The sequence below is a fragment of the Pterocles gutturalis genome, unplaced genomic scaffold, assembly GCF_000699245.1.
Source record: "Pterocles gutturalis isolate BGI_N339 unplaced genomic scaffold, ASM69924v1 scaffold3857, whole genome shotgun sequence".
Lineage (NCBI taxonomy): Eukaryota > Metazoa > Chordata > Aves > Pterocliformes > Pteroclidae > Pterocles > Pterocles gutturalis.
Window position 1 is genome coordinate 1 of NW_010115200.1, and position 133,060 is coordinate 133,060.

Below are 133,060 nucleotides of genomic sequence, written 5' to 3' on the forward strand. Positions count from 1 at the left end.
AGAGTCTGCTAAGGGAAGAGACCTGTGCAATGCCTGTCTGCCCAGTTCCAGCCGGGGAGGGGATGTTTTAGCCGCGATTTCAAACAGCAGCAGCAGCAACAGCAGCAGCAGCAGCAGCAACGACAGATTGCTCCCCCCCTTGCTCCCTCCCCTTCGACCCTGCTTTAAACCCAAGCAAGCGACCGACCGTCCAGATGATGATGCTCTTGCTGAGCCACTGACAAAGAAACGGCGACTCACCCGTTCCTGATGCGGGATAACCGGCTGCTTGGAAGCAGGTGATCTCTAGCTGTTGAACTTTTCTGCCCTGTGATGATGCTGTGGTGAGCCTGCTGATCTGAAAGCCATCTCTTCAGGACTTCTGAGCTGGCCAGATTGAAAGAGATCAATGGACTGATCAAACAGCCGCAGCTTTCAGGTCTCTTCAAGGGGTGATATATCCCTTCAGCCCCTGTTGCTCAGGTGCTTGTGGCGAGGGGAGCAGGACGTCTTTGTATAGGCTGGTCGCTGGCTCGCTCCCATTGGAGGTGGAACGCTGTGTTTCTCCTCTCCAGGTCTCCTCCGCAGAGGCGGAGAGGCAGATGAGACTCCAGGACTGCCTCCAGGGCAGAACTTTGTAGCGCTCTCAGCATCCCTCCTCAGTGTGGATGTGAGCCACGGGAGTTGGGGATGTTTGAGGCAGACTCTGCCAAGTGACACCTGACAGCTGCTCTGGAGGTTTTTGCGTGGTCTCACGCTCAAGGGCTTTGCCTGTTGTGAAGATGTCCATGGTGTTTCTGTGAAGCTGAGGTATGGCTGCTGGAAGGTTACTGCTGTATGCTGGCCTCTCTTTAGCTCTGTGTGCCCTGGGCATGCTGGCCGTGGCAATCTGCTCTGACCATTGGTACGAAACTGATGCCAGGAAGCACAGAGAGAGGTGCAAGAGCATCACCACTAAGAGAAATGATCCTGGCTTCATCTATAACTCCAACAACAACCTGCCTCTCAGGGCCAGCAGGTCTAGGTTGGACCGCTGGGAAGGGAAACTCCTCTTGGCAAGAAACAGGAGGCAGATCTTTGCTATGAGCGCAGTCGACGAGTGCAACAGACAGTACAACTCAACCAACATGGGGCTCTGGAGGAAATGCCACCGACAAGGATTCGACCAAGAGCTGGAGGAGCTGATTGCAAAAGGTAAGGGCTGTTTTTTTATCAAATGAACATGCCAGGCCCTCCTGAGCTGAGCAGAGGCTGAGCAGAGCCACTTGGGCTCACAGATGGGAACTGGCATCTCTGGTCAAGTATCTCTCCTTGAAACGGATGAACTGGCTTGGCTGGGCATCGCTTCCTGAAACATTGTCAGGGCAGTTTCCCACAGGGTCTCTACAGCTGAGGTGTGGGGTCTGGGAGCAAGAAGGCAGTGGGGGTGAGAGCAGACACACCCCAGCATGTCTCTCTCATGTCTCTGTCTCTCTAAGCTTATTATAGTCTGCCATCACCATGGTATCAGATTATTTTCCACATACAAATAAAAATATTAATAAAGCAGACATATTTTTTTTAAATTTTGTTTGACCTGATGACTCAGGCAAAGTGCATATTATTTTATCAGAGGCTACATATGTCTGTATTTCATCATTCCCTTACCGAATGCCCTATCAGTCCTGAATTACACCATTTGCAGTGCTCACATGTAGGCTTTTTCCGTCCTCAAATAGAGAGTAAACAAAGGGAAATGCTAAAGAGCAGGAGGAAACCCAGCTTGCTGTTTACACTGAGCTATGTTTTGGAATATTTTCAGTGTCTACAAAACATTATGTGAATTTATTAGGAGTGTTAGAAAGGAATAATTTTCTCTTGGGGTGGAGATGCATCTGTTTGCCTGTAGCATTTTTGTGCTGTTTTTTTCTTGTCTTTTGCTCCTTCTTCTTTTTTCCCCTAAGGTATCTGTTCAAGGTGATGGTCAGTTTGCCTCAAATGTTTCTTTGATCCAAAGTACAGGAAGGCGGGATATGCATAAAACTCAACCTAAACATCCTGTCTACAAAAGACGTATGTTTTTGCAGGATGATGAGTGTTTCAGTAAAGGATGACAGCATCTTTGCTACCCACAGAATGGTTACTCCGTACAACAAAATAACACTTCCCTCCCATGGTTCTGTTGCATTCAGATGATTCCCCAGAGATTTATTTCCATCGCAGTGAAATCATATCTTCTCACACCATGCAATCTTTAAAAATACTTGTTTTCTAAGTGTGTTCTCTGTCCCATACTCCCTTGATAGCCTGTGTTGATTCTCTCTTCAGACATTGCAAGCAGAATTATTGCTTAAAGCTAATTATTCACGAGGGATATACTCTCACATGTGTTTGCCAATGTATACATTTTGTTCCGTATGTTTTACAAGTGAGCAGTAGAGGTGACTAGCACAGTATAGACTTGCACTGAGACAGTACAAACAGGTGGTGCAGCAGGGAACCTAGATCACTGGTTGGGATCCTGTCTGTGTTGCTAGTGACCCTTCATGTCTAGTTGCTGTTTAATGACCCATATGAAATGAATTGGGGGCTTCAGTCCCATTTGTAATGGACAAGTGAATGCGTCCAAAGCTTGTCAGCACCCTGGCACCCTGCTGCTGGTTTCAGTGCCGAGGGAGGGATTCCTTGTCTCTGTCTAGGTGAGGGCGTGGGCTTGCTGGGCTGGCCACAGAGGGCTGGATCGCTCTGCCACGTGTGCTCGTTGTGCTTGGGGCATAAACAGATTCAACCTTGACAGCAGACAAACATGTCACCAGAGCTCACCTTTGGCAAATGGAGTTTCAGTTATTAAAGAGGTTTTTCATCTTGAAATAAATGAGACTTGTTCCTCTTTCACTGCCTGCCTTGTCCTGGCTTCAGGAACATCCGTTTCTCCTGCCAGAAACTGCTGAAATTGCCTGGCAGTGGGTTAGGTGTAAGCAGCTCTGCTAAGTGTTAACCGTAGAGAAAATGTGGCAATTCAGGCTGAGGTGATTAGATGCAGGAGAAGATGATAGTCTCTGAAAGATTTGGCTATAATTTGTGTGTGTCCGCGTGTATGTATGAGTGTGTGAATGAGTATGTGTGTGTGTGTGTGTGGTGAATTGACTAAATATACAGCATTCAGCTGGTAGCAAGGAATTCCCGGGCTCAGGTACAGCGTGAGTTCCTGCACACGTTTTCCTGGACATGCGTGTCTGCAGATGGCCAGAGAGCCGCTTCGCAGAGTCGATGTCCCAAGGTCAGAAGTGCAAATTGTGCACTTAAGGGAGCTATGTGCAAACATTGCTCTGTGTCACTCCTTGCTTTCTTTAAAGGTTTTTTGATACACATTTAACAAACTTCATTGTATGTTGAGAGAAATATTAAAGGATTGAGACTCATAACACTGAATACCAACTTTGTAGTTCATTTGATGGTCTTTCTGGAGCGAGGATCTACCTATGCTATAACTCTCAGCCATGATGAAGAGTCACACATGTTAGCACTAATGCTACAGAGATGCCTTTGGCACCCCCAGTTTAAAACACAGAAAAGCAAGTATAATGGCAATTTGATAAAATAAAATGTTTGACTTGCTCAGAAATAACACTAGAGATATTATAGGATTACTTGTCCGCTTTATGTTTTGTGAAATCAAAAAGCACCAACGGATTTTACTCTCCCCTTACCGAAAAGTAGTGTAAAACACTCGTCTGTTAAAAATCCTTTTATGCTGGAATCACTGAATTAGAAGGAGCTAGCTTTACATGCGCATTCAGCTAGTGTCCCTGTTCCCACCTAAGGCCAGCTACTAGACTGTTTCTTTACGGACCTCAGATATATGATGAAAGTGGAATAAGTACATTTGACGTTGCTGGCTGATGTTGAGCACAGCTATGGATTCAAAATGAGGCAGGTATTCTAGGTTCATCCCAACAGCACCACCTCTTGCTTTTCTAATTTTTCTTCTGTGGAAGTCACTTTTCTGGAGTTAGAGATTGGAGGGGTGGGTGCCTGGGCAGAGCGCGCCCTATACCCATGTGAAGAGCTGCAGATGTTCTCCACCTGTAGTAATCAAATACCCTGACTGGGGTACATATTCCTGCACAGATGAAATCTTTCTCTGTATGAGCTCCAGGGAAAGTACCTTATAAAAGAGGATGTTATTGGTACATAGGCCTTTTACTCTCCTTCCTCTGCCAGCTATTAATTTAATCTAGCACACCTCTTCCGGAACTGGATAGACTAATGCAGGTTCTGGCCCCAAATATTGTGTGTAATGCTATATGTAATTGAATGTAAATGCTATTAAGGATTGTTGGTGGTTTCTTTTTTTTTTTTTTTTTTTCCCCCAAGCTGGATAGGATCTAAGTGATCCATTTATTTTGAGACAGATCCTACATTTTTTACCTAGGCAAAATTTCCAGTATTGGGAATGGTGGGTTTGTCTATCAAAGGATCACGAAAAATTGTCAGTAAAAGCCTAACTATCTTTGCAAAGAGCCTGCAGTTATTCTGCTTATGAACTCTGCTGAAGTTAATACAAGCTGTAGGCAATGGCTTGTGGCAGGATCAGGCCCTATGGTAGTTGGCAGTATTCTGATGCCAGTAGTTTTAAAAAACTGTTCGGTTTATGAATATACTGGGTCACTTCTGTAATTCTGATCTGTATTTATTAGTTTTTACTTTCTGGCAAATACATTAAAATCTTTGTGTTGCATTTTGCTAGAAATACTGGAGATCTGTTACTTCAGATTTCTTATTGATAGATATAATAGACTCTAATGCATATATAAAATAGTTGGTCCTATTTGCATTTCTCCTTTCCCTTTTTAATATTTCCATAGAACCCAGCTGCATATTTCAAAATAATACAATTAGATAAACAGGCAATGAATTAAAACAGATTATCACAAGTAAGCATACTCAGGGAGAGGCAGGCAGGCATGAGACCAAAGGCCTGAAGAATATTCTAAAGCTGCATCAAAATTAGGCAGTTTATTTGTTTTCTCTGTTATTATTAGTGAAAAACAAACAAATAAACAAACAAAAAACTAAGAAACAACAGAAATTATAGTCAATAAAGAAATTACTGGAGTTGAACATGCAAGCCCAGGGCTGTCTTGCTAACTTTTGGTCATGTGAATAATCTTTACTCCTGTGAATGAGCTACTTGGACTGGAGGGAAAGCATTCTTGTACAGAAGGACCAGTCAAAAAGAAAGAGCTTACAAAGCTGGTCCTCTGGTTGTGGTTTTGCATCTGATCAAATCTTTTAGCATCTTGGGACCAGAGTTTCACCCCTGATCCCTGAAGCCTTGCAGAGTCAGGAAACGCTGGCTCTGGGTTTGTTCAGCACAATACTCTAAGCTTCTTCTGATTCTCAGGTATCTGTCCAGTCTTCTCTATGAATTAAATAGCCCTGTGGCTTAATGCCCCTTTGAATGCAGTGTTCCCTATATCCTATTAGATCCACTGTTTGCTTTTTACCACTGAGTTTCTGACAAAACTGCCATTCCCTCACCAGACCAAAAGATCCAAGTGAACCAGCCACCTCCAGCACTAAGCAAGCAGAGAGTTGAAATGCAGGTAAGTGTCCATTCGAGGCTGGGAGAAGGCAGAGTTTATGTCCTGCTTTGGCAACCTGCAGCTCACGACTCCCTGTGTATGACTCGTAGTGACCCAGAAAAAAACCCAGAAGCCACCGAGTCTGTCTGCATCCTACAGCAACATTGCTCAGATGCTTTCCTGCACTAGTGAGAGGAAAACAAGAAAGGAAAAAAAGGAATTACATCATTTAATTATAAAGGTACAATAAAGTAGATGAAGGAGTTGCACGATAACCAAAGTCTGTTCCATTTAGACAATTGCTACTCAGAGGACCTTTCATTTCCCTTTTGGAAGGCTGCCAGTTAAACTTGTCTGGATGGGGCTCTGCTGCCTGCCATTGGAATCCAATTTTATTTAGAAAAAAAAAATTACAATTACCTTATTATTTCAGTCGCCCTTTTACCTTCCTTCTTCCACTAAGATCCATGGAAGTCATAGTAAATCCTATTTTAAAAATATTTTATTGTGAGTATACGTAGCCCATGCCACCGCTGAAAAAAAAAAAAAAAGCAAGCAATTCCTGTGCAGCCTACCTCCACCTCCAAATAGTAGGCAAGACTTCTGGGATGAAAGCATTCTCTGTTTTGGTTTGTCAGGTGCACAGCACAACTGAGGAAGAAAAGCTTAACAGGACTACTCTGGCCGTCACTAGGAATTATTTATAGACAATTGGAACAGCCTGAAGAGAGGCTACTTGCAGCTATCTCTAGGAGTAAAAGGATTTATTTTCATAAAAGTACTTGCAATACCTTGCAATGCTGTGGATTTGACTTTTAAAATGCAATGGTTTTGCCAGATAAATTAGGACAGCCATTTCTGTCATGTAACCTTCATACATTAAAGAACTCATGCTTTGTTTAAATTGTGTGCTTGAAATCCCAACCATTTTCCAAATGTACTCATTATAAAGGGGACTTTAATAAAGTCTTGATTCTGATCCTAGTGAAGTCAATAGCAGATGTTTTATTGAATGTGATTATGCAGGAAGTTCGGGCCTTTAGTGTTTCCTTTGAGGTTAAAATTTTCCCTGGATAGAAAGGCCAGTGCAAGGTCTGTGCTCCCTTCTGTCACAGCAGAGTTCTGCTGGAGGCATCCAGGGAAATTTAAGCAGTAGACAGCCTTTAAGTTGAATCTTAGGCTGCCCAGGTATTGAGCCTTTACCGTTTTCAATGCTGTAATTATTCTTAGTCTATTGATGTAGATCGGAAGTCAAACAACTGCATGTTTCTAAGATACGGCAAAGACATCTTCTTGTTCAGAGATTTTCTAAAATCATTTAATGGACGAAATCACTGATGTTTCATGCATGTGAGTACCAGGAAGATTTGGTCCATCATATTTTAAATAAGCAATTTTAATATTTTAATTGCATCAAACTTAAATAGCAATTCATTAAAAAGTATCTTTACCACAAGTAATGAGAACCTGACACGTTCCTCTGACACATCTGAGATAATTAGTTTGATAATATATATCTGCTAAAAATACTAAGAACATATATGTAATTTAACAGAGCTGCAACTGTTTTTAATCATGCTGTTTTAAAGGTCAAATTTCAATCAAGCTGTTGGCTTTCAAGCAAAATTGCCAGTGAAGACAAATGGAAATTTTGCCTGAGTAAAAATGACGGGATCATGCCCTTCTCAAGAGAAACTGATATTTGCAGAGCTGCCTGCAGGACTGCATGCTTAATTCCTGTTCATTTAATTGAGCATCCAAATCCTTTAGAGAAATCTCAGCATTTTTATCCTTTCTGCCTATTGCTTAAAAACTTTTTTAAAAGTGTGGAAGAAAGATTTAGTGTGAGTGCAGATGTGTTTTGTTTACTGTAAAAATAAAAATACAAAAGATTATTTTACTTAAATAGAGATGAAAAGACCTGAACTGTTTTGTCACCTCCAGCAATAAAAATCCATGTTAATATTGCTTTTTTTGCATTGAAAAAGTCTTTCTGTGCACTCTGAATAACTTCAAGAGTGGAATGAGTTCATTAACTATTGCAGAGCCAGGAAATGAGGAAGAAGACTTTATGTTTTGTAGGTTCTGCAAAAATAATGACAATCATTTATAATGTAAGTTACTTAATGGCTCATTGCTAACAAAGTGTTGCTGTAACCCTTGAGTACATATTCACCACTTTAAGAGCAAAAGAAAGAACTGAGATGGTGTTTCTTAGTTTTTAAGGAATAAATAAATAAAGAATGTGGCTTCTGGAATCCAAGTACCTGTAACAGACCATTCAGAATAGAATCCACTTAAAAGAAAAGAATATAAACGAACATATTTTCTTGGCAGGAGAGAAATCAGACTATAAAATGGAAATTTCTCTATTTTCTTTTTAACAAAGCCTAATTCTTCCATAAATAAGTATTCTGAACTGCCCAGCTGAGCCTGCTGAAATCATAATCCTTTGTAGATAACTACCAAAATAGATGGAAGAAAGGTAGTACTGCAGTTAGGGCAGGGCTTGCAAAGCCAGAAATCAGTCCAAGCTCTGACATAGTCTTTCTTCTTGGCCTGAGGCAAGTGACTTAATCTTTCGTACCTCAGCTCAGTAGCAGTATAATAGGGATTTCATTCATTATTATTAATACCAGTTAGAGTTCTACCATAGGATTTATGAGCCTTAATCATGGATCAGAAATCATGGATCAGAAAAATGTCCCCATCCTTTTGACATGTTGCTGCACTTTAAATATTGGCGAGTAGTGCAGCCTTATGAGAGAGCAGAAGGAAATGACAAGGTGATTATGTTCAGTGTGACTGGTAGTGGTTTTAAAACACCAGTAGGCTAACCACATTTCTGTAAGCACCATGAAATGTGGGATTCCTAGAAGGGTTGTAAAGAAGGATAATGAATAGGAGGTGCAGATGTTTACAAGACGGTCTTCCAAAGATTGAGGGATGGCACCACAAAAATCATGGTTCATGTGTGCTTGAAAACTTAATAAGTAGGTGATGGGGACTGACCTCTTTGGTTGACTGTAGTAGTAAGCTGACATTTCCTTAATGAAGACAAGTAGATTGCACTAATGAGAGACATATTCGGACAGCAGTCTACAGCTGCTAGGAGAAATGACGTGGTCAGAGTGATGTGTTAGGAAAATTATATTTCCAGCAGCATCCTGAATGGATACATGGAGGGCAAGATCACATTTGTAAAGGTCAGAAAAAGAAATATTGTAGTAATAAAGGCAAGTGATAATGAGAGTCTCGATGGAGAAAGAATATGCAAACTTTAGCAATCCCCTGAATCTAGGCATGTAGTGAGAGACATGAGATGAAGATGCTTCTCCAGTTGTTGACCAGAACAACAAGGAAACTAATAGAGTTGGCTGTGATGATCAAGAGAGGGACTACTGAAGAATATAGTAAAGGGAGAAGTACAATAGGAACTCTGTTTTAGTTACAATTATCTCAATTTGATATCTGTATGTCTACGAAGCAGTATCAGAGAGACTGTGGGTAAGGACCTAGGGACACAAGTTTGTGTCAGAGGAGTGAATCTGTGGATTGCTGCATGGAGATGGCAGTGGAATCTGTGTTTGTGGTGGAAACAAGGAGTAAAACTGAGAAAGAGAAAAGCCCGATGAGATTCTGTCAGAGCTCGGAGAAGAAAAGTGTCTTCAGGAGGACGTGGAAAAGGAGCAGATTCAAAGGTGGTGCAAGAGAAGTAATGTTATGGTGGCTGAAGAAAGACACCATTTCGGGTTAAAACAGCACAGGACACTACTGAAGGCAGTTGACATACTGCAACAGGTGAGAATAGAGTAGTCAGACTACTCTGAAATTTGCCTAGTGCATTGAGTAAAGAATTTTGCAGCAGCAGTTGCAAGGGAGAGAAAGCTGCACTGAACTGGTAGGAGGGAGTCCAGGCAGCGTTTATACCTGGTGTATTCAGAGAGGTTGGTGATGAAAGGCAGGAGGGAAAAAGACATGGCATTTAGAGAGGAAAATAAATGTGTTCAGATGAAAGAATGTTTCAAGATGAGAATATTTTAAGAGGAAAGAGAGTGAATGGTACTTGCATTGTAAGAGTAAAGAGACAGAGGGGCGTGAGAGGTCAAGGAGAAGAGAGAACAAGAGGACAAAAAAGGCCATAAGGAAGGCTGGGATATAGGATAAGACTGGCTCAGTAGGAAATGAAAGAAATTAAGGAAGAGAGCTGCATAGGAAGTTTTTCATCTGTGAGAGAGGAGAATGAAGAAGGAGTTGTAGGAAGGGAAGAGGAAACAGAAGGCAAAGCTACTGGAAGAGGAAGACCATAGTTTGTAATTTTTCTCATGGAAGAACTGGGTGAAATCCCACATAACAGCTGAAGTGGGGGATGGAGGAGGCATGAGGATCTGAGGAATGAGCCAAATGTTGCAAAGAGGTGACTATGATTTTGAGTCTGAGATTTAACTGAGCTGAGATGGAGTAGTAAGTCTAGGAAATGAGCAGAACTGAATGGGGTAACAATGCATTTCTAGTGGAGAAAATTAGCCAGGCAGCAGGATTCCCATTAGAGATGCTCTGCTGTGTAAGACATAGAAGAGAGCAACTGGTATGGGTCGGCTGGCATTTGGGATGGCAGGGTAGGAGCAGGTAGGGGAATGCAGGGGAAAAGCTCTATGAATGAGAGAGTGCAGCATGGATAACATCAGCACGTAGAGAAAGGAAAGAAATTATAAAGAGGGTGATAAAGGACTGAGAAGAAGCGTTAAGTCCTTAATACTGATGATCTGAAGCGACAGGCCAAGCAAGCTTAGCGTGAAGGTGGTGGCTGATGGTTGTTGTAGAAAGAGTCCAGGAGATGGTCCAAGCAGTGGAGCAGGAGGATGAGGGGAGAGCGCAGGGCCCAGTATGAAGCCCTGTCTTTTTGGTATGTGACAGGGTCAAACAGGCTTGTAGACTGAACAGAGGAGACACTAAAACATAAAGCTTAGGGTGCAGAGAGTTCAATACTACAGACTCTCTTCTATAATTTGCCATGCTTTCATGCTGAGAGTTCATCTTGTGTAACCTTACAGAGGTGTCAGCATGGTTCAGTGAGTTGTCCAATGCTTGGAACAACCATGCTCCAATCTCAGATTGAATCTCCAGTGCAGATAAACATACTAACTAAAAAATTCAGGATATTTTCCACAAAGTGATGGCAGTGGGGTGGAGGGAGGTATTTCCAGAGCTGAGGGGCTTTTATGGAAAAGGTCTTTTCAGCCTGTTGTACCCCCATCCCAGGGTTTCTGCACTCAAAGTGCTGCACTCTCTGAAATAAATGTCAGGCCAGCTAGGGAGTCCTAGGTCAGAAGTAACTGCTTGAACCCCATGGCAATCTGGCAGGTGCTCTGCTGAGCTCATGGTGAGATTTCTCCTTACTGAGTAGCTTGTTACTGTCTGTGCCCACTTCTGTTTCTGACTCCAGTGAAGGTGTAACCTTGGAACAACAAGCTGCAGTAGCCTGATGCGCTTTGGGAGTGCCAGAGGAGGAGCTGGACATTTATGAATCATAGAATCATAAGATGGTTTGGATTGGAAGCTTGGACCTTAAAGATAATCTAGTTCCAACCCCCCTGCCATGGGCAGGAACACCTTCCACTAGACCAGGTTGCTCAAAGTCTCATCCAGCCTGGCCTTTAACACCGCCAGGGATGGGGCATCCACAACTTCACCTGTTCCAGTGTCTCACCACCCTCACAGGAAAAAAATTCTTCCTAATGTCTAATCTAAATCTACCCTCTTTCAGCTTAAAACTATTACCCCTCATCCTATCACTACACCCCTGATAAAGAGTGCCTCCTCATCTCTCCTGTAGACCCCCTTTAAGTACTGGAAGGCTGCTGTAAGGCCTCTCCAGAGCCTTCTCTTCTCCAGGCTGAACAACCCCAACTTTCTGAGCCTGTCCTCGAATGGGAGGTTCTCCATCTTTGTGGCCCTCCTCTGAACTTGCTCCAGCAGGTCCATGTGTTTCCTGTGCTGTACATGAATCACATGTATGATTTACAAAACTGGTACTCACATTCCATATATATGGATGTCCCATATATACAGCAAAGTGGGCCCCATTAAGATATCCCACCAGACTGAGTGAAAGTCACAGAGAATCTCTTGTCGCAGCCCTTATTTAATTCTGAGACCTTTTGTTGATTTTGTGTTTTAACAGCAGACATTTCAAAAAAAGCTCCCTAAATGTATTTCTCAACTTTCTAATAGGATAAAACAGTTACGCTAATTTTATTAGCTAACAGAAGATATTTTAAAGGATCTTTCTGCTTAAATATGAGTGTACAATGCTTGTCTCTCTGTTAATCAGCACATATCTTTGAATATGCAAAAGAGCCTTTATAATGTAGATAGTTTTGCTTTCTGCCCAGTGGTCATTTAATGACAAATATTATAACAGAAACAAACAAAAAACCAAACAAAAACATTTTTCAGTCAGATGTTAAAGGTAAAAATTAAGATCACTAGCCTTGAAGGAGTGATCTTGATTTATGGTAGCTGTTTGTTGTGCTTTAAAGGCCACCACACAGCCTCTTGCTAAAAGCCTCGTGGGTTGAGGCAAGGACAGGGAGGGTTCACTCACAACTTATGGTCATGGGCAAGAAACAGACAACTTGGGAAAACACAAAAACAATTTAATTTGTTAACAATCAAAAAAACCAGAGCAAGATAATGAGAAAGAGAACTACATCTTCAAAAGGCACCTCTCCCCCACCCCGCCCTTCTCCCTGGGCCCAAAGGCTTTGTTCCCGATTTCTCTACCTTCTCCCCTCAGGGGGCAGGGATGGGGGGTCGCAGTCAGTCCATCCCGTGTTGTCTCTGCCCCTCTTTCATCCTCAGGGGAGGCTCCTCACAGTCCTCCCTGCTCCAGCGTGGGGTCCCTCTCACGGGACAGTCCTTCACAAACTGCTCCAATGTGAGTCCTTCCAATGGGCCGCAGTTCTCCTCTAACTGCTCCAGCATGGGGCTCTTCCACATATTCGCAGCCTCCTTCGGGCACGGTTCCTTCTTCCAGCACGGGGTCCTCCATGGCTCCATCTCCATGAGCTGCAGGCGAGCTCTGCTCTCCATGGGCTGCACGGGGACAACGTGTGTCACCAGCTCTTCACCACGGGCTGCAGGGGAGTCTCTGCTCCGGCATCTCCTCCCTGTCCTTCTTTTTTGTTGACCTTCGTGTCTGCGCAGTTGTCTCTCTCACACCCCGCTCCTCTCTCTGCTGCAGGTTCTTTCTCTGTCTCCTGAGGAGCTCCTGGCTCTTGGGCGGGGGCTGCGCTGGGTCGGCTGGGCCATGGTGGAGGCTGGGCAGGCAGCAGGCAGCAGCTGGATGGATGGACTGGCCAGGTCCTGCCTGGAGCCGTGCCCCCCTCCCTGTGCTGTGCCCCGTCTTCAATATGTCATTTGCAGAGGCACTGACACACTCAGCCCTGGCCAGGATTGGGTCCAGCCTGGAGCTGGGGAAACTTCCAGCAGTTACTTACAGGGACCATCTCAGTAGTGCTCCCTGCCTCCAGCAAAAAACCCCTGCCTTGAAGCCAGGGGAACATCAGCAGTTCCTTACAGGAGCCATCACTGTGGCCTCTCCCCTGCTACCAAACAAACCCACCACACAAAACCACAACACTGATGATCAAATTGCATTGCTATGTGTTAGGTACTTAGGTGGTTCCCACTGAGATAGTATCTGAATACTGTAATTCTAGATCATTAACCATAACGGATTATGAAGAGTGGAATTATCCTTGTTTTACACAGAGGACGGTTGCCCAACAATGCAAACATCCTGTAGGACAAAAGTTCACACTGGAAATAAATTTCTCATTGTTACTCCCTAAGTGCATGAGCTGGTGTTTTGTGTTAAATTTCATCCCTTTTCTATTCACCAGATTAGAATTCTCAAGATTACCCAGTTCTGCTCGTGTGATATTCCATAATGGTTAAAGAGATAGGGAAGAATGTTACACTGATCAGAGAGACAAAGGAGCCAGCTAACAGGAACAGGGAAAATGGAAAAACTCAAATAGCTTAATGGACTCAAATTGGGAAGTTGGATGATTTCCATCTCAGACTTCTGAAAGATGTGGTATGTGACATTGCAAGTCCAGTAAAAAGGATCTTCAATAAATCTGTCTAATTAGGATGGTACATTAGGAATGAAAAGTAGCAAATCTGTATTTAAAGAATGGAGAAAAACTTGCCTGGGCCACAATGGACCTTTTAGTTTTGTCATAATAATACCAAGCAGAGTTTAAAGTAAGTTTTAAAGGAAAGATTAATTAAATACGTGGGGGGAAATGAAATGAACATGCAAGTTGTGTTTTTCTACTTGAAGTGTGCCAAACTACTCTGATATATTTTGCTAGGAAGGTAACTAGGTTTCGAGAAAAGGCAGTACCTTATACCTAAGTTAGCAGGATTTTGGTAAAGGATTTTATATCCTGCCCCTTAAGAATCATAGAACCATTAAGGTTGGAAAAAGACCTCAAGGATCATCAAGTCCAACCGTCAACCCACACCACCTAACTCACTAACCTATGTCCCTAAGCACCACATCTACACGTTTCTTGAACACCTCCAGGGATGCTGCCTCCCCCACTCCCCTGGCCAGCCTGTTCCAATGCCTGATCACTCTTTCAGTGAAGAAATTTTTTCTAATATCCAGCCTAAACCTCCCCTGGTGCAACTTGAGGCTGTTTCCTCTTGTCCTATCACTTGTTACTTTAGAGAAGAGCCCAGCACCCACCTCACTACACCCTCCTCTCAGGTAGTTGTAGAGAGTGACAAGGTCTCCTCTCAGCCTCCTCTTCTCTAGACTAAACAACCCCAGCTCTCTCAGCTGCTCCTCATAAGACCTGTGCTCCAGACCCTTCACCAGCTTCGTTGCCCTTCTCTGGACCTGCTCCAGCACCTCAATGTCCTTCTTGTGGTGAGGGGCCCAAAACTGAACACAGGATTCAAGGTGCGGCCTCACCAGTGCCGAGTACAGGGGCACAATCACTTCCCTACTCCTGCTGGCCACACTATTTCTGATACAGGCCAGGATGCCGTTGGCCTTCTTGGCCACCTGGGCACACTGCTGGCTCATGTTCAGCCGGCTGTCGACCAGCACCCCTAGGTCCCTCTCTGCTGGGCAGCTTTCCAGCCACTCTTCCCCCAAAACAAAATGGTTTGTTACAATGTGGAGGTAATTAATACACAATTTACAGTGTGTTTAAGGAACTGGCCAAAGGAAGGCAACAAGTGCTGAGAGAGGGAGTATCAAGATGAAAGTCAGAAGTAGAGTTCCTGAAGTAGGGGACCAACCTTATTTAATAATGTCATTCATGATATTGGAGCAGGGTCTGTAAGGGGAGGTGATAGCTCTCATTGAGTTGGGCACAAAGGAGTGAACTTATGACATTTGCTGCTTCCATAAGAATGAGACGTTGCCAAGAGAAAGAAGGCCTGGAACATTATATACAAAGAACTGGGTAACGTTGATGACTGGATGACAGGAAAGACGTGAAATTTCTTTTCACTGTGAACTTTTGGTCCTGGAGTACATGTTTACACTGTTGGACAAATACCCTCTGTATTGCACACTGGAATTCTCGTCCTCCAGGCATCCGAGCTGTGGGAGGGTTGGGGGTCAAAAGGCTTCCTCCATGTCCAGGTACTGCAGCAGGTTTCCTTCCAAGGTAGGAAAGGTGCATACCCAAATTTCACCCCATGTCCAGTTGGGATGTGACTACAGAGCATACCTCAGTGGGGACAAGGACAAAGGGGTTCATGAGGGTGCAACTGTCTTCAAGTGCATACAGAAAGTGGCAGAGCCATGACTGGAAGGAAGTCAGATATGATTGAAGAACCGAGCCGGCCAAATATTTCAACTAGGGTAACATTAAAGTCATGGGCAAGGTGTTAATCAAGACTTCTGTGTTATAATCTTTGCTATTCTTGTCAACCACCTGTCAGAAAGATGAACTCGAACTGCAGCAGGTCCAGAGAGGGGTTACTAGTGTGAAGAGAAAAATGGAAAATCCATTTTACAAATATAATTGTTATCCAGAGGAAATGGAGTTAAACACAGGACAGGAGGAAGATGTGTTTAAACTAAGGACAAAATCAGCAGGGAAACCTGTCTGTGCGAGGGCCATGAATATATGTAGGCTGGAAGTTGTGCTGAAGTGGGGCTCTGGAAGGAGCGATGAGGGCACAGCACTTCTAACAGGTTTTAAGGATGAAGATGGATATATTCAGGAAGAGGGATTATATTATATACTTGCCTGCTATGCAAGAAGAATGAACACGGTCCTTTCTAGTACTGTGTCCTTGTGAAACATGCCATAGGACTGTGAAGGATTAATTTATTATTACTATTAATTCCTCTTTTTTTTTCCCCAAGGAAGAGCATATTCAGCTCTGTATCAAGCGGGACATGATGGAAGGAGTGTTTGTCACTGAGCTGTCTGATACCAGCTGCAGGTGTCTGGTGAGAAGGAAGGGACCTAAGACAAATCCAGCTGCACCATCCCAGCTGCTTTGTCTCTTTCACCTGGTCTGAGCTGCACTTTATTTCCTTCCTGTGACACCCCACATATGCAGGAAGGACTGGGGATGAAAGGACTGTGTGCACTTAATGCAAATTTTACATATCTTTCCTTTAGATAATACAGTTAAAAGGGTCTTTGTTTCCTGGCTCCCTCGTCTGCTTTCATTTCATATTGCCTTACCGTAATGACACCAAAGGTCTGTTAAATTCTCAACCATTTGTATTCATAAGCCAGGAGAATGCAGAGCCTTCAACTTCCTCACTAAAATAGTTTATATAAAATAAAAGAGAATTTCCGTACTGTATTTAAACATCCAGGATGGCTGGCAGCAACAGAATTAAACTCGTATTTGCATATATTTAAATTACTGTGAGATTGTGTATTTTGTTTCACAAAATGTTCAGCCATTTGGCTGGTGATGCTGGGTGAGTTTCCTTATAGTGGGAGTGATTTTGCCACAGGATCCACCAGCTTGTGAGGGCTAAAGGCACCCACTCCTGAGCTTTGTTGACTTGTGTGTGCAGCCGTAGACCACAATTCTCTCAAGAGTTTGGGGGAAAGGTCTTACAAGGAACAGAAAGGCTCCACAGCAGTCAAGGTAGGAAAGCATTGTCTGGGATAGACTTTGAGGCTATAATTCAGCTCCCAGAAAAAGGTGGAAGTAGGGTTCCATCAATCAGCATGGAGCAAGACAAGCTGGGATACTCTGCCTGTCTGGATGTTCAGGGAACCGTGCCCGAGGCTCCAAGTATCAAAGCTGCCTTCTGCTTTACAGGGAGAAACTGCCACTCAGCTCTGTGCCTGAGCACCTTGAGAAGGAGGGTTTTATCTAAGGTGGATCAGAAAAGGCATTTTTGTTTTCTGCTTTTGTTGAGGAATGACCACAGCCTTATGAAGAGCAGCCCCCATTCTGTTCCAGGTGAACTGGAAAGAATGAGGGAGGGAGACTGAAGGTTGTTGGTGTTGCCTCTATGGGCATGTCACTTATGTGGGAGCAGCTGGACGTGAGGTCCTTTGCCTGTGCACTGAGCTGTGGGAATGCGAGGCAGCTGCTTTTTAGGAGCTGTATATCTGTGTCTGAGAGATGCTGTATAAAGCCACTACACGCTACTGAGGGTTTGGAATAAGGGCAGAGATACATGGCTTTCTGTGCTCATTTATGTAGAACTGAGCCATCTGTCCTTTTTTTTCTATAAAATAATCTTTCATATCAAAGAGGAAAGTGATGAAGTAGGTGCAGAATGGGCTAGTGCAGCATCTTGGCCTCAGGACCTGGAAACTAATGTTTGAGGAAAACATGGGGACTTTTTTCAAATCTGGCAAAGAGGTTTTCAAACAGGAGGTTTCATGGGAAAAAGTGGGGCAACTTGTTTAAGTGCCTTTGAGAGAAGGAGGGGGAGACTACTTGAATGATTGGAGGGAGGAGAGGTGTATGTCAGCATAAGGTCTGGCCTCACACCAACAGCGATGGCACTTCTGCCTTCACCCCAGCGTTTCCCTCTTATCCCTGCAGTTAGGAGCCTTGTCCTGCTCTGAACGGTGTCCCCTGCACTCTGTGCCACACCAGAAATGGTGGCACATCTTTCCCCCTCTTGTTCATCAGTTACTGTTAGTGTCCTGCCTGTGACACAGCAACTAATTGCATTGTCAATGCCTTCAAATGAAGAAGAAGCAGCAGGAAGAGATGAAATCTTCAGCACAAAAGTCTTCTTTTCCTGTGCTTGTCTCTAAGAATACAAGTACAAAGAAAGAGGAAGGTGGAAGAAGCAGGATTTCTCTTAGCAGAAGGTTGCCCGCAGTGCTGTGGTATGGGCAAATCTTTAGGCTCAAGCTCTTCTTCGCCTGCTGCCAGCCTCGCCTCAGACCAAGGGGTCGTGGTGTCCATTTGGTAGTGTTGCCATGCTTCAGACAGGGTGTAGTTTTTGGCTAGCAGCAAAAAAGATGCCTGGAAAAAAGCAAAAAGATGACTGCAAGGACATGTCTTCTTTAAAGATTGTCCTCCCTGTGAGTGTAATTCATGGCATTTTGGGAGTTCTTGGACCTGCATTTTGAGGTGACCTGCACTTACTTGATCTCTGTGGTGGGATGCTACAATTTTATCTGTCACCTAGAAAATTAAGTTATTTGAATGTTCATCTTCGGCACTTGAATTAGGCACTCAAATACCTCCTCTGCGGACTAAAACTTCTAGGACTGCTTGTGATAATGTTTCAGTGCCTGTCTTTAGTGTCCATGTTTTGAAATGAGATCCAACTGTCCAGCCCTTAGAGGGCACAAATTGACCAATTTCTATTCGTCCTGGTTACACCAGGGCAGGACTTTGTCCTAACGTTTAGGGATGAGATATGAGCATTTCTCCATTCATTTCAACGCTTCCTTTCCAGGGTTTCAATCTGTGCTAAAATGCCAGAGTTTGACCTGCATCCCTCCTCCAGAGCAGGAACATGTCATTCTGCATGGTGGTGGAAGAGGCCACAGAAACTTTCTGGTAGATTTGGTGGAGCCTAGCTGGTGAACGGATGAGAGTCCTTGAGCTTGTTTCATGCATCTTGGACAACATCAGTGTGACAGTATATTAACCAAGGCCAGCAGGGTCTGCAGAGTGGGCTGCCTATGTGGTGCAATTTCACCGCTGCAACATTTATCACTGAATCTACCCTTTAAGACAGGTCAGTGCTCCTGAGTGTAAGCTTTCATTTGAGAAAGTTTTGCTATCCATCACAGCTATGACAATGACCTTCAAAGTTGACACCGCAGTTTAGGCATCTGGTGCACAGATACCTGAACCAGAAGGTAGAGGGCACATGTGAAAAACGGGATGTGGATGGAGGAAGTAAGCCAGCAGTCCTCTCTATAATCATTAACAATTTCTTTTACCGTTAGGCTGTTCCTTTTCAAAGGCTAATACAAATTATTTTTCCTTTGTTTCCAAGGGCCTGGGAGCTGACAAATGACTCCTCTGACATTTCAATATATTGCTGTAAAGAGTGTGGAAAAAGTTTTCACATGAAACATATAAGAGACAGAGTTTACCCATCACAGATGCCAACCTGGTTTCAAAGGATTTGAGATGGCATATTGTCTGCTATGCTGTTTGTTTGATATGCTTCTATTGATATATTGTCTTCATAGCTTTTTCGTCTGCTAATTGATGTACGGCTGTATACACCAGCCTTTCAGCTCTGCTTGAGTTTTGTGTTAGACACAGTACTTTGTTTATTCGTGATTGTTATGGTCCTATTTAAAGGTTTAGGAAGGTAATACACAGGTACTTTTGTAGCTCTCTCAGCTTTAGAGATAACTTAATTGAAATGAATCAAGGGAAAGCAGAGATGCGGTGAGTGCCTGAGCACTCAGCCAACCTGGCTTGGCAAGGTGATCACTGGAGTCTGCCATTCATCTCACTGGAGCATTGCCTTTTGAGTCAGAAGGTGACAACTGAACTTCAGTGATGAAGGGGAGGTCGGTGTGGGAATGAAACCACTGGGACTGTAAGCTTGGTGCTGTGGAGAGGAGAAAATGGAGACAAAATTAGAGGATGCTTGCACAAAGAGTGAAGGGGAAGAGAGGAGAAGAACGGAAGCATTGGTAAGCAGAGGCAACAGTGGCTAAAAGGGGAACAGGTCTTCTGTTGAGTATGAAGGCCAGGGTCTGGCCTTGAACAAATATTGAAATGAAAGCAGGTACGTAAAGACCATGTTTCCCCTTTGGCTGTGAGCAAACTGTTGTACTGACAACATGTTTGTGGAAAGTGTGGGGAGACCCTGACCTCCAAACCTGCCTGTGAACCAGACTCACTGCGAGATTTTTCTGACAAGGATGCATCTGAGTCCTCACTGTAGTATGGGCAGGACAAGGGCAAAACTGTGACCAGCCTTGTGAATCTTGAAAGGGGAATTTCACCTGCCACTTATGTCCGTGTGGAGCCTCCTTGCAGGCAAGTCTTTCAGCAGAGTGCTTTTGATTAAGTTTTCCTTCAGAAACTGAAGCAGGAGCCAGAGTCCTTTGGAAAGCCTTGTTTAGTTAGTCTAATAAAGGTATTACTAACAGTGCTGCTTGGAGTATTTATTGGGAGATTTCACCACGATAGTGGTAGCAGTGGAATTATAGTCATTCTCTGGTAAGACCTTGTCAATGCGAGAGAAAATTATGTTGATCCAATCAGAGATATTTTACAGGATCAATGTAATATTCCTTTGCATAATCATAACCAAAGGATTATGGGCCTGTGCTGGGACTGACGATGGATCACTTGACAGATCACAGCCTCATTTGTTCTCATTGTTTTAACTGGTGAAGTACAGGCAGTTTTTAAAAGTATGCATATATACCCCTGTATCTCAAATAAATCAGGCCTGCTTCAGCCCAGAGGCATTATTTTCAGAGTGTTGCTTTTGAACAATATTTTGAGCTGCATGCATTTTTCATAGCTGAGCCATACTGAAGCACCTTGGTATGACCTTGAGACAGTTCCCGCTGTGATCCAGGAAGCCAATGTACATGAAATGGGAGAGGAGGCCCCGAGGCGGGCAGGGAGGAGGAGAGGACAAATCAATATACAGCATGAGCCTCCTAGCCCAAACATCGTCAAGGATCCCGAATAAGTTTGTGTAATTGAGTGCAATTCCTCCAAGGAGATACAAGCGTTGCAGATGACAGTGAATTCAGGAGGCTCAAGTGCGTACTGTGATTATGCTGGGAATGATTTATAATAAATCAAGACCTCCTCATTGGTTACACTACTATCTTTGCCTTTTTCAAGATCCCAGTACTGTTCTATTGCTTTAATTACAGCTTTGTCATGCACTGTGGAGGTCCTAAATCCCTCTGCTGGCTGCTCTTACCTAGATATTTCCCTGGCTTTAGTGAGGCTTCTTCTGCCAAGGAAGAGGAGCGGTATGTTTGATGGCTTCATTGCATTTGACTGACTGGTTCCTTTGGATTTGCACGTACATCTCAGAGAACAATGGAAAGGGAAAACAGTGGCTGAGGCACAGAGCAATGGCTCAACTCACTGATAATATCAAGGGCCATTCAAACCCCAATCTTGTGGTTTCAGATGACTTCAACTGCAGGGCTGCAAAAGTTATTTGGAGAAGAAAAAGCAGCTATTACATGTGACATTTAAAATTAGATGGGACACAGCTCTTGTGAAAATACAGCTGGGATCAGCCTGTTTCCGTCAGGGGTGAGGACAGATAACTGAATGTGTCCCTTCTGCCATCATGGGCAGAGTGTAGCCTCTATCAAAGTGTATAGCTTTGCTAGGAGGTTGTGACTAGCAATGGGGTGTGTCTACAGAAGAGTGAGAGGATGAAGGAGCCTGTTGTAATTAACCCCTTCAAATGAGCTCAGGGGGCAGGGGCAAGACCTCCAGGAGACTGTCGTCCCTGCGGCTTTGCCTTGCACCGAGAGGTAAGGGAAGGGGAAGAGGCAGGGCCAGGGTTACCAGTGCTCTCAGCAATGCAGACAGGTCATTGCCTCCAGGCAGCACCAACACCTGACAAAGTCACCTTGTTGCCCTCACCCTTGGAGGCCTCATGTTTGGCAATGCAGGTCTTCTACAGCCATCGCTGTGGGACAATTTACTGGAGGAAGACTGGCTTGACGGCTCCCCTTTGCAGTGCCCAGTGCCTCCTGGGCTCTGTGGCACGTGGTGGGGAAACAGCTGCACACCCCCTCCTCGTGCAGGCTGTGACCCCCTGCAATGCTACGCCTGCGGAGGCTCTAGCTGCCCACGGGAGAGCTGCTCTTGCTTTACTGATGGCCATTTTCATAGGACCCACATTATTCTGCCCTGCATGTAAGCCCTGGGAAGTCACCATGGGTCTGGCACTGTGGGTGGCATCAACACAACAGGACAGACTCAGGTTGCCAAAATCATGAAGGCAGAGTAATCACAGTGCCTTTTATTTTCCTTGCTACCTGAAATAGTCAGCAATGAGATTGCTTCTACAAAATGCAGCGCTGAGAAGTAATCTGTTAGAGTAATCATTTACTGTATCATCTTTGACCACCGCAGCCCTCGGACGTATTTATATCCTTGCAATTCATGGCTGCCTGTCAGTTGTTCTGTTGGTGAGCCTGTAGAAAATCCATATTAAAAAAAGGTTAGGGGTTCTGACTTAAACCGAGAAAAGCACGAAAAATCAGAGTAAATCCATGCTGATAGTCTGTTCTTCGTTGCGTACATTCAGGATGAACCCTTATCTGGGATTTTCACTCTTAACTCTCAGTGTCCTGGCTCTGATGAGCCTCCTCAGATCATGGATATTTGTGGACTGTGCATTATTTCCATGGTAGTGGATCCATAGGCATATGATGAGCATGGCAGTATAATTTGCATTTTAAAGTAGTCTTAAATAAGCTCTCAGGTCTGCAGCTGGGCTTTGAGAGGATCATGTTCCCTGGAGTTAGCTCAGGGCAATGTGCTGAAGATCACACATAGCTTTTACTCTGTTCTTGCTCAAGCAAACCTGCTTTTAAGTTCAGGGGAGCAAAGCCAGTCTTGCTGAAATAGGTGGGACACAGATTTTGCCCAGCATTAATTTTTGCTTGTGAAAAGACTTGAAGAAAAAGTGAGAAGGGCCTTCTAGACCAAACCTCCTAGGGGCTTACTAATCACTCCTTCTTGCACAGGTTCACTGCCATGTGAGTCCCTTGAAATATTTCCTTGAGTTGAGCAGGAGGTTTGCCTAGAGAAAATGACCTACATACGAGGCAAGTGCCATGTAACACTTGCAGTTAACATTTTATTTGTTGGTATAATAAAAGCATGTAAACAATTCAGTCTTGCCAAATTCCACTTGCCTGTTTGGCTGGGATATGTACTTTTTCCTGAGGAGGGAGTAAAATGATGTGCATTTGTTTCTTTACTGTGCTCCTGGCAAGGAAGATTTTGTGCCTAGGCTGATAAATTTTCAAGTAATTTTTTTAAGGTCGTTATTCTGAACTGCTGCCCAAAAAAGTCCACAGAAAAATAATCTGAGATTTTATATCAATTCATATAACTACCTTTACAATAGAAAATGTTGGCTTTTTCCTTGAATTGTCTAATATGCCTCTGACATTGCTATCTCTGCAGAACTCATTTCTTCTGTGAAAGCTGCAAATGTGAACGTTCCCTTTCAAACAGCATCACTCACAAATGAATAACACAGATCTTCCTTGATGTACATTGAGTCGACCAAATAATTTCCATCGTCTTCTGCATGTTACTTTTTCATTTTTCCCAGAGAGATTTGCAATCATTACAAGTCACTTTCCATTTTGGCTTGTAGCCTAAGCAATTGAACATGCACGCAAGGCTTCGGTAGGAGAACTGTTCACTGCAGCTAAGTGTGACCCCTGTTAATGAGCAGATAAGGTCAGGCCTTTCTATCGTAATCTCTTTGGGGGCTGATCCGCAGGCTGGAGGAGCGTACCACAATGTTCATGTCACTGAAATTTTTATACCATTCTATCACAGTAACATCTAAACGCAGACGCGCCCATCTCCACAAGGAAATACAGCTCAGAGGCTGTCTGGAACAGATATGCCATGTATTATTAATTACCCAGTTGAAGTATCTATAGTAATATTTGTACTATGCAGCTCTATTCCCCCCACCCTTTTAAAAAATTCATTTGAATATTATTATTATTTATTTTGAGCTGCCTCGTGATGCCCAGGCTTGAGGAGTTTAATTCCTGCTATAGGCAGGGAAAGTTTGACACTTCTGTGTGTGTGGTCCTTGCCGTTATGCGGGCTTATTCAGCAAAATGGCCGATGCGGGCAGAAGATGTGTAAATCAGCGAGTGCTGCAAGAAGAGCACTTAATTGAAGCTTTATCAAGTGCCTGCAGAGCTGACCTCTGAGCAGGAGCTGAACCACAGCTGGGATGGGAGCGAGCCAGGAGCTTTCACTGATGACTAAGCCCATGTGCTGGGAAAGGATTTGCTCGCAAAACTCGCTGGCTTTACCCATGGGTGGCAGAGCACTGCATAGCTAGGGGTGACTTAAATCATTCTGCTTAACTCACTTAAATTGTTCCTTTCAGCACAGATTCATAGCTCTCGGTACACTTTGATGACTCTATAGTTTTGTACAGGGAATTTAAGTTAAAGCCAGGCTGCCCAGTGTTGGGGTCAGCATGGTGCTAATGGCATGGGGGGATGTCAGACCGTATGGTGACAGGACAATGGCATGTTCAGGCCTGTGAATTTTTTTCTTGCTGGTCTAGCATTGGAAGAGTAGATCCAGACTGTTCGTATCCCTTCTGCATGAGCATGTCTCTGTCCTGCGCGTCTGCAGCTGCATATACAGAGGCAGGTAAACATCAAATAGTTCTAGCTGTTTGCCTACTGAGAAACAGATCCCAACAAACTATGCAAGTGTACTGAAGCAAATAAAGCCCTGAAGGTTGAAGGCAAAAGGAAAAAGAACATTTCACAAAGCTGAAAATTATGAAGGACCAAATTAATTTGGAGATCAAATCTAAACAATCCTAACAGGTAATCGAGAACTTACTGACAACGTTTTACTACATGTTTGCAAAAAGCCGTGGTACTATATGTGAGAAAGAAGATCATATTGTTAAAAACTACAATAACTTTGCTATGAGGGGAAGAAAAAGTAGTAGGAAATAAAAATTGTGAATGTGCCTGTTCTCACATGCAGGAAGAAGAAAGGGCAACATGCTGAAATATCTGGAAATTAGAAAATAGGAATGGTAAAAGCTAGGTAGGAAAAGAAGTACAAGAAGGGAAAACTAAGTCTAGCTGAGTTAATACAGGAAACAAAGCTCCAAAAGCTATTAAAAACCAGACACTTCAAGTAAATTATTGTTATATACTCTGTAATAGCAAAGCATATTAATGATAGAAATGCTAACAATAGTATTTGTCTTTTGCCAAATGGAAATTATTTTTTTAAAAAGTGGAAATCAAGGATATGTTTAATAATTATTTTTATTCTTCCTTTGGAAAAAAGCTAGGTGAGTTATTTTTACCATATGATGACAACAAAATACTTTCTTCTCCAGCAGTAATTTAGACTGACAGAGCACAGTTAATAAAGTCAGCCATTTTAATTTAATAGATCTGAAGAATTTGATACCAAGCATTTGAAAAGAGCTGGCTAAGGAAATTTACAGACTTAATTCATATAAATGGTGATTTTCAGAATTTGTCAGGATACTGGTGAAATATCAAAGGCCTATGAGAAAGCTGGTATTATTTAAACTCTTGAAAAGTATAAATATAACAATGCTAGGAAAAGTACTGTAGCAGCTAATGTAATTAATTAATAAATTAATAAAGAATTAAATGCAGATATGCTAACTAATGCTAATCAACATGGATTTATAACAATAGATCTCATTAAACTAATTTTTGTTGATAAAGGCACTAGTGTTGATTTAATATTCCTTCTTTTCTTTTAGGCACTTGACTCTGTACCAGATGACATTTTGATTAATAAGCTACAGAAACCAACATGATGCACATTAAATGGATTAAAAATCTGGCTAAAATATAGAGTTTAAACTGAAATTTTCTATAGACATAAAACAGATTTCACAGGGTGTTACAGATAACAGTTTTTTGCATTAGGCTACTTACCATTTTTATTAAAGAACTAGGAAAAAAAAAACCATGACAAAGTTATCCATAAAGTACACTAATAGTCATTCCGGGAGCACTAAATAGTAATGAAAACTGGGTCACTCAGAAGAAATGTATCTCTTTGTAAGGTGGAAGAAAACAATGTGTACTTTAGGTACATCTGTTTGGGACAGTGGGATGGCATATAGATATAGCTGATCTATCCCACCATCAGTACTGGAAGCAAATGGGGTACCTTAGCTGTGCCTCAGGCGATGTCTTGGGGTACAGTTAGCACAAACGTCACCCCTGCATAGCACTCCACTGGGCTACAAAGGCTTCATAAGGCCAATAGTATTTGTTTTGCAATGATGTACGTTTTGTGGCTTGTCCATTTTTGGCACTCATGCACAGGGTTGAGGTAGTGGAGAGGTTTAAAGGCAGAAGTGACAATGCTGTCGAGGGCATGCTCTGTAACGCTCAGTAAGCAAGGTTTAAGGAACTCAGTCAGCCAAACTTAACAAAGATCGGGGGGTGGCTTCATCATAGGCTATAAAACCTGCGTATGCAAAGGCAACCTGCTCAGAGAGGACTGTATCTAGCAGGCAGATGCTGGGTTCAACACAAGTGGAAGGCTGGGGTTAAACCAGCTGAATTCAAATGAGATATAAGGTCAACCATTTCAGCAGAGAAAGCATTAACCCCACGAACAGGTTGCTGTCAGAGGTGGCAAATTCTCCGTTGAAAACTCTGGGAAAGCTTAGATTGTACCTTCTGAACAGAAATGAATTCAGGACAGTCCCGTGGCCTGTACTCTACTGGATATCTGAACGAATAAGTAGAGCTGCCTCCTGGGCTCATACAGAAGTTGCAGCGCTGGAAAACAAGTGCCTGACACCAAGAGTTCAGATTTTATGTGCCAGCCAAGGGGTTTTCTAGCTTTCCTGAATATAGATCAAAACTTGTAGTATTTTATGTGTGTCAGTATGCAGAGCCATAAACGCAGACACTTCAAAGCACACATCCTTGCTGCACTTTGGGTAACTGGTGGATCTGGTGACGTGGCCATGCCATAACCTAGGAGTGCTCTTAACACAGGGTCGTATTCTGCTGCTGCTCTGAGATCAAGCCGAGAGGATTTTATCAACTTCAGCAGCATTTTACTGTAGTGTAACTCAGAGCTGAGTTTGCCCTGGCAAGTCAGCACTGTCAGTTGTCCCACAAGAAGGGATGTGGTGGGTGATGGCAGGAGCCATCAATAAAAAAAGGGAAAGAATATATAGGAAAAATAGCAAGGAAGGACAGATGCTGGAAAACTGTCAGGAGCATGACGGAGGCTACTAAGCAGAAAAATGGGAAAGCTGCATTTTAAGCCATATTTTTGTGTCCATAAGAAAAAAAAGGAGGAGAAGTATTGCACAAAAAAGGGAGATCTGGGAGAGAGAGACTAGAAGAGGAGGAGTATATAAATAAAGGGTGGGGAGAGAGAAAAGGAGAGGAAACAGAAACATGTTTGTTAGTCTTCGTGACCTTCCGTTACACTTACTGAATTATTTATTCTGATATTTGCTGGTATCTTCCTGTCAGCCATTTAGTGTCACGATATAAATAAGAGCAGAACCCTGTTACTGCTGTTCCTGGAGGGATTTTGATGTTGAACGGCAATGGTGCACCTCCCCCCACCACCCTGCCATTAGGCGATTATGAATTATATGCCGAATGCCTCTAATAACTAAAGGGAAAGGGCTGCTCAGCACATTTGGAATGTAAATCTCATTTTTTTTCCTCTTTTGTAGGTCATGAAATGCAGCCCTCTTCTAAACCCCTGTGCTCAGATCACAAGCTCCCGTTGCACACGAATTCCTCAGCCTATCCTCTGCAAGGGTGACATTTCACCCAGCACTGAACCCCTCAGCATCCTGCGGGCTTGAGATAAGATTGTTATTATTATTATTTTAAACACAGGCATGCTGCATCATGTCACTTAAAAATTCCTACGTAGATGTTATGCCATACGGGAAAGCAGATGATTGAAAAAAACAGAGATTGATGTCATATTTCAATTAAAAAGTAAGAACTTCATTTATGTTTTTCCCTAGCCTGCAGATAGTCTCAGGATGCAATTTTCAGGCAATCAGCACTTACTAGCCAAAACTTCACTGCCCAACCCCTCTCAAGTAACCCATATAACTGCATTTTAAGAACAAGCCCTTTTGTGCTCCATAATTTAGTTCCTGAGCTCCTATGTCTCCTGCTGTTGGCACCTCCTTTGTAGAAGCAGGTTCTGGGCTATTGCAGGAGGAGCTGGTGGCCTCTGAAAAGGTAGCACTGTGGCTGTGCTTTGCAAGAAGTGAAAGGGAGGGAAGAATCCCTTCTTTTTAAAACACGGATGAGGTGAACTCTTTGCTTTATGATTGGAGGCATTCGTTATAATTGGGGTCATGGATGGTCAGTTTTTGTTTCCTAATACACTGACATTACGGGACATTCAGTTCAGACCTCAAGTTTCATTTTGGAAGAGAAGCAAGGTATGTAAACAGTTAAAAGGAGGGGAAGCAGTGTAAAAAGGAAAAAGAAATTTAAATTACTTGGTGTTTGTTTTGCTTTTGGGGTAGTTTCTATCTCTGGGGAGAAATTAACTTTTCTATACCACTTAAATCTCTCTTAAACCCTTAAAATAGAGCTCTGGGAGTGACATGGCGCTGAGGCCTTGGTGCTGGCCAATTTCACCTTATCATATTCGCTCAGAACATATCCAGCCCAGCAGAGTCATGTTGCTAACAGCCCCACACAAGCTCCAAGATATTTCCTTGTTTGCAAATTAAGTTTTCTCGGCAAGCCACCCTGCTACTTCAGTTATCACCACTGGAGAACAGACGTCTTAAAGGGCTCAGAACGGACTATGCAGTCGCTCACCCATGGGTTTTAATTTGACCTTCCTTGCATCACTAATGACCAAAAGTTATTACCATAAGTGGCTTACGTGAAATGTATTGGTCTCAGTCAATTATTAGCAGACAGTTGTCTGCACTACCAAACCACCATCACAAATGGTGCTTTTTTTGGGAAGTCTTAAGCAGAGCCAGGGTCAGGCCGGCTGGACTGAAACCTCAGCAAAAGTGCAAGGACAACAGGCCTGAAGTTTTGTGCTTATTCACTTTCAAGAGAATGAAAATAACGCAAGCTGTAAAATAGCTGTAAAAGCTATTTCAGGCTTGCATAAATTAGAGCAGTCTCTGGGGCTGCTCTGACTTACGCATGGGATGGCCCTGCTCCCCAGTCAGCCTCCATCTTTAGGAGACACAAAGGTGGCATAAAGCCTTCCTTGCAGTCTCTGCCCCCATCTCTGCTGAGGCAGGGTGCAGCCAGGGAGCCCAGGCTGTGCCCAGCACATTGATTTTTATCTAGTGTGCCGATGCGACAACATGCTCAGCCTCGGTCTGCACACGGTATCACGCTGTGGACAAATAGGGACGCTGTCTGCCAGGTCTTTCTGAGCCATATAGCACCATCAGACGTGATACGACTACCCAGAGGTACTTGGCTTTGCTGGGGTACAGATGGGACGAGATGCAGAGCCAGAGCCACAGCCCAGGAGGAGGAAGAGCAGTTGGGCTGTTTTGCTTGAAGCTACAGGCAGCAGATTTCCAAGCTGGGGAAGGCTTGCAAGAACTGACCTGGAAAGTCAAAATAGCGCATTTTTCTCAGAACCAAAACAGCAAAAGTAGACTTTGAATCAGCTGAAAGCCCCAGTTTTATTAACTGAGATATTTCATTTTGATTTTACTTGATTTATTCATTTATCCTGATAAGCATGTGTCGTCTACCACCTGCTGCTAAATCCCGAGAGCCTCCCTTCTTCCATTGGTCTCCTCTCCCTAAGCCCTGACTGTTGTACCATGCTTGAAATGTCTCTGTGCACAGCTACAGGAAAACAGCAGTTCAAAGTGCTTTTTTTGGAGGCTAACCCTTTGCCATTACTTAGTCATGTCTTTGTAGCTCTCCTTACAGTGGGGGAAAGCTTTGCTCCATACCTGCACCCTGGCTCCTTCTGCAGCAGCATGTAGTCCTGCAGTCGTGGGTACAAATCAGATCCTCCTGTCTGGTCACCCTTGAAGAAATGCCCCTGCCCAACACCCTGCGTGCTCTTCATTGGGGCGATTTGGGGTGCAAATCACGTGGCTTCTCTTGCGGGGATGCCAAGCAGAGGCCAATGGGGCTCTGTTGCTCTGGGTTTCCAGAGCAAAGCCATCTCTGTTATAGTTGAAGATGGGTTACACAGAGGTGTTTGTGTCCCCTAACCATCAGTATGATGGTAGCACAGGAAGAGAGGTGGTATGGTGGCAGGGAGGCTTACTGAAAGGGATTCTCTGAAAGGAGCAGAAAAGGTGGGCAGGAGTACCATGATGGACCTCAGTGGAGCTGCAGCATGGCGTAGATACTCTGTGAGAGCCTGCGGGAGCCGCAGCCCTCCGTTAGCATCAGCTCATGCAGCACATGGCCTGCGTGGTGCTGGAGTGTGGTGCCAGGTGGGAACCCTCGAGGTACAGCGCATCCGGGCAGCCGGGGCTTGGGAGAGCTAAGGCAAACGGTGCTTTCAGTAAATGAGAAAGTCACCACCAAACTGGAGGACTACAGGTTGTTGGGGACGGTGCTGCCAGCTTTATGGTAAGCTCTGCTGGTGGGGAAAATATGCAGGTTCCACCTCCCAAAAACCAGAACAAAAAAAACCCCAAATCCACCTCAAAAGCATTAAAATTGAGCTTCAGCATGAGATTTCTACCAACGGTCCCAGCAGAAGGCCTAGTCCCCACTTAAGGACTGTGTGTCTCATTTGGGGCTGACTAATGTGGTAAGTAAAAAGACTGCCTCAAAACATAAATTCTAAACAGTGGAAGAGTTATTGAGATATTCTGTTTTCCTTATTTTACCAAGAAACGCAGGATGCCTTGTCTACAATCACACAAAAATTTGAGCTAGAGCTGGAAATGTGTCCAAATGTCTTGACTCCTAGTATTATGCCTTAGCTATAAAAGCATCCTTCCTTCCTAAATAGCTCAACTAATGGTTTAATTCAGGGAACAAAGAGAAATGTAGACTCTTGTCTCCAGTGTTATAAATCTGAATAAAGCCTCGGGTCAATGTAATCAGACTTATGGAAAAAAGAAAGATGATGTCTCTATGACGTGGTTGAATTACTGGCATTGCAGAGCTGGTTACATATCTTTTTCATAAAAGGTAAGCTTATCACAATTTGGGGGAGAATCAAAAGCTCTTGTGAAATTTTGTCAAGTATAGTGACAAAAGAGTCACTATAGCTTTAGAAGGTAAGGAAGGGTCGAGGGAAACAAAGGGATGGAAAAGTAATTTTTTTTCAGCGTGAAAAATATCATTGGAGAAATGATGAAAATTTTTAGTATTCTTAAAATAGACTTTCATTTTTAAGGGATATTTCTCCAGGAAAAAATGATCTAGTTAAATATATTAGAAATCAGAGCATTTCATTATGGTTTGACTGAAACATTCTGGGTTGACCTAAAATGAATTTTTTTGTCTTAACATTTCACTGGAAAGCTTTAAAAATTTTATTCAGCTTGATTCAAATTTAATTTTTCCTGATTTTTCCATTTAACCAACTACCTGATGGATCATTCTTTACTAAAATAACATCTTTAGTTTTGCTGGCTTGATCTTGCACATTTAATTTGACATTAAATCTCTTTTTGGTTGACAGCTTCTAGTTCATATTTTTGAATGTGAAAAAAGGCAAAAATAATTTGAAAATTAAATGCATTAAATTTTCCATAATGTGTAACTTTGTTATGGGTCTGTAAATATTTCATCCCACTTGGGTTCCTCTAATACGTCCTCCAGCCCATTGACTGTAGCAATGGGTCAGGTAAATATCTTGACCTCTATCTACTCAACTTTAAAACCCTATAAATAACTTTTATTGGTTTCTGTCCTCTGCAGCTATACGTAGTGTCACAGCTAAGAATGTCACTGCACACAACTGACAATTGTATTTTCCTTTTTTTTTTTCTTTTGCTTTCTTTTTCTTCTTAAATGGTTTATAAAGTGCAAAGACAAGAAAAGTCAAAAGGAAGGTCTTCATTCAAATAAAGCTAAAATCCTACTGCAGACCGAAAAGTGACTTTGGAGAAAAATGACATCACCAGGCTCCGTATTTATTCTCTTCAGTGGCATCCAGATCAAATTTACTTGGTTTTCAAGGTGATGTTTCTAACCAGCCAGCCCTTAAACTCAAATTGGGATCTGAAAGTCAAGCTGTGTCCTTTCTGACTCATGCATAATCATCCTTAATAAAGTTTCTACAGACAGGATTTAGCTGTCAAGTTGGTGTTTATCATACACAAGACAAAGAAGATTAATCCAAGCCATTCATCCATAGCTAGGCTGACTCTTCATCATTAACTGGTTAAATGCATACTGTCTGTAAAGCAAGCCAGAACAGGATGATCTGAAGAGCAGATCTCCTAAGATGGAGTAATTTTTATGTAGTGCTTTCCTCTACCACAAATGCATTTCATTTTATCAAAGTATTTCCCAGACAAACCCACTGGTGGGCCACTGCAATACTAAGCCTGTCAGAAATCCCTTTTGCCTTCCTTCCCCTCATCTTTGTGCCCATTCGCTAGCTTTTGAAGCAAAGTGGTTTTGTGGGATCAAAAGTGACGGTGGAAGAGAGGAGTATGTGAGTCTCTATTCTGCAAACTGATCAGCTGGCCAATGGGAGATGTGGACAGATTTTGTGGTTTCCAGCCCTGCAGCTTTCCTTGTTGAGCAGGGGTACCACATGGGGTTTGGCACACAACATTGAACACCCTCCCGAGCTCCTTGACACATGCATTTTTGTATTTAATGTACACATGTGTCAGCCTGATGCAGGCTGTGACAGAAACCGCCAGGGATCTGTGCAGCAAGCTGCCATCTTCCATCTCTTCAGGGTGAGGTAAGGGTGCAGTTTGAGTTTGCTTTGAGATCTCACCTCTTTTTAACAAGTGTTAAGTCTTGTCTTAAATGTTGTTTTAATCCACTTGTCACATACTTAGTATGCTGAGCAGTCAGGCAAGGAGGAGGGAACCAGGCTGCAACAGGGTAAGCGGGATATTTTTCTGCTTGAGAGGGCTCTGGTCCTTCCTCTTAACCACACCTACCTTCCTCACTTCTGATGATGAATGTTAAAGGGAAGAATGGATGTCACCTGGCTTTTACCCTGTTACCAGGGCAACCATAAGAAACCAGAGGAGGTGTATTCTTCAGTTTGAAGGAGAAGTGATCCCCATTATGTAGAGAGGGAGCAGATCATGCTTATAGGAAGCGTTGCTTTGCAACTAGCGCACTAGAGCAGGACAGTGATGGCTGGTCTCTGTTCCCTGATCTCCTGCTAGACTGCCTTAGGAAGCAACTCCACTGAGTCTCTGCCTACTCACCTGTTATCAGTGATGGAGATACCTCCTTTGCACGGCACTTTGAAAGCTGTTACTAAAGAGTGCAGTATTAAAAGAAGGAGTATGACTGTCACAACGCTATTAGAGTTGCTCAGTTTCTGTCTGGAGAAATATGAGATTTGGTTGGCTTCTCGAACAGACGTGCAGCCAGGTTTTATCTCAGTAGAAACGGCTGTTGGCTATTGCCTTCTAACACCTACTTGCCTACTAGCAGCTCAGTCTGGGGCTCCTCTGTGTTGCATCAGTAGTGTTTGAAATGCAGAGGGTGTCACTTTGGAAGCTGCCAGGACTTCCTTTGGATCATATTCATCAGTGATATGAGATTGTGCTCCCAATGGCCTGCCACAGCCTGCCGCCCTGTGGCATGACAATCTGGGGCTGAGCAGCCTTTCTTCTCTGCCTCCATACTGCTATTCTTCCTCCTCCTTTGATCCTGCTCTTCTTTGCTCCTTTCCTTGCTGTCATTTTCCTTAGTCCCATTTTGTTATCATTATGCTTGTCCTTTTAACTTAGCCTGTTATTTAACCCAGCCTTCATCTCCTGCCCATTTTGCATTCACTCTGTGCCTTCCTGTGCAAACTGTACAGTGTAACACGTAAGTTTATGATCTTTGAAGAGCCAGAGATGGCCAGCACGTGGCAGTCCTGGCCTCCCACAGCAGGTACATACAGATTTCTCAGGCAGCCTCAGGACACTCAGTGGGCAGCAGGCAGTCCAGAGGAGACTTACACCTTACGAACAAGGCCAGGTTGGGTGGCTTTTAAAGAGGCCTGGGGGGATCCTCCTGTGTACTCTTTGGTTTGTCTCATGTGCGAGTTGGGTGACTTTGGCTCCCTTGCTCCAGTACTGTTTCCTCACTGTCTTCTGAATCTCCTGTCCATCCATCAGCAAGACCGTACCATGTGTCTGCCTGTGACTGGAGGTGACAGCTTCCTTCACGGTGGGAATGCAGCTATACATAATCCAAGGCTATATAGGCTGTATATAGCAATGGATGCCACTCCACAGTGGTCTCAGCCTGTGTGATTGTGGGATCTGGCAGTCCATTGCTGCCCCAGGAGTAATCTCTGTACACACAGAAAGCAATCAAGGATGTAGCCAAACCAATTTTTTCTTTGGGGGCAAAATGACACAGAGGCTTTGGAAAATACGTTGAAGCCTTCTTTTCTGATTATTATAGTTTATTCTGACTCTCCTCCTATTGAGATTTTCTGAGCCCGTGATCTCTGTATCTGTCTACTAATGGAAAAAGCAAGTTATGAAAATAATCTGTAATTCATGCCACTCAGAAAGAAGCAAAGGTCTGGACATCAGCTCTGAGACTCAGGGTAGACATTACACACTAATTTGTAAAGCAGCATGTTTGCAGAAAAGTGACAATATGATTTTGAGCTGCATATATGGAAGCACTGTACCGCAGCTCAAGGTGGTAATAGATTTACCCTATACAGTTCTGATGCATTCACACCTCAAATCATAACAGCCAGCTTTGCACAAAACTTTACTAGCAACATCTCAACAAACTGAAAGGAGTTCAAAGAACAGCAACAGAAATTATCAGGATGGCTTCAGGACTGATTTAGGTGGAAAGATTAGAAGTGCTAAATGTGGATAAGAGAAGATAAAGGTGGGGATGTGCTAACAGGCTACAAACATTTGGGGGGTGTTAATGCTAAGAGGAGAAGAATTACTTCGTGTGATTCAAAGGGGTATATCATGAGAAATGACACACGATGAAGTGACAAATTAGTCTGAAAACTACAAAGAACTTTCTGCTGTTGAAATACCTAGTACTGACTTTGGTTTTTCTTGTCAGTAAAGTATCTACAGAGGTAGGTAACAGGCCCTGGAGGCAAAACTTTGGAGGCTATACTGCATGGAGTCAGTATGCACCAGAAGAGAGATGAACTGGAGATTACCTGTTCACCTGCTTGAGACAACTTCTATCTACCACACATTTTGTTTCTTCTGTACTATCAGTTTCTTTTCCATGTATTCTGCCAAATTAAAAGAGGCTAAAGTGTTGACTGTGAGATATGAGATTACAGAGATTGATCAATACTAGTTACTTTTACAAAAATTAATTTTACGGGAAGTTGTGGAGTTAACAGTAATCTGCTTCATTGGTACCACCAGCCCTCGAATGACACAAATCTGGTAGGGGCTTTTTATCCCTTTCACATTTATAAACTTCTGGCCTGATAGAACAAGACAATCAAGAAACATTAAAAATATCGTCTTTGGGAATGCACCATTTATTCAACCTGTCCTCTCCAACACATCTAATTTGCATATTATTTTATTGCTACATTGTTATGACTTCCATAATATGTTCCCACTGAGTGTACACATTTCAGGACTCTGATAACATAGCCCAACCTTACAAATGTTTTATCTAAATATTTAGTCTAAACACATTAAAATCTGGTAAGGGAACCCATCGTGCCTTGCCACACAATTAAGAAGAGCAAAGGTTTTCTTCTTCCTTGAAGGTGAAACTCTTCCATTATACCACTAAACGAATCTCTTCACTGCCTGAGGCCCAGCTCCTCTCTACCTGCAGCGTAGCCTCCACCAGGAGCCCCCATGCACTTGGGGGTGAGATCTGCATACCTTTTAATTTTGGTTTCTTACCCAAGTAAACTTCAGATTGCTTTCATTTTGTTCATCTGCAGCACGGCAGACTGTTTATATCCAAAGACAGTGTCTCTGGATCAGACCTTTGGTCCTTGCTTGCTAAATATTTCCGGAGGGCATTTTCAGTGGGCGTGAAATGTGCCTGGGCGCTGCCCCAGGGCTGTGGGAGGGGGCGAGGATGAGAGGATGCCTCAGCCAGCTGCAGGTACTGGCAGTTTCTGGAGGTGTGAGGCGAGTGAGAGACAGAAGCGTGCATCCTCCGAGCACTGCTGCGAGGGCAGGAATTTTGGGCACTTTTCTCTCACTCTTTGCTTGGCAATTCATTTATTTCAGTGGCTGTTTACTACTGGAGGGGGAGATACATAAGGCTCCAAGATGATAATTACTTCTGCCAAGTATTTATTTATTTATTGTAAATAATCCAGAGAAAATTCATGGGGGGATTTTTTTGCCTTTTATCAGTCTGAAGTCTTCTTTAGGGAAAAGGAGACACCATGTTTCACTCAACCCCTGCCATTGCAGGGCCACAACCCAGCCAGACGCCGGTGGTACTGTTTGCAGTGGCTGCACTCCCTCAGCCCAGTGACCCCCATTGTGGGCAGCTGCTGAGGCAGCAGGAGGAAGCACCTTTCCGGGTACTGCTCCTCCATGTCTCTGTGGGGAAAACAGGCCCCACACACCACATGGGGCTGGTGGCGGGTACAGCTTCCCCTCAGCGGAGGTGGTGCTGGCCTGGGGCACTGACAGGCCATAACAGTCCCAATTGGTCCCACTGGGGGCCTACTAACACCTGTGTCTGGGGGCCATTTCAGCTCAGGACTGAGGCTGTTAGTCCTTTTCTGAGCTCTACAGTGGGCTGATGGTCTCCAGACCCATCTCTGGGGTGTTCCCTTGTCCTGGTGTACTGCTTGCTGTGCTGATGGATGCCGTTACCAGCCCCCCATGTTCAGTCTTGTGGGCCTGTGCCCCTTGTGGGGCTTTACTCACTATTTGAATAAGGTATGTGCCTGGCTGGGTCCTCTGGCCCCTGTAGGGCCTGTTTTTGTGTACCTTGTGGCTGGTGGGAGCTGGTGCTGGGGTGTCCCTGAGGGTTGAGGACTAGGGTGCTGTGGCTTCTGCAGGCTCAAGCAGCAGTGTGGGTTTCAGTGTCCTGGACTGGGCCCAGCTCTTCCCGCAGGCAGGTTGTGTGAAGGCAAGCAGCAGCCAGCTGTGAGACCCCAGAGTAGTGAGGGGTGAGTGAGGCAGGGGCATAAGAGCCAGCACCGCTCAAGTGACTTGGCATGTCCCTCAGGTAGGGAGCTCCTGTGGTCTGGGAGGTGGCACAGAACCTGCCAGTGCTGCAGGGACTTTCCCTGTGTCCGCACGGCTTGTGCAGCTCTCGGCTGTGCTGCCTGAGAAGAGAAAACCTCACACTGGCTTGCTGGTGATGCAGTGGTTTTTTTCTCTCCTGGCTCTTCCCCTGTCCAGGGGAGACTCTGCCATTGGTTTGTGGCATCACGTCCCAGGAGAAGCTGTGGGGGTTTCTTGTGTGAGCCACTTAAGGAGATGACCACCTGAGGAGTGCTGGTGTTCGGGCTGGGCAATGCAGTAGCGCAGGCTTGGCTTGAAAAGCAGCTGTGTGTGATCCTGGTAATGAAACTGGCTGCCTGCGAGGGAGGCACCAACCGCACTGACCCCCTGCCTGCTGGGTGCCTGAGGCTGGAGTGGCGGAGGGGTTGTCCTCATGCAGGCTGGCTCTTGACCTGTTCTATTCTCAGTCTGGGGAGGCTGTAGCATGGGGTGTCCTTCTGCCCGAGAGCCCCCACTGAAGCTGGCCCAGTTCTGGCAGGCCATGGTGGCTCTGAGCCTGTGGCCCTGAGGGGACTAGAGACCAATGTGACTGGGCCACTGGAGCAGCTGAATGAGCAGTGAGGGACAGTGCTTCATGTATGTCTGGGCTACATTTACTTATGAGTAAGTGGAAATAGATGTAAGCAAGCAAGGATTTCTTTTCTAAGAAAGATCTTACTTCAGGGGCAAAATGGATTAGGGAAAAATGGGTTCAATTGGATTAATGGGACTGATTGATTTCTTTACGTATGTGTTGGTTTTCCAGTTTGGGTGTTTTGAATGTGGGGTTGGATGACTTGCCAAGGGGAGGGGTGGGTCTGAGTTAAAAGTTCTCATGTTGCATTGTTATTTAGGTCTTTACCCAGAAAATACTTTGAGTGCAATTTAACACCTTTGTGTATTTTCCTTTACTGCACTGACACTGCTTACTGGAGCAGTACGTGGGTACCTGTATGGTAGCACAGAGCCTAGGACTGGCCAGTCAACGGAGTTTCTGCTTTGTTGCAATATGTGTAATTATTCAGTTTATGACTAAGTCAGCAGTACTGTGTGTGTCAGCATGTAATTCTTTGCTGCCCTAAAGTAATGGTCTTCAACCAATGGTCCAGGGACTATGTCTAAGGGATTGTGAAAGGTAATGAGAAAAGTAAGACTATTGTCATTAGGCTTAAATTCATTATCCAGGGATCCATACCTTTATTTGAGATGCTTTATGGGTCCAAGAGTTTAAACAGGTTGAAAACCATGGCTCTAACAACTTTCTTACCTTCTGATGGTCCCTTATGTAATGCAATAGCAACAATTTTTTCCAGCGTAACAAATAGCAAGAGCACTAAGTTGCACATCTGTAGAGAGCAAACTGTCACCAGGAAGCCATAATGGTAGCTGCTCAACAGAGTTCATAGAATCATTAAGGTTGGAAAGGAGTTGACATTTTATGTATTATAAGTGAAAATATTAAATGAACCCTATTATGATATGTATCCTATTGTGTGGGATTTTGAAGGATAACTGCTACTTTGTGCCAAATGTTGTTGGTAGGAGTATTACAAAAGGGCATTAGAAAGGCCATCTCTTTCATGTAGGATTTTTGTCTAAGGTCTAGGTTTTAATACTTTTGTTTATGTCTGAATTTTATGCTCTTCATTACTTGACAATGTCCACTTCAAATGTGCAAAAAAGCCAATTTATCTCTAAAAAAAATTTGAGATTTAAAAACGTTACAAGGTGACCAATATTGGCTTAACTTCTATTTTCTTTTGGTTATTGATTGATAACAATATATTCAGCGTATGTTTTCAGCTGTCCTCCAGGAGTATAACTGCTAGATTCCTGGAGCTGAGCCTTCAAAAACAAAATCAAAATACTGTGAGAAATAGTGGTAAAATCTAAAAGATTGGCTACTGCTTTGCAATTGGAGATACAGAGAGTAGCATCAAATTCTGTATTATAAATACTAGTCTTGTACAAAAAGATCATTTTGTCTGGGATGTACTTTTTAAAGTTGGGGTTGGTGGAAGCATGATCTATACTGTAAGAGCTTTCTTCAGAAAATAATCTAATAAAGGCCACCCTAAAGAATTGGAATAATCTACTTTAGGATTTCATAAGTGTGTGTATCCTGCATATCCAAAAGATATGAGGCCCATGTGCATTTTCAGCTTTTTTTTGGGTGTTTAAATTTGTCTTAAATGGCACATGGGCACTGTAATGGCAGATTGCATGGGGTATTGTTATTAGGAAGATGCAGTAATACGAATAGCTGTAAAATTTGTCTAGACAGAAAAAGGGGGAGACTAAAATACCACAATGGAACATGGGCAGGAAGGAACACAAAGCAAGTGTGTGTGTTGGGGAGAGTACACGTGGCTGCTTGTACAGTCAGGGCAAATTGGCAGGAACATGTTACTGCTAGTAAAGGAAAGTCTTGAAGACAGACAGAGTCCCGGGGGTGAGAGCTGTCTGAAAAATGAGAAGACAGTTGTGGAAAGATCATCTCAGTCTTTTTAGGTAAGTGTTTTTAGGTAGTTCAAGATAGGGTCATTTTTCTTTTGTCTCTCCTTCATTAAATTTCAGAGACATCTTCATATAATCTTTAAAGTTGTTATAATGAAATCCTAATTTTCTAATGTTAATTTGAAATTTTCAGTAATGTTTCCATAAAAGTATATAGTCATGGAAAGTAGCAGAAAAAAACTCAAACATGGAAGACTTACCTACTTTGGTGATGAAAGGGTGTTTTGTGTGTGTGGTGTTGTGTGGGGGTTTTTTTGGTGGTTTTTTTTGTTTGTTTGTTTGTTTGGTTTGTTTTTTTTTTTCTTTTAGGCAATGATCCCAGGATCTGATTCACCACTGCCCTACACTTGCTGGCAAGAGGTGCTTCACGATGTAATGCCAGTGCCCTCACAGGGGCCCTTGCTGTTTCAAGCCTGGACTCTGTAAAGCTCTTCTTGCTGGTGGGTGCAGTGCTGCCTAGGAATAGTTCCTGTTAGTGAAAAAATACAGACAGTGGTAACCTGTGTGAGAACAGATATTAAACTGCCAGGATTTTAAAATGTATTATAGATGTAGAAGAGAGTAAAGCATCAGAGTACTCCAGAACCTTTGTTCGCTATTGTCTGGCTGCACAGAAACATTTCACTATCAGAATAATACTGGGGGGAAATAAAAGCACAGTAAAAACTGGGACACTGGGATGATTAGCTTATGAGCTAAATTTTTTTCAAAGCTAAATCAGTAGGGCCAGTTATCAGAGCTTCTATTCACGTTCAGTAGTAGCTCCATTAGTCACCTTCCCTCTCTTGACCTTACGCCTGCTTCAAAGGGTTACTTCCGAGAGTGTGATGGTATCAAAATCTGGCTTGTACCTTGGCACAAAAAATGGAGGCAAAGGCAGGAGATCATCAAGGTCTCCATGACTCTAGTAAGAAGAAAGTTTAGAGAAACACATAGAGGAAGTAATTGATAATGAACTGAAATATAAAATTTTAGTTCAATACACAACAGAGTTGACCGTGGTGATAAGCTGTGGAATTGGATTCTGAGATAAATGGTAAACCCTGGTTGCCTGAAGCTCTTAATTTGTTTGAGAAACTGCTTAAAGCCCTCTTCTATAATGTAGTTTCATGTATTTGTCTTAAATTCCTGGAGTGCAGTGTCAGGAAGGGAGCATGACCCATCTCAGTGTACCCGCAATGCTTGATGTGGAGTTTGTGCACGCTGTGTGATACTAGGAAACAGGCAACAACTTCCTGGTAAACGTGCATTTTCCAAATAGTGGAGTATTATAGAGAAGATAGAATAATATGACATTTTCTGAATTTCAGAGAATCATGCTTAAATTGGAAGTTTTTAATGTTACTACTAGAGCATAAGGATGTGTGGAAAGCTCATTTATAGCTTGAAGGCTTGCATACTTCATTGCATGTGGGCAAAGCAAGTGAGTTTCACAGCACATCCTCAAATGAAAGATTTGGTATTTGCAACCTAAATCACATGGCGTTGTTTGTTTCCTGGGAGGGCAATTCCTGTAACCACCCAACTGTTAACTGCCAGTGTGCAATTAAAAATGTATGCTGTGTTTGTCAGCTGTTTCAACTGTTCAAGCTAGTTACGTAATGTGAAGAAATTCATTACATAAGTTACACTATGAATTGCAAATTGTTTACTTAGTTGTGACAGTCATAGTTTAAGATATTTGTAGGCCAAGAGTTAGTCAGTGAATTAATTTATTAATCTCTTTGAATAATGAATAAATGTTGGAATTTTTTTTTTGCAGACTGTTAGCAGACAATTAACAAAGAAAAAAAGGATAAAACTTGTCAAAGTTGTACTTAAATTATTCATTCTGCTCCAGATTACTGACTTTAACTGGGTAGCTGGGTTTGTACTATTGACTAAATTTGGCAGTTCTTATCTTGTTGTTGAACTCCTGAGTCATCTAGACTTTTGAATGTTTTTCTGTATGACCATATAATTATAGTGAGCAAATCAAGTAAGTATATTAAGGCTTAATTAAAACATGTGTGTGCACCAATACTCATGTATACAAGGGAAAGTACCAAAAACTTCTATGGTGTCCTGACTGAGCATCAGAGAGAGTAGTACTGTGCAGTGCAAATTCTCTGTAAACTTTTTTTAAAAGTCTTTTTCTCTACATTGGTACAGTGTTTCAGACAGCCTGGTGATGTGTTACCAATTTTGCTGAGAAATAAGCATAAAATGTTGGTGTCTGAATTTTCTTAGCTACCCTCCAACTTTTCCAATAGAATAGCTTGTTCCAGTTCTGGAACAAGAATAAGCTATATTAGTACTGGGTGGTTTACCTCCAGTGTACTGGAGTTTCCACTAGTATGATTTTTCAGGAGAAATCTTGTCCTTACTGTAATAATAATGTGAAAACCATGTATTGAAATACAGACTACCCCTTGAGTCTGTGTCTAGGGGATTTTGTTAATTCCAGTGAAGTCTTACACCATGGGCTGTTCACTGAGAAGCTTTTGTGTCAGGTGTGGGTAGTGGAAACAACCTGCTACAATGGCAAGAGTCTTTAGGCCTCTGCTGAGAGGGTGGGTGACTCAGCTAGTGGAACTGTAATTCTGTGATCCCCTGGCCTGTGGGAAAATGTGGGGTCTGGCTGTGTCCTTCCTTCCCCTCTACACTGCTTGTGTCCATCCCAGCCCATGAGAACTCATTAGAGGTGGCTGAAGGTCGCTTGTGCTGACAGCCTGTGGTCTGGCTCAGCTGCTGTGTTAGTTGAGGATTATCAGTTCATGGATGCCTGGGTCTCTTCCCTTGGCTGAAGCTTTTGGGATGACTGACAGATGCAGGGGTGCTGTTGGCCAAAGTATGTTTTCTTAGAAGAAAAGTAGCTCTTCTGGGGCTGAAATAGCTCACAGCAAATTGGCTGTGTGTCAGCACAGCAGCGTGAAGTTGCCCTACTGTAAAATGGCTTCTAGCTCTGTCTCTGATCACCTGGTTGAAGTAGTTTTCAAGTAGTTTGGTACCTCACAGATGCCTTGTGGTGATTAATGAATGTTTATCATTCTGGAGACCTTCCAGGGGAAAACATTTAATAAGTACACAAGAGTGTTATTGAAATGCACTTCACTGCATATCAGGAAAAGATGTCTTTAATTGTTTCTGTAATTGCTGGGCATCTCTTCAGGAATGCGAATTGCACATGCACCACACACAGAGCACTTAAAGTTATAACTGCTCTTCATGTTTGCTAACTGAGATGGCTGGTGATGGGCTATCCAGCCTGGCAGGGGAATGTCTTCAGAACTTGACCGGTGTAAAAACTTCTGGTGTTGGCATGTCCGTGAGAGCCATACCTGCTTTGAAAGGTGGAAGTGGCTTCTGCTTCATTCTGAGTTCAGAGCCAATGAAGCAAGCCACGTGGTCAATGAGGCAATGAAAATATTGAGGAAGGTCTGTATGGAAAAAACAAGAAAGAGTAGAGCTTGCCTTTAATGAACAAGGTGTATGAATCCTGCTTCCTAAGATGTCATGGAGTCATTCAGAGATTAAGAGTATAAACCTGAGCACCTTCTATCCTGTAAAATACTTCTTGTTTGTTAGGAAAATAGAGGAAATCAGTGCAGAACTCAGATTCTGACTGTTACTTGGGCATGGAGAGGACATAGTCTGAGTCAGGTCTTCAGTGCTGCCCAGGTTTCATCTGCACTATCCACTATCAAATATGAAGTAATTTTAAACACAACTGTTTCCACTTTGAAAGTAATTCTTCACTCAAATGTTACACTACTAGAAGTACACATGTTAAATATAAGGGGGCAGGGAACATTCACCTAGTGAAACATATCGTTTTTTTTACCTTAGTACTTCCTAATCATACCAATTAATTCAGTTCCCCCCAAAATTAAACATTTTGCAGATTTTGTTTTCACTAAGATTGCTTCACCCCATCTTGACTAACTTATTTTAGTAAGTTAACAGAAAACTCTATTTCCCTTAATATTGGCGTTGCCTTCTCCCCTGCTTTGTAGTATTTTGTATAGCTTTCATCATGATAGAAACAAATCTATAAAACAAAACAACAAAAAAATTGAGGCAAGTACGTAAAGCAGGAATCACTGTTCCAGATCTATAACAGAGAGAAAGGAGATGCAGTTCATTACTAGGCAAAGTAATTTCAGAATAATTTGCTACCCTTCAGGAGAAGATACTGAAGTATTCCCTGCTGCTCTTTTGTATTAGCCAGCATAGCTCTGGTGCTGTACAGAAGGCTTTGAATGGCTGTACTGAGCTAGTCTTGTGAGTGGGGAAGGGTGGGAACACTGGAATGGAGGCTAGAGGTGGTTGATCCTTCTTAAAAATGTTAGTTAAGTAGAGTGCTCTTCAAATAATGCAGTGTGGTCATAGTGGGAGGATATACAGAGGAGTGTAGTCCTGTGGTGCTGCAAGCAACTGCTCTCTATAATCCCAGCCACAAATGTCTTGAACTACATCTGGAAAATGTGTCAGTTTTGCCCATTCTTCTTGGCTCCCACCAAAAAGTAGGACTACACCTGCATTGTTTGTAGGTTTGGCCTTGTTCTTAACCTTCTTTGTCTTTTGGTAGTTGATATTCTTGCCCCGTTGATGTGAGTCTTCTCCTTTGCAGCTCTTGCTCTCAGAATGAGCTTTTTCTGCCTCATTGACTTTCCACTTCATCTCAAAACACAGCATAGAATGTACCCTTTGTCTGTCCCTTAACACCTTTTCATACCTGCCATTACTTATTTGCCTCTACAGGGTATTTATGGATTTAGCATGGAGAGCGTGTTATACCCAAGTGAAGTCACGTTTTGCTACAGCTGCTGGGGTACATCCTTCTCTGCCCTTTAAGAGCAAAGTGTAGAATGGATGCACTTTAGGTATAAAGTAGTCCAGTCCTTTCAGACATAACTGTGGTGCTAATTAAGATGGTAATATTAGCAAATCTCATGAAACTGTTTGTTGTGGCTATGGTAGAGGCATTTGCTTACATCCCACATTTGGATTGTGTTGTAGTGACTTTGACTACTTCGAAATCAAGGTAGACCACTTATTTGAATTTGGTTACTACAGTGGGACTTCCGGTCAATACAGTGAAATTCTGGTGATGCCAAGCCTTGAGATGAAGCCTGCGTACCTGTGCTAACCTGTGTGAGTCAAAGGCGAAATAATAAGATGGTGTCTGGGCACAAATCACACAGGTTAGTATAGTTCCTGAACTGTTTACCCAGACACTAGCTTCAGTTTAGACTACTGATGGGAGTGTTTTGGGTGACCTGAGAGAATTCGTGTGAGAGTCTCTGGGGCAGTCAGAGTTCTTTCATATGTAATTTTCTCCTCCTTGATGCTCCTTCATCATTGTAACAACTAACTCACTGCTAAACTGCCTCCAGCTGCAGCTCATTGTTATGGATCAAAAAAACTGGATGGTTTATAAGCATCATGCTATCTCAAATTGGTATTTGACAAGGAAAAGGGCTGAAAAAGACCCAATAGTGTTGCTTATAAATGTACGAAAGAATCGGGCAGCCACCTTGAAAAGAGATTTGACTTCTTGCCAGGGAGCCACAGGGAAAGAAACCAGGACAAGCTGCGTCCACTCACCTGAACATCACTCAGCCATGGTTAGTTGTGTGATAGCTTTGTAATATAACACTTCAGTTGCCCGTGGTCTGCATGCTGTCCTATTCAGAGCTTTAATTCTCAGACAATGGGATTTTTGTTTTGCCTTTATGGTTGGTGGTTCCTTAAACAGAGAGTTCTGCTTGGGAAAGAATGCTAGTTGTGCCAGTGACTATGTATTAGAAACTGAGAGAAGCAAAAGGGAGAACCCTTAGTAGTACTGCATTTTTCTGCTGTCCTTGAAACAAAACCCTTTAATGTCCAGATGAAGCAACTAGAACCATAGTTCATTGTGACTGATATCACTCAATCTTCAAACAATCCACTCAGCTTCTGCAAAGAACATTAGTTCAGCAGCACTGGCAGAGCATCAATTGAAGTTAATTTTAATGGTAATTTGGAGCCTGGTTTATTTGTCTTTCAAAAGGCTTTTATACATGAAATAAATTTTTATTGCAAATTCATTTCATAATCGTCTGGTGTGGGTTCATGCTAAACAGTGCAGTTCACACTAAACTTCCTTTTCTGGAATAGGGAGAAGCTATTGCCCTCTCCTGAATACTCACGGCTTGTGATTGTTGCTTGTAGTTCAGAGATGTGAACTAGACGGCTAAGGAACCAAAGGTTAAACCAATGAAAGGGATATTTGTTTTTAATCTTGCAACAAGCTGCCCTTCCTCTGGTCAGGTAACTCATGACACATGAGCCTGGGTCTGCCTGCCAAGATACACTATGGACTCTCTGGCAGGACAGTACTCAGACTTTTCCTGTTGCTTTCCTTCTGACTGATAAAAGCAATATAGCCCTAACCCTAATGAAAGATAGTCTCAAAATCTTCCATCGTTCTGTCTTTTATGTGATGTGTCAGAGTAGTACAGTTCATGTGTGAATATCTCATCTCCCTGCCTAGGACTAACTGGCTGCATCCCTGATGTAGCACAGCTGTCTTGCAGGTGTCTCACTGTTCCTGCAAGTATGAGGGTACCCATTTTTGACAAGGGACTGTAGTGATTGTCCCTGTGCTTCCAAAGAGTAGGCTGAAGATCCATCAGGCACCAATATTCCCCAGATAGAGATAAGTAATAGACTATATCTAGCTTGGCTTCCAAAAAAACCCCTCCTCCTAAAAATCTACAATTAAGAGTATCTGTGGTGACAGGAGCCTGCTTTTCTCCTATTAGAAGTGAACTGGCATCCTTCAGCTATTGTGCACAAAGGCCACATGGTATTATTCAAATTAGCTTCATGGTATTAGGAGTAGTAGTTGAGAGGAAATCGTGCTCAGCTTGATGTCCAGGGCAGTATATTTGCATCTCTGGTTCTGCAGTGTCAGTGATGAGGAGTTGCAGAGCCGTCTAGTGCTGAAATGCTTCAAGTGTTACGCTACTGCCATGAATCATGTGCAATGATTTGCAGTAAGCCCCCTTACTGATTTTGTACTTTGTGGCACAGAATCAGGGCTATGGAATGATCAAAACTTCAGACTTTATTTATTCTAATCAGACAAAAGGCATCTGATTAAATCAGTGGAGCATGTTGGGGCTCAAAGAAGGCTGCAGAGGCAATCGGCAGCTTATGTGACCGTATACTACTCCCCCACTGGACTTGAAGAGTCCACATATTCTTACTTCCTCTTGGGGTGCAGGATGCTGAGTCTTCTAAACAACCAGGACTATTTAAAATTGTGTTTTCTGCCCTGGTATAATATGAATAATAAAATTACAGGCTTGTCCTCAAGGAAGAGCTCTTGTGGGTAGGTGAAGTGCATAGTTAAGCATAATGAGGCTCCGTGGGTAGGTGAGATGTATGGTTGAGCATAATACCATTCCACCTGGTTATGTTTTTTCTCGGACCTTGAATGTTAGTAATTACAGCTATTTTCTTTCACTGATTTTTAGGTACATCTCCCCACTCCATTATGAAATCAGCTTATTATTGGAAACATTCACAAGCACTTAAAATCTTTTATAAAGTGGTCAAAGCCATAACAAATGGTAAAGGAATTGGGTCTGGGGCAGTTTTAATTTCACGATTGCACAGTGCCTGGCCTCATCAGGGCTTGGTCCAAGACTGAGGCTCTTAGGTATTGCTGTGGCACTGCTGAACTACAGTAAATGTCACCAAGTCTGTAGGAAATCCAAATAGGGAACAAAGGTATTCTCTCTTCCTCCCTCCTTTTGATGGCAACCTAAGTGTTCTTAAATATTATAGTTTATATGACATGGAGTGCTGCATATTTGTCTTTCAAGTAACATCGTCATGCAAATTCATAGCCAAATCTTTCTTCCAATACCTGAAAGACTGTGGAGAAATGGATGAATACTGTTATTTCTCTGGTTATTTTCTTGTAGAAAAGATGTTTACTGGAGGGTTGGAAATACTACATAGACATTTCTGTTTTCTACCTGCTGAGGGATTCTCCACTTCTGGGCCACTTGCTCACTCATTTTTGAAAGATAATTATTAAACTTCAGGGATTCTATATTGCTGAGGTATCTTTTCTTTAATGTAATTCATTATGAAATGCTGTCATCCAGTCTCACCCCTGTGCATGCTCCTGGCAAAGGCTTCTCTTTTATGTGGATGAAGTCACATTCATGCAAGTTCAAGCTGTTCACTTTCTGACATCTCAGGACAGGAATATTTTACTAAAGTGGTGTCCCTGTACTGAGAATGGTTATCCCTGTATCCTGCAGTTGCTGTGGATATCTTTAGAAGAACTGTTTAATCCTTAAGGTGTAATATCCACCACATTTGCGAATTAGCTATACAAAGATGTAGGATGAAGCTATCAATTTCAGAAATTGGGCAATTTTGTCTTACTCCTCTCCCCTTTTCCTGCAGAGCTCTGTGCTGCTTAGTCCCTTTTTCTTGCATGGTTGTGTAGCTACAAATGTAAGTGCTGTAACCCATGATGTTAAACATGTAAGCTTGGGTGCTCTTTTCTCTAGGCATGATCATGCAAATCAGTTGCTGAAGGAGGCTATGTTAGTGTTTGTTTCTTTAGCTGACTCCAGCAATGAAAAACTAGTCTATTGTATGACAATTTGGGGCATTGACTGTTCTGCCAGTGAGTCTGACACTTGTCTAACCTCGCTGCATGGGACTAGATTTTTGCTTCTCCTTCCTGGGACTGCTTCCCTGAACCTCAGCCGTGTATATGCTCTTGTTCCCTTTGAGTTAGACTGTACTTAGAAATATTTTTGCTGAAAGTGATTTGAATGTAGTTTGCTCACTGAGCTTGTACTGCAGTCTCTTCTGCTCACTGAGCTTGTACTGCAGTCTCTTCCTAGTGCTGCATTTGGCTCTTACCCTGGTGGGTGGAATCTCTGGGCAAGATCAGCTTGCAGCTGTATCTCTTTATTATGGTTTTTGTCACAATTATTGTAAGTAAACCTGATATTGCAGAACCCTAGGGGATAAGAATAAAGCTAAGGGCATATTTTCCTAAAGATTTGGATGTTTTCCAAAGAATGTGTTTGCCATTAGGTTGACATGTTCTCTTTGTACCCTTCATCAGAGTGGCTGATGGTACAGTGGAGGCATGTTAAGAATCATCTTGGATCTTCTTCACCTGATCCTGCAGTCAGTGAACTGAAGCCTCATGCTTTTTGGAGTCTGAGAGGCTGAACATAGCCCCTGACAAAATAAGAGGAAACAAAATTAGGGGGTAGGCTAACATCTGCCTAGTCCTTTTCCTAAGCCATGTCGTAATTTAGCATTTCATATTGTAATTCCATATTGTAATGAGACATTGGTCCCTAACTTGGTATAAGCAGTGATTGGTTGCTATCCATGTTTTTATTGCTTTAATTTTTTATTGAGTTGTTTGGAAGGGGGAATTGCTATCTTTTAAGTAACTTATAGTTAATAGAATGATGTATTAAGGTCTGCATTTAGACCTATTGCAAAGGGGATTGATTGTCCTGTCCACAATTTAGTGTACAAAGCGAGGAAACAGAATGCCTGACTTCTCTGGGGGGATAGTATGTAACTTAATGCTGGGCAAAGATACTGTCTTTATTAAATGCTTTGAGATATTATTAAGAAAAATACTGTGCAAGATATTGTTACAGTAGTAATTAGAATAGAAAGTAAAGCATTAATAGAATGCAATGGACTATAGTAACACTTGGATTTAGAATTAATTGTACAGATAAAAATAGGAGTCCAGAAGCACATAGGATGCTGAATCATAGAGCTAATAATTTCTAAAACCAAACATTGCAGTTGAAGACTTATTTTACTTATTAAACAAAATGAGCAACTAGATGGGGAGGGAAGGTGCAAAAGAGGAACAGCAAAGTCTTTCAGGGCACAGATTCTGTTCAGTGTATTCGTACAGCATTCTGCCTAGAGAGTACTGCTGTCCCATTTGGTGCTTCCAAATGTGAAGCAATGTGCAAAACTGATGAAATTCTTATGTGAAGTTAAAGAGCAGTTCTGTACCTTACAAGTGGAGCTATGAAGTGGTTTCTTCTCTGGTCCCACGTACGGTGATGGGTCTTTTGGGATATGGTTGAACCCTCCCCTGTCAGAATGAGGATCATAAAGCAGGTTCTTGAGTTTTAAAGGGCTCAATAACACTTAGGGCTGTAAGCCCCCATGGGATTCTGCTGGCCTTTCAGGCAGAGGAGTAGTGGGACAAGGCAGATACTGACAAATGTCTTCAGAGGTGTGATGCTTAACTTTTAGATAACTCTTGTTGCTGCTGTCAATAGATTTATATGAACTAATGACTCCATGTGCATTTTGAAGCATCTCTTTCAAGCTATGAATCTTTCTTGACAGGCAGCAGAAATATTTAGCCCAGCTTGCCCTGTCAAGAACATCTTACATTGCAGTGAGTGGGAGATTTTCATACTGTGACCCTCTAATGTGACTTGACATTTCAGACAGGAAAATGGAAGAAGTGGTAGATTACTTTTACCAAATGACAAGTGGATGTTGTAGGCAAGGGAACATCATGCCCCAACACCCTCCCAGTGTAAAGTGACATCTACCTCTCCCTGCAAAAAAATCCAAGATAAGCTGGAGATAAGTTGGTCCCTTCTCAATTTCTGTCCCCCTCTACCTCCATACAAGGGCATTTATCCTTTTGATATTTTCAAATATCAATTAAATATGTGTTGTTCATTTGGTGCAGAGTGTCTGCAGTAATGTTGAGATTCTAGGCCTAAATTGTTGACTTAAGTACATTTGAGTGCAGCCTGAACTTAATGCTAGCACCACAAAATGAGTTATTGTAGCATTTGTGAAGAGGCACTTGATGTCTAAGCCTTCTGGACAGGAGGGCATGTGATGGTATGGCAAAACTCATCCCTGGATATAAAGGCACAGTCCAGTCAACTGGAAAAAAATTTTATCACATTCACCAACTTGTCCTGTTTCAAATACTTCTTCAAGACTAATTTTCTTCTGTAAGGAGAAACCACTTATGATTTCAGACAGCTTCAGAGAGATTAACTGTATCTGTGGTTCATAGGTTTTTGAATGACCAAATTGTGCTTTAGCTCCTCTCAGATTTCACAGTACAGTTGTCTGATCTTCTTACCACCATCTGTATCATCTTCTTCATTTCCCTCTAGTTGTCTTTCAGTTTGTTTGACTATTCAAGGACTACTTCTTAGATATCTACACAACGTTTAATTTCTTAAGGCCTTTATTTGATTCAAGCCTTTATGTATGATAGTAAGTCCAGTTACAGTAGTGTAGCAAATGGCCTTGCAAGGAAAGGGCAGTCAGCTGTGAAATCTTTTGTACTTCTGAATGCATACTCCTTTACAAAGGAAGATGGAGCACCCTTGTAATTTAGTGATGGCGACTCATGAGTTAATAAATAATTCGTACAAGGATAATCCACGAAATGATTTTACAGGGAAAGAGTCAAACATGAAACTATTCCTTACTTTGGAGAGCCATCATACATACTGTCTTCATAATTTAGTGGTCTCTACTTGCCAGTAAACAGTCCCAAGGTTTATTTCAAGGTAGTTTTAGTAGCTCTTGTCCAACAGACTGTGATCTGAGTAGACTTTATGGGGCAAGAGGAGTTATGAACTTACAGGGAAACTCTGCTTACTTATGGATTATTTTGTCTGTTAGCTTTACACTGCACATACATTTAATAACTGCAGGGTACTTTTGTCTGGTAAATACTTTTTTGTGTATGAATTGATGTCTTGAAAATGCCTTTTGTTCCAACCACACTATATAACTAGAATATTCTAGAATAACTAGAATGGGGACAGCATAAAAAAATTCTAGTGAATATTAGGGAATACAGAAGATAAGGATGTACTTATTAAGAAAGGAATCCTCCCACGAAAGAGAGAATACGTCCAAAGTATTTGGTTTGCATAGTTTTAAAGTCTCCATAGAGTCCTTGATGGATGGAGATAGTCTGTCTTACCAGCAAAGGTTTCAAACTCAGTGCCCAGTAGATTAACTGAACAGTTTATGGGCATAGCAGAGTACACCCTTTCTGGTCAATCCCTGCTGTAGTCTTCTCGTGGAAAAAACCCAGCCTAGCTGAAAAGCTGATGCTAGATTCCTTTCTCACTGATTTTGTTGATAGCCTGGTTGCCTGTTGGTAGTTTGGGGTTTTTTTGGCACTGCAATCCTTTCGAATCCTGTGGTTTCTTGTAGTTACCTTTTGTTTAAAATGTGCAAACCAGGATCCATGACAATGGTGTTGTACTTCGCAAAATTTAGAGGCAAGCCAATTCACTTCTTACATGTTACCATGTGAGTTAAGAAACCCCATCTTAAGGCTAGCATATAAGGAAAATGCTTTTTGATTATGTGCCAGTCCTTAAGATAGGAGAAAAATATGGTTGTTGTTCTAAAAATTGGTCTCCTTAGTTTGATTCCTGTGAACCACTAATATACAAACCCAAACAAAAACTTAACTTTCTCTTTTTTTCCTCACCATGATTTACGTTCAAGTGAAAGTTGTGGAACTACATCCTCACCCAGCTCAGTTGAGGTACAACACCTAAATGAAAATAGTGTCATATAGATACATTGCACAGCCTATGTAAGTCCTTTCATTTAGGGGATGTTCTTAAGAGACTTCTGTAGGTGCTGAGCCTGTAAGTGGGACCTTCTGGGAGATTAGTCTGTGTTAGGTCTCAGCTTAAGTTCCCTAATGTGGGATGCAAAGCATCTGAATGATTCTTTGTCATGTTGTGATTTCTGCTGTTTAAACATGAGGTTGAAGTGCTACAAGAAAGACAAGTGCTTTCTTCAGCTCAGCAGTTTCTAGAGCTAGCTGTAAACGAACAGTATGGAGAGACAAAGAAGAGCTTATGTGCCTCTCACTTTAAGAAGTAAAGAGGAGTAGGTGTGTATAGAAAGGCACATTTAAGTTGTAAAGCAGCATATAAAATAGCTTTCTAAGGTACAGAGGTAGGCATCCTTAGACTTCACTGCATGTGATCACAGATCCTCACTGGGATTAGTGATGTCAGTGGACCCATCCTTAATTTTCTTCTTGGCAATCTGGGACCCTGCTTCTGACACATCTCTTTGAAATAGGTTTCAAAGCTGGTTCAATAAATACCAAGCTTCATGAGAGTATTTTACTGTGAGAATCGGAAGATGTACATTCATATAAAAGAAACCTGTCCACAGCATAGCCTGTGCTGTGCTCTTGGTTTGGCTTGACAGTAGTGCTGAGATAATGCTTTTTTTCCATGAGCTATTGGGTCATCAGTGTGGTTTTACTGGTAATGGCTGTGTCAGTGACTTTTTATTGATCATTTAATTTCTGCCTCCAAACAAGTAGGAGCAAATATTTTCCAGCCCTTTTAACCTCCTTAACTTTTCATTTGTGCTCTGCTTCCCTCTCCCCTGTGGCCAGCCCAATGCAAATAGGTGGACAAAAAGATTAATAGAAGCAAGGGGATGCCTTCCTCCTCTCAAGTGCCCTGTGGCTTGGAGACTGTTATTAAGAGCTGAAGTAAAAAAGTGTTTCATAACCATCCTCTTGCTCGAGCTCCCTTGCCAGTCCCCTTTCCTTGGTCCCTGGAGAGAAAGTGTGAGCTCATTGCTTTCCAATGCAAATTCGGCTTTTGGTCTCATACTTGGATTCTTTTCTTATCATGGGTGGAATATTTAACTTGTGCCAGCTGGTTGCTTTAAGCAAGCTGCTATTTGCTGGGATATCCATATTGCATGTGGGGAACAGGCCTGGCAAAAGTTGTTCAGGCACTTTTTTTTCTTCTACTCTGACAATGTTGCTGTCTGCTCAGAGCATGCACACACATCTGCACTTTTATCTTTACTCACACACTGGTTGAAAAGGAAATATAGATATTTTGGTGTGGAAACAGAAATTGAAATTAAAAGGTAGGTGTTCCAGCCTGAAATATCTGAAATATTTGGAAGTCCCTGTGGGGAATTTGGTCACCATACAGCCCACGCACAACAAAGCTGTTGTGTATGTCTGGAGATCCATAAGCTTTACGGATTGCTTCCATTTCATGTGCACTTTGTATCTGATTTTTTTCCCCCATATCTCCAGAGATCTAATGGATCAATACTGAAAGTGAGCTGGCAGGTTTTCATCCCAGGTGACCTGGGAAGATTGGGAATGGCATACTGTCATCTATTACTGCATTTCTGTATGGATAGTACAGTATGTTGTTTCCTTTCAACCATTGCTATGGCTCCACTGGGTTTTTACAAGACTTCTTTACCAGCTGAGCATCGTCTAACAAGTTTTACTAAGCTAGAGTCTTTGAGATAACCTTTATTTGGAAATCAAGTGAGATGAAATATAAAAGAAAAATGGGAGGAAAAAAGAGCAGAGAAGTTCTGCTTGTCACTCTGAAAAAAACCCTTTGCTCGCTTTCCTAATGAAAATCTTTAAGCCGTACGTTCTGTTAATGTATTTGCTGGGTATGCGCCATTTCAGGGACCAAGTAATATTTATCTTATGAATGTGTCATCCTTTTAGCGGCTGCCAACTTGGTGAATATAAGCAATCTTTTCCTTCAGGTAAACAGAGGATGCTGTTATCTTCTGAGTATGTTTCACTGAAGTTCTGTGTTCATTACATTTCCTGGTGGTCGATAAAGACATCTACATGTAAAAAGCAATTTTAGGTCATATTGTAGAGTTCTGGCTATTGAAATATTTTGCCACTGGCAGGCTTTCTGCGTTTTGCCCAGTAGGGAAGTTATATGTGCCTAGTGTGTTTGTAAGTACATTTATAGTAAGTACAGTTACCAAATTGTTATTCATTTTCATGCAGAAAACTGGATCTGAATCAAAGAGCTTGCAACGAAGCAGAAGGACTTGTGAAACTTGATATAACATGGCCGATAGTTTCAGTTGGGGAAAAAAATACAGAAAATTAAGAAAAATCTCAATGTTTTAGAATTTTCGAAAGATACTTTTAAGAAGTGTTTTCAGGGAGGGGATGTTACTTCAGACTGGCTCTGCTCTTGTACCATTAGTTGAATTCCCGTTAGCTCATCTTCCAATTTAGTTTTATTTGTGAAGAATCTAGCTGGCATGGTCTTACAGCACATTGTGTTCTGAACTGAAGCATAGTAACTAGAGAATATCAGGAGGTAATTTTCAAAAGTGCATTCCTGATATGTGTTAAGTGTTGCCATAGACACATTCATTGTCTCTCCCAATATGTGACCTTTGGGTATGTCTGTGAATGGGGAAAGGGACTGTATCACATTCCTCTCTCTGACTTTTGTAAAAACCTGTAGATGGTGAGTAGAAGGTGATAGTGCACCTCTACCCGCTTCTAGAGGTGGCAGCTAGGGGCTAGCAATTTAGTCTTAAACCCAAAAGACACAAAGCCCAACCCATCAACTGAAGGGAGACATCAGCCCAATTTCCTTGCAGCCTACAGCAAGCAACAACCAGCACCAGAAGTTGTTCCACTTTACCTAGGATGAGTAGCAACAAGTCCTACTGGCAGACTAAGCTGAACATCAGTTCAGGATGATGCCAGAGCCAGCCAGGAACAAATATGATCTCCTGTTCTAAAAATTTGGCCCATGATGCAGCTGAAAATCTATCTTGAGCTTCCCTAATTAGAACATTGGCTTCTATTTATGCATATAAGTTAATAAATATTCATCAGACATGTTGATTAATGTGATGCTATTTGCATATTCTTCCTCAATTTTTAGACCTTTACCCTTAGGTATTCTAGTATTCAAGATATTCATGTGGCACAAAAGGAAATTCTGATTAGGTATTAGGGGAAAAAAATTAATAATGAAGGTGCTCAGATGTTGGAACAGGTGCTCAAAGATGTTGTGCATCTCCATTCTTGGAGATATTTAAAACTTGACTGAACAAGGCCCTGCACAATGTGAACTATCTTTGAATTTGGTTTTAACTTTGAAGTTGTTCCTGCTCTGAGCAGGGGGTTGGGCCAGTTGACATCTAGAGGACACTTCTAACATAAATAGGTTTACAATTAATGCAGAGGAATAATGTTCACACATTTTTGGCATTAATATATTTATAGATAGGCACAAATATGTAACCAGTACTTTCATGGTTAGTATTACTCTAGAGGTAATGAAATAATCCTGTTAACTGTGTTGCAGTACTTTCTAATGAAGTCTCTGCCTTCATTAAGAAGATAGTTACTTATCATGAGTTCATTAACTAGTCAGCATATCTGATTGCAATTCTGTCATAGCAGCTGGTTAAGGTAGACCCCAGTTTCTCCTCTTACCTTCCTCCAGGGCTTAGTTTGACCAGTTAATGCGTGCTGAAACTGCAACAACAACTTTGTCTATACTAAGGTACATCCAGATGAGTTCTGATGGTTCTTATGGAATGATTTAAGAGACTGAGGGCAGCACATACAGCTGAAGGCAGTAATTCTTAAGTTGCACCAGCCTGAATGGACAGGGCTGGTTTGGAGGCTTCATAAAATAATAGCACAATTTAACAATGAACTTTTCCAAGGGAGATAAAACTTTTAAGACATTAATTTATATGCCACATGCAATTGCTTTGTGTAAACTGATCCTTGCCCCAACTATGATTATAGCCCCTGGAATCCTTACTGAATTGTTATGCTAAGAAAAAACGATGAACTTTCTCTGTTCTACAGATTTTCTGAAGATAATGTGAAACAATTATAGGCTAAATGACCAATCTATATCTTCTGTCTGCTTGTTATGGATACAGTCACCCAATAAGGGAACGCTAACCAAAGCACGGGATTAAGGCAATCGCTCATACAGAAGGTGGTTTCTCATAATGAATAGCAAATATATGTAGTGAGTGCAGTTTGCAAGCCAGAGGCTAAGATTCCTTTTACTAGGGAACGTTTGTGTAGTAATTCTCAAGCAGATTTGTAAAAATTAGAGCTAGCACAAAGGGTGAATTTTGTGGAATAAATTGCTTGCTACAAACAGTTCATCCAGAGGTATCTACAACACAGAAGAAGAAAAGCTGCCTGGAGGTAGCAAAGGCTCAGAACATCCACGTTAGTCTCTTCAGGGAAGCTCATCATATCAAAAGCCTTGGCAGGAAATGTAATAAAACAAATACTAGCTGTACAGCTGGATCCTTCTTAGAAATCAACATACATACTACAAGAGAAGAATAGGTGATACCTGGTTTCAGATTTCTGCATGTTATAGAAAGCAAGGTGATTATCATGCCAGTGCTAGCTTGTTGTGAAGTCTGGAATGGTCATGCCATGGTTCATCCAGAGCAAGTGGGCTGCTGGCCCCCTGCATCTGTCTGAGATCCCTGATTGCTCTTACCCAAGGATTGTTGCAGAGTCTCAGGGTGGGAGAAATTCTTATGCCTAGCTGTGAGCCCTCCAGCTACCAAAGGTAACTTGTTCACAGGCATTGGGCTAATCTGTACCTGAACCTTAAGGATGGTTCTACAATCTCCAGCCCTGAAAGCTGTGGGGGAAAAATGTGAAATCTTGTAGCCCTTATTGTCAGGAGAGGAGCATAGTCAGATAACCCTTGCAAGTAACTCTTATGTGTGTCATCTTAGGCCAGATCTGAAGTGACATTGCTAACACTTACCTAACTGCTCTTACAGATTACTGGTTTCATGAAAGACTGTCTGAAGGACTGCTTTCTGTTACCAGCTCTCAGATGAATTGATCTGTATTATGCAGAAGACTAAACTATATGATCACAGTAAATTCATGAAACTTGACAACAACTTTTGCAAAAGTCAAACTGACCCTACAGGGCAAATGCCTCTGGGCACTTCTGAGATCCAGTTTTTAGGACTGATGTGGCTAATACCCTGGTGCATTTTGATTTTTCATTCTATTTCTTAAATTATCCATGGGTAAAGACTGTTTCTTGGAGCAGTTTTAAAGTGTTGAAATATTATTGTATTTAAAGTGGGGGAGGGCTTGGTAATGAAGAAATTTACTGTCGCAAAAGTTCTGAAAAGAGTTGTCTGTTTACCCACCAGATAAACACAGTATGGACACCAGCAGTATGACCTTCTTTTCAATTGATCTCAAACCTGTTCAACCTAGAATGGGAGAATGGTTCAGTCACCCCCTGCATTACCAAACAGTTTGGGGCCTCTACTGGGGTAGTGTTTACAGCCCTAGTGATGCAGTGGGATCGGAGTTTCACTAGCAGCTGAACTAACATCAGGATATTGGGATAGTTTTGAGAACTGAATATAAAAGAATTGCCCAGTGTTTTCAGGTGATAGTCCTGCTACAGCATAGTTTAAGGATTTTCCTTGTAATGGAGAGAAAATTAAATATTATAGAATAATAAGGTGATAGTATGGATCAAAGCTCAATGGATATAGGCTGGGAACGGAGCAGGTGAGTGGATCAGTAAGAAGAGTGGCATGTTTGTTGTGAATACTTAGCTGCTCTGGATGCAGCTATTTCCTTATCTTGATTTTACTTGGCATCTGAACTTCTGTGGAATAGGGCGTTGCCAACCACACAGTTACAGCTGCTGAATCCCCTCTGAGCATCTGTGTTTATGTGAGGATGGTATGGCAGAGTCTTGCTTTGCATGGTTCTAGTAGCATCTACCCTTTCCTAGCACTCGATTTGAAGATGACAGCAAATTTTCTTTAGGATTTTCAGCAAATGTTTCCCTTTGATTGGAAGAACATAGAATATACAGCATCTGCCAGTGGTGCCACTTTGTGGTTGTTTTGTGTTTCATGTGGCCAACTATAACACTTGCTGTGGCAGCTGCATAGGTGAAAAAAAACCTGCTCACTACTTTGCTCTATAAATACTGTTCCCAGTTATTGGAGCAAAGTGCAGAGCTCAGCTGCAGTTGCATTTGCTTTTTCTAAGTTAGTGCTGAAAGCAAGAGATGCTCCATAAATTGCAATTGCCCGATTGAGAGTATGGAAGGGAAAGGGTGTTGTTTTTTCTCACTCTTGTGTCCCCTCCCACCCCAAAGACTGAGTGAGCATAGCTATTAATTCATCTGAAGGTAAGGATTTCTTAGGGTTTTCCTGAGATCACTTTCCAGGGGGGCAGTAGTTCTGATCCTTGCTGCAGTCACTGTCTCTGTTCTCTCAGGGGCCTTCAGGGACTGGATGTTTGGGGGTCTTGAACCTAGTTCTCTTCTGTATGGGACAAGTAGAACATCATGAAGTATGAAATTGTCACTGCTATAGTCATACTTCTACTTTTTATCCACAGGGCCAGGCAAGTGAAAGCCTTTTTCTAAGTTTCAAAAGGTAATTCTCACCTCTAGGTAGATATATGCTGATGTGCTTGCATTAATTCAGCAGGGTCACTCTTCCTCACCTGTGAGAGCAGGTTTAGATGAATGGCTCATGTTTAAACGCCAAGCAATCACAAAACTTGTCAGTTTTGGCCATGAAAAGCTTGAGGTTCCCAGTAAGATCCTGTCTGCCTCTCCTATATAGCAGTGGCCATGCAGATAAAGATGGCCACATGCTCCCACCAGCGGTTGATGCTGTTCTAGAGTCTGAAGTAATTCAAGTGTTGGAAGCTAGTAGAAGACAGCTCTGAAACACTTTGAACTACATTCCCCTGAGTGTATTAAAGTTAGCATTCACAGAAGAGTTTAACAGCCTTAAGTCAAAAGGGTCCATTAGCTCGTGTGGGCTGACCTCTGGTATATCATAGACTACTACATTTCACCCATTCATCCCTTTATTGAGCCCAGTAATTTGGATTAGACTGAAGTATTTTGAGCCCTGTAATAAAAAATTAATTAGGCTTGCCCATTCTGGTAGTGAACTTACACATAATGCTTCAGAGAAGGGTGAAAATCCAGGAGCAGCATCCTTGTCTACCTGACCTGGGGGTCTGTTTCCCTGTGTAAGACAAGTAGTGGGAACAATTCCCAGGTACGAGTGAATTCTCTGTGCTCTGCTCAGCCCTGTTGAGTGCATGCAGTGGCCAGCCCTGGTATTTCAGAGATAAGTAGGAGAAAAAGGAGAAGGTATCTCATCATGTACACCGAGGAGCACTTGACCTTCTGGTCACTACAAACTCTTGGTTGCATTCATGATGTTCATTGGCTAATAGCATGGTCTTTAGAGGTGGGAACAGTGTTGAAATATGTTGTGTGGCTGGAAAGGAGATCATCATGGAAGTTACCATTAAAAATCTGCCTGTACTTCAGCTACCACTGAACCATTGCTGCTGCAGTTGTACACTTAGTTCTGGACAGTCTTTGAACGTGTACTTAAGTCTCATTAAAGCCATGAGAATGTAAGCATAAGCCCAAAATTATATATATGATGAAGTGATGACCTGAATTCAGGCCATAATCTCTCTTTCTGCTCTAGGCTTTGGCGATATTAGATGGTGAATAGTTCACTGCATTACTACTGACAGTATTTGTAGTAAGAATAAAAAGTTTGATGGGCCTTGCTAGAAATTAGCCTCTTTGATGTAAGAGGAGGTGCTTTCTGCTGATTATTTTAAGAAGTTATAGCAAGTGGAACAGGATTTTTTTTTCTTCCTTCCTTCTGTATGCCTTTATTTTGAATCTTGGCTCTGTGTCCTTGTCTGCTATTCTATATAAATCTTTTCTCTGGGCAGGTATCTGATAACTTAAAGATTATTTTCTGACAAATAGGCAGTTTCCATTTTCTTGTCAATGTTTCTGATCCATGAAAGCAGCTGAAAAAAAGGGGAAAGGAAAACCTCTAAGAAGTCAGGGTTGTGATTTGGGGCTTTTTTTTAAAGCTCTTTGCACACTAGCTGTCTTTTTAAATACTATTCTTGGTTTGAAACTTTAATTCTGGGCGTACATTTGGTGCCCAGATGGTGCAGACTCACACAGAAGCCCATCACGCTGTCAGGGCAGGCGGATACATATGTAAATATTTTGCCTTTTTCCTCTATAATATTTGGCTTTGTCTAATCTAATTGCTGTCAAAGGCAGAATGTGGAGAATGCTTAAGAGGAGCAAACAATGACCTCAAATGTTTGTATTGCACTAACTTTGGAAGATGCTAGTAGACTCCGATGTAACTAATAATTTTCTTTCATGCATTTTCTTATTCATGCTGTGAATTCATGGTGTATCATCTAAGTTCATGCCAAGTCATATTTTACAGCCTGAGGTAGAAACCTGTATTTCTGGTGGCATAAAAGCATATTTAACCCCTTGGAGCTGTAGATACAAGGCTAATGGCTCTGCCTTTTCTGTTCAGGCTGACAGTAAGTATTTTCTACAGGCCTCTTGGTGTATAGCACTCTTTCTTATTTATATAATTCATTTCTTCAATTAATTTTTTCTGTTGAGTGCCTGTCATTATGTATTTTTAATACATAAAAGCATTTTCAGCATAGCTGCTTCTCTGATCAGTGGTAGCTAGTAGCAAACAGTGTGGCCAACCACATGAAGCATGCCTATTTTGTTATTAAAGGCCTGATTCAGAACACCATAATATTAATGGAAAAAATGACTTTCATGAGCTTCGAATCTGACTCCCTAGTGAGAAGGTCTAATAAAGTCAGTGTTAGTTGAGGATGCTGGCAAAACGGATGTAGGAAACCTTACTGTTTTTCATCAGTGCAAGAATGGCTGCACTATCACAGGTTTCTGATCAGATGCAAAATCTGACTAGGCTATAATTCGTGGAAAGCATCAGGCTATGCCAGACCTATTCCTCTAAGGACAGTAACTATGCAGAGAGATGCCAGGGGATCAGGGCCTGGAGGTGTGATTATTGTAGAGGAAGAAAAGTGAGTGTAAAAGGAGAATGTAATAATATGACCAGAAGACAAACAGAAGCAGCACGTGGTGCTTTTTTCCATAGAACATAGATGAAATCCTGACTACAGGGGAAAAACATTGCCCATTTCAGCAACTTATGTTGCCATCTGAGGCTCATTATTCAGGGATGCCAATAAATTCTGTTTCTGAGCCTGCTATGAAAGTGTCTGGGTACCTTCAAGAGACATACTCTAGCCTGTCACGAATCCTTCTACTTGTCTTGCTGCTTGGCTGTGGGGTTCAAGGGGGTCAGGAAAATTGTTCACTATCTATATATATTATTTTTTCCTTTGCTGTTTTTTATTACTGAAGGAAAGATCAAAGGTGTTTACTTTGTGCATCTCCTGGTTTATGGGCACTGAGACACATTACTGCAGGATAAGCTGAGATGTGAATTTACAGTTTTTCCACAGTAAATGCCAGTATGCATGCTACAAGTTCATGGTTCAGAGAAAAGAAATGAAAGAAGGGGTGATTTATCACATGTATATCTGGTGAATGCAGACACTTTGGTAGCTACTATGGGGCCTTTGGTGTATCATAAGTTTGGATGTGAGCTCACCCTACAGGTAGCATATGCCTGTCATGGGCCAAAGATGGCATTGGCTGCCACAGCGGATTAATGGCAGGGGATCTCTTTGCTCCTAGCCTTTGCTTTTGGTTGTCAAGTCTCTCTGGTCTACAACTGGGAGGATATGTTGCATTCATTTAATAGCACTTTCTCTTTTCTGCATTTTTGCCTTTCCCAGGAGCAATTGAGCGGTGCACGTACATCAAGTACCACTACTCCTCAGCGACCATTCCCAAGAACCTCACCTACAACATCACCAAGACAATCCGCCAGGATGAGTGGCATGCCTTGCGTAAGTGTTACTGGCTTTCTTCTCCATTCTCCTCTGTGCAGACTAAGGGAGGTACTTACTGATAAATGAGAATAGAGACTTTGACTGACAACCCACTCAGAGCCTTCTTCTCACAAACAGTTTGTCTTTGTAGCAGACTGATTGATTTGTTCTTAGGACCTACATCTCTGTTTCTGATGCTGACTAGAAATTCTGCTGAGGCATGAAGAAGTGTCAGTGGGGAAGAGGCATTCATATGCAGAGATTAATATTGAGTTAAGTACAAAAATGAATAACAAAATCAATGCCCTATTTTTTAATTCAGTGGAATGCTCTGTACGTGAATGTATTCTCATGCAGTTCATGCTGCTGATAAGTTTCCTGGTTCCAGCAGAATTCATTGCTGGCTTTTACTGTAGAATATGTCCAGCTGCTTGCAGCTCCTGGCTAAGTGTGAAATCACTTTCTTTTGAAGATCTAGAAAGAGAAATGCTGCACCCTTTAAGGCACAGGGAAGGAATTTAGCCCTCACTGATAATTGTAGCCAGTGGTCACCAGCTTGTAACATTTGCTGAAGCGACAAGATCTGACAGAGATGGAATTGCCTTGAGATGTATTGGCTGGCCTTAAAGCTTTTCTCCTTCTCCTCTTGGAGATGGAAGAAGGTTTTCACTAATAAAATGAAAGAGGTAGGATTTCACAAGGAAAAATGCCATTTCAAGTTGCTCTTGTTACTACATAGTTATGGAGACTGATGAATGTCCCAAAATCCTGTCTCTGTGGAAGCAGTTAACAGCTCCTTGAAGATGGCAGGGGTTGAGGGATGCCAATTATGATTGAAAACCTTCAAAGGTGGTAGTGAGCAGCTACTGTCCAGACTGTGCCACTTTGAGAAATATGTAAGACCTCTGGTGTTCCCAGGGCTTTCAGTCTCTGTTTTGCTTCTGTCTTATGTGGCTGTTGCTTTGGGAGGGTCCTTTTAAGCTCTAGGGAGAGAATAAGGTGTAATGATATAGTAAATTTCCTGCATTGGTAAGGTCAGGCCTGGTTTGAGACCCATTGGTGCCTGTAGGCCCGCCTGGTCAAATCTGGTAAAGCATAAAGAAATTTCTAGAGGGTCTTGCTAAACTCAGCTTTTTTTGGAAATGTGTCTGTGTATGGATAAATACATATTTTTTTGTTGTTGTGACATGATGAAGAACAGGAATATTGAACTCGTGACTCTCGGAAGGTTATAGGAGGCTGGTCTGGCAAAATACTGTACTGTGCTCATTTGTCCTTGAAATCTGAGGATCAGGTGGTTCAGTTCCCTTCAGGTTTTCTGCTACAACCTGTCATCTCTGCTGGTATCAGTTTTATGTTAACATTGGTCATCTGTGGGGAAAAGAGAAATGTTCCCCCTCACCCAAGACATCTTCTGTTAGGGTTCATAGGGCAGTAGGAAGGGTCTTTGGTTTATACTTGTGTGCATGTGTGCTTTTGCCACTGCTGTAACCAACAATTACTTTTCTGCCACCATCCATTGGGAATCTCACTATTCAATGCAGGAAGCATTATCTTAAAGAAGTTCATCTTTATCTTGGCAATGGGTCAAGTAAAGGGTTATTCTGAAGCTGTGTTTGTAGGTTGTTTTTTTTTTTTCCCCCACTTAAATATCATTACTAATATACCTGCCATGTAAGACACTTCGTGTATGCATCACTTGGTGGGATCAGCAAGTTCCTGAGCCTGGTGTGTTGGCAGCTGATGGGAGCCTTCAGGAGGGCATTTGACTACAAAGTGGCAGTCTAGACACACTGTGCTCACACACTTACATATCTGATTTGGTCTGAGGCACTTTCAGGGTGAGGCTGCTTGGTCCCTCCCAGGGGAGGGTACACAGAGTTTGTGGGTGTGCGTGCATAGTTCTGACCCAGATTTTCTTGCTAGTTCATGAGTCAGATAGATGTATGTAGATAGAACTGAAGACTGAATCTCCTTGTATAAAGACAGGAAAGGAAATAAATACTTTGCAGTTAGGTGCAATGGTGTTTGGTATATGGGTTAGCCCCTGGAGGATCTGGAGGTCACACCATTTGAGAATGAGCTGAACCTATATGACTATTTCCTGTGTAGGAACAGTGACCTTGCTGTTTTTCTGTAGAACATCTGTTTTAAAAGCCAAAGGCAATCTTTTCAAATAATGTTGGTTGAGAGGGATGTTCCAAATGTTAGAAAACATTTGCAATGAAGTAGACATAAAGTGGGGTAAGACTCTTAAGTTCCTTCAGAAAGTCCCTGTAAATTTAGCCTCTGCCTTAACAGCTGACCTGGTTCTGTACCTCTGGGCTGCCTTCATCCAGGGCACAGCTGCTCATCCTGAGGCAGAACAGCATTTCCAATTAAACCTGGCCATTGTTTTCCTCTGAACAATTCTCTAAAATTTCCCTTTCATTGAGTGTTGTGACCAAACAGGGAAGGAGGAGGGCCCTGGCCTGTTGTTCCTCATGCTGTTGCCATAGGTAGTTTCTTAGATCTGTAGCATAAGATGGAAGAAGGAAAAAACCCCCAAAACTTGAAAAAAAACAAAACCAAAAAAAAACCAAACCAAAAACCAAACAAAACCAAAAACCACCACAAACAACAAACCACCACTGTTTCCTGGTGAAACACTGAGGCAAAATGGCATCCTGGAGAATTTTCAGAGGAACTAGAAAGGTGAAACCAGAGTGTCTGGTCACCTAAAGAAAATGCCTTTTCCACACTAAAGCCACTGCTGTTCTTTGACATATCTGTGTTTCAGTAGTGGTTATTTTCCTCCTTTGGTGCATGGGCAGCAAACTGTGGACCTGGGAAAGAAATCTGTTGCTTTGCCTGCTTACAGGGGAAGAGGGGTGCAGCTGTACCCAGCAGACTGTTTTTTTTCAGGCTGGCAGGCAGGACTGATGCTCCAGCAGTTTCTTTTGAATTGCAGGAGTGGTGGAAAATTAATTTGAGGCTGAGGACCCCGTGGCACCAGTCTGCACAGAAAGTGATATTCCTCTAGCTGTGCTGTCAGCTATGCTAGAAGAACCCAGGGCCGGGGCAGGGTGGATGGTGCAGCTAGACCTGGAGGAATGGTTAGAGCTGACTTTATAGCCTTTGATTTTTTCTTTTTTCATTCTGTTTGACATTTTCAAGGTGGAACCTTTGCTCCAAATGGATTGCCTATGGCAGCATGAGCTGGGGAAATAGGATTTCACTTTCCTGCAATCACTTCCTCTCACCCATCTCTAGTTAAACAGGGATAGAGTGAAGGATGGTTGTAGTATTGCCAGCTCTCACCTGTCAGGAGATAAATGTTCATCTAATTAGACAAAATAAGTGTCTATATGATCTGGGAGGGGAAGGAAGAAGGGAAGGAAAGCTGTGTCCAACAACTTTGAGCAACTGTCTCTTAATGGAAGATACCAGTGTAATGATGTGGTCAAGTCACTAGTAGGTGTTTTCTCTGTCACATTTTGGTGCCAGTCTTGTTCACAGAAACTTGGTCAACGGTTCTGGCTTCTGAAAAACTGCAGCAGCATCACTGATGCTTTTAGAAATGGATGTGTATATCATTAGAACAAAAATCCAAACAAATCTGAACAGTTCTATAATTATTTACATATTCAGTTCCGTGTGTTTTGTGCTGTTCCCATAGGTTTACTTTCACCGTGCTACAGATTTGTCTTCACAAAACATGGGGAAAGTGATCATGACAGCAGGGTTGAGCTGTGGAATATGGTAGAGGCATTGGGGTGGGTGAGAGGCATTTTCAGGTGATGGAATAAGCACTTTAAATTGATGCTTGTACTTTAACAAAGTTGACCATAAAAAGTAGGCTATGTTGAAGCTAATTTTTTTCCTCTTGTCCCAAAAACTTCAGGAAACCATTGTTTGGTATATTATGGCAAATAAGGTGGAAGGTGGTGTTTACTTTGAAAATGGTAGTACCACCAAGGCAATGAGAGGATCTGATATATTCAGTTTGGCATCTTCCAGGAACCAACAGTGCTATTCTCTAAAGCTACTGTCAAGGGTAAGGCACTTAAAGCCCAGGGAGTATTCAGTCTATTGGCTTACTCCTTGGAGCAAAACAGAAACCAGTTGGGTTGATGCTGTTTTATACCATCAGGAGGACTGTATTTTTTTATTTTTTTATTTTTCCAGATAGGCTGTAGACCTAACTTGATCTTCTGCTGCATTCTTTAAGAAACAACAGTTTTTTGAAAAAGGTTAACTACAGCATAGGAGATAAAAATTCCTCTATGCATCTAAGTATGCATAAGTCAGCTATCTACATTTCATTGTCTTGCTGGGAGAGTTAGGATTAGAAACTTATTTTGAGGAAGCCAAATAGTGCAGAAAAGGGAGGAAGATGCAGATAAGAGGGATTGTCTTCATACTTTCTTAGAGCCCATCTAGCATGATGATGATTTATTTTTGCCTCTAGCTTCTTTTGTTTAGACCTTATGCTTCCTCACTCATTTCTACCTTTGAACATAGTTGTATTTGCTGTGGGAATTCTGTGTATGCATTCCTTGAACAATTTCAAGAAGAACAGCTGTGTAGGTACTAAAGGATTATAGGTTAGCCTGCTGTGGGCTCAGACCTGCTTGGAGCCTCACAGGGCTGATGCTTGTGGGTCACTCTGCAGTCTTCCTCACTGTGGTCTTGGCAAGGAAAGGGTAGAAGGGGGCTTTTTCAGGGCTACCTTCTCTCCAAGGCGGGTGAGGAAAATATTGTGGCTTTGTGGTGCTGCAAACACGTTACTGATGTGTGCTCTTGAAGAGTGAGATTTTTTTCTCTGAGAGAACAATTCAAACCACTGCCTATTCCCTTCCTCCTGCCTTGGTAGCTGGAATGGGACAAGTGCTGCATGGTACTTGGACCCTTTTTATGGCAGAGATCCCAGTGGCTTGTGCTGTACTGCATCAAAGTCTCCACGTCAGAAGAGAGATGAAAAATTCTTCCTTCTCTGCAAAAGCTTTTATTTTGCTGACTCACAGAGCCTATCATGCGAGGTAGATAGCTGAGTCTTTAGGTCTGGTTTTTTTCTTCCTCCCTATATATCACAAAACTGAATTTGTACTTTGGATTAAACGAAGCTACAAAAGAGGGAATTTCTGTTTGTCTGTGCTTCTGCAGCTTGCCGTTGCTACCTAGGCCTGTCTTCCACAGCAGCTGTGGTTTGTGTCCAGAAACATGGAGTGTGCTGCATCTGGGCAGAAAGGGGCTGGAATTGCTATGGAAACTGATCTCTTCCTGCACAGCTTAGAAATTGTCATCAGACTGCTTTAGAGAGAACCAGTTCACACACAGGTAGCTGATGCTTCCTGAGAAATGTTTAGAATTTCCCATGTTTTTTTTAAATGCTCCTTGTCGGACATTGTGTGATCTCTTTTGCCTGTCTCCTACCTCCCTCACTTCTACTGCGGGACCACAGGGTATGGGCTCTGAATTTAGAGCATTGGCATGGGGAGCTGCATTGCCAGGAGAAGAGGAACAATAAAGCCTTGGGTTAATTGGAATGATAATGTTTGTCTGTGCTGCTGAAAACTGCAGTAATCCTGTGTTTGTAGTGGTCCGAAAGCCATTTGCATAAAAAATGAATTATAAAGTCAAAAGTAACAGACATTCTGAGAGGAGCAAGTATTGGAGGAAATGAAAGATTTCTACAGGATGTAGAGGGTGATAATATTTTAATTCTTATAGCATCTATGCTGAAAGCTGAATGGATTTTACCAGCCTTAATGGTCTGAAATTTGCAGGAGATTAAGACTTCCTCATTTAGACCTACAAAGCACTCGAATACCTCCTTATTACCAGTAAAACTTGTGAAAGGAGCTGGAAAAATCTCCTTTTGTTGAGGTCAGTTTTGGTACTGATGACAGTGGCAACAATTAGCACTCTGGAAAAGACTGTAATATCTATACTTGTGTTTTCTACAGGCTTCCCAAGCCTTCTCACTCCATGGAACAAGATGCTGAGATTTGCACACAAGCTCAGTTGATAGCTTGACAATGCATTTGTAACACCAGTAGACTCATGGGCTTGACCCTGTCTGCTTTCATAAGCAACAATAAATATTTCATTGTTGTATCTGTATTAAGTGCTGACCCAAGAGAATTTTTGCCTTTTTTTTTGTTGTTGTTACTACTGAAAGCAGTGTTTGAAATAAATAGGCAGCATCCCACTTCTCTTGCTCCATTCTTTCACTTTCTCTCCCATACTCCCTCAGGTCTCCTTCCACTCTTGCCTTCCTCTCCAAGGAAATGCTGTTTCATTTTTAATTAGCTGCCTTGACCCCTAGATGGAGGTACACCCTGAAGTATGACACCGTCCTGCTGGTCAGGGCCATTTGGCTGACAATATGATGTCACTCATTAAGGCATTGGTTATTAAAGCACACAGGGCAGCCATCCTGGAGATTAGCTAGGCAGCAGGTGCTTACATGCCTGGAGGTCTAGTGTTGGATCTCCATTGTATTCATCATTCCAATAGTTAATGACCAGGTGGTAGTGACAGACTGACAGACCTTCTCATTTCCCTCTCTCTCTGCTGTAGGGTTTTCTTCATATCCTGCTATTTCAAGCTAAGAAATAAAAATTTAGTTTTTTGGCATCAAAATCTAAGACCCATTTTGAAATCTCTAAGAGATTTTATTGCCCTCTGCTTGGCTTTATCTTAGGATCTGCTAATGTGGCTATGGTCTTAATACCTACACTAGTGAATAGATTTCCCAACTGCATACTACTTTTTATTTCACATACTACCTTTGCTTCTTAGAGACAGAAGAACAGGGAAGGAGCAAGGGAGAAGGTCAGTAGACCTCTCAGTCCTGAGTTGACAGGGATGTCTGAGTAGGAAACATGGCCAAGACTTGGGAAGGGAGGAAACAAGGACAGTGAAAGGGGTGAAATGTTGTGCTGGTGAGTTGGGAGAGGTGAGACAAGGGATTACTGAACAGTGAGACTGGGATAAGGACTGGAACAATTTGGAAGGAAAGATGAAAAAATGGCCAAGCTCTCTGTGTGTGTTGGAGGTGGATGGGGAATGAACAGGGAAGGATCCCCTCCAAAACCCTGTTCAAAGTGCACAAGTCAGGAGTTCTTACTGTACACCTACCACTAACACACCTGCAAAACCCTGGCAGAGGGGAGGTCTCATCCTGCTCACATAACAGGGGGCTCAGAGGTGAATCTGAAGAGTCTTATTCTGCTGACAAACCACTTGCCACTCTTCTGAATCAGTAAGAAATCCCACACTAGAATTCCTGCTTTTGCAGTCTGCTGTTTGTTTTAAAGTTAAGAACTTAAATTAAAATCAGTTGGACACTTTTAAGGTTGCAAACCCAAGCATGTAAAGTTAGGAGATGACACAGTTCAGGCTCCATACTTAGCCTTAATTTATCTCCTCTGAGCATACTGATTATCAAGTCTTTAATTACAGTAATCACTTACTGTGATTACTGGACACCTGCCTTGTTCCATACATTTGGGATATTCTGTTTCCATTCAATGATGGAAAAACATTCTTCAATGTTTGGTTTCTTTTTCATTGCTTAATGTATGGTTGCTGACCTTTTTATTGAAGAATACACAACTTCTGATACAAGGACAGTTAACCACTTCATGTTACATATCTAGTTATTGTACTGAAGCATAGCATGTAGAGAGAAATACATTAATATCTAATATTAATATCTTTTGAGGTGGGCTATAATTTCCATTTTATGTCTGGGAATTAAAGTTAACTGGTTTGGTTTTTTTGGGTGTCTGGCTGGAATGATGAAGACTTGGGTTTTACAGTACTTAACATTAAATAGCATTTTGTATCTTCAGATCACAGCTCCCATCAACTTTCAGAGAGACTATAAGTGTCCCACATCCTGTAAATCAGACTTGAAATGGTCACCCAACTCACACTGGGTCAGAGTAAATAACAAAAAACATAGCTAGGGATCACATCTAAAACGATTTCTTAGGCTAATTGACTTATACCCAAAAAGTCCTTGGTGATGTGTAGAGGAAAGTCCTTGTGTGAGAGAGGAGGAGCTCTATGTCAGCTGCCTAATCTAAGCTCCTACTGCTCTTAGCTGGAGGGTTGCATGCATTTTCACCTTTTGCACCTGCCCTTTCAAAGGGTCACATTCTATTTCTGAACTTTGGCATGCTTGACTTGGTAGCCTTCATAATGTGTTGATTTTTTTTTTTTTAATTTGCTTTGTTTTTTTCTGTATTTGTAAGTGCAGGCACTTGGATTCATCTTGGCTTAGGTGATGTTTTATGTTGTCTCCCACTGTTGGAAAAAAGGAGACATTTTTATCTTCATCATTGACAAGAGTCTTAGGGTATTTATGGAGCTGTTCCAAGTGCAGGAAAATTGAAAGCAAACCCTCTCCAGCCTTACTGGTGATTTTTTGCAAAGGAATATTACAGACATTTTGCCTGTTGCAGTGTGGAGATGTTGACAGGTAAAACATACCATCGCTAATCATTTCCAGTCATTCAGACAGTCAAAATATAGCTTTATTAATATGCATACAGAGCTCTCTGTTTCCCTTCTCTCCCTCTTGAGAGACACAGAGGGGGAGAGATGGGTGTTTTTCTATGTCTCTTGGCTAATCAAGAATGATGCCTTGTGCATTCTTAGGGTGAGAACACAGGAAAGAACAAACAGGATGATCTAATGGGTCTCTTCCATCTCTGACTTCTATAATTTTTGATTTATATACCAACTTAATGCCTGGTTTATGATGATTTGTATCACAGTTTATACCCCAGTCTGATGCCCCACCTTACCCTGTTAGTGAGATGAAAGCCATCCAGTTAAATATTTTAAGGTGATTATGTGCCACATGCCGTACACAGGGTTGGTAATGAGAAGTAAGCGCTTCCTCACTTCAGTGCAAGAAGAAAGACTTAAGTGGAACATTTTGTAAATGAGATTATTGTGATTTGTTCACAAAGTCATGCACCATCCATAAGGGAATATCACAGCAGCCGGTATGAGATACATGCCAACAAACTTTGAATCAAACAGCCTGGCTTTGACCCTGACAGAAGCTGCAGGCTGGAACATGTAGGTGATTTTTATATGTTGATAGCTACTAGGCAGTGGTTGCCATTTTAATTACTGTTTTGCAGTGATGCGCTTTGTATGTTGAATTACAGAATAAATCTGATCCTCATGTACAATCAGGGCATCCTCCTACTTGCTACTTTGAAAGGGTCTAAAATGTGTGAATATTAATGTGTGAAAACTATAATGCAGCTTTACATACACAGATTCTTGTATTGTTAACTGGGCCATGATTATTTTGGTCATGTTGTCACAGCTGAAGGTAGTCCTAGACCAGGAAGACTGGCTGAAGCTGAAGGATTTGTCTTGGGGCCCATCCCAAGGCTCCTTAATTGGCTGGGTGAATCACAGTTTAGGTGTTCAATTAATCCCTGCCCACCTCCAGGAACTGATTGCACAGTTGGTGAGGGAATAGGAAATCAGGAATATAAATCAACTGCAGGTATCTCCTGTGGGACTTCAGAGTTCAGTCTCTCAAATCTCATCTGGCTGCTCTGGATGTAGGTTATATTTAATGGAGCTTGAGCCTGCATGTCCCTCTGCATCACTGAAATTATGACAGCTAATTTGAGTCTATCTGCCACTGGTGTGTGCAATTGATCAATATCTCTTTCATAAATACAAACACTTTCTCATCTCTGCCTCCATCAGCTTTGTCTTTTCTGGCTTGCCCTTTTTCTCCCTGTTTCTTTTGGTCCCCATTCCCCTCACCCACCCCAACTTGATTCTCACCTAGATATTCTGAGAGAAATAAATCAATGGAAGAATATAACTTACTGACCTAAGAGGGGTTTCTTTGCCATACACAACTAAGGCTGTAAATAATTCAGTAGGGTCCCTGTCTTTTCTTTCCTCCCATAAGATTGGGTTTATTAAAATTTTATGGGAGGGGACATGGAGGTAGCTGAATTACTGGTTTTATCTGATAAAATCTTTACCAATGCATTAGTTTGTTTCTAGCTGCTAGCTGCTCTTCACTCATCACCGTAGGCATGTACTAAATCAGTCTTCCTTGCAGAATCCATTCTGCAGCATGTTATAATGACATCTTGAACATGATGTAATGCCGTTCCTTTTAGCTCACTCTTATGCTTGATTGTGTTACCATGGGAAGAAAAGTGTTAAACTGCCAATGCAAGGCTTAATCTTTTTTTCCAGTATCAAGAGGGAGTCAGTAGTGGCATGAGTCCATATACACAAAGATGCTAATCAGAAGGGAGCAATAGGCTGGGGACTAAGTTTGGTTCTGCTTATATTTATAGCAGAATAATAATTCTACTGAAACAGGAATAGATATTCTAAGATAAAAATAATGTGAGATCAGCATCTGGGTGCAAAATACTCAATAGATTTCAGAAAAAGAAAAATGCTCCTTGAGATTTTAGACTTTTTGATATTTCAGTGAAAATGAACAGATTCCACAATTAGAGTTTTCTGTTGATGCTGTTGCTTGCAGTGTGTAGTGCACCTTCCATCATAACATCTTGAAACACTTGGGCTCTGGTTTTCACTCAGTACCCTTCTGACTTAAACAGGGTGCTGAAGGAGGAATACAACCCAAATACACCCATTTCACATGCAGAAAATGAGTTACAGAGAAGTTAATTGACCTGCTAAATGTCATGCAGAGAGTGAGTGGGAGAGCCAGAGACAGAACTCTGGTCTTTGGACTCCCACTGCTGTAAGTGCTAGACAATGCTGCCTCCTGTTGTGCCAGATATGCCATACAGCATATCTCCTAGAAAAGACCACTGAAAAACTGTGTATCAAGGATTATGTTTTTTCTAAAGATATTTTTTTTAAAAATTATTTTCGAGTGAAAGCTTACTAGCCAAACCCAGAATCCATTGCATTACATTAGTGGTGATTTTCTCTCAGAAATAATGGCAAAAGAGCCTTCAAAGGCTGACAGTGAATTGTTATACAAAGTGGGGATTCCTCAGCACCTGATGAAAACCAGGTTCCCGGACATATCTGAGGGTAAGCAACTAGAATGAATAATAATCTCAAAAATTATCACCATTAGAATATGTGTAGGTGCTGTGGATTTTCTGTTACATAGGAATTGGACTCTAAACCAGTGTCCTCACTGATTGTCATGACAACCGATACACATAGCAAGAATAACATACTGGTACTGAGAGTTTTGCCTGCGAGTAATCCTAACTGCCATTTTATGTGAAAAGTAATCAAATGAGTACACTTTGAGAAATAGTAATCATCAGTCCTATTACAGAGCCATAAAATAATCTGGAAGAAGAAATGCATACTAAATGGAAAACTGTGGGCAAATAATTTCAAAATGGCCTTCCTGATAAGGCCTGGGGCAAAGCTGTCCTGTATGGCAACTCCTCCTTGGCCAGCATAGTGGCCACAGCCAGCTCTGTACCTAATCCCAAAATGGCATGGATGCAGAGCTGATTAATTGACAGGTATAGTCCTGCTCCATGATTGCTAGCTGTGAACCATCCACTGCCAGCGTATGTTAGAGCTACCTGTGGTTCATTCCAAGGTAAACCTAGGTTGAACCGGTCTTCAGGTTGTTTCAAGAGTATCTTCATCCCTTCAACCTATGCATTGACTGTTTCTGATGTATTTTATTGCTATTTAGGTCTTTGCATGAAAACAGAATTTTTGTTCAGTAAATAAACCTTGGCTCTGACACTTAACCCTTCACTAAAGCACAAGTCCTCTGAACTGACTTTAGTTGATGAAGTGGAAAAGTCTGTGATGACATAACTTCCAGGGAAGATTCATGTGAAAGAAGTTGAGAATTTTTACCAAGAAACAGACAATTTGTGCAAAAGCCTTTTGTAACAATGAACAGGACAGAGAAATGCAAAAACTACTTTGTCAATAGGATTAGCTTTTCAGAGTAGTCCTCCCAAAGTTTTCCAGGAGGAATCAGTCGTTCTCTGAAGAGCTGGATTGACAGCTCTGCTAGGTGAAGCTTTTTGATGGACCAAGGATAGCACAGGCAGGAGCACTTTGAAAATCATGTGATGCATAGATGGATTAGATCACTTGATGTATGTCTATGACTGCTAGTTTGTAGGATTCTCTGATTGTCAGTTCTGGCCTTGGCTTTTGACGGGAAGGCATGCCCTATGCAAGTAAGAGAGCAGAGTTCCAGAGGTAAATGAATCCCCATTTTATGGCAGTCGGATGACAACAAGTGCAATTTAAGGATATTCTTTTTTTATCGCTATTGGGGGAGTCTCAGTATTTTACTAGTCAGAAAAGAGAGGCCATTTGTCGTCAGCTTATTGGATTTAATGTGGAGTGTTTTGCTGTCCTTTTCTCACAGAGCAGAAGAGTTGATCTGTTATACAAAAGCAATGCTTAGAGAAGGCATGGCAGATACTGTTGCACGGGCTAAGACCCTGTAATAAGTTCTAGGAGGCCTGTAAACCTGGAGTGGCAGTCCCCAGAAGAAGTGCATTGGCTGAAAAGATTCCACCTGAGTAGGGGACCAGGGAGAGCTAATCCCCAGGCAGCGATGGCCTAAAAGAATTGCAAGCTTGGCTTGAAGTTGGCAGAAGGAGCTTCAGTCAAAGAGGATATAGGTAGGATGCTGTTGCGTGGCCCCAGGTTATCTGCAGAGGGCTCTGACCCATGCAGCAGTCTCATCTTGGTGGTGTAGAGGGGAATTAGGTTAGGACAGAAAGCCACCTGCTTTGACATCTGCCTTAATTTTGATGTTGATAGAAAGGGAAAGACATCTGGTGGGTGGCTGTTTAGTGGCATGGTTGGCAGCTGGAAGAACATTGCTACTTTCCAAGTCTTTTATTCCTGTATTGTAAGCATGAGCTGAGAAAATGCTCCAAGGTATAGGAGCAGGACTCTTATAGCCTTGGAGAGTGGTGAGTGAAGAGGGGAACTCTTTTTTGGGCTTTTTTTTTTCCTTTGGAGGATGCAACTGGATGAGCTTTTCATGGTGCCTTTAAGAATATGAATAAGGAAGCCAAGGTGATGTGTGTGAACACCTGGGGAGAAGCTAAAAGAGAGAACAGAGTAATGGAAAAACTGCTAGGGGAAATAAAAATGCAATGCCTAGATGCTCTTCTGCGTGTAGAAAGAACCTCTCTCCTCTGTTTATTATGCAGCAATGTGGATGTATTAGATTCATGTGAAAATCAAACAAATTCCTGACATTGCTGGCACTGCTGAGACAATAACCAGAAGCTGTTGCCTCTGTCACTTTCTTTTTACAGCAAAGTCTCATAGTGAATGAGGCTGGCATGAGTTTGCCATCACTCACTCATTACTTTTTAAAATTTACTTCTCAGTCTCTGTGTCAAGCTCTTGGCACAACCCTGATAAGTAACAGAAATGTTGAGCAAATAAAACGAGCCTTTCCACAGATCAATAGAGATCAATCTCTTCATTTCAACTGAACGACAAAACAAAAACAGCAATTAAAAGTGTGTTTGATGCTGATAGCCAGTGGTCAGCTCCCAAAACCAAAGTACCAAGGGACACATAGGAGAGCTCTTGCCTGCATGTTATTTATACTGACCTCATCAGAGGGATGATGTTAGCGCATACATAAAGATCACACAATGGGTAGATGTGCCTTGAGGCATGTGCATGGAGGATCCTGGCCAAGCTATTTGACTAGGGCTAGGTTTGTTATTTTGTTATTTACTGGTGGTCCGTGATGCTGGCTGCAGTGCCATACAGCTTTGGGCAGATGTATATGCTAGACCATATCATCCAGTGCAGAGCTGCAGGTGACATGAGGATGGGACTATACTTTGGTGTTAGTCAGCTTCTGTAATGTCAGTTGGTACCAGATCACATGCAGCTGTCCAGTAATACACATCTGGTGCACTGACCTACACAAAATGTCTAGGAGTGGGATGATTAGTTCATTTAGGTGTCACTAGATCATTCAGTCAACCATGTGGGACATAGCCATGCCAGTGCACTGAACCCCAGCAAACCTTACAGGTATAAGTCGAAGGCAGCATGACTAGACAGCATGTGGGATTCACTGGACTCTCTCCTCACCAAGTGCAGTGTACTGAAAGGCTTGCTCACTGTTGCAGTAAAGTACCAAAACACAGGTCTTGGTGATGTAGTTTTAAAAGGTGTGTCAGTACACAGTATTGTAAAGAAAATAATTGTCCTGGCAGGATCACTGGCTACTTAGAGCACCAAGTTATCAAAACATGATTCTATGCACTGCTGTATGTATGCATCTTATACTCACCTGTAAGTGAATGTCTGGAATAGATATACAACAGGACAGGCACAGGACAGTAAGCAATGTAAGTGGAGAATTGCTGCTGGAAAATATCGATAGCTGATGCTTGACTCTCTTCCTTTTATGAAGGAGTGGGAAAACTGACTTTTCAGTTGTCCTGAATTCAATATGTTGTTGTGTTTCTCTTGCTGCAATGCTGGCATCATCAATAAAAGTAAATGAGACACAGTTGGATGTGACTCTTCTGGTGTGCCTCTGGTGTGAATGAACAGAGAGTAGGAACAGAACATTGGCTCCTGCAATAAGATGAGTTTTCTCTTTATTTGGGGGTATGTGTATGTGGGAAGGCTGAAATAATGTATTGCTTGTGAAAGCAAGAGACTTGACAGCACTGGCTAAAACCAGGAATACTGCAGGCCCAGTTACAGCCACACCAGTGTGCCTAATCAACTAGCAAGAGTTGATCCCTTGTTGGTGCGCTGCACTCTCATGTCTTCAGACGGCATTACTGCTCTGTTTCAAGCCTTCCCTGCAGTATTGCCCTGCTTTTCCCAAAACATAACACTATCGCAGCTGCAGCCATGCAGCTCTGCTTCTGGCGCTGCCACTCATGTCAGAACAGGTCTTCCTTCAGCGTCATGCTCTCCTGGAGGAGGTCAGATCCTGTAGACTAGTGTCCATTTGTAGGGTATGAGTTCAAATCATGGCTCCAGTCTTTAGGTCTCTGGCTTTATCCAGCCCCTAGTTTTGGGGTGAAGAGTGACTGTGTGACACATTTATATGCTTCTCATCCTACAGCTATCTAGAAGTGCTTTGTCCTTTTTATGCTAGTGTGTTGTAACTTGGAACCTGACAGGCATGGCCCCAAGAACTTGTCATACCAGTAGATTTCATCAGAGAGTCAGAGCCCTCTGGAGGGACCCATCAGCTCTTATTCAGTTGTGGACTGTGAGAAACAGAGTTAGCATAGAGTCAGTGATTTTTGGCCTTCTGTAAGCCAAAGGTGTGCAAGCTGCCCAAGGACTGAGCTGAAGGTGCTGCAGGGGTGCAGCCGGAGTGGTACAGAGGGGCCGTGGGTCTGTCTCCAGCCCTTGGGAGAGGAAGTTGTAGGCTCAAGAGCTGATTGCATCCTTGCACTGCCCTCTTCCCTGGTGATGCCCTTCTGTGGGTCCTTCTGGGGGTTTTACCAAACTGAGAGCTTGTGCTAGGGAGACAATACTCTGAGTGAGAACAAAAGAGCTGTGAAAAGGGAGGTCTAAAAACTTATGGAGCAACATCACGTGGAAACCACAGGAGACAGAAATTTTTCACTGTAGCATCAAGTGAGACAAAAATCCTAGCACCTCAGGAGAACAATAACAAGCCCTGAGTTGATGGAGCCGCACTTCTGCAAAGCCTTAGCTGTTGTGGCTGTCCTGCTCTGCCAGAGCTGCTTTCAGGCTGCTCAGAAATGATTCTCTCGCCTCCTTCTTTAGGGAAATGACAAGGGGTGGGCTGGGGGAAAGGTGCCAGCATGCACAGAAGGGAAGAGAGAATAGAGAAAATTTGATGTTGAATGTCTTCATCACCATCTATTCTAGGGTCATTTGTTGTCATTTTTTTGTATTAAATGAGGTGTTATTTTTGCATTTCCAAATCCATACATGGAACTGGTTTTCAAGTGTTCCAGCTTTCATTCTGTACAAAAAAAAACCAAACCCAATCTCATCTTGATAACACAGTTGTTGCATTATTTTTGTGTGATTTATTTTATCCTTTCTTCTTCCTGCTCCAAAAATATCCCTTCTTGCTCCCCTACCTTGGCTAATATTACTGGAGATGTAGCAAGAGAGAGCTATTTAATGTTTTCACTTGTTGCTTTACTGTTCTGTTATGGGGGAAGTGCTGGTGGGCTACGAAAAGACTTAGCCAGCAGCCCACCCACTTTCTTGTGATTTTTCTTCAAAGAAGGGTCTGACAAAGAAGAGTTGTTCTGTTGAAGATTTGCCGAGTTCAAAGCGAGTGCCCTACAGATACGAGACTGTGATTAATCCTTAGAACTGCACATAAAGCTTATGCTGTGCTACTGCTACTAATGTTAATGGGAGTCAGGCAGCTTACTCACAGTGCACTGCTTTAAAGAGTAATAATTTACCCAGGAAAGTCCTGAGGCAAAAAAAAATTATAGTAATTTAATTTATTTTTTCTTGTAAATCATTTTGTCTATGGTGCTGGCATTCCTTTCCATCCATTTCTAAGTCAGGACACTTTAGTGAGTCCTGGGCCTTGAAGTAGGAAGGCAGGATGGTCTTCTTCCCATGTTTTTGAACTCTTTCGTACCAAGAGCAGGTGCGTATACTAGAAATCTAGGCTATATTTACAAAGGAGACAAAAACCTCGTAAATGTATTTTACATCCTCTGTTGCACATGCAAAATTAGTGGCTGTAGAGAAAAATGTGACCTTTAGGCAGCCATCGGAAAGCCCATGGAGCAAGCTGCCCTGTTAGCTTTGATAGAAAGCTGTCCTGTTTCTGGAACATGGTTTTGACGTCAATGAGATTTTTTTACTTATAAAAGCATGTGCTTTTTTAGAGGGAAATTAATCGGGGTACCTGATTTTGAGATATCTGACATGAAGTATGCTTGAAAGGGCCTGAGTAAGATCATCAGCATCTGGCCATGGTTATGTGCAGCAATATCTCCTAGTACAGGCAATTGCCCAACAAAGCTGTCCCTTTGGCAGATATGGCTCTGTGTTATTTATGTGTTAGTTAGACCTGAAATTTCCAGTGAAGTTGCTGCTTTTTCGCTGGAGGAGAGAACTTTGACTAGGAACCGTATCATGGGGAAAAGGGTATGTACAAAATACACCATGGTACTGGATTATTTTTGCTACGTGTGAAAAGTTTCCTCCACACATACAGTGGATGTTGTTGTTCCAAATGCAGGAAAACTATAATTCTGGGATAAATCATGGAATCATAGAATGGTTTGGGTTGGAAGGGACCTTAAAAATCACCTAGTTCCAATCCCCCTGCCATGGGCAGGGACACCTCCCACTAGATCAGGTTGCTCAAAGCCTCATGCAGCCTGGCCTTGAACACCTCCCCACTATGTTGATTTCTAAAAGCACTTGAACTGCTTGGGATCCCAAATGACCCTGAAAGTCACAGGGAAATCTTGAAAATCCCATATTTTGTTCCCAGAGTAGATGAGCCAGCACAAAACCTGATGGATGCAAACTGTCTTGGTGACCCTGGTGTGAACTGGCTTTGGGAGATATGGCAAATGGCAGCTGAAGTCAAAGACCTCCTGAATGCCAAGTTTCTGTCTTGAGATGAGTAGTCATAATTACAGCTACATCTGTAGCTTTCATTGTAAGACTTGAGGTTCCTTCAGAAATGCTATTTGAAATAATGATCTCTCAGCACTAGCTTGAGTATCAGTCACGGAGACTGGGTCATTATTAGGCAGAATGCCCTTTCCTTCCCACCTTCCAGTAAACATTTTGAATTATGTTTCTTCACTTTTCCTGCCTTCTTCCTTCCTTTCCAAATGCATCAATTTTATATTTTTTCTCACTTGTTACCTGGTATCCATATGCATATCCCTGTTGTTTCTGTATGTAACTATGGGATGATTTTCTAGCTGATTTCTCTCTTTGCCTGATGGTTTGTTGGTGTGGGGTTTTTTGGTGTGTTTTTTTTGTTTTTGTTTTTGTTTTTTTGTTTTTTTTTTGTTGTTGTTTTTTTTTGTTGTTTTTTTTTTTTTGTTGTTTTTTTTTTTTTTGTAGCAATGAGGTTGGTGCCAGGTACCTCTTGATAGGAGAATTTTTAGCTTCTTGAACAATGGTATCTCAGATACTTGGATTCCTTTCCCTGCCTCTGCCTATGGTGACAGTCAAAGGATAGAGAAGACATTGAGTTTCCTTTGATCTGAGAGGTGCGGGATAGTGTCAAGCTGACTTCTCAGCAAGATGAATGGGCGAAGAGCTCTAGATAACTCTTGGTATGAGCCATTTGAAACTACCAACTGTAGCTGGGCAATGTTCAACTAAAACCATGTTGTCCCTCCTTCAGTTGCTTGCTATCTCGGAGAGGGATATGGGGGACAACCTGGTGCATGGTGATGACCCTTTGTGGGGCTGGCAGAGGGCTTGGGAGAAACATTTGCTGGCAGTAGTGCCACTGGAGTGTGTGGCTGCTACCTGACTGGTATCAGCTCTCAGCAACTGTAGAAGGACTAACAGACCTTAATATTTCCTTCTGGGCTGTACAATATGCTTTTGTCCCCTTTCCTCATTTTCGGTCTTGAAACAGCCTCTTTCAGGCCACCATGATTACTGGCACAGGCCTGTTTCAGATTTTGGAGTGGGTTAGTAGTGAAGAACTCTGTTTTAGCTCCAAATGGAACATGATTATACTGCAGGCAAAGTAATTTATTCAGGCAACATAGGCTTTACTGTCTTGTTGAGTTCACACGGATGTTTTGCGTGCCCTAGCAAGATGTTTGACAGTGTTACCATCAAGTTACATCATTATTGTACAAAAAAGTAGTTCTTGAGTTTCATTTTTATGACAACTTAGTAGAGGCATCTGGGATAGTCCAGAATTTTTAGAAGATGACTGCTTATTTTCAGAACTCCCTGTAGACCAAACATAGGAAAAACAGCTTGTCCTTCAGGAGAAAATTAAGGACTGTAATTACAAAAAATAGCATATACTTGCAATGTGTTGAATTTTTAAATTTATATGTTTAGAAAGAAACCATGCTCATCTGTTGTCCTTTCTCCAAACTGTAGCATGAACTAGTACTCAGAGTTTGGTTTTTTCCATTATTGGTTTCTAATCCATAGCAATTAAAGAAACAAACAAATTTGTCTATAACTCCGTAACAGGATTTAGCAGTTACCATGCAAAAGTTGCAAAAGCCAGACTCTGAAATCTTTCCTTTGAAAAGTTATTGTGAATCCTTCCTATAATAGTTCATATCGTTATTAAATTCCCATACTGCTTCCCACCAGCCCTCTTCCTGTGCTTTCATTGGCTTCATCATTTCTCTGATGTTTGGGTATTGGATATTTATCTATCAGATATGGGTATTTTTTTACTCAAAATATTTACCTAAGGGGCACAGTCAGCAATTTGCTACTAGAAGTCTTTGTGAACTTCCTATGTATGTGGATGAAACATGTCTGTACAGCTCATCTTTGCTCTGTTTCCCTTATGTCCTCTCTTCATATCCATTTCCTCTGTAGAAGGGCAGACTAGCACCTTGCAGCACATAGGCTGGGGCATTTTTCAGGAGATGCTGTCAATACATTTGCCCAGCATGAGCCCCTGATGTCTCTGGGAGGCTGCAGGAGCTATGTGGTGATGGCTGTGGCTTGGTGCTTGCCTGTGCCTGAGTTGAGAGGTGACTTAGGCTTCTGCTTTCTCACTAGACAAGCTTCAGAGCACACCTACAACAGGTTTGTTCTTCAAGTTTGATTATAAGTTTTTGAGCAAGATCTAATGTTGCATACAATATATTGTTAGCATCCTGCCCATGTCGCCATGCTTTCAACCTCAGGATCTTGCGGGCAGCAGTTAACTCTGCACTCACCCTGCCCAGGGCTTTTCAGGTCCTTCGTGCGCTGCTTTGGCAGCTCTCAGACCCTGACTGCATGGCTCTATCTTTAGAGCTGCAGAAAGTCCAGTACCGCAGTGACACAACATCCGATGCAGTGGGTGGGTAGAGTGAGCTGTCATTTGAGTTTGAATTTCTTGCAAATTATTTCTTAGGCAGGAAAATTTGTCTGAGTTTGTGAACCTCACTTTTCGAGGTGCATTAACTGTAGAGAGAGATTTTGACGTGCTTGCTGCGAAGTCTGCCAACGAGGAGGCTATTTGCATGATGGAATTACTTTTTGTGATCTTTTGATGTCATTTCCTTAACCTTGTGCTAGTTTTATCACAGGGGTACCTTTTGTTACATTCTACTTATGAAAGAGAAGAAAATAACTAGTTAGTTATCTCTAGTTAAATCACTGAATAAAATTCAGACACAGCTGTCACACAGTTCTAGTATCTCAGGAATATCAGCATCATGAACTGAATGTTATTAGTGTATTTATTATTAACAGTGCACAGAATTTATTAACAATAATGCACAGATAATTCATTCTTTATGTGCTTACCCTTCTGCTTTGATATAGTTAATATTGAAAAAAGCTTGTATTTTTTGGTTTACATTAAAAATATTGATGATAAAGATTGAGTTAGTTTGGTGTTACTGTGTGTCCTGTGTCACTTCACACTCCCTTAGGGACAAATTTAAGGCTTCACTTTCTTAATATCCTTTAAGTACATGGCAAGGTGGATGTTCTTAGCTAGTATTGATTATTGCTGTTGATTCTTGTAAATTTCAGAATCACTATAGTAAATATTTGATGTAAAATCTAAAACAACTTATTAATGCTGAAGTCAACAAATACTTTTTCATGTTCATGTTTTCAGTAACAAACATACACTTCCTAGTGCAAAACATTTAGCATGCCCTGTGCTTTATAAATTTACATCACAAAAGCAAATTATTTTTGTAATCACTTTAGATTTTATTCACTGCTAGGATTAAAACTTAATGGCACAAGCCATACCAATACCCCTGGTTTCAGCTGTGGCTGCTCACAAATAGACAAGACTATTTCAGGCAGTAGGAGAACCAAACTGATGGGCGAACGTGCTGATGCAGTATGTCTTTGGAAAGTCCTTAGCAGCAGTGAGCTGATGGACCTCTGGTTGGAAAAAAAAACCCCATGTTTTTCCCTCTCTGGGGAAAGAACCAGCTGCCTTCCTTCTCTGGGACTGCATCCTGCTCTGTCCTAAGTAGTCTGATACGTTTGACTGGCAGTGCAGTTGCTCAGGATGCAGCACAACTCCCTTACTTGTTGATCAAGATCATCTTGGTGTCATTGTTCAATAAACGCTGCACTGGGATCTCATAATGGATGCCTCCCCAGCATAGATGTGAGCCTCTTGAAAGCTCTGCTTCCCAACTTATGGCCCTCCTTGGAGGGGAATCAGAACAAGACACATCATGCATCATCTAAAGGGTGTAAGAGAAGTTTCTGTGTCTGATACAACTTTCTGGTGGTTATTCCCCACTCTAGAGTCTTAACTGGCTTCTTAATATTTGGAGAGGGGAGGGATGCTTTCTGCCTGGTTAGAAAGAACATTAACCTTTTGAGAGAGACTGTCTGTCTCAGATTTCAGAACCATTCTCAGTCCTCTGCTGAGCTCAGGTGTAAGTTCTAATTTTCTGGGACCAGCATGTATTTTGGATTTTTTAAAACATGTTAAGTCTCATTTTCTAATCACTTGCTACAGTTGTCATATTAGACCAGATTCAGCCTTGGAGAAAGCAGGAAAAGCAGAAGTGAGTTGGCCCATTTTATATAATGTCACATCTGCCATAGGGAGCTGGAGTCATGCTATGGATGGAAGGTGAAGGATGGGGCAGTACATGTACACATTTGTGCCTGTTAGCTACAGCCCTGCAAGGGACAGTTAGAAGATTTCTTGGCTGGACCATTATCCTGGAGGAGAAAAGGAATTTATATTTGCTAGACTTTGCACTGGAGAGGTCCTTAGCTGATTAGTGTTAATTTAATTATTGGAATTTTTGTTAACCCTTTGGTAAATGAAGACATATCTTGTTTTACATTAAAAATCCATGAAGAATGCGTAAGTGTAAGAAAAAACAGCTCTTAGCCAGGGAGTTCCCAAGGGATTAATCTGCAGTCAGGGTTTTTTTCAGGACACTTGATTTAAACAGGCTGCTTGCACAAAATATCAAAGGTGTTTTATTTAAAATTAGTTAAGTGGATAGAGATAAATTTAGAAGTGTAGCTCCTTATGTGCAGACATCAGTTCAAGTTCAGAAGAGTATGTGGAGGTTGAGTGTTCTTAAAAACAGTCTGAGGTATTTCTATTCAGGCAGAAATTTTTAGCTACAATCTCAGTGGTTCTGGGCACAGACTGATGTTGCGTCTCTCCCCGTGACAGGAGCCTTATAGTGTCTGAATAAACTCTCCAGTTTCCAGTGATCTCCTTATGTTGCAATTGTCTAGCTTTGCCGATGCCATAAATACTCTACAGGAGATCTTCCCTCTCTCTTTCAGTTCTTCAGCACTCCCTTTTGCTCTTACAAGTATTGGAGTATGATTTCTCATAGGGCAGTAAGAGCAGAACCGTGCTGACATCCAAGGGTATTCACTTGGGTTTTTCTCCTCGCAGTCCACATCCAATTTCATCTGCAGAGAAGAGTTTTGTCTTTTCTACTGAACTTACCTAAACTAGTCTTTGCAGGATGAGTCTGCCTTTCCTGCTGTATTTCTGCTGTATCAGGTCCTCTTGAGTCCTAAATATCTTCTTGTTTGAGGGATGACAGTCATATCAAGAGGATTCTTGGTGTTTGGTCCCTAGAGCTCTGCTTGTCACAAAACTGTGTTCCTGGTATTTTGTTGTTTCAAGCAAGAACTCAAAATGCTCCAACTTTTCTTTCCATGTGATGTGACCACCCAAGTTGAAGTGTAGCTAATAAATCACCCCCTCTGGGGACTACAGTCTTCAGTTTCCATTCCTGATAGAATGTGTCTCTTTCGAGTTATCCTTGTTTACTGTCTCCCTTGTATCTGTAGCACACATATGCACATGCATATATAGGGGACTGAGGGCAAACTCATCGTGTTGTCTGGATGTCCCATGTGTGCAAGAGGCAAATATAAAAAAACATTCCGTTGTTATGCAGTTACTAATGCTAACTATGGATATTGTTGTTTGCACTGAAAAACTGCAGAAGGCAATGCAACAGGATAATCTGAGAGCTTGACTGTATCTGCAACTTTCATCACATGTGTGTTGACATCTTGCACGTTTTCTCTATGCCTTCTGAAGGTTTAGTGCCCTTAGACAGGTGTCTTAACATTGTTATACAAATGCTGTCAGTGAGAATACAACATCCCTGAATTATCCTGTGCTCAGACAGAAAGAGCAAGGCCCTCAGTGTGGAGAGATAGGCACACTCCCTTCTTTTTCCATGAGCTCCCCGACCATTTTGCACAATTACCTATGCAGTTGGCACCTTGTAACAGTCTCAGAAGAGAGGCCAAGAGCTGAATCAATCAAGAGACTGTGCTGGTCTCAGTCTGGCAGGTAAGCTCCTTCTTGGTCAGAGCTGAGATGTGTTCTTGTTCTTTTTATCTGTGCTTGCAAGTTGCCACTCTGTAAGCTGTTTCTGCTGTGTGAATGAACTGGGAACTTCAGCAAATTTTCACCCACACTAAACTTCATAAACAGCATTTACTTGACAGTGTTCTTTGGCATCATCCTTTATTTTTTTCAGGTATTTATGATGCTAGGATAAATTATATTCATTCTTCTGGCTTGTGGAAGGAAGAGGCTTCTAATATAAGGAAAGAGAGAGAGGGACTGGGCTTGGGGTAACTTTGCTTGAGATGAACCCCAGAAGCTGGGTTCTGAAGAAGGCTCCTGAGCCTTCTCCTGAAATGCAGAGAGCAGGCTGGAGTTGAACTCGGGTTTAATTTTGAGGTTTTGACCCCATCCCCCAGCATAAGATTGCAGGAAGGAAGAGTGACTTTTCTTTACACATTGTTTTTGAGCAAGTTGGGAAATAGAACTGGCAATAAAACCGTACCATCCGAGTGGCATATCTGAGGCACCCTTCATGCACAGGTATAGGAAAGATGTCTCGTGAAAGTCAGCGGGTTTTATTTTTCCACATCCTTGTTTTTTAATCTTCTTAAAATACAGTTTGCTGAAAATGAACTTGGGCATATGTATGTCAAGCCTATTAGATTTGGCCCATGAATACTTGCATGCAGGATCCTGGAACAGCTGCAGTTTTTGAGGCTTTCAAATTGTGAGGAGTCAGCAGTATCAAAGGAACTACTTGAGATGTAAAAGTGTCATGGCATGAAGACATCATCCATCTTTTCGCTTGTCTGCAACTAGAAAGCATCTCATCTGTCTCAAAGTTTTTGGCAGGCATTCCAGTTAGCGCTGTTAAAGACATGCTCAAGGAATTATGTTTAAAAAAAAAAAAAAGCCTATTAATTGTAAACTGTTTCTGGGCCTTTATAATAACAGGAGAGATCTTTCTGGCTTTTCACCAGTCTCTGAAAAACTGACACAGCTCACCAAACGTGGGCAGGAGGAGAGCAGCACAGTGCGGTCTCATGCTGTTCCATAATCCTTGCCTCCCTCCCAGCATGCTTGCAGAGTCCCAGGACGTCTTACGGGAGGCAGAAAGTTGCCTTGCAATTTTGTTGTTGTACAGATGAGGATGTTTGTTACTGACATGATCTTTGTAGAGAAGGTGCCTCCATTTCTGACACGCATACTTCTGATGGAGGATACCGGGTTCTAGTACGCTGTCACTTCACTTTTAAATTCTGTACTGCCAGTAGATTTTATTTTCCTTTTTTGTCAGATAGGCTTTTTTAAACACAGAGCTGAATTTTTTTCCCACTGTGACTTTAATGCTTCCTGCTGTGATTTCACAGCCAAACCTAATTTACAGTTGTTGAATGTCAGTACGTATTTATAAAAGATACACAAAGAAACAACGGGTGAGTGTGGAAGCACTAGATGAGCAGGGTGGTATTTTTATGTTGAACCAGATGTGTTTTGAGGACTAATGGAAGTGAATGTCCTCTAATGAAGGCTTGTCTCTGTTGTCAGCTGCAGACTGAGGATGCTACTAATGCTTGGGAATTCCTTTGGAGGAACCTGGTACTAGATGACCATACTATTTCTTCTGTTTTTTTAAGGTGTGTACACCAGAAAGAGCAGTAGGATGTCTTCTTGTTTTGTACGTACACCTGCTTTGTACAAAAAAACCCAACAACTCTGAAACTGCAGATAGGTTTGGAATTGAACATGAGGGCTGGAAGACTGGTATATCTCCTATCTTCCCAGAGAGGGGTTGAGCCTCCAGGTACATAGTCAGGTCATAAATTAATGAAAAGCTTTTACAGTGTGATGCCTCTTTAAAGATTTGACATGCAAATATAGTTCACAGGAGTGAGATGTCCATAGCACTGTTAAACAGAGCAAATACCTTTGCTAACAACTGAGCACAAAAAAACTGGCATTGCTGAATTTGCACAAACTATGGTGCCTTCTTGGCTGAGATGTGTGTGTGGGAAAGTGTTTGCTTCAATAACTATTTTTGACCTATTTTGTGAATAAATAGGACTTATGCCTCTAAAGCTTTCAGTCTGGCAACTTTCAGTATCGCTACATTAACAAGAAGAAAACAATTATTAATAAATACACTTGAATAGAAAAATTCCACAGCTGCCAAACTGCCACAGCTTTCAAAATTCCGTATTTAAGCTGATTTCGTGTGAAATGCACCTCTAACATTACATTTTTTTAAACAAACCCTTATTATTCATAAAAATCTGATACCAGGTTTTTGTTCCTCAGTTCCACACAAGTCATTGGCAATGAGCTAGGGGATAAAAGAGCTGTAAAGGAGGAATCTGTGGACAGAAGGGTATCTGTGGAGAGAGCATCAGTGTTTCCCACCTGCTCTGGTTTTCCTATTGAATTTACTTAAATATTTTTGCAATTGGATTATATCTTAAGACAAACCTTTGTTCTGATACACAAGGTGGGTGTGTTTTGCTTTTTGCAGAAAGATGTGAAGGAGAGTTTCCAGAAAAAGGTTCACTTATAGTTACTTTGATGTGCAAGGCAGAGTGCAGTTCAGTTTATTCATTTTTGTGTTATCACAGTAGAACAAAACTTGTTTGTATGAATAAAACAAGTGGGTAGTATAACATCATGTACAAGAGAAAACATGAACTGAAGCTGCTTGTCTAAATGAATCAAGTTGTAACTGCTCCAAGTATGATTAATAAGAGCCATTGGAAAGTGTTGGGTTTGGTTTTTTTTTTCATTAAAAGTCCTAACCCCAAAAAAAAAAAAAAAAAAAAGCTTGTTTTGAGAGGCATTTCTCAGCAATTCTTTTGTAGTGTTCAGGCAAAAACTTTTTATAACTACAAACTGCTAAAACTTCCCAAACGGTAGACAAACGCTGAAAAGTCTTAAGCATTTATTTCTCCAACAAAAAGTCTTTTTTTTCAAGGCAAGTTAATGTTTTCCACATTGCTTTTTGTCAAAAATCTAATTATCTATTTAAAAAGATGTTTCAACAGAAAATTTCTTACAATCTCTGATGAGTAATGTTGAGTAAAAGGCTTCCATTTTAAAACATAATTTTTTTTTTGATACTGTCACATTACAGCAAGCTGTAATGGCACATATAAACAACCAGATGCTCTACAGAGCTATCAGACTGCGTGGATTTTGTTTAGGACTAATTTTTTTTACCTTTTCCTGAAGTTTGGTTTTAAGGTGGTCAACATAATAGACCACTAGCTTCAACCCAACATCACGTGTACATTGTGTGGTGGGGTATAGTGCAGGATCCCCCAAGCAATATCAATGCTATTTGTTTCACGCAGTGCAGCACAGTGAAAAACCCAGTGGATGCATCATCTTGCATCTGGAGAGGCAGCAGAACGGCCTCTCCATGGCACCGTGGCACCATGCCTGCATTAAAGAGCCAACTAATACCCAGACTTGAGCTAGCCTGTGTCCCACTGCCTTTGATATCTCCGTGTGATGCTCTGCAGCATTCTATTTCTGGGTTTAACATGGAGATTCAGCTTGGGTCTCTCCATCTCTGGGATGGATTTACCCTTAAGTCTTCTCCTCCAGTTAAGTTGATTCTAGATTGCCACATATCATGCCTGTCAGAGCCCTTAGATCCCTCTTCTAGGTCACCTCCTTGCCTTTCCCCAGAGTAATATAGCAAGCCATATCTCCCACTGAGCTTTCCTTGCATATGCTAATAAAATGCTATTAGTGCTACCTTCTTCCCCAGAGAGTTGGATGGAATAACGGTTTTGGGAAGCAGGGAGTCCTGACTTCTCCCCCAGTGCTGACACTGCTCTTCCAGTTGCTCTTACCACCTCAGTTGCTGTCTCTGACTGTCTGTAATGTTCAAATTGAAATGATAACACTTCTCTACCTGACAGGCTGGAGGCGAGAAGTGGTTGTAAGGCTTAGTTACCTAAGGGCTATAGAGTGCCAAACATTATTAATAATGCAAAGCAAGAAATGTTCTGAAATAGAAACAAAGTTCTTGCTTTTTGCTTCAAAGGACGGATTTACCAGAACACTGTGAAGACCCTGCTTTCCAGTCAGGTGGGTTAGATGATGTCTTTTGGCATTACAGAAATACATGAAATAGTGGGAGTGTGGCAGGCCTTGAAGTGTCTCCCATGTCTGGGTCACGCTGAACTGTTCAGCACATTAGTGAATGAGAGAAGATGACTCCTGCCCATGAGATGCACCTGACAAAAGCTTCCCAGGTTGTTCTTTTATTTTAGCATGTCAAGGTTTTGCTCAGATAATTACTTATATTCTTCACTCTTTTTTTAGTGAAAGTGGAAGTGTGAGAGAGGAAAAGACTTGTCTCTCTGTGTCGGTATAGGGGTGAGCAGAGATAAGAGAAGGGAAGGATGGCTAAGGACAGAGAAGAAGCCAGTGAGTATGTGGAGTGAGAGAGGGGAAAGGAGAGCACAAAAAAGAGAGAAGGAAAGACAGATTCAGTAGCACAAGCTAAAAATAATCAGTGAAGGGAGTGAAAATTGGTTGCAAAGGATGGAATGTCAAAGTGCAGGAGAAGGCAAGGGAGAGTGAGTCAGGGAATAAAGAGTAGAGGAAGAAAATGAGTTTATTCTCTCTTTTGTCTGACAGTATTGAAAGTGGTGTAAAACTTGCCTGATGGAGAGCCAGCAATTACCCTGCTCCATGCAAGCTTCTTAAAAAGTGGTAAGGAAATGAATCTAGTTTCTGATAAAAGAGAGACAGCTCTCTGCTCTGCCATTGCTTGTCTGCTGGAGCACTTCTTGCTTCACTGATGGTTCTTCGCTCTCTCTAACTTCAGCTGCTAGCATGCCCATCATCTAGATGTTAGTATTTGCAGTGCCTAGAAGGGGTGTCATCCATGCTAGAAGTAACTTAGCAAGCACTGGAAACACTCCTAGGAAGCATCTGGGACTGGGTTGCTTGATTAATCAGTTTTATTCGTTAACAAACTCCAAAAATCTACATGTTGCGCATCACATCTCTGTTTACACAACATCTGGGAGACATAAGGGGTTGGGTACGTGAATCTAAGCTACTTCAACACTGAAACTGTGGAGGCCTGGGGGATTTCTCGGGACAAAATCTCATTTTACTCTGATGCTGTGCTTCAGTCCTAGTCCCTGTCATGCTCGTTAACACTCTCTGCAAGAGGTAACATGCTCTTCCATGTCCCTGTTGTAGGTATTGCAGTCATCTGTGGTCCTTGTGTTTGCTGCTGCTGTAAATAGGCATTGCAGTGCCGGGGACCAACTCCACCCCTACCAAAGCCACTTGTGAATCGGAAGGGTGCAGCAGACAAGCTTCAATGAGGAAAAAGTAGAGAAGATGACTTTGTAGCCTGACAGGATTTAGGGTAACCCTAGGAGCTGCTCTGGGGCTATTGAATCTCTTTGACCCCAGAAGCTACTTCCATGGTGGCTCCTTGTGTTCCGGGCACTTTCCTTACAATGGGACTAGAAAGAGTTGATTCCTCTGACAACTCACTGGTCTGGCACTGGGCAATCAGCCTCTGGCTTGTTTGTTTCTCTTTCACGGCTCCAGCAAACCAGTGCAGCAATCTGGGCATTCTGGAAGAGGGGGCCCTGTTCCTCGTTTTTCAGTGGGGTAGGTTTTGACCTTTGAGTGGAGATAGTGGTGTAGTAGAAATATAGGATCAGATGCTGATTTCATTTTTTAATTTAATTTTCAAGGATGAAGAACTTTCATCTCTAAGTCTTTAACTTACATCCGGCCCAGAGGTAACGGGTGTCAATCACTGGATAATCTGGACAGATATCATTGCTATCAGATTCACTGCATTTTAAACCGTGCTGATAATTTACTTTTCTGACAGTCAGGATAGAAACTAGGGAACCAGGAGCATGAAAAGGAGTGACCTTAATGGAAATGAGGTGGAAGGAGAAGTGTGCAGGCTTGATTTTAGTCTCGAGGTCTGTGTTTTGTCACTGATGTCTGCTGATTGGCTGCGTGCAAGCCATGTAACGGCAGCACCTTAGCTTATCTGTAAAACTGGGATAAATATTGCTTCTTTGATTGATGTTATGAATTATAAGGTACTTAAATACTGTGTAAATGAAGGTCTTGTAAATAATGCAGAAGCATAGATAAGCATAAGTGGGAGAAGATGAGTAGAGTGAAAAGAAGTTCAACCTGAAGCAGTATTCCAGTCTGCTAAGTGAATATATATGGGGAGTCCATAAACTCTACTTATTATCTGAGTAGAGCTAGTTGGTTAGACATAAATCTCTAGCATTAAATCATCTTAAATATTTATCTAGTTGGTTTAGTTTAATTTTCTGACATTTGAGTTATTATTTAAGAAATATATCTCAAAGAGTATGCCTTAGGTTCAAAACCCATATTTTGATCTAGGCCTGCTTCTAAATTGTAGGGACTAAATTCTGCTGTCATGCACAGCTCTCTGGGATGTTGGTGAGAACTGGAGCTGCAGAGCTAAATTTGCCACTTAGTGTACTATTTTTCATAGTGGCAGACTTTAAAAAATAACATTTAAAAAGTCTGTTCTTCTGTCATAGAATAGAAACGGTATTCAGTGATAATGCACTCATTTCTGCTGAGTGAACTCAAAGACTGAAGAACTTAAAGACTCCATAGTTTCCTGGATTGCACCAACTTCAAGTTGAAGCTTCAGCCCTGTTTCTGAAGTGGATGGGTGGTGTGATGAGCCTTGTCCTGTGTTGAAGGGGATGCTGTATGATCTCAAAGCCCGCCAGGAATTGGGTGCAGTTGCTCAATGGATTGCAGCGCACAGAGCCTGGTTATAAACCTGTGAGACATAAACATTGTCTATCAATGTAGATGCAATACATGAAGACTGACAGTGGGGATCATCTTCTGTGAAAGCTTCCAGTGGTACACCAAGAAGAGATCCAAGTTTTGCTGCTATCATGTTTCACTCTAGGACTTGCCATTTCATTGAAAACTTCCCTAAAGGGAAGCTGCAAAAAAGTCTAGCTGTGAGTATAAAGGAAGAAGCAAGTGCTTAACCATAGGCAGTCGTATGTCAATGTTGTATGAGAATAATCTATGAACAGCACCCAAATACCCTTGATAATGTTTTAGATCTGCTGGTTTCAGGATCTAATTGCATCGTCTTGCTGGAAGAGGTCATGTCTTTAGGAAGAGGAAATGTCTCCCTCTTGGAGATGGGGTTGCGTGCCTGACTGCTGCTTGGTTTTTCAGTTTCTGTCAGTTGCTTCTGGCTTTTCCATTAACATTTTCATTGCTTTTTTACTGTCACAGGCACTTCAGAAAGTCCAAGGAATAGCTAGTTAGATCAGTAACACTTATGTATGGACATAGCAGAGACCCAGCTGGAATTATGTTGGCATCTAAGGCTTTGGAAGAACACGGAAATAGAGCTGTGTTTGCTGACTGTTCAAAGGGAAAAGAACAAAAGAAGCAGGAGCACTAAAAAAAAAATATTTTTTTTTTCTTTTTTTTTCCTTCCCCCTGTAAGCAACACAGTCTTGAAAGAACAAAACCAAATGAGTCAGTTTAATCCCAGTGGTAAATTGCTAGCATATTTTTCAGTCTGATTTCTTACCTACATTAATAAAATATGCAGTGATGGTAAAAATGCAGCACTTCAGACTGAATTTTGGACGATAGCTGGACAACCAGAGAGAAAAGATCTAAATAGGGGCTTTATGGGCATTGGTGAAATTCTGTCTCTTGAATGTAAAGGGAGCTTTGAAACATCTGTATAGCTAACTGTGAAAGAGCTAATATGAAGTGGAGTCAGATTTTTGGCATGAAAATTAAGATTTCACTTTGCTTTTTATTTTTGGATTTTTGTATTTTCTTGTATTTGTGAACTTTCTCAAGAGATATAAATAACATTTCCATCCTTTGCCATTATGCTGTGAGGCATATGTAGGATAGAGACACATTATACGAGTGTCATTTAAAGTCTTTTCCATAGCCAATAGGTGTAAAATTAACCTGGCTTAAGTGCATTATTGAAACACCTGCACAATGTTGGATAATGTCTTCTCTGCCCTGGGAATTGATTTTTTTCCAGTTAACAGATGCTCCCTCTGCTTGTTTTGAAGCTAGAAAAGATAACACAAAGTAGGACCTACAAAAACAGAGCAAATAACTCTTTCAATATTTCTTGGCAGCAGTTGTGGATTAGATACACGTGGACGTCCCCTCACAGATGTAGAGGTGATATTAAACTGAGAAGTCATGTGATACCAATTAAACACATATGTCAACTGGCTTGTGTTCAGTAATTTATTTTTCTGAGTGTATTCCAACATCCTTAAAAAAAATTAATCTGACACTAAATAAAAAATAATCAGCCTGGCAGAGTAGTGTTTTCTCTCCTACCGTGAGCTTATATTATTTTCTTTCAGGGTTATTAACATGGCCTAAAATGGTCATCCTTTTGTCTTTGATCCTTTGGACATAATGATATGACATGGTGCAAGTCAGATAACTTGCAGACATGCAGAGCTTGAGACAAGAGTTTTGTGCCACTGGGAAGGGAAGTCACCCTCTTTTCCCAGTGGGACAAGCTCTTTCCTACAACTTTCAGAAGGTTTGAGATAAGAATTAAGATATTTTTAGATATAGGAAAGCTATTTTTAAGTCATTTTTTCCCCCAGTTTTAATGGCTCCCTCTGAGCCCTCTGTGGTTGGGCTTGTTGTAACTAAGGCACCTGGTGCTTAAGCCAAAAAAATGAGTAACACAGTCCTAGCAGCACTTTAAAAAGCTCTTTGTATTGTTCCAAAAAGACCTTTTTTAACACCTAGAATATAGAGAATATGCAATAGTATAAAGTTTTGGAAGTAAGCTATGAAGTCTACTTGATAGAGTAGAGACATATAGAGACACTGTGCAATTCATGGTTTTGTCACTTAAGATGTCCTGTGATGTGCATATTTCTATCAGTAGTGCTCTGCTTCATGTCCACTTGTTCCTACCTCTATACCATCTCTTCAGTGGTGCCAGTGCAAAGCCCTGAGAGTCTGTACAGTGAACTAGACCAGGGAGCTGTTCACCCTTCATAAGGACCCAGAGAGGAGAAAAATGCAGTATCCCAGCCAAGATTATTACAGGGGCCCCAGCCCCTGTGATGTGCAATGGGGCAGTGATGTGAGAGCAGGGGGATGTGCCTCTGTGGTGTCAGGGCAGGACTGCTCATGCATGCTGGCTTCTGAGTCACTATTGTTCTGACATATCTGCACACTGTTTTTCACTGGAACATATAATCAGATGAGCAAGAGAAAAGGTATAAAGACCCATACCAGAATGTGACAATTTTAAATTTAATGAAATTTCGAGCCCACATAATGGGCTTTCAGTAAAGGATTACAGCTGTTTATTCCCAGTAAACCAACATATTTATGTTCATCCCTATGGGCCAGTAGGACACAAAAAAATTCAGTTTAGCCTTCTGTATGCCCTCTGCCAAGCAGACAATAAATTCATTTAATCTTTTCCTTGAAGCTATGCCTGTTCCACACTTTCCTTTGTGTCTATTAAATATGAAGGGACTTATTTCCTTGTGGTGTTTTCCAGTCCACATACTCCAACCTTCACAAGGGGCAAAGCCTCAAAGCCTGCTAGGGTAAGGCACTGCCCTCACTACAGCATGACATCCTTCCTCTGTGATATGAGGAAAAGGCTGGTTAAGGTTGCAGAAGAGGAACACCATGCCGTACGTCTTGCATGTGTCCAGGTTGTTGGTGGCTAATCTGTGTCTTGTGGGTCACCAGGAGACTTGGTCTGTAAGTCTGAGTCTTGCTTAGGACAAACTTCTGACACAACCTGTAGTTATTCCACATGACCTGTTTTCTGTAGAGAGTCATCTGAACTGTTTTTCTCTGGTGGGAGGCACTGAAATAAGCTTCACCTGACTTAACTTCATAGTATTCTTGAAATAATTTCATAAGTACATATATATGTGTGTATATAGGCACTTGTGTACATATTTGTTAATATAGCATACGTATATACTAATGTAAATGGAAGGACTGTGCAATAGAAGATTAAATTCTGCTGTACATCCAGAAGAGGGTTTTCTTTACTGTTGTACTCTATAGATTTTCAAGCTATTGCTGAGAGCTGAAAGAGCCCTGAGCCTGGTTTAAACACCTTTTAAGACTGCTGTAAATGTTGGCAAGCTTTGCCACCATCCTCATCCTCCATTTGGTGATTTTTTTTTTTTTAATAGTTTCTACTAAGGAAGAGAATAACTGTAATTAAAGTTAGTACAGCCTTCTTTTCTCCCTTCTCTGGCAGCAAACCTGATGAGAATCAGAGGCTGTATGGCACAAAATCCAGGGAATCCTTACCCTTGAAGCCCATTTTATGTGAGATGTGGTGTAGGGTTTCTATCTGGTAAGCTCAAGATCATGTGGAGACCCCTCATACTGTGTGTATGGGGGTGCAGGTGTGTTCCTGTATGCATTGTGGTCATTCTGTCAATCACATTCCTCCACCAATTTTGTGATTCTTGTTCTTTTTCTCATCTCTGTCCCTTTTATAGAAAGGGACAAAAATGTTATGGTTTATGAACAGTTTGAAATTTGTTTTAGAAGGTCCTTTAAAATGCTGGTTTAGGATTTTTCTTTTTAACCACACATCAGTGCTGCTGTTATATCATATTTCATTTTTATTGTCTTTTCAAGCTTTTTCAAATCTGAGTTACTTATATAGATCTTGACTGATCACTGTTTTACTAGCATGTGGATTTTTATGGCACATTGAAACAATTGGTATATGAATATAATAACAAGAGAGTTAAGAATGAGGACTGTGTGTGAGGGGGTGAAGAGACAAGTAGTGCATCTGTACAGCCTTTTGTAGAGTCAAGTGAGCTCACTCTTCCCATCCCTAACGCTTGCTGGGAGGCATGTTTGTGCTGAGCATGGACCAAAAAATGTCACCTCTACCTAGGCATATGCAGAAAGAGGAGGAAATGTGGGGATGTATTTCATAATGTTTGTAATTTAATAGCCTGATCCCATATAACTGAAGACAACTTTTTCTGCTCTTCAGGCACTGCCTTCTACCTTCACTGATCACAGAACTTCAGTTAATGTTATCTTCGCTCCTTCGTAGGGAGTTCTGCTGACCCACAAAAGGGATGAGGCTAGAAGGGTTAGTGCTGAGCAGGCAGGTGTATTTCCAAAAAAGTAGAACTGGGCATCATGCAGGCAGTAAACGTCTGTGAGGTTCTTCCCTTAGGTGTAGCAATGAGCTCCAGTTGCTAGTTGTGAGACTTGGAATTCAGGTTTTTTTATGAAGGTGAAATTAAGTCTCTAGGGCCATGTTAATTTGGGATTTAGCACCATTCCAGTAGCTTAAAACAACAGAGCATAACCAAAGCGTATGTGCAAGCCTGATTCCTGCACACCCTTTCATCCAGAGTTGATCCTGAGAAGGAAAAATAACTCTAGAAAATCTTTGGGATCACCACTGTGTCCTAAAAATACTTTTTGCTGAATTAAATTTAGTAAGATGTACAAGACTGGTTCCTTATGCTTTTGTATAGCTGTCTTTCTATGTATTGATGAGATATTTACACACAAGGTCTTTGTTCCCTGTTTGCTACTGGTTTATATTAATTCTCTGGATCTTCAGAATCTCAGATAAGGAAGGTGCTGGTCTTAAAAAAAAAAAAACCAAAAACGTTTCTCCACAGTATGGCTGCAGTTCTAGGGCTTTGGATTTTGCACATGTTCCTGGGCTGTGATCAGAGATTATTAGAGATAGCTTTAATGCAGTGCCACTGCCAAACCTGCAAAGCCAGGTTTATGGTAGGTGTGCAGTGAGCAAAGCATTGCTTACTGTCTGGGATAAATACAGCCTGCCCTATGCTGTCAGATATTTCCACCTTGTGTTACTGCCCGAATTTGTGTCATTGGTCTTGGTTGGTGTGGGATCTCTGTGTGAAATGCAAGGCTGCATTTGCCCAGGTGCATACCTGGTGAGCTGTCTGAACAGGGGGCATGAGATCTTTTTGAAACCAGCTGTCTCCACAGCCTCGTACCACTGCTCATGGCAATGGCAGAGGTGGTCTTACTGCTCCCCCACACTGGTATTTGTTCATGGTCCTTGGTATTACTGCTTAGGCCCCAACACAAATGCAGTGTGATGAGCTCCCTTTTGACTTCTCTTTATTAAGCTTTAGACTGGCTTTTTACCTAGCATGAGTCATTCAAAATTACCACGAGATGGCACTGCACTTGCTCTGCTGCAGGCATGACAAAAAAAACCTCTCCTGAAGGGAAAATCAGTGCACTTCACTCACAAGGCAGTGGGTTTGATAGACCTTCCCACCCCATGCCCACAGTATTACTGCTTCAGAGCTAAGTGAAGGACCATCTTCTTGCTTCCCCTGGAAGCTGGTAACAAATCCACCCCCTAACAGGGCTCGTTGTGCTGGGCTTTTGTGCTGAGGCACAGGTGGAGAGGAGGGGAGGGTCTGCAGAGGGAAATTGAGAAGTAGCAAAGGTTGCTTTGAATATTGGTTCATTGTACTGCCAGGCCACCACACTGTGCCAGCTAGAGGGAAGATGTTCTGTTCCCCTGGTACTCTGCTTCTTCCAAGGCTGCCCCAGCAATGTATTGGCACTGTCTTCTCAACAGATGTTTTGTCTTGGAAAATTGTCTGCAGTCCCCTTCTGTAGGGGCTTTGTGCTTTTTTCTTTGTGTGCTTGTGACCCTTTAATGATGACTTGGGTTGTTCCCTCCTTCCCTGCCCCTTTCCAACTGGCATCTTTAATTGCTCCCTGCCTCTTCCCGTTTTTTTGCTGCTTCTGGTATTAATTGATTTCACTTTACAGTTCCCTTAGCAGGAACCATAACAAGGAGTCCCAGAGTGGCTTTTGAGCTGTGTTCTGTTGCTTGACGACTCTGGGCTTCAGTCTTTGTCCTATTCCCAGGCAAAACTGACTTTGCCAGTGGATCAAGTTGGGGACAAAGCCCATTGCTGAATGCAACTTTGGAGCACCACAAGTATAACAGCAGAGCAGGGAGACAACCAAGTGGTGCCTGCCTGCTCTGCCATGTGTGTGCCCTGCCATGCCATCTGTTAGCATTACCCAGGGCTAATCTGTTAAATTTTCAGGCTGTCTAATGGTACGAGTGTATTAGTTCTGGGAAATGTAGGTCCCCTGATTTTTAGTACAGATCAATTCATTTTTGCTGTTCTGAAACAAGTTTAAAGCAAAAAACTGACTTCCAGGTTCCTAGGGAACAAAAAGTTGAATTTGGTCTCACTATACCCCCTTGTGAGGTTAATGACGTTTTTTCTGTTTCCTGCAAAGGAAAGGTACAAAAGTCAGATGATTTGCTCAGGAACATCCAGAGAGCTAGTTCTTAAACTGTGAATCCTTTTGGTCTTGTGCTCAGTCCTTTAAGAGATGTATCCCTTTAAGGGCTATAGCACCCCTATTAAAAAGTGACCTACACGCACGCCACAGATTTTCTCTGGTAAATGCACTGACACAGGGAGTAGGACTGCCACACTCATACTCTCAATTCAGTAGATAACTCCCCTGCTCTATTGTATCTTTTTTCCCTTTTTCCTCTTCTTCTCCTATGTTCCATGTCTCCAGATCTTTGTGGTTATTTTGTCTTTCCAAGCCTGTCTTAATTCTTCTCCCCTCTTCTTCTTTGGTTTCCTTCTCCTCTTCCACTACTTTTTTCTCCCTTCCTAGAGATGGTCACCCCTGGCTCATGAGCTGTGGGAGCATCTCCCAGACTGGTTCACTTTGCAAACAGCTGCTTTCTCTCATTTTCCCACCCTCTTTTCCCATTTTGGGAATAGTAGCAGAAGTTTGAACCTTCGGTGGGGGGTAGCAGACAGGGCCTCAAGCTGCCACCTGTGTTTACTAGAGGAAAGCCAGGGGAACAGGCTGCGGTGAAAGGGCAGGTACAGATGTCACTTTGCACCACTGATCTTTTGCTCCAAGAGACGGAAGGAAGAGTGTTAAATCTCCTCTTGTTCACTTAGCCTCTCTCTGCTCACCCAGCTTTGGGCAGGCTGGTTCCAGAGAGCCAAGCTGGTACATTGTTAATAGTCACCATGTCCACACGCTGCCCCCCCAGCCTGTGCTTTTGTTTCCTGTGTTATCATTTTTAAGCCCCTGCGTTCTGCTTCCCTTTGGGGACCACCAGAGTGTTTCTATTGTACTTTGTGACCTAAGATTTACAGGCCATAGGAGGCATTTCTCCTTCTCAATTAAGTCAACTGCAGAAAACAGAAAGGCAGATGAACCAAGGGGGAAGGAATGGGAAGAGGTTTTGCTGGCTTTAGAAATGGGTTGTGGGCCTTCCCACGCATGCGCCTTCCAGACCTGCTGAGGGCCTTCCAAACCCTTTGCACTCCCCTTCCAACTTCTTCTCTGTTTTAAGTAACAGCAGGTGAAGGTAGGAACCTCTCCCGGTTTATATGAACTCCTAGAATGAAACTGGGTTTTTTAATTTGTTTTCCAGGCTTTTTTTTTTTTTTTTTTTTTTTTTGCCAGGGACTGTGGATTTTGCTGGGTAGTGCACCTTGTAGACTTCCTCTTGGATTTGTCAACTATGCCTCTGCACCCTGTGGTTGGTCCCTGGATCCCTCAGTAAACAATGGCAAAAAAGCCCTCTTAACAGCTCATTGTGCTGGACAAAAGCAACCTTCCTAAGATTAGTTGCTTTAGCTAGGAAGAGAATGGCCTGCCAAACAGTGAAGAAAAATTTGTGACAAATATACTAAATGGTTCTCTCTGCCTGATTCCTTAGATGTGATTTCACCATCTGTGAAAAATGTTTTTTTCTTGGGTACATTTGCGGACAGTACCGGTAGTTAGCACTTATGTTGCTAAGGCAGTTTGCAAACATTAATTTAAGAGTCCCAATGAAGAAGAGAAGCAAAACCCATATTTTAGAGCTAGGGAAACCAAGTCACATCTAATTTAGGCATTTTGTACAAGCTCATGAAATGGATCAATTGTAGACCTAGAAGAAGAAGTTAAAAGCTAATATGGTTGTAGGGCTGATGCCGACTCCTCTGTGATCATGACAAGATGACCGTTGATACTTATCTCCCAGCTCTGGAATAAGGCACTTGATATTTTCTCTCTCTACAGAAAAAAAAAACTTGGAGGAGCTTCTGGAAAAGTTGGCTATCTTCTTTCTACTCTTGTTTTTTAATTTCTCACAGCAAGCTCTGTCTGCCTACATATCTGTTTCTCAAGGAAGGATTGCTTCACTGCACTGTTTGGCCAAGCTCGATCACAGCAGCTAATAGCTGCTTCCTAATAGATTCCTTGCAGTCCAGCTGCAGTTTGTTGGATTTATTCTGTTTTAATATGTTGCCCATTTGTCTCCTGCACTGTGTAGTCCCCACTGTGGAGATGCCTCCTGTTTGGCACTCTTTCATGATTTGTTACTTCTTGAGCCTGGTGGTTGGAGCATACATGATGATCTGTACTTGGCGTCAGTCCCACCTGGTGTGGTGGGGTACTTTGCAGAAGCAGCATTTCCCTCACAGCAGAAATCCATATTGAACTAGGCTTTCCAGAGTCAACCTGTCCAGAGTTGACCCAGGGCAGAGGAGAAATAGGCATCTGGATGAGATGGCAGCTCTGCCTGGTTTCCTGGAGAAATACCAAGCTGCTCTTCCATCCTGCCTCTGTTTTGCAATGCCTTTTGCAATGCAAATCCTCCTAGCCCTGCCCTTCCAGCCACTGCCTTGCCATACTTTCTTCCCATGGGAACTCCTAGCCCTCCCTGTCACCAGGCTCATCCCCCTGCTGGCAATCTGCTCCACCAGCCCCAAGGCAGAGCAGCCCCTTTGCTCTAAGAAGCCACCCCCAAGCAGGGCCCAGGCTGTTTGGACTGCCGGGGAAGGGACAATGGAGTTGGGAGGGGACAACAACTGCTGTGAGATGTCACATCTCCTAACTGCAAAAAATCACAGCCCCCCACCTCTGCTTCTGCCCCACTCCTGGCACAAGGGGAGTGGAAATCCCTGTTCTGTGGGGACCCTGTCCCTCTTGATTTTGATCTTTCTCTGCCCTGTATCATGCAACAACAGAGTTGATGGCCAGCCCTGCCCTTTCCTCCTCTTAAGCCCCTTCTAGCAGCCAGGAAAGCAGGAGAGAATGAAAAGATGTTTCTGTGGGGAAAAATGTTGGAGGAGGACACTATTCCAGAACTGGGTTGGAAGCAAGAACTTTGGGGTCTCAGGTTAGACTAAGGGGAAGTGCTGTATCCCAGGGAATGGGGGATAGGAGGAGAGGGTCAAGGAGGAGGAGCAGACTGTGCAGGAATAAAGAGGTTCCCTAAAGCTCTTTTCTTCTTCCTTGGCCCCTGCCTAGATCAACCATCTCCTGGGAACCTTCAGCTCACTCCCAGCCCTCTTCACCCTTTTGATATCCATTGCTTCTCACACCCCAACCCAAAACCTGGTCTGCTGCTTTGTATTTTACATACAAAGCCAAGAGTCTTTGAACAAGCTCTGCCTGCTGTGTATACAAACATCATTTTTTCTATTCTATGCTATGTGTCTGTGGTTCATATGCATGAAGTCCTAAATAGATCAAGAACTTACAGTGAGCTGAAGAGCAAGTGCTTCTGTTTTGGTTTCCCACCAGCCCATGACCAGCAGCAGGCTGTGGTTGTTAAGTTTTACTCATTGACTTGCTTCCTTTTCTAACTTTTGGGTCATGTGTAAGGTCTTTGGTGGGGAAAGCAATGTCATTAGTGAACTGCTGTTTAGAAAAGATAAAGTTTATTTAAACCTCTCCCTTGCAAGTGCCTAAGGATGGGTATGCAAACCAGATTGAAAACAAAAAACTTCCTTCAATTAGTTGAGGTCTGAGAAAGTGTTTCCTGCATTGCAGACAAAATGCAGGCATTCAGAAGGAAACAAATATTAAGAATTGTAAAATAGGTAATGGCTTAAATCTTATACTTTAGCATAGATGTTTCTTGTTGCTGCCTGGTGAACTTTTGCAGCAGAAAATGTAACATCTGTTGTCTTAGAGAGAAGCCAAAAGGCTAGTATTGCCCCTCTGATCTCTCCTGATCCCAGCAATGTTGAAGTCAAGGTCCAATGGATGTTACCATCTCTTTCCTGTACTGTGCTGCTTTCTGACTGTCATACTAACCTCTTGGGACCACTGGAAACTCACATAAATTAGAATAGTGTTCGAGCTGATCAGGCTTATCTATAGCAGTGATAGTCTCGAGCAGCTGTGAAAACATGAGGAATGTAAGTTCTGATCTTCTCTAAGGACACTGGTGCATGTCCAGAGTTCAGCCTATGTCAGGAACAAGTACGTGATCAGGTAAGCCAGCAGCATATTAGCTGCTTTACGTAACTGACTGGAGAAGCATGCAGAAACTTTAACAATGGCTTGATTTCCTTCAAATGCTATATAACTCTGATATTAGGAAGTATGTTAATAATCAAGCAATGTCCTTCGCACATCTGAACCCAAATATCACAACCACAAAACCCAAATCCTCAAACTTTTAAATAGTCAGCTTAAAATTCCTTCCACTAATCAGTTTTCCACTTTCCCTGGTTTTGGACTTGTGATAAATAACATTTCAGAATTTCTCAAGTCGTCATAACATCTTCCAGAAAATATCCAGATCTCCCATATATGATACCAGCAGGGAAAGACCTTATAAAATGCAAATGATTAAAAAAAAAATTCTCATAGTTCACAGAGCAGTAAGAAAAGAGCTCAAGACCAAGTTGGTTGTCCCTTTAAAGGTCACCTTCAGGGATGCTGAGTTGTGTTGAAAGTTATTTCTTCCCACTTGATAAGAATGATGTATTTATTGCATGCACAGAATGCAATCTATGAGCTCCTTATCTATTTATTTTGTGGGGCTTAATTTGAGTTGGGTTGTAGGAGATCAGTGGCCTGGCTAACATTTTGTTCTCCAGTTTCACACCTTTGGTTTTTTTTAAAGAAAGTCACTGATCTTCCTATCTGTGAAGAAAATTATGAAGATGAGCCAGCAGTGTCCACCTGAGTTTGCAGGCAGCCTGAAACCATTGTGGACATGTCAGCAGCTGTCTTGCTTGTGTGCAGGCCTGGTGCCTGGTCACTGCAATTTCAGTGGTAACATCATGAATTGCTGCACTGTTGATCAGCAGGTGGTGCGGTAAAGGGATGAACATATTACAAACAGATGCTTTTTTGTAATTTTTATTTTTTTTCCTCTGCAATGAGGAGTGGAAGTCATTTATTTTGACTGGCATACCAGGATCACCTGGCACCCCAGAGAGGAATTTTCCTGCACACTGTCCAGTGTTAAATATTCTTTGATTTTTGGTCCTGTCTCTGAAACTCTCCCAAGAGATGTCTGGCAGAACATGTATGAAAGCAGTTTTAACAGCTGCAGGATTTGTGGCTGGTGTTTTGCTTTGTTTTCTCGAGTACATTGGTACTTAGTTCCAAGCTAGATTAGGATTGTAGTTTGTGAGTGATGCTTTAGAAACTGATTGTTTGTCCCAAGTTCAGCCCTTGATATCCATGTTTTGTGGCAGAATAAATGCTTCATTGTCAGCAGCATTAACTGTTGCTTAAGTCAAAATGCCTTTGTTGTACGCTTTCCCAATATTTTAAATATTTTATAAAACATTTACTTTCTTTTTTGTTAGCACATAAATAGAGACAGTGGTGCTTTAAAAAGATATTAAATAGTAATTCAGTTTAAGAATCAAATATCTCAGTCTAAACTAGCAATTTCTGGAAGCGACTTTGATGTACCTGTAATGGCTTTGAAATTGTCACAAGAAAAAAATCTGTTAGTGAAAGTGTGTTCTATACAAGATCCATTAGCCCAGTATCTTTCTCTCGGTCAAAATAAAAGATTTGTGGGTGATAATGGCTCTCAAAAGTATATGCCTTGTCTTTCTTACATCAGGTTCTGTTTTAGATAATTAGGTTTTCAGATACTGGCAATTTGCTGAATGTTTTGCTATTCCTGATCCTTGAAAAGTGCTTGTTACACTAGCAAGTGTCAGAATCCATAGGTTTTATTTATTGTCCTTTATAAAGTGCTCATCACTGTTATATTCAGGGACTGCACGTGAATTAAAAAACAGCAAGGAAGCTGTCTTGGACGCATTAGTGTGACTTATTATGCTGGGCATGTTACAATGTAAAGTGCCATATAACTGGGATGGGGAATGGACACAGGTAATCCAAAAAATTGCTTGTAGGAAGATGTAAAATATAGCTACTTAAATGAGCAACCTAGGACTGTAACCACACCAGACGTGGGGCAATATCTGTGCTGTGGCTTGTAGCTGTTCCCTCATGTCTTAATTCCCTTCACCCCCACTAGAGGTGTCCCTGGTGGGTATCCCCACCCATTTTCCAGAGGTGAGCATGGCAATACTGGTTCCTCTTCCCAGCTGCGACACCTCTGCTTCTAGTGAAGGAAGGAGCGCTATCATCCGCAACATGGAGAAAAAGGGTTTATTTTGTTGCTTGGGGGAGTACTGATCTGGTTGGTCCAGGCTGTGCCACATTTCTCCTCTTGTACACCGACTGGATGCTGTCCGCAGGATCCCCAGAGCTTAGAGCATTTTCAGTCACACGCCTTCGAGCTGGTGCCCATGGGGCTGTCTGCAGACATGGGTGGCTATTGCTCACCTTAACTCAGGATGTGCTTTAAATAGTTCCTTCACAGATTTGGAGGCTTTAGTATTTTCTGTTTCTCACAAGCCCAGGTGTGCCTTCTCCTGCAATCATATGATCAGGAGAGGATTTCCTGGGGAATAGATGGGCAGTGGTTACACTGGTGGTCATCTTCCCAGGTGGCCCCTTCACTGAGATGAAGTCTCAGTGCTGGGACACAGTGCAGAGCTGTGCTTTAATAAAAACTCCTGCCATTTTAAATAGAGCTTCAGGAAGCATTTTTTTAACTTATTCTTGTCAGTGACATTTAGCTATGGGATATTGAAAACACCTGTTTTTTGGTGGGTGTTTTTGTTTTTGTTTTTTTTTAACACGGGAGTACAAGCACAGTTTTTGATAAGCCTGTGCTTGTACCACTGGTCAGTGGATGGTCTGCAGCCTGGCACAGGGTCAGCAGCCCAAGGCACAGCTTCAGCTTTTGATCCCAAAGCGAGGTACTCCCCTCTGTGGGCTGGCTCACGCAGAGGCTTTATGGTCAAGCTCCAGCTTCCCAGTCACCAAAACTGCTGCTTCTGCCCATGCCACAGACACAGCACCCTGCAGACTTTTCTGGGCATTTGACTGTTAGCTTTTTTTTGGGAAAAAAAAAAGTATATCTAAAGATGGCCAGGTGAGCAAAATAAACAAATTTAATAGCTTCATATATGGATGGAAATTCCTGCAAGCATTGCTTTATAAATTGAAAGGGATTTTTTTTCTCAATAAATTTTTAAGAAAACTTCATTTCTAAGTGAAAAGTTCATTTTAAAACTTTTTTCTTCACTTCTGTTTTTGTTCACATCACATTTATATGTTGATGTTATACTTACCAGTGGAATTTAAAAGTTAACTTCATCTGGTTTTAACAAGAATACTGATTTCTGTGTACATTTGCAGCTTTGTAGCACAGAGGGTGTCACATGCTTACCTTTCATGGAGCTGAATCTAGTTCTTGAAGTTCCTTCCAGTTTAATATTCCTGAGATGAAAATAATGATGACACTGATGTTATCCAGATAGGTGGTTAAGATCCTAAATATTAGATTGTTCTTTTCAGTTCACACCATCCTATTTTATTCCAACTGTAGAACAGTAGCCCAGCATGCTGTAGAAATACGAGCAGTGAAACAGTTAAGACAAAAAAAGAATCCCAGTACAGTGGAAGGGCCCCTGAAATAATGTCTGCTTGACATAATTTCTGACCTTGTGCCTTTGCTTTCTCTCCTTCCCCCCCGTTCTTCCTTCTTCTTGGTTCAGTTTTTCATTAAGATGTAGGAAGTGGATCAATGGAGTGAGGGCAGGAGGCAGCTTAGGTCCTGTGGTCCTGGATGGAATTGACCGTGATGATGAAGTGGGCCCTCATTTTGTATTAAAGGCTGATGCTAATCCTTCTTCCCCATTAAGAAACTGCCACCAAAGAGCAGACTTATTTCCTTGTGTTTTGACAGAAGATGAACAATTGCATTTGCAGAAGCAATTTGGGAGAGTGTAGAAGCTGTCAGCACAACTAGAGGTGTATTTCAGTGTGTGTGTTCACATGCAGAAGCTTTGTCTTTTGAAGGTATCAGCTTTTTCCTGGCCATGTATGTCCATGTGGTCTGGTGCATGTGAAAGGATGGACGTGTACAGGACTGCAGGAGTGCCCACAAGTTGCTAGCTGGACTCCCTTTTTTTGGTAGTTCTACATGTGGGAGTTTTCTCAGTGGCTGACAGCAGGCTTATCTTCTTCTAGGCAAATGGCTGGGGGATAGATTCTGATACCTTGTGCCATGTGTGGTCATCTGCATCACTGCAAAAGGGACTTCTAAGGGCTAACATTTTGGTCTGGTGGCATGCTGCAGTTACAGTGTCCCCATGTGAACGGCTCCGTATGGTGCTGGGAGACAGCCTGCTTTTTTTTAAACAAACTGCTTTAGCATTTTGTTATACAAGAAAGAGCTCCACAAGACTCCATGAAAAACCAGACATGAAAAATAGAGTTCGGACATGGCTCCGGTGGTAAGCATTGCTCTGCAGCCTACAGAGCTGCTGAGTAATGCAGATCACTCTTCCCCTGCCCCCCACCCAATAGTCAGTAAAAGCCACTGTGGGCTGGGACTGTCAGTTTAGCTTGGTCTCCCTTTTGCTCAATGGTCCTCGCAGTGGTACAGGACTTTTGTCATGTGGTCTGAGAGGCCAGAAGTGGTCCTTTCCCCCTCTCATTGCTGTAGACGATGATGTAGCTCTTTCCTGCGTTCACTTGTCACAGGGAAGTTCTCAGGAAGTGGTTGTGCACGAGGGAAGGCAGATGTGTGTTTGGACAATACGTGAGGGCATATGGTGAGCTGCAGGCGTGTTTGGAGGTGTGTGAGTGTCCAAGGCAAGCTGTACTTGCACTGGAGTTGGCATATCTGTGGCAGCAGACAGGGCTGGGGGATGTGTTTGATCAGGGCCAAACACATGGAAGATGAGGGATGTGGTCCTTTTTTTTTTCACAGCTCTAGGAGTCAGGGGACTTGGATTCCACTTCTAATCCTGCCACCATCCTCTGCGACCATAGCCTGGTAGCACAACATCCTTGTGCCTCAGTTGTCCTGTTGGTAGAAAGGGTCTGCAGCTTTTTGCTGTACTGTGCTGATACTGAGGCCAAATTCTTCTCACTATTTGCAAATGTTTTTGAGGTCCCAGACTGAAAGCTATTATGTAAATATAAAATATATTATGTTTTGTTGCAAAACAAAAAAATGTTTTTAATTGTGCATTGTTTGAGCAATCAGATTTTTTCAGGAATACAAATAAAGATCACAGCTTTTCACATCATTTGAAAGAGGCAGTTGGTAGCAGCATGACAGAAAAATACCTTAGAAAATTCAAGCACAGTTATCTCCACAGAAAATACTTCAGGTTTTGCCCTTTTATCTTTCCTTTTCAATTCTGAGTTTCTTCCCCACATGCCCTGCAGAGAGTATCCCTATGATACTGTAGACTGCAGCCACACCTGCCTGGAGAGATATTCCCCTTCCCAGTACCCAAATCTTCATTTTCTCACATCAGTGGGTGTATATTAAGAAGTGGGTGGTAGGGAGAAGGATATTATTTGACAGCTATATTGTAAATTCTACCTAATATGGTTTGTATACAGGAACAGTAATAGCTACTGCTGCTGTGGTTTTGCTGCTGCAGGGAAAATGCAATAAATAGGAATTTCAGAGGAAGACCTGGCAATGAAGGAAGGTCCTGGGATTTAATTTGTTCCTATTGTGCTACCGCTGTTAAATCTTCCTTCTCATGTTACTGTAACAAAATATAGATCTAAACAGATCCTGGCATGCTACCGATGTATCACACATAAGCAATATACATACCTGTTCCCATTAAAATTCATCTGTACGATCCTCTGTGGAAAACAATGATATTGTGTTTCATAATAACTTCCATTTCAAGATCTCAAAGCGCTCTCCAAATACTAATCACTCATCTTTATGCTGCCCTGTGATTATTGTTCTCCTTTAATAGGTGAAGAAAGTGGGAAGCTCCATAACCACATGGTGAGCCAGTAGCAAAGCTGGGAAGAACGCGTATTTCTAACCTTGCTTGCTTCAACCACTAAGCTGTACTTTTTCTTTGCAACCTCAGCAGTGTCTGTCACTGCACATCATTTGTTGGTTCCCTTGCTCAAAGCTCCATGTTTCCCTCCTTTACTCTTCCCTTTTGTCAAGGCACCCAAGCATGTCAAAGACTGCAGAGCACATATTAAGGAACAAGACAAGGGAATAAGATGCAGCTTCTTGGCTTATTAAAGGAATGTATTTAATGCGTGCCATGGCAGTAGAAGAAGGAAACAAGACAGGGCTCTCCCTCCTTTGCACGTGTAGTCTATATTCCTGGAGACCCTTGGAGGAAGCTGCTGCCTGACTTCCTAAGCTGCTCAGATGCAGTGTGTGGTAACAGAACATGAAGCCAGTATTTTATTAAAATTCCTATTCTAGAACCACTAAGGGATATCTGATTAGGCAGAAAGTTGTATGATGTGCCTGGAAGTGTTGTGGGTGCACTCATAAACTGGTCGGTTGCCTTTCTCTGCCTGTCCATTGCTGCATGTCTGAAGGTAGGCAGAAAGGACAGCAGGGTTCCTCAGCTGGTTAAGAGCTCTAGGTGCTTATCATGTGCTGTCTCATTTTCCCCAGGGATACTTGGGTTTTTTTGTTAATGCTGAGATGCTTCTACATCTTTCAGTGAAACATTTTTGAAGGTGAAGCAAAGGGCTATTCCTTAAGCCTTAACACTGTTCTGAGTCAGGCAGGGCTTAGGAGGTATTTTTCTTATCTGAGACTGTCATGGGTTGGCCTGTTACTGCTGGAATGAACTGTGGTATTTGCGCATTGAAGGACAGTTCACATCACAAATTGGATTCTGTAGGGTTTTCTGCCAGAATGTAATCTTCCTCTCCTCAATCCTGAATGTTACCTATGTATTGTTTAGTTTTTCCATATTCTCTGAACATGACCTATATCATATTGTCGGTCCTGAATCTCTCCAGCCAGTCGTTCTGAAAATCTCACAAACATTTCTGTATGATCAAATGCATATGTTTTAATAAACAAATCTTTCAGCACCTCTGATCTTCCCTCTAGCTGAGGTTTTCCTGAAGACCACCTACTTTATCAGGGTGATGGTATCCTGCTCCTTCTGTGGCTACCTGAAGTTTGGTCCTTTGAGACTCTATTCCTAGTAGAATGTGAAGTCAGTAGAATAAATTAAGAGTATAACCTAATTTCTGTTTAAGGTAATTAAACCATATTCTGTTTCTCTGACTAGAGTGAAACAAATTACAGTGGGGGCTTTCAAAGCTTCTTCATCAGAAGTCCCTCAAGTTTTTTCCTTCTGATGAGCTCTGTGCCCAAGGAGGCCCATCCACTGCTTCCACTCAGAGTTTCTCTTGTGAGGACTTCTGCTTTCTATCTCCAATACACCATCTGGACACTGGCTCATCTTCTAACTTGCAACATTTGAACCTGGGAAGCCCTTCAGTAGAGACAGCTGTGATCTGGCTAGTCTCCTGCTCTTCCTCATGCAGTCCCTTCTGATGTTTTTTGGTTTAATTTCACTGTATGAAAAGGCTTGACTGCCTCTGCTGATGAGTCTGAAAGATCACATCCATTGTTTTTAGCATTGTGGCTGATCATTTTTGGATTGCACCTGGTCCACCCTTGGATCATTTGCTTCTTCCCATGGTTGAACTGGAGAGTGTCTAATTCAGCCCAGCAGTACTGAGTTGCACCTGCATAAGGCTCTGCAGCTGCACCTCTTCACCTACTCTAAATTTTTGTTCATCATAGTGCATAACTTATGTCAGTGAATGACTACAGATACAGAAGGGTTAACAAGATGTGGGTTTAGTCTGTGCCTTCATGAGATACTAAGGCCCAGATGGTGTGCTTAATTACTCTGGCCAGCTCTGGCACCATCCTGCTCCAGAGGGAATTAAATGAGGAATGGTGTGTCAGAGACTGTTCCTTTCCAGTCTCCTCAGAGCACTCGAGTGGTACAATCTCCACAACCCGAGGCCTAGCTCAAACATCCCCAAAACAAAGTGGCTTTGCAGTGGCGGCTACCCTTGAGGTTCCCAGCTGGGCTTTTGCACACTTCCCATGCCATTGGCTGCGCTGGGAGCGCCTCATTACAAGAGACTCCACAACACCATTTTCTTTGCAGAAGCAGTCAAATTCTGATCATGAGCCTGACTATGATGGTTACAGCTTGTAGATCCTCAAACACATGACAAGAGCTTGCTCTGCAAGTTTTACTGTTAATCCAGACCCCCTGCTGCTCACTATCACATGCATGGAAACACACTGTTTTGGTGGCTTGCTTGGCAATATGCCTGCCCCTGGACAGAACTTACAGGGCTGATCCGCATTTGCTGTCAAGCGGGAAACCCCAAACCACATCCACAGGACACGCAGTCTCTATTTTTGCTTCTTGAGTGTGTCTCTGCAGAGTGAAGCTGAACATCAGAGGAATGCAGGTGGCCCCATAGCGAGATGTGAACCAACCCCAGGTGGTGCAGCCCAGCCTTTCCCAAGGAGTTATGGCCTGACTGCAGTGGGTGAGTCCCCAGCTGGATCTGCTCGTGCCTGCAGTGCCAGGTGTGATAACCAGCTGTTAGGAGGGAAGCTGGATGTTCTTGGCTTACCAGAGTGGTGACCACCATGCATTTGCCTCGATGTACTTCTCACATTCCCTCTTCCCATAAGCACTAGGAGTTTCAAATGATAGAAATGCTAGAGAATGAACACTTTTAGCAGGGGCTAGTGCAGTTGGAATGGCACTTAAGATTTTCAAGGTGCTTTAAATTTTAAAGTCCTGTTTTCAGACTGAACCTGGGAGGCATTCTGCATTTGGCACAGATTTGTCATACTTGGTTTCTGGTCTGAAATAAAGCTTTTACTTTTTTCCCCCTCTTTTTTCCTTTTTTTTTTTTTCTTTTCTTTTTCTTTCCTGTCCCATCCTTTCAAATAAGAACAAAGTTAATTTAGTTATTCCTCAGAAAAATAAAAGGGGAGGATTGGAAGTGTCTATTAGGTGGTGGTGGTTTTCTTAAAGCTGTTTTTCAGCAGTAATGGCAGATGTTTGAAAGTTGTGATTTAAGGTGGAAATGCTCCTCACTGAAGAGTGATGTGTGGCCTTTTTCCAGAAGAAATTGGGTTTGATTTTACCACACTATTAGCACTGAAAATCACATATTGAACCTGCACCGTATAGTGTTTTTCCTGGGCTTAAGTGTGCATCTCAGGAACAAGGCACTGTACGTGAGTGAATAACTTCAGTCTGCAGTCAACTAGGGAGGTCTCAAAGAGCTTTAAAAGCACAGACTGCTTTTCACATGGCTTGAAAAACTTAAGGTAAGAAAAGTGTGTCCCATAGTGCCTCCTGCTCCACCAGTCAGAACGCTTCTGTTGCCTGGGGAAATGCACTCAGCTCCAAAAGTCGAGAGGGCATGAATCCTATTTCCAGGGCTGTGCTTCATAATTTTCTGGACTTCACAACTCCTGTTTAGTGTGTCTGGCTGGTGCCGAGCTGGATGGAATTTGAGAGCTGCAGTTCATTATGGAAACAGTCGCCACTAGGGAACAGCATATGGCTCTGATCCAATGGCGACTAATTTTTATTTGACCAGTTAAAGGGGTTTTGAAAATCACATTCTGAATGGGTGGAGCAGAGGTTTAAGTAGGCACATTAACACAGCCTCTGAGGATGGCTGTGCTCCGCAACAGTGCCTCGACTGAGGTCAGGCACAGACTGAAGTCCCTGATCTCCTCGGAATTGCCACTAACAAGCTTGCACACACTTTTAAAAAAAATATGTGGCGAGAGCTCCATTCTGGTGTTCAGCAAATTAGCTTCTGTATTTTTTGGGGGAGCTTTATATCCCTGTGGATTTAAGATTATCTCTTTGGATATTCTGCTTTTTTCTCATAAAGCAAGCAGATATAAACACTGTAAGAAAGTAAATGGAGAAACACATATTATATTTGAGTTTGAATGAGTATGTTGTCTTGAGTCATGCACACGCTCGTACCTCTGGTCTGAGTGCTGCCACTTGGCAGTGGGCACACACCACCCCAGGGGTGTCACAGTTTGTTACAAGGACTGAGAGGGGGATGCCTTTCCATGGGATTACACGAGCTGTTTGGCACACCATCGTTGGGCCTTGGGTGACAGTGGGGAAGGGGGACATGTATTGCTTCAGGCAGATGTTGCTATCTTTGTCCTCTGCAGGTTAGTCATTTGAATGCACCCGCATCGAGTGGGACATGCAGGGTGGCTGTGAGAGCCATGTAAAAGCAGCAGCCTCCTTCCCTCACAGACAGAGCCTGGGGGCACTTTGCAGCCAGCCCTGGAAGGCAGTAATCACGAGAGGGATAATGGCTTGTTTCGGGTTAATAGATCCTGACAGCCTAATTTCCCCTGGTGAAAGTAAAAGGGAATAAATCTTACAAATACTGTAAAATCAATAGCTAGCAGTGAAGGGGCTGACAACAAGACCCTATATCCACAGAACATTTTTTTTGTGAATTGTTCATTTCGTATTTCAAGTGGATGGGTTCCCTGTGCCTTTGCTACAGCAAGGTAATCCTGTATTCTCCTTTCTGTTGGGCCCACCTCTTCAGTGCTTGTGTTTTACTTGCTCACATTTGAGTAAGGAATGTGAAGCCTTGAGCTTGTTGGAGAGAAGCACTGCCTTGCCCAGGGAAGATCCACATCGCTCTTGCTTCTCAGGGGACCTTGGAGCCTGCTCTTCCCTCTTCTCGTAGGAGCACAGCTAATCTGGTTACAGGTCTTTATCTGTAAACAGTTAGACAACCGTATCCTGACCCTCCAAAATAACCCATCCACAGGCACCTTTGCTCACCACTTCATGGCTGTGCTCCCCAGAAGCAGACCACAACCTCTGTTCTGTTAGTGACCTGAAATACTGACAGAGTTAACATTGCACTTCTTTGCCTTCCGAAGGTCAGAGTTTAAGATTCGTGTGATGAGCAGATGGAAGCTCCCCCAGATAAATCTCAGAGTCCACTGAGGACAGTCTGCAGTGAGTGTGGATTGGAGGCACTACAGAAATAGAAGATAATGAAATAGAAAGTAGTTAAACACTTAGTACGTATGCCTAAATGAATGCTGGGGAGAGCACCACTCTGCTGGCACTCAGCTGTGAGTTGTTGGACTGGGGTGAAGCAGGGAATGGGATTTTCCTTTTGATCCACTCTGTTGGTAGGTGGGGGGAATTTGTTGAGGAGGGCTGCTTGATCCTTGCTGACACACACTTCACAGGTAGAAGCACAAACTGCTCCTGCACGGAGTAAACTTGAGGGGGACCTCAAGCTCCAGCCTTGAGGAGCTCCTGGCTCCTTGGGCTGGCATGAGCATGGATGGAGCAGTTGTCCCAAGCATGCAAGCTTGAGGAAGAAGGCTTGGGCTGGGGCGAGTGTTTTCTTAGTGTTGGCTTCCCTGTGAATGAAAATTAGTGGGAGGAACGATGTCTATCCAGTACTCTTGTGGACTGAAAAAGCGAGGGTGGAGGAACTGCATGTTTTGCAGTTTTCAAATACCAAATATTATTTAGGTTGTTTAAAACTGTGGTTAAAAGCTGCTCTCCTCTCAGAGATAAGAATCACACAACAAAGATTTAAGAGAAGGCTGTGTGAGTCATTGATCCAACCTCTCAATTATAAGGCTTTGCCTCTTTTCTGCTAAGGTATTTACCTTTGAGGTCTTGCTTGAAGTTATATCCTTTGTTGAAAGGAAAGACAATTCTCACTTTCTTTGTTTCCTGGATGCAGACATTCTTGGACAGAGCCCAGTAAACTTTTTTCCTCAGCCTGTCTCAGCTTCCCACTTCTTCCTCCCTGCTGAAGGACACTGGGAGACAACCTGCATTTCCTGTGTCGGGGCACTATCCAGGTGAGGACACTGGGTCCTGGGTCTCAAATTCCTACCTCTGAATCAGGCTTCCTCTGTGATGTTGAACTTGTTATCACTTGGCCTCATTGTTTCTTCTGTCAGATGGCTCCTTCCTTCCATTTCCCTTTTCTGTCTCTTCATCATGTAGTTTTCAGACTTTTCAGGGTTGCTCTCCTAGCTCTATGTAAGTGTGGTGCTCATTAAGTTATAATCCTTTCCTTTGCTGGCATTTCAGTAATTACCTGTAGAACAAAAGTACTGCTGGGAGAAGTCTGGGAGGGTTTCTTCACTGATGGTTGAGCTTCCCTTTGATATTTTCTCCCACCTCTCCAAGGCATGTTCTGTTATCCCCTCTCTCCCCTGTGTATTTGCCATTTATAGAGCTGATGACCTGGTGCAACACCTTTTCCTCTCTTTTGTTACTATCCAGGAGCTGTGGGGAAACACTTTGACTAAAGTAACTCACAATGAAGTGTATTTTTAAGAAGCAGATGTATCCCTCTTGTTACTATATCTTGCAAGCAGTGACTAAAATTGCTTTCAGAAGGGGCTGGTCATCCTGCTGCTTATTGTGGGCTCTTTCTCCCCTCAGAATGAAAAAGAATGTCCGTCCCCTATTTCCCACTGAGAATTCTGCTGATTTCAAGTGATACTGAATGCAGACCAACATTGAGTTTATGCACAGAAGCCTAATTTAAATTGTACAGGTAGTTTTGTTTCCTTGTAACACCTTATTGTGGAAAAATCACAAAACTGATGCGTTAGAGTTCTACCTCTCCATTGCGAAAGGTAAACAAAAATCAACATGCTGCAGGCAGTTTGTTTTTACAGAGAAAAGGCTAATATCTGGCTGGGCAGAGAATGCCATAGTGACTCCTATTCATAGTACATATTTTCCTCTGCCAGAGTAACTGATGAAATAATAATATTTAAAAATAATGATAATTATAGCTGGTTCACTTTTTTTTTTTTTTTTTTCAGTCAAAGATTACAGAGCTTCCTTCTTACTGATGTATTTGCATTTTGAAGATACATAAGCCCAGGACAGTAAAACACTTTTCAAAAGTCATCCAGCAAGTAACTAATGCCAATCCTGGGAAATGAGATCACTAGTGATGTGCTTCAGTGGTTACAGAGATGCTTTTGTGGAGGAAGGGTCTATTGAGCAGGAAAATTAATCTGTGGTCATGAAGACACAGAAGACTTGGGGTCCTCGAGAAAGCTGGAGCCTCTTTGTGCTGTGCAGACTGTTGGAAATGTTATCCTTGTGCCAAGCAATTTTCATGGCAATGGAAGTGGTAGAGGGAAAAATAGAGGCCCACAAATGGAAGTGGCTTCCCACATCACTGTGAGATACAAGCGGGTGAACACTGTGTGCACAGCTGATGTAGTCCATGAGTTGCGTCACATGAAGGAAGCCTTCCTGCACACATCAGGCCTTGCAAGGTGGAGAGAGAGCTGAGGCAGGTGCCTTTTGGCAAGTGTGTCTTGTAGCACTGAACACCCTCCAGCTCTGGGTTGCTGTAGGTCACCCTGGGACCCCTCAGACACATCAGGCTGGCATGTCAGGAGGGGGCTAGTAAAGTACAGCTTGTATAAGGGACCAAGAGGCAGATGAGAGGCCATGACTATGCTGCAAATGCGTGGGATGCAGATGCTGTGAAGGGACAGCTTGGGGGGAATGGGAGAGTGTGAGTCTCTCACTTGCTATGTGAAACTTGGCAGATGTGTTGAAGTCATTTGTCTTGAGTCATTCAGCAGATCACTGGCAGAGCCAGAAATAGAATCCAGGTCTCCTGAACACTGAGGCCATCTCTGTATCTCCAAAACCATATTGCTTCTCTGAAGTTATTTTGGAAATATGCAAAGTGCCGAGGGATGTTGCACTTTTCTACCCAGCGAGCTCTTTTGACATGGCTGGGCAGGTGCTCTTTGATCATGGCTACATATTCAAAATCTGTGACAGGTTAATTTCCAACAAGAGTTCACAATGATTTTTTCATGCAGTGAGGATCTTTTGCTATTGCAGGTAGAGGCAGGACTGTGATGCTGGAGATAAAATGAGTTAGCTCTTTACACTGCAGCTTTCAAGGTGACCTTCACATTAAAAACCCCACCTTGAACATAAATCAGGAAGTCTTACATATTTATTTGTTTATGATTTAGGAAATGTAGTTTAAATACATGGTGCTTTACAGACACCTAAAAGAAAACCTCTGGGAAGCTCCTGCACAAGTTCTGACTCATACATTGTGCTGTATAACAATGTAAAGTCACGCAGACCTGGCTGGTGTGGAAATCAAGCCTGGGAGGATTTGTAAAGAAAAAGCTTGAGCCAGAGTCCTCTGAAGTTGATCTGCTGGGGTTCCAATCAGCCCCTGAATGTATTTTTTCCTGTCCTCACTCCAGTGCTGGGTTCTAACTGCAGCTGTGACTAGAGTCTCATAATGAATCTCCCGCAATTTGTTCAGGTTACCTGATAACCATATTCCTCTACCAAGACGACTGCCTTCATAGAAGGACTTTTCTCTGGCATGACACTTTTCTATATAGCATCTTTCCTTTTTAGGCCTCACATACTTTCTTAAGCAAACGTAACTGCAGCCAAGTGCTAGGTATGGCATGAATAATCATGGTTGTAATTTAAAGGGTCTTGTAGCTTTGCCATAGTGATGAGTGCAGTAGTGAAGAGCAGGCACCATGGTACCTCGAACACTACAGGCAGAGCAATTTGGAAAGTGTTGATTTTTCTTTCAGCAGTGAATGTTGTGCTCAGCAACCTTTTCACATCAGCTGTGGGGTTGTCAGCAATGCTTGGTATCGACCGTATCCTTTGTGAGGTGGCAGAGGCTGAGCACAGCCTGCAGGCAAGCTGTAGAGCCTGAACTCTTCTGCCATGCTACAGTTACATCTGGAGTTGGTGGTGATAGGGCAAAACTTGGCCTTTTCAGTGCTGCCCTGCCACATTCCGTGTATCCATGAAATACTAGTCACTCAAAGATTTTGGCTTGGGATGACTTATATGCTATTTCTAAATCCTCTCAGGACGTGGCAGGGGGGTGGTGAAATCCATTTTGTATGCATGCAATTCTGTTTTTTTGTTGTTTGGTTTATTTGTTTGTTTGCTTTTGTTTGTTTTGTTTTGTTTTGTTTTTCTCTAAAAGGAGGATAAACTTGGGGCTGCAATCAAAATAAAAACCATAAAGAAATCCTAAAATGCCTAAAAGTTCAAACAATGCTTCTGGGATCGGACATCTGTTCTGGTGCTGTCAGGCCAGTGCACTCCCCTGAATGAGAGTCATGTACCATTGGCTTTTGCTGACTTGAACCTTCTTTTTTACGTTTTAAGTTAACATTTGTCTTGATTTGGCATTTATTAACTATTTAATATTTAAACATCCTTAATCATTCCTGAAACTAAACCACTGAACCACCATATGAACGCAGGACTTCTCCTGGTCTCAGCAAGTGCATCAGCAGTGAAAAGGCAAAGAGCACAAAGTAGGGACAATGTCAGCATAAGAAGTGGTGTTCCATGTCTCAGTAAACATGTCGCGGGCTTGTTTCCACACTGGCGGCGGCAGGGCACATGCTCCACTGGGAATGCAGTGCTGTGCCTCAGCTCTGGTGTCAGAGGACTGGTTACAGTCTGACGCCACCCTCTTGACTACAGCAGTGGGGAGGACCAGGCAGCGACGGATCCATCCCCCTCGGTCTCTCTCTGTGTGCACATGGGGTGCCATCTCTGCTGGGGCTCTGGCGGTGCCTCCTCTGCAGGGTGCGGCAGAAGGTGCCGATGACATCGCCTCTGGCATGGCAGGTTTTGTCACTTCACAGTTAGTCTCTTCACAGATTTCATTTCTTGATGATGGTTCCTTCAGACCGTCTCCAAGCTATTATTTATCCCTCTCTGTCAGAAGCCAGCTCTCTGTTCCAGCTCCATTTGGGTAAAGCTCCTTCTGAAGGCAAATTCCAAGACCCCAAGTCTGTGTTGCTGCATCTTCAGGTCCCACTGGTGCAGCCGTGTCCAGCATGAACTTCCCAGCCTCTCACCCTGCAAACATGAGGTGTCCTGAACTGGTTTTTGCAGATCTCCCTCAATCTAAATCTACTAGATGCCCTGAGAAGATCCCTACAGCTTTCCTCCTGCTGTCTGTTGGTGTTTATCCAAGTACTGACACTGGCAATAAATGGAAATTCAGTTCACCAGCCTCATGGTCTAAAAAAGGATATGCTTCTGTGCTTTAGCAGTCCTGAGAAGGTTTAATGGTAGCCAAACAAAAACATACTCTGCTAGGACCATTCTGCCTTTAATAAGTTTGTTTTGTATCATGCAAATTTACTCAGTGGGCAAGAAAGATTCTTAAATTTAGTGTGAGTACCAGAAAACTCTTTATGAATCAAGACACTGCAATAACTTTACATCAGGATGCAGTTCTGAGTTGTACAGCTACAGTGTATCCAATGCCTGGTCATCACCTTTGTTTTCCACCTGTGCTTTCAAGTGTACTCAGTGGATTCAAGTGTTTAGTTGTGCGTCTTAGGAGTCAAGAAGTGCAGTTGATTTGGGATGGCCACTTTCAGGCCTCTGTAGTGCAGATGAAAAGCTCAATGTAAAAGGAACAAGATTTAGTCCCGTATATTTAAAAAAATGGGATTGGGAACCCTTCACAGCTGTTTGCTGTTGGTGCTTTGGTGGTGTTAAAACTGTCTGTCACGGTAGGGCCTGAACATACATAATTTCCCAACTCTTTTCTGTTTCCTTTAGGAGTAAACCCAAGCAGGTGGGAAGGACAGGGCTGCAGTGGTTTCCCCACTTAAGTGGACACTAGGACTTTGGGGTGTACTGCAGAATGCACCTTCCCCTGCAGTGAGGATGAAGCCAGAGAGAATGAATGCGGATGTGGTTTTCTACCTTTTTTTAGTAGCTACTAGGAAGTATTTTAAAAGCAATGTGTATTGTCCTTGCTCAAATCTAGTGATGAGTATTTTCCACCTGGTGAATGTTTTCACTTCTGAAATCTATTGCTCCTCTTGGCTATTCGGTGGAACCTAATGAGCCCTATCCTGAGAGCTATTTAGCTATGTCCGGATGCTGGGAACACTGACAGTCAGATTAGAGAGTATGTGGTCTGCATGCTGAGCCATGTGCTAAAACACCACACTGCAAAATAGACATCTTATCTTCTGTTCAGATACATGGCGAGTGTACATAAAAGAAAAGGTGGGGGGAAGCCCACAGGTTAATAATCAAGTGTTTAGCAGCCAACATTCAAGAAGCTCTGTGGCTTATCTAAGAGCAGGGGGTGAGAAACCACTGCCTTCTCTGGGAGAAACTGTAGTAGTGATAATGAAAATGTTATTGGTTGTTAATGTTTCAGTCTATTCAGAGTGACAAGGAAACTTCTACCAGTTTTGAAGCCCCTATACTGGAATACAAACCTTAAATCTCAAAATCCTTGGAGGCTTTGTAGGAGTTTAGATTATTAATTTGAAGCTACATTTTATGGATTCAAATCCTTGTGCATTTGGAAGGGTTTGAAACTTGTACTGAATCTTGTAGCTTTGAAGCTTCCTTACATATTTCCAAAGTTTTTTTCTGGGTTTTTTTTTTTGTTTTTTTTTTTTGATTGGTTGGTTGTTTCCCCCCCCCTGCCCTGTGATCAGACAGTTGTTCCTTTTCTTTCCTGTAGTTCTCCAGCAGGCTCTGCCACATGTTTTGCACTATATTTGATATAAATCAGAATAATATCCTGGGCTGTGATAGGTTCGGGGAGCGCTCTGGAAAATCACTTAATGGTATGTTAAGAAGGAACTCATGAGACTGTTTCCCCACTGTGTAGCTACAGTGGGAAAGCAGAGGTTATGAAGGCAATAGAGACTGGAACTATCTAGCTCCAATACTTAGTCAGAATTACAGCCCTGATGAAATATTGTAGTAAAATATACTAGTGATAGTGTATGTGTGTTAATTAAAGGGAAGGGGACACTGACATTGACGATGGGAACAGAAAGTGTCTAGGTCTGTCCTCATTCTCCACCGAGATCTTTTTCAATACGTGGATTTGACCTAAGCGTGTTAGAAGGCTCCAAGACAAATTCATTCACCATGTGAACTTTGATTATGTGCAGAAGCCAGTAGAGATACTTTTGCCTCCACTCCATGCCACAGCTTATTATTTGTCTGGCCATGTACACTATTAGGTTGTTCTGAAGCATCAGGCCAGCAGTGGATTTCAAGGCCCAAAGAACCAGTGACCTGACCAGAAATGTCAAATCATGAAGGAGGAAGAACTGAATGTCATTCATTCCTGTGCTAATAACTGAGAACAGTGACAGCTTGGTTTTATTTATCACAGGTCTTCATTTTCCTGATTGTGCCTACTTCTGTCAGTAATTTTCTTTTCAGACACTGTCTCTGGTCTGTCATTCTGTCTACAGTCTTGTACCCTGGTTGAAAGACCACTACACCTGGGAGGATGCTGTTTAATGCCGTGCTATTCCAATGGCTGGTCTGGCTGACTGTTACGGTAATTTGTTGTAGCCTAAATTACAGGAATTGAAATATGCCACATTAATATTCAAAGACTCTAAAATGCTTTTACCGTAAATACACACTGCATATAATTATGTTAAGATTACTCCTCAAAATATTTTGTTATTTTTTGAATTGGTCTGGGAATTGTACTGCTACTAATTTATGAGCAGGAGTTGACTGATAGTAAAAAGTATTCAAAAACAATTTGACAAATTTTATTTTAGTTCATATTTATTCCTCTTACATGCATTATGCAGGGTTTTTTCCTTATAAGTATGATTTTGCTTCCTGTTGACCTTTTTTTTTTTGATGTTGAAAGACCATACAGTCTGTCAACAGACAGATTTCTGGAATGACAGGCTTCCTGCTCTCTCAGATCTCTGCCTTTAAAACATTTATTGTTTTTTCTTAATATTTACATTAATCTTATTCAGAGGACTGAGAGAGGTTCATGGGAATAAAGCAGTCAATCACATAAACATAACAATTGTCCAGGAAAGGCATTTAATAAGCACTTTGTATTTCAGATTTGTTGGCACTAAATCTTTGCTCATCACAGAATCACAGAATGTTAGAGATTGGAAGGGACCTCGAAAGATCATCTAGTCCAATCCCCCTGCCGGAGCAGGAACACCTAGATCAGATCACACAGGAACGCATCCAGGCGGGCTTTGAATGTCTCCAGAGAAGGAGACTCCACAACCTCTCTGGGCAGCCTGTTCCAGTGCTCTGTCACCCTCACTGTGAAGAAGTTTTTTCTCATATTCAGGTGGAACCTCCTATGTTCCAGCTTGAACCCATTGCCCCTTGTCCTATCACTGGATGTCACAGAGAAGAGCCTGGCTCCATCCTCCTGACACTCACCCTTTACATATAATAATGCTTATAAACACTAATTAGGTCACCCCTCAGTCTCCTCTTTTCCAGGCTAAAGAGACCCAGCTCCCTCAGCCTTTCCTCATAAGGGAGATGCTCCATTCCCTTCATCACCTGGGTGGCTCTGCGCTGGACTCTCTCCAACCGTTCCCGGTCCCTCTTGAACTGAGGGGCCCAGAACTGGACACAATATTCCAGATGCGGTCTCACCAGGGCAGAGTAGAGGGGGAGGAGAACCTCTCTCGACCTACTGACCACCCCCCTCAGTGGCCTTCTTGGCCACGAGGGCACAGTGCTGGCTCATGGTCATCCTGCTGTCCACCAGGACCCCCAGGTCCCTCTCCCCTACACTACTCTCCAACAGCTCAGCACCCAACTGGTACTGGTACCTGGAGTTATTCTTGCCCAGATGCAAGACTCTACACTTGCCCTTGTTAAATTGCATTAAATTTATTCCCAGTTTTGTCTTGACCAAGCTCGATTGGTAGAGTCAAAAACAAAAACGGTATAGCAGATAAAATCTGTTAATGATTTGCTTATGGCTCCCGGAGCGCCGCTGTATCATCAGCAAACTTGCTGAGGGTGCACTCTACTCCCTCTTCCAAGTCGTTGATGAATATATTGAATAGCATCAGTCCCAATACTGACAGTATTGACTAGGAGTCATATTTTTAGGAGTTAGTCTGTTCACAACTGTCATAGTTTAGAAGGCCACCAGACAGTTTTTTGTTAAACACCTCCTGGGCTGAGGCAGGACAGAGAGGGTTTCACTCACCACTTAGGGTCACGGGCAAGAAACCGACACGACTTGGGAAAATACAAAAAAAAACCCAGAAAAACCCGGTTGAATTTATTAACTATTTACAATCAAAAAACAAGAAGCAAGATAATGAGAGAGAGAACTACATCTTAGAAAGGCACTTTTCCCCCACCCCTCCCTTCTTCCCAAGGCCCAAAGGCTTTGTTCTGTACCTTCTCCCCCCTGGAGGTGCAGGGGGGCAGGGAACAGGGGGTGCAGTCAGTCCGCTGCTCCTTCCTTCTCATGGGCTGCACCAAGGGACAAACCGTACGTCACCATGAGACTGGCAACCACTTGAGCTGAGCGCTTCACCAAGCTGCTCCAGCATGAGTCCTTCCCACACAGGGCCAGAGTCCCCCAATGACTGCTTGCCTCTGGCACGCGTTTCTGCAAAATTCCAACGTGTAGTCCTCCACAGCTACATCTTGTCATGGGCTGCATGGAGAGACAGACCGTGCATCACCACGAGTCTTCACCACACTGCAGGGGAAATTCTGGGGGCGCCTTCTTCCTCTTACTTCTCTTCACTAACTGGCGTGTCTGCCTAGTTCTCTCTCTCAGATGCCGTGTCTCTCTACAGTGCAGGTTTTCATCGGCTCCCGAAGAAACTGACTCTTGGGTGAGCCATGGCGGAGGCTTGGGCTACAGCAGGTCAGCTTGCAGGAGAAGCCGGGCAGGCAGCTGGGCGGCCGGGCCAGTGTGCTTGAGCTTGGGGCTGCGCCAACCCCCATCTTCTGTGCCCCGTCTTAAATATGTTATTCGCAGAGACGCCGTTTGGCTCAGCCCTGGTCCAGCCTGGAGCTTGGGAAACTTCCAGCAGTTTCTCACAGGGGCCAGCTTGGTGGTACTCCTTCCCCCACCCCTTGGCTACTAAAACCTTGGAGCCAGGGGTAGGGGTGAACCTTTAGCAGTCACTTACAGGAGCCCCACTGTAGCCCCTCCCTTGCTGCCAGAGCAGACTTGCAGTTAGGGGAACTCTTAACAGTTACTTACAGGGGCCACCACTGCAGACCCTCTCTTCCCACCAGCAGACTTGGACTCAGGGGAAACCTTTAGCAGTTACTTACAGGAGCCATTACTGTGGCCCCTCCCTGCTACCAAAACAAATCCACCACACAGAACCACAACAAAAAAAAATTTTAAAAAGCCCAGAGTATCAACTGCTAAACAAATTATTTACTTTCAGTAACTTACATAACTCTACAAGAGTCTAATCCAGTATCCATCAGAGGTAACACAAATTTCCAGTGATGTCAGGGGTCATTGCTTAATGTTGTTAGTGATTTCAGTGATTTCTGTGTATTTTTCTGTTGTTTGGGTGTTCTGAAAAAACTGTTCTGGACTCTCTGTGTTTTGTATTAAACATCCCATAGGCCAGTTGTAGTGGTCTTTGTTGGTTGTATAGAATTGGTAAGCCCTAAGACTGTTATAGGGAATAGAATTTTATATTTTTAGCTTATGCCATAAAAAATTGTCATCTTTTAGTGCAGGTGCTGATCTCTCCATCTGTCTAATAGGTGATAACTGGGATATCTGAGTAGCCACATTCCAAAATGGTAATGTCATGTGGGTTGCCATTGCCACACATCTGGTTTTCACTCAGACCTGCCAGGAACGGAGAATCTTTGGCATGTATGCTGGTAGGTGACTTGCATGCCAAGTCTCTGTTTGGCAGGGAAGGGCTGGACATGCAGAGAAAGATGGAAAAATGGTGCAAGGTGGGATTTTACCCTTCTTCCTCAGTTGTACCACTAGAGCTTTGTGACATCCTCTTTCATGATTGAACATGTAGTGTGCCAAAACAGCACCAACGCGTGGCATCTCTTGATCCCGCGCTGCTCCCTGGCAGACACGTGGGTCTGTGCAAGGGCCAGTAGGCCATCACTTCCCAAGCAGGAGTTTCAGCCCTGAACTAAAGGGTCCACAGATGTGCCTTACAGAGTTCATGTCAGGGACTGATGCTCAGGAAGGAGATGGAGGGGCTGGTAGCAACAGCATCAGCACTGTTAGCAAATGTAGCGGGTGGGAGAGATCTGCAAAGCTTACCTGCTAGATTAATGTGAGTTGGTTGTTCTTAGAGGCCTGAGTGTTGTGTATTCACCTGCCTTTGCTTGTTTTCCACAGGCTGAGCTGATGGTGACTTAAAAGTTTTCCTCTGCATAGATTTCTGTACTGTCCCTTTCTTTAACTCCTCTGGCACATATTGCTTACAAGTCTCCTAGGCCCCTGGGGCCAGATCTGGTCCCTACAAAACATACCATGTAAACCCATATTTTCCCAAATCTTCACCTTTATGACTGCTCCAGCTGATGGCTTACTGCCTGGGATAGTTGAAATACTTCATACACTCTCTGAGGGTTTCCAAGCCAGTTACCCTTCAGCTCACACATCAGAAGGAATGTGACAAAATTAATAACATAGTAAATACATTTATTTGCTTCAGTTTTCTCATTCTTTTGGCATGTTTCTTCTGTTTTGCGTTCTCTTTTAAGACCAGGATCCTTTCTGTTTTTCTGCCCATGACCTCTCTCTCCTCTGCAATTGAGTATTTGTGGCATCTTCTGTCTTTCTTTTAAGTAGGTGATGAGCAAACTTTGCCTTTAAAACTTGCTATCCCACTTGACAGTAACATCTTGGCCAGCGTGGTTGACTGATCACATTGCCTCAGTAGCTTACTTGCTGTTTAATTACCAGCTTATCAAAGTGGATGTTTTTCCTGATCTGACTGTCATTTTGGCTTAAAGTGTTTCTTCTAGCAGAAAATTATCAAGGTTTAATGGTTCTTTTTCAGTCCAGTCCTGCTAGCCTTATGATTTCATTTAAAGAGAGATATCTAAGAAGAAAAGAGGCAAGCAAGCCTCTTGCACAAAAGCTGTTTGCCGTTTGAAAGCGAGTCTCCAATATCAAGCAGAGCTCTGAGACAGAGGAAGCAGATCATCACTGCTGCTGTTAATAAGATAAGAAAACAATTCAGAGAGGCCACACCAGTCTGAATGAGTCTGGAGGCCTAGGGGAGGTGACATGCAAGAGATTTGCTTCCTTTTCTATTTTACAGTCAAGTACAGGGTTTTTTTAGGATAGTGACATATCAGTATGCCTTCCAGCATTATTCTCCTGTCCTGTTTTATCAGAATTTTAGTCGGTGATGGCTAATGGAATTAAGCACTGGCCCTTTTCTTTGGAGCAGTCCAACTGGGCACGCTGTGGTTAACGTGAAGGGATGTAACAGGAGAAATAAATTGCCTAATTGTTGCTGATGGCTGCCAGAGTGCTCCAAGCACCCCAAGCACAGTGTGTGCGTGTGTGCCTCTCTCGTTTCTGCCAGGAGAGCTGGCTTCATTCATCGGCTGCTTTGTATCCGGTGAAAGGAAGGGATTCTCAAAGAATGAACACCTCAATCAGGCTGTGAGATTTGAGGCAATATTTTTGCTTCAAGGTCTTCTTTGGGCCATGAGGAGTCAAAAAATATCAGTGAGCAGGGTTAGTAGAACAGCTAACCTTTGTTCTACATTTTCAGGAGCAAAAAGAAGGTCATTGCCCTTAACCTTATCTCCTATTCCTAGCCAGTATTTTTGTTAACTCTTAATGTTTTCAGTGTGCATTTTCCACAGCATCCATCTTCTTCTCAATGCTTTTTTTCCAAGCCAGTGAAATAAAAGAGAGAGAAAAAAAATATGTTTTAATTTCTAGCCAGAGGGGAAAGTGTTATCTCTATGATGAGTTTGGAGAATGTAAAAATGTGAAATGAGCTAGCTTTGTAGAAGTGCTGGCTGCTTATAAATTACTCTTTTTGCTTCTGGTGCTCTCTGACACATAAAGAGCTTTACCCTAGAAGTGTGCATGTCCATCTGGTAGCGAGAAAATACTAAGTAGGCAGGAGCTGATGTTACAGGGAAGTGTCCTCTGCTCCTCCTTGGGCTGCAAGTGTGTGAGGAGCAAACAGATAATGTCTCTTTCCAGCATCTTACAAAAAATTCCCTGTTTTGTGGTGGCTTTAGTGTGAACTTTACATCCCCAGACAGAGTCCTGTGCTTTCCTTCAGAATGAGGACAGCACAGACAACAGAAATGCACATTTCTCTCTCCTACCAGAGCACCTCCATCCTTAACTAGAAGATAAAGGGTGAGAAGATAGTTTGGGTTTCAGACCTGACTTCATTATTTGGTGGTAGCATCGGCGTAAAATGACTGGACTGTTTCCTATTCACGTATTTTACTTATTTATTTTCTGTGACATGGAGCTCAGTCTGTTGTGAAACTGTTAACTCCTTTCTCACAGTTGACCAAAAAAGTCACTAAAGTGGAACAACTTTCCTTTTGCTTTAATTTTGTGTTGAGACGATTTGGATTCTTTCTGGTGATCTCAGATGAAAGGCTTGCTGTCCCATTACCACTCACCTGACCTGTGCAGTCACTCATTCTTTCTTCATCTTCATGGCTAGGTAAAGGTTTTCTTTGTGTGAGGCGATGCTGTGGATGCAGAATGGTTACAGGGAGAACACTGAGGGTGAGCTCATCTTATGCTGCATATAACAGAGAAAAAAAGCAAGTCAAAAGAATGAAAAGATTATAAACTGAAAAAAAATGGGGCTGAACAGGAAAGCCTGGGAATGGGTTTCAGGTATTCCAGATCCTTCTGGGACTTAGAACAAGGTTTTGGTATGGATTTCTCTCTAGTGCATTGTAAGAATAAGCATTAATATAAGGACATCTGCAAATATAAAGGGCTTAATAGCCACATAGGACGTTTGTTTTGAGTTCTGGGGACTGAACTCTTTCCACTTTACCTTGTAAGACACATTTGTACCTCTTAAATTCAGGGTAATATGTGTATAAAATGCTCTTAAATTAGAATTCCCTTTTCCTCCATGGCAGGCATTTAACACCTGCTTGATACTCACAATGTGTGGGTGCAAATCACTATACAAGGCAATCAAACCCTGTAACACTTGAGAATTACTTCAGGAATTCACAGTCTATTTCAGTTGCATTCATGGAAGGTTTTTACTTAAGATCCTCTAATCAGAGTGTGCAACTCCCTGGATGAATTGTCTGACTTTAACCTCTAGAAGCTGTGAGTTCACATCCTTCTTTCAGAATCTTCAGTCAGAATATGCCATGATGTCTGTTTTCCTCTGTGTGAAATGAAGGACTAAATTCCCTCGCACTGTTATGCTTATCAGCCCAAAACATGCTGCATAGGACTACAGCATTTCAATGGCTCTTTGTACTGAGGAAGAAAAACATATGAAGTCAAGTCTGATTTTCCAGAAATGGTGCATGCATGTGGAGAGCTTTGCTCCATATGAAGGAAGGGTTTATACTTTGAACCCTATCCCTTTGGTTGCGGAGAACTCATCCCCTAATACTGCCATTCCCCGGTGCTTCTGTGCAGACCTTTTAAGCAGCAGTTGTGCTGAGCTCCATGGAAGGACAGTATTTGCCTGTGTATCTGCAGCAGCCCAGGAGATGCTGAGCAGCGGCATGCATCTAGTGTGCAATTGGCAGAAAGGAAGGAGTTAATTAGCTTTTTTTTATGTCAATGTCAATATGTTTCTATTACAATCATGGGTCCGTGGCTAATTTACATGAAATTTCTTGTGTGTGTTGAGCTTTAAACAACATCCTGGGTAGCCTAGTGAAGAAGGTTGTTGATGGCTTTTATACAAAAGATTGGAAATTCAGCCCCTGTTGGGACTGTGCTTTCAGCAACAGCACAAAAATATTAATATCTGTCTTTTTCTCTCAGTTAATAAACAAATCCTTATCACTGTTTTTCCCCCTAAACAAAAGAAATGGTCCAAAGCATTTAAGATGTACAAAGCTAAGATGTGCTATTTATAAAAGGAGTCAAGGCAGATAAAGAATGATTTATGATACTCATAGAGCACCTTTCAGCCAGCTAGGCCACACAACATTTTGCAAACTGATTGTATACACTCACAGCATCTGTGTGTGTTGAGAGATAAATGAAAAAAGTGTAACTTTTTCCAGAAGTAAGTAAAAGTAAGGCACATTACTACAACAATAGTTTAATCTGCACAGTAATTTAAAGGAGGCAGAGAACAACTGAGCAGCAGGAAAGATAAATGTTCTGTAGTTGGGTGGGTCTTGAAGCAGCACTAAAACCTTTACTTCAGTGAGCAGTGATGTGTTGTGTTAGTAGTGATGAATGTCTGGCACTTTGGGTGTACCCTGTGCTGAGCTTTGGCTACCCAGAAGTCAGGGGAGCTGCACCAATTTATGCTCACCTGAGCATCTGGCCAATTCTGCATTAAGTTTATTCAGACTAAATGAATTCCTGTAAAACACAACCTATAGCTGTTTTGGCAGAAGTGGGAAAGTTTTATGAAGGGATTCCCTTGCTCTTCTTACTGCTCTCTCTGTTCATTACACAACTGTCCTAGAAATGAACCACACTACTTTAACCCTTCCCTGTGGTCCTCACCTCACTGATCTTCATGTCAAGATGTGATCCCTACTGAAAGGAGATGCAGTTTCTGTTGTAAGGACCATTGTCATTGAATGTTTCCACTTGAAATGTGGTAAGCTTCTTTCACCATGGGCCTTCCACTCTGGATATGGTGGTTAGAAATCCAAAGATGATGGATGGACCTGCCATCACTTCTCCATGTTTCAGTTTTTTTCTGGCATTGGAAAAGTGCCAACCTCTGCCCCGAGTGCTCTTCTTTCACAGTGAATTAAGGATCTCGTATCACTGGCTGTGTTACAGCTGCTGCTGCTCTGCACCCCTGCCTTTTGCAGATCCTCCTGTTTCCTGACTTTGTGAGCTTCCTCAGAGCATGACTGACCTTTGGAAAGGTGTCTTCAAATTGTGTCTCTGCTTCTGCATCACTATGTTGCTGTTCTCCAGGGCCAGGACCCTTTATATCCACAGAAGACTCCAGGAGCTTTGGCTTTTCTGTGCCAGAATGACCCATAGGCAGCATGTATGGGGTGCATCCTCTCTCTGTGAGTACTTTGGGTGCGATGGCAATACAGGAAACCTCTCCTCTTCCTGAAATGGGACAGATTAATGCTTTCAGCATTTGCAAAACCTTTTTTTCAGTTCCTGCTGTAAGCCAGACATGAGGTTTTCACATGCAAGTTGCTGCATCCGGCATTTCATTGATGCTGGTTAGCAATGTCTGCTGTGCAGAGTGTGCTTTAACACACCCATTCTGCAGGCTGAATAACTGGGACAGAGTGAGGATGGCTGGTTTTTCCAAAGATGTATGGCAATCAGTTGCAGAAAGGAGGACCTCAGAAACCAGGCTCTGTTCCTGTCATTGCTGGACTGACTGATGGTTGGAGAGATGTGAGGTAGTTTAGGAAGCATCAATGTTTGATGATTGCTTTCTGGTCAAGTAACCAAGCTAAAGAACTCAGTTTACCACATCAACTACAACAAAAAGCAATGAGACCTGAGTTGAGCATCTTTCACAGACCTTAAGTGTGGCTTCATTCAAATCCTTGGTGTTTGTAGTGAACAATGTGAGTACGTCTTTTTCCATACGGTAACTGAATGAGCTGCTAGAAATGACAAAGATGCAGAAGACAAGTAGAGGCTTATAAGGATCTTGTAATCGTTAATAATAATTTAGTCCAGAGAAACAGCTGATACATCTGCTTCTTTGTCAAGTATTTGAAAGATGTGTCTTTCTTTTGTCTTAAGAGATATAATCCTGGAAGAATTAAAGGTGTCAGATGATTAGTTGAGCTATTGATCTGTTGATTGATCAAACCATCACATAAATGCTTATATGATTTCAAAAATAAAGTGTGCAAACTTCTGCTAAGGTATTAAATGTGAAATTATTTTAATAATATTTTTTCCCATTCCACAGACTGTGCATGCATATGTATCTAAATATACTGCAACAGGTAAAGGCATGACTTGCAATTCCATAGAAAGAAAGGCAGTTACAGAGGTGTGTTTTGTGTTCAGCTCCAAATGTGGGTAGACCTGCACTTTTAACAAATATGTGAGTGATGGCTGTAGTGTGTAAAAGTTGTAACCCATGAGCCTCCTATTGCTAGTCAGTGGTGTAATTGCTTAGGTGCAGTACGGTTATCCTGGAGGATACAGTGAGGTCCCTTGAGTAGCTACTGTCAATACCATGAAAATAAAAACATGAGCAGAGGACAGAAAAATTGAATTGGCCTCGAACTTAATAAAGAGTCTTTGATGTGTACAATCACCTGATTTAGCTAATAATAAGTAAGCAAGTTCATTTTGCATGCACTGAAGCTTCTTCTTGTTATATGACTGGATAACTAAGCACAATGAGTTGTCACAGTCAAATATTGACATCATGGCTACCTGAACCATAATAGCCAGATATGTCTGATGACCTGGGATGTAACCTTATAGTGTCAAAAGGATATAGGGTACATTTTTCCCAACTTCATTATTTTTATATTCAGTGACACTAAGATATACAAAATGCACATTTTTAAATCCTGATTGGTTCTCAATCTTGTCCCTTGCCAGCAGGGAGAGGACAGTGAAGGGACTGAATGGCTGAGAGACAGGAAAGCAAGGCTGCCTGTTGTAGAGGTGGACTGCAAGATCATGTGGGTTTAACATGTTGGTAGCAGATTTGCAGGGTTAGAAGAAGAAAGGTCTTCGATGTGTTTCCTTCATTCTGCAAGCCTATTTTGAAAAAGCTGGGAACAATATTATTTATTTTTGGTGATAGGGAAGATAATGCACCTTGGAGTCATCTGCATTTCACGCTGTATGGTTTTATTACTAATACCAGCAGCTCGGGTAGGAGGAATGGACCCAAAGGGGCCATGGAGGTAGAAGAAAAAATTAACCATAGTGACCATCCGTCTTTGATCTGAGAGGAAGCATGCTGGGCCATTTTGGAGTGGTTAAAATAAGCAGTGGTAGGATTCCTGTAGTCATGGTTGTCTAAAATACATAAGTAAGGCAAGTCTTCTAGGAAGTGAATATCTTTTATTAGATCAACTGATATAGCTGGAAAAAAAAAAAAGCTTTTCAGGCTGAGAGCTTGTCTCTATGTTTCTTCTTGCTATATCAGTTAGTCTAGTAAAAGATACCCTCTCTATAAACCTTGCTTCAAGGATGGCCCTGTACACTCCGGCAACTTCTCAAAGGACAGTGTAACCCAAAAGAGGTAGTAGATGAACAGAGGTGCAGCAGGTTCTGTCCTCAGACCGTGCCTTGGTCCAGAGGTGGCCAAACACCATCTAGTGCCCTGACACGAGTCTGAATTTATACCAAGTTCTCAACTGTCTTGCTTTGAAAATGGAGGCTGGTGTCTTGAGAGGTTGCTAGTGTGGAGTATGGTTTCTGTAGTACCCAGTTACCTAACGGTTAATACAAGATTCCTCAGTCGCTAAACCAGATATCCACCAGATCTACTGGGAGAGGCTTCTAATATGTTCTCCATAGCTGGATGGGAAATCCAGCTAGGAGAAGTCACAGACAGGGACTGTGGTGAGCCACTCTCCTCTGAAGTAGTCCATTACGCCCTTCTGTGTGCTGTGACCCTCTTCATTAAGTATGACAACTACTTGCAGTGACACTTTCCAGCTTCTGGAACTGAAAGGTGGCAGACCAGATTTATAAAAGTTTATGAATAAAAGTTAAGTATGGAAATGCTTCTCTTTCATTTTTGTCTAGATGTCACAGACTTTCTAAAGGAGCTAATAGGAGTGGTCTCTGATAAAGTAAAGAAGTTCTCAAAGGAAATTCAGACATCTATTTGGGAAGTGCCTTTGATACATCATCTAGTGAGCTCTGATAGAAACTTCTGACCTTAGATTTCTCACAGTCAGTTTCTGGATTTCCAAATAGTTTATTTCTTGAACTGTGTGCTAGACTGAATCCCACAGAAAACCCCATGCAATTTTGGGCTAAAGAGGAGCTTAGTGCTGTCAAAATGAGGGCAGAATTTCCCT

The 133,060-nt window shown here is 42.4% G+C and overlaps 1 protein-coding gene across 1 annotated transcript; it reads left to right on the forward strand.

The window, feature by feature from the left end:
• Nucleotides 1-791: 791 nt before the first annotated feature.
• TMEM178B (transmembrane protein 178B) lies at nt 792-62,323 on the forward strand (the record flags this gene model as incomplete). The annotated part of the gene is made up of 2 exons (XM_010075090.1): nt 792-1,173; nt 62,210-62,323. Coding segments are annotated over exons 1-2 (496 nt in total), but the record flags the coding sequence as incomplete, so codon positions are not given.
• Nucleotides 62,324-133,060: the final 70,737 nt, after the last annotated feature.